Source organism: Schistocerca serialis, chromosome 9, assembly GCF_023864345.2.
Source record: "Schistocerca serialis cubense isolate TAMUIC-IGC-003099 chromosome 9, iqSchSeri2.2, whole genome shotgun sequence".
Lineage (NCBI taxonomy): Eukaryota > Metazoa > Arthropoda > Insecta > Orthoptera > Acrididae > Schistocerca > Schistocerca serialis.
The window spans coordinates 317673650-317817828 of NC_064646.1; positions in this window are offsets into that span (position 1 = coordinate 317673650).

Consider the following 144179-nt stretch of genomic DNA (forward strand, 5'->3'; position numbering starts at 1 on the left):
GAAATTATGCCATCGTCGTTTTTCATGGGGAGTTGAAGAAATATAAATATCTCGGGGTTCCAGCCACGTAAGCGTAGAAATGGCGAGACGTTGCGATAAGTGGTATACCTGGAAACATGAGAATTTACTGTTAATAGTAACTCCGCTAGACTGTAAGTAATGAAAAACTACGTAGAAGCATTAACTGACTCGTCGAATTTCCATTAGCCTACACTCTTCATTGTAAGGGAAGCTGTTGGTATACGGTGTAGTTTTGGAAAGATATTGTTTCCCCAAAATATATGTGGAACAAAGACCACAAAGTATTTTTCCTCTTCACTCCAGCTCTTACAGAATTTATTTTGTTAGATAAATCGTGTCTAAAGACTACTTCATTTCAGTTCCTTTCATGTGAATACGCAATTACTATCGGCCAAGCTAGAGAAAATGGTTTCTGGAGGCATTGTAATCACTTATTCTGCCCGCTGTCTAGCTTCAAAAGATAATACATTTCTTATATTTCTCAAAGCAGACGTTTTCCACAGTTCTCTGTAGCAAGGAATTTTTTGTTTCCCAGTACTGTGTTTTATTTTTTCAGTAAGGCGGTTCAATTGCCCCATTTTCATCATAAACGTATGCCCGTCTTTTTTCTATTACCCCTCTCTTGTCTCTTCTCTTCCTCTGTTAATGATTTATTATGTTTATGGTTTATTCATCCCTCTTCTTCTTTCATTGTTTGTTTATAACAATAATAAAAGTTATAATATATATTACTACTTTTATTGGTAGTAGTAGTAGTAATGGTGTTGGCATAATAAATTGCAATGGTAGGCTTGTATTATTTCCTCATCTATTTGGCAATTTTAGTACGTACAGCAAGAGAATACAAAAGTTTTAATATTGGTACATTGCGACAGCACAAAGAAAGCTTTACTGGGGGTAAGAGAGGTGATGATGACAAATGTGGTAAATACTGACATGTAAAGCAGGTCAATATGTAAATAACATCATGCTCTTGCTCTTTGGTTCAAATGGCTCTAAGCACTGTGGGACTTAACATCTGCGGTCATTAGTCCCCTACAACTTAGAACTACTTAAATCTAACTAACCTAAGGACATCTCACACGTCAATGCCCGAGGCAGGATTCTAACCTGCGACCGTAGCAGTCGCGCGGTTCCGGACTGGAGCGCCTAGAACCGCTCGGCCACCACGGCTGGCTCTTGCTCTTTAAAAGGTTTTGCACTTTCGTGTTTCAGATCAGTAACCGTGACGAAGAAACAGTTACAGTCGTTTACTACGTTCATTTATCGTCACGCAGTGGAATGTGATGGCATAATCAAAAATTTCAGATGTGGCTTCCATGTAATTGAGCCAGTCATTTGGCAATTCAGCTTTCGCGTATCAAGACTGCTTGCTGAATTTATTTTCCATTAACGTAGACATTCCACGGGGGGGCGTATTTCTATCAGTTCCGTTCGTAATCACAGATACAATACTAAGTAATGTAAATGATATACATAAAACTGACAGTCGTCTTGTAACTTCACTTAAAGGTCCTAATGAAAGGTAGTGAGAGGTTTTGAACTGATTCACAACTATCTTTAGGCAAGACGTTGTGGTAATGCTATATTCGTTGACAACGGTTAAACTTTCGCAAGCGCAACAAAAGTTTCAGTGGTGTGTTTCTGAAGGAAACAGATTTATTATTGTTAGGGCGGATTTCTGCAAACCGTTATACGGCTTCTTATAATCAGTTCCATGTTATAAATAAAAATTTGTGTAGAACAAATGTCTTTGACATTTGCACGATCTGAAACTAAGTTCTCAGAAATAAATTTTTAAAACCTAATGAAATTACAGTTGAAAGTACACGTTTTCCGTTCCGATATAACTGACTGTACGAGTAGTTGGTTGTAAGAAAGATTATTTCTTTATTTCGTGTTCTATTTTTATTCTAGTTTAGAGTTCTGTTTGAAAAAAAATTGAAAGAGAATGAAAAGAATTAAAGGGAAAACATTCTTAAAATAAGCATATGCAGATGAGATATTACGTATTCCGTTTTTGAGGCAGTAGAGTGAACTCTGACACCTGCAACGAAGTTATTCCTACAAAAGAGATGCTGGCATTTCATTTCTCGCTTTGCAGTACTCTCGGAACTATACCGGCTTTCTCTTACAGACTAGAAGGTTCGCCAATACATCGACAGAAATTAGGTTAAACAATGACTCTCAGGAAAAGCGCTGGAATTGTCGACAGATGTTTCACCCTGTCGTCCACGGTGGCCAGTAAATAATTAAAGACACAAATTGATGCAGAAAATAAAGCGTATCTGTACAGAATGTGACTTTTAGTACTTTTCAACATAATCACCACCAATAGAAATAAACTTGTCCCAAGGATGAACGTGTTCTCTCTTTATACCTGATGCTAGGAAGCCTCTCTCTTGTTGACTGAGCTACTTTCCTACAAAATCCTTGGCATCCTCTTTGTTGATAAGTTTTCTCCCACGTAATGCCACCTTGAGTGAAACAAACAAAAGGAATATCCGAGGGAACCAAACCAGGACTGTAGGCAAAATGAGGTAGTATCTCCCACCCCACTTTTCCAATGGTCTCTTGGGTCAGCTGGGGGTGTGAAGGTCGAGTATTGTAGTGTAACAGTATCACGCCGTTTCCTTTAGATCCACGACGTTTTCATCTCACTGCTGGCTTTACTTTGTTCATCAGCATGCTTGAGTAAGAGATACAGTTTACTGTACACTGTCCATCCCAACAATCACAAAGGATGACACCTTGAGCGTACCGAAACACGGTTAGCATGACTTCTCCCGGCTGGTGCTTTCGCTCCAAATTTCTTTTGGAGAGGTCAGCTACTGTGTTTCTTTCCAAGTTTTATCTTTTGAATTCTTGTTGAAAATGGTAAACTTAAGTTTCACGACCTTCAAATCTTGTTCGAAAAAGGATCGCTTTCTCTTTCATATCGTTTTTTCATGTCAGTACAGAGTTAGATTCTTATTTCCTTGTGTTGTTGCGTCAACTCTTTCGGGACAAACCTTTCACTTGTTTTGCTCTGTACTCTAACTTGTTACAAATTATGTTAAGAAGAGTGACAACAGTTAGTACAACTCTTTTGCATATGTTGAGCTGTAACACGTCGGTTATCAGGGATAGTGTCGTTAACGCGTGTTTGAAGCGAAGGAGTACACACTGCCACTGTCCTGCCTGGACGTTACTCGTCACTCACTGATGTTTGATCGCTTTTTAAGTATTCTACTCACTTCTAAGATTTTCTGGGGTTCATACAATTTTCACCAAACTGGTATAGCGACAAAAGATTTCACCTGGTTTTTCACCGTCAGAATCTCAAAGAAAAGAAAGAAAATGTAGGCCTCTGATCGTTTGCTGAAACTATTGTACAGCTTACGTGGAATGTAGAATTGGGTCCTTCATTGTTAAATGCAGTAGCGATATAATGAAAAAAAAAATAGTTTTTGTCCGTAAGCTGTTACCATCGCGTCCCAGTGATGCCAGCCTAAAGTAATGAAAGCAGAAAACTCCCCTCACAAACTGTTTCAGTTCCTCATCAATTAGTCTCTACAGTTCTTGTGTGTATGTCGTATATTAGACTCGCATATAAAGTGGCTGCCGTGATGCACCTTAGTATAAGAGAGAGCGTTCTTACGTACCGGGAACATTATGTTTCATACAGCTGTGTTATATTATTTTGCCTCTTTAGTTCCCGATTCTGACAAGGAATATTTATTATTGGCATTCAGTTATTAGTATAATTTGCTCGGAGACGGAAGTAAGCACCATTAGAGTAATTGTCTGTTTTTGTTGTTATGTGATGAATCAGAGATGAATTCTTTTACTTATTCATTGCTATAGCGCCAATCATTAAATTATTTTTCGCATTCTTCAATACGTTCCGGAAGTGTGCTTGATTTCTTTTTTTCTTTACTCAACTTTTGATATTTCGAATACTTTTAATTGTTGTATACGGTAGAGCTGTCAGTTTTAGTAGTACACCAATATAATGTTCTGCTGTCATGATCAACGTCTGTTATCGTTCCGTAAGTTACCACACCGACAACTTCCGAGTACCAGAGAGTTGATGAAACAACTTACTACAAAGGTTAAACTTATACAACATTTACTTGTGTTCTTCGTTTTAGACATACAAAATTTCACTAACTGTCGCAGAAATCATGGAGGAACCAGCCGGAGCTGCTCTCTGTCGATGACCGTCGACTAAGTGTGTCGCTTTGCTCGGAGCGGCAGAGGTCAGCATTCAACCCACGTACACGAAGTCTTGACGCTAGCATGAACCATAAAAAATAAATTTGCTGTACTTATTTCAGAAATCAAAATCAGTTAAAACTCCTTAATTATTTTTTCAAAGGAGATACTCACCTTACGTCGCTGCATAGGTAGCAGTGTCACTGAACATTCCGTCACACTGCATGGTGATATGTGGGCTGTATCTGGTTGAGACTATAACGACCTTGCTGTCGCCGTGATGTTAAACTGAGCGCTTTCTTTCCACAATTCAATACGCCTAGGTATGATGCGCATCACACCAGTCTGCTGCCTAGTAAACACAGACTCATTGTGTACACTACTGGACCGATGGGAGTATTAATTTGGTAAATTACAGGGTCTCTCATGAAAGACGCCCGGGAAGCCGCGGGTCACCCATCGCGTTTGTGGGCTGTTGTCGCTGCGTCCGCCGGTTGTTGCTATGGGTAGTTCTCGGACGCCAACACTTTGCACCTGCCTCTTATGCTGTACGACTGAGTGTATTGGTGTTTACTTTTGAGTTCTTTTGTCAAGTGTAATGGTTTCAGATATTGTTACTAGACGTTATTACTGCTACTGCTCCGAGGCCAGGGCTTTCCCTGCCCATATGTCGCTAGGTCAGGTCGTCAGACAGAAACACCATGCGCCTGTCCTCTGTACTGTGTGACTAAGTGACCAGGTGTTTTGTTTTGAGTTCCTCTCGAGTTTTCCTTCGGTATGGTATACACGAAGAATCAACGACTGTTTCTTTTGTTGTCGGGCGTCGGAGAGCGGCCTAAATACTGAGGAAAGTGGGCGTGGTCTAGCTTGCACATAGTAGCAGAGAGAAAACTAGTCAAAGATAAAATGTAACTATCGATAATAGCCTGTCATAGATAAAAATCACTTATCGATTCTGTAACGCCACTGTCCATATCTCGCTTAATTTCAAGGCCTCTTCTTTTCTATTAAAATTATCTTCATGTTTATAAATTTCAATAGCCTCCCTATACAGTCGTGGATAATAGTTCGCTGTAGCACTTAAAACTGTAATTTCAGAAAACTTAACTACATGGTCACCTGACTGAAGTGCATGTTCCGCAACGGCCGGTTTATCTATTTTTCCCAGTCGGCAAAGACTTTTATGCTCCTTTACCCTCGTATTCACACTTCTTTTCGTAGTACCAATATAGACCTTGGCACAAGTACACGGAATTGTATACACACCGCTAGGTGATAATGGTGGCCTTCTATCTTTAACATAACGAAGTGCTTGTCCTATTTTTCTGGTAGGTTTGAATAGCGGTTTAACTTTATGTTTCAGCAAAATTTTGCCGATTCGATTTTGCTGAAACATAAAGTGAAACCGGTATTCAAACCTACCAGAAGACCTATCTAGAAGGCCACCATTATCATCTAGCGGTGTGTATACAATTCCGTGTACTTGTGCCAAGGTCTATATTGGTACTACGAAAAGAAGTGTGAATACGAGGGTAAAGGAGCATAAAAGTCTTTGCCGACTGGGAAAAATAGATAAACCGGCCGTTGCGGAACATGCACCTCAGTCAGGTGACCATGTAGTTAAGTTTTCTGAAACTACAGTTTTAAGTGCTACCGCGAACTATTATCCACGACTGTATAGGGAGGCTATTGAAATTTATAAACATGAAGATAATTTTAATAGAAAAGAAGAGGCCTTGAAATTAAGCGAGATATGGACAGTGGCGTTACAGAATCGATAAGTGATTTTTATCTATGACGGGCTATTATCGATAGTTACATTTTATCTTTACTAGTTTTCTCTCTGCTACTATGTGCAAGCTAGACCTCGCACACTTTCCTCAGTATTTAGGCCGCTCTCCGACGCCCGACTCGTCAGTCGGCAGGACTCAGCAGGACCAGCCATACCTCTGAAGATGTCCAACGTAGTATTGGACGAAACGTTAGGAATAGAAGAATTCCATCCACCACGGCCATATAAACCGAAAGAATTATCAACAACACGTGTGAGGAATGTCGGCTTGAAATCATACGAAGATTTTCCGGTGTGCATGTTTTCAATGATTCGACAATAAGCATATTAGTGACGAAATTTCAAGAAACTGGATATTTGTTACGCAAACGAAGGCCCAGAGAACCAATTGGTATAACCGAAAATAAATTCGATATAGCGGTGGCTTTGGAAAGAAATCCGAGGAAATCTTTGCACCGTTTGGCACTTCACATTCATGTGTCAAGAGCATCTGCTCACAGAGCTGTGTACAGGTTGAAATTGAAGCCGTACAATACAACGGTAGTGCATCAGCTGAGGAACTCTGATACTGTTGCTCGACGTCGTTATTGAAACTGGCTGTTACAGTCTGTGCACAATAGGAAAGTTGATCCTGAGATTCTTTTTTATCTGACGAAATATGGCTGCATTTGTCATGGTACATAAATTTTCAGAACAGTCGACGTAGGAACTCCGAAAATCCACGTGAGTTGCATCAACAACCTTTGCATGATGTGAAAACAGGAGCGTGGTGTGCAATTAATGCAAGACAAATTATGAGACCAATCTTTTTGTACGAAACAATACGTTCTGACAGGTATGTGAACAATATACTGTATCCTTTTTGTCGAGAAATAACACCTAACGAAAAGATGGACGGTTATTTCAAGCAGGACAATCGCTAATCATAGGATATTTGACTGGCCTCCTCGTTCTCCAGATCTAAATCGGTGTGGTTTTTATCTTTGAGGAATGTTAAAAGACAAGATGTATGCAAAAAACTCCCACACGCTCCAAGAGTTGGAAGCAAGGGTTCGCCTAGTCATTTTCCAGGTTTTGGCAACCAAAATTCGTCGAGTCTTTGCTGATGTGTTCAGCAGATATCAGTTTGCTCTTACCCCAGAGGGACATCATTTTGAGCTCCTACTGTAAATAAAGGCAAGTTTAAGTTAATCGGATGGCAACGTCGTTTATGCTCGATTCATGGGAAGGGCGCGTTCAGCCGACTACCCGCGAACCCATCCATGGCGTCTTTCGGGAGACACTCCGTAGATAAAACGCAAACCACATTGATATTCTGAAAGTTTCCGAAAACTAAACAAGAACTTCTGCCTACGAAGTTCGTACACTTCCTGACAATTGATAAGGGACAGAGACATTGCTGGACAGGAATAATAACAGGCTATGGTGGGCGATATGAAACAGTACATACGTAGGCGTAATGGAGTTCGAGTGATATAAGGAAAGATGGTGCATATTTCACGACATGGTAAAAAGGATAACAGATATAAACAACGTTCACGTTTGACATACGTCAGACTCGAAAACATACAGCTCGATATCAGACTCTCATTAATGAATATGTCATCCTAGGGCACTAATGCTCATCTTGCAACTAGTATTCATTGGGGATACCAAACTACTGAGGAGTCCTGGGGGGTTATTCACACATTCCTCTTCCAAGGCAGTTTTCAGTTCTTGCACCGTTTGGGAATAGGGTGTTCGTTAAGAAATTCGTCTCCGCCCGTACAGAGTCCCAGGGCGCGCTATAGAGTTTAAGTCTGCGGAGTATGCATGCCATTCCATTCGTTCAATATCTTCACTTTCCAGTGTGTCCAATACCTCAGCGGTCCCATGTGGAAGTACAGCATCGCCTCAAATAGTAGGGACCTGCTTCACCCCAAAGAAAATAGACATGTTCCTGAATAATCTCCCTGCAGTACCTCTGTGCTGTAATGGTACCTCGCGCAAAGGTATGCAGTCGTGTTCAGTTATCGAGAATAATGCCTGCCCGCAACACCAGCGCCTAGGCCATACCGCCATAATTCGTGTGTCTGTAAAAACATCGATGTGCGGCGAAGCTTAAAACAACTACCATCGTCATATCTTAGCAAAAGATGTGGTCGAGGACCCGAGAAAACTCTAGTCCTAAGTAAAATCGCAAAGTGGGTTTAATGATTCCATCCAGTCACTGCTGGCCAGTCTGGTGTGGCAGTAGAAGATACAAAAGGAAAGACGAAGTGTAAAACTTCGAGTTTAAGAAATGGTTCACACAGGGGAACCGTAAAGACATATCGACGCTTGCCCCTCCCCCACCATCCTCCCTCCCACACCTCTCGCCGCCCGTATAGAGTCCCGTGTGGAGGACACAGTAATAACCATCCATGACGAAGAGAAAAAACTGCAAAGTTGAAAGGAAATAAGTCTCCAGGTCCTGTTGGAATTCGAGCTAGGCTTTACATACTCTACAGCGTTGACCACTTACTTATCTTGCATTTACATGAGTCTGTCGCCAGCAGAAAGCTCCAAGCGACTGCGAAAAGGGGCAGGTGATGCCTATATATAATAAGGTTAATACAACGGACCCGCCGAATTACAGATCAATGACCTTAACATCGATTTTCTGCAGAATACTTGAAAAAACTTCCAATTCTATTTCAAGAAATGTGTTTGTGATGAAAAATCTTCTATCCATAAATCAGAACGATTTTAGAAAGCATCGCTTGGGCGAATCTCAGCTTGCCCTTTCGCCACATAATATCCTGCGAACTACGGCTGAAGGGCATCATATTTATAGATTTCCAGACAGTATTTGACACGGTGCCCACTTGCATACTGTTAACGAAGGTGCGAGAGTACGGGATAGGTTCGCAGGTACGTGAGTGGCTTCGAGACTGCTTGCGTAACAGAAAGCAGTATGTTGTCCTCGATGGGGAGTATTCGACAGAAAAATGGTTCAAATGGCTCTGAGCACTATGGGACTTAACATCTGTGGTCATCAGTCCCCTAGAACTTAGAACTACTTAAACCTAACGAACCTAAGGACATCACACACATCCATGCCCGAGGTAGGATTCGAACCTGCGACCGTAGCAGCCGCGCGGTTCCGGACTGCGCGCCTAGAACCGCTAGACCACCGCGGCCGGCCTATTCGACAGAGACATGGGTACCGTCAGGAGCGCGCCCCAGGGAAGTGTGATAGAACAGCTGCTGTTTTCTGTATACATAAATAGTCTCGCAGATTAGGTAAGCAGCAGAGTGCGGCTGTTTTCTTCTAAGGCTGAGGTGTACGGGAAGGTATCGAAGTGGGGTGACAGTAGAAGGTTCACAAGATGACTTGCAGAAAGTTTCTAATTGGTGTGATGAATGGCAACTAGCTCTAAATATAGCAAAATGTAATTCAATGCACACGAGTAGGAAACACAAATGTTCAAATACAGCATTAGTAGTATGCTGTCTGACACCCTCACGCCGATTAAAGATCTGGGCGTAATGTTGCAGAGGACTGTAATAGAGAAGACCAATGGTCGACTTCAGTTTTGGGGAAAATTTTAAGAAATTTTATTTCGCCTGTAAAGAAGACGGCATACAGAACACCAATGCGGCCCATTGTTGATTACTATCTGAGTATCTTGGACCCGCGCCATATCATATCAAAGGAAGACATCGAAGCAATTCAGAGGCGGGTTGCTAGATTTGTTACCGGTAGGTTTGAACAACGCGCAAATATTATAGAGATCCTTCGGGGACTCAAATGAGGGTCTCAGGATGGAAACCGACGTACTTTCCGAGTAGCACTATTGAGCAAATTTAATCGACATTTGAAGCTGACTGCAGAAGGATTAACTAACGTCCATTCCTCGCAAGGACCACGAAGGTAAGGTCAGAGAAATTTGGGCTCGTACGGAAGCATACAGACAATCGTTTCTCCCTCGCTCTGTTTTCCAGTGGCACAGGACTTGTACGTATGTAGATGTAGATGCAGGTATCGATGACGTCCATGAACAGCCTGCAGTGTGTAAAGCGTTTCCCTCTCTCTCCACACTAACATGGCCAGAGTCGTTGCCACAGTAAAGTGGGGTTTGTCGGTGAACATCACTGTTGACCACTGTTGCTGAACCAAACCGCCATGATTCCTACACCAACGAACCCAGTCTCGACGATGGCGTGGTTGGGGTGGGATGAAATTAACATGCTTCCGAACGTAAAAAACGGCCTTATTTAATCGCCGCGAAATGTTTCTGACAGAGACACGTGTAACGGTAGCGCTTTCAAGATCTGCAGCGATCTGCCTAGCAGTGAGATGTCTGTTCCTTTTCACCACCACAGCTACATATCAATGCTCTCGAAGTGTAGTAGTCCGCCTACGACCGCGGACATACTTTCACATAGCATTTTCACCTTCAGCGGCCTTTTTCAATCGCGAGATGACTCTTTCAGACACACTTGGTACAGAGGTGACACTAGTAATACTTTCACAGGCTTCGATCCATCAAACCGCTCGTCCAAAATCGTTAGAAGTCAAATGGTCTCTTGTAGACATGTTGCCGTACAATATAGACTGCCGAAGTAATCGGTTCCGCAACAACCTTCGTCACACAACATGCCGCAGGCTCCGCTGATCGGGTGTTCCGTAGCATTTTGCAGATGTCCCCTAGCAAGTGACAGTTCTTCCTTAGCAGCTGTCAAGCAGTGTGATAAGGCAGTGAGAAAACTTCGTCTTTCTGAAACAATAAAGCTAGTACGGGTCTGAGGGCCCATCATGGTATGTTACTGCAGGAAGACTGGCAGAGGAATGATGAATAGGAAGGGACTGGCAGTTGACCATGAACAGAATTTGAGTATCAAAGAACAGTCAAAAATGGTGATCGGATGCTTTTATAGACCACCTGGGTGAAGATCTGTAGTTGAACAGCGCTTCACACAGAGCTTGCAGAATATCATTAGTAACTTTCTTGATCATCCCGTTGTATAGGGGGTGATTTCAACTGGCTTGGTATGGATTGGGAGTGTTATGCCATCAAAACTGGTGCCAGAGACAGGGAATCGTGTGGCCTTGTTCTGGATGTCCTGTCAGAAAATTACCTTGAGCAGATAGTTATAGAACCAGCTCGTGGGGGTAAAGTCCTAGACCTCCTGGCAACAAACAGACCTGAACTTATCAAATCAGTTAACGTAGATGAAGGCATCAGTGATCATAAGGCTGTGGCAGCATTAATGACGATAGGTCCTACACGGAATGTTATGAAAGGTAGGAAGATATATTTGCTCAGTAAAGGCGACAGGTTACAAACTTCTGAATTCCTCAGCAGTCAGCATCAAATATTCGGTGATGTGGACGACGAAGTGGAGAACAAATGGAAAAATTTCGAAGGCTTCGTTCACTTTGCCCTAGACAAGTATGCTCCGAGTAAGGTTTTAAGGGATGGAAAAGATCCATCATGATTTAATAGCCGTGTTAGAAAAGCGCTACGTAAACAAGGAGAACTTCATCTCAGATTCAAGACAAGTAAAATCCTAGCTGACAAACAAAACCTGAACTAAGCGAAAATGAGCATAAGAAGAACAATGGGAGAAGCGTTCAATAATTTTGAATGTAAGAAGTTGTTGACCGACCAGAGTAGAAATCCTAAGAGATTTTGGTCGTATGTAAAATCAGTAAGTGGGTCAAAATCATCTATTCATTCTCTCAGCGACCACACCGGCACTGAAACGGAAGATAACAGAGAGAAGGCCGAAATACTGGATTCACCGCGGAAGATCGTAACGCTGTCCCTCTTTTCAGTCGACGTACTAACATCGAAATGGCAGATATTTAGATAACCGAGCCCTGAATTGAAAAGCAGCTGCAATCGCTTAGTAGTGGAAAGGCTTCAGGACCAGACGAGATACCTATAAGATCCTATAAAAATTATGCGAAAGCATTCTAGCAGTAATTTGTCGTAGATTGCTTGAGCAACGAAAGGTACCTAACGACTGGAGAAAAGCGCAGGTCATTCCCGTTTTTAAGAAAGTCCGTAAGACAGATCATTACAATTGTAGGCCTATATCGCTGACGTCCGTCAGTTGTAGAACTATGGAACACGTTTTATGCTCAAGAATTATTAGATTTTTGGAAAATGAACATCTCCTTTATGAAAATCAACATGGATTCCGCAAACAGAGATTCTGTGAAACTCAGCTCGCACTGTTCCTCCATGAGATCCACAGCGCAGTGGACAACGGCACTAAGGTTGATGCCGTGTTCCTTGATTTCAGTAAGGCATTGCTGTTTAGTGAAAAAAATACGAGCTTACGGAGTATCAGAGGAGACCTGCGGTTGGATTCAAGACTTTCTTGCAGATAGAACTAAACACGTCCCTCTTAACGGAACTAAATTGACAGATGTAAAGGGAATATCCAAGGTATCACAGGACCGTTGCGGTTTACAATATATATAAATGACCTTGTAGAAAGGTCGCATGCTCTTTAAGACTATTCACAGATGATGCAGTTGTCTATACAAAAGTAGCAACGCCAGAAGACCGGCACAGAATAGATGAATGATGCCGACTTTGGCAGTTGACCCTGAACGCAAATAAATGTAATATATTGCCCATTAATAGGAAAAGAAATCCACTACTGTACAGCTACGCTATTGGTGACAAGCAGCTGGAGACGATGTCTGTCGGAAAATATCTAAGCTTAACTACCCAGAGCGACCTTAAGTGGGATGACCATAGAAAACAGATTGTGGGAAAAGCAGACACCAGACTCCATCGGAAGAATCTTAAGCAAATGTAACTCATCCACGAAAGAGGTGGCTTATAAGGCGCTTGTTCGCCCAATTATTGACCATTATTCATATATCTGGAATCCCTGTCTGGTAGGACTCATAGACGAGATAGAGAAGATCCAACGAAGAACGGCGCGTTTCGCCACAGGATCGTTTAGCCGCCGAGAGAGCGTTAGGGAAGTGATAAACCAACTCCACCGGCAGACGTTACAAGAGAGGCGTTGTACAGCATGTAGAGTTTACTACTGGCCATTAAAAATGCTACATTACGAAGTTGACGTGCTACAGACGCGAAATTTAACAGACAGGAAGAAGATGCTGTGATATGCAAATGATTAGCTTTTCAGAGCATTCACACAAGGTTGGCGCCGGTGGCGACACCTAAAACCTGCTGACATGAGGAAAGTTTCCAACCGATTTCTCACACACGAACAGCAGTTGACCGGCGTTGCCTGGTGAAACGTTGTTGTGATGCCTCGTGTAAGGAGGAGAAAGCCGTACCATCACGTTTCCGACTTTGATAAAGGTCGCATTGTAGCCTATCGCGATTGCGGTTTATCGTATCGCGACATTGCTGCTCGCGTTGGTCGAGATCCAATGACTGTTAGCAGAATATGGAATCAGTGGGTTCAGGAGGGTAATACGGAGCGCCGTGCTGGATCCAAACGGCCTCGTATCACTAGCAGTCGAGATGACAGGCATCTTATCCGCATAGCTGTAACGGATCGTGCAGTCACGTCTCGACCTCTGAGTCAGCAGATGGGGACATTTGCAAGACAACAACCATCTGCACGAACAGTTCCACGACGTTTGCAGCAGCATGGACTATCAGCTCGGAGACCACGGCTGCGGTTACCCTTGACGCTGCATCACAGACAGGAGCGCCTGCGATGGTGTACTCAACGACGAACCTCGATTTCCGAATGGAAAAACCTTATTTTTTCGGATGAATCCAGATTCTGTTTACAGCATCATGGTGGTCGCATCCGTGTTTGGCGACATTGCGGTGAACGCACATTGAAACCGTGTATTCGTCATCGCCATACTGGCGTATAACCCGGCGTGATGGTATAGGGTGCCATTGGTTACACGTCTCGGTCACCTCTTGTTCGCATTGACGGCACTCTGCACAGTGGACGTTACATTTCAGATGTGTTACGACCCGTGGCTCTACCCTTCATTCGATCCCTGCGAAACCCTACATTTCAGCAGGATAATGCACGTCCGCATGTTGCAGGCCCTCTACGGGCCTTTCGGGATAAAGAAAATGTTCGACTGGTGCCCTGGCCAGCACATTCTCCAGATCTCTCACCAATTGAAAACGTCTGGTCAATAGTGGCCGAGCAACTGGCTCGTCACAATACGCCAATCACTACTCTTGATGAACTGTGGTATCGTGTTGAAACTGCATGGACAGCTGTACCTGTATACGCCATCCAAGCTCTGTTTGACTGAATGCCCAGGCGTATCAAGGCCGTTATTACGGCCAGAGGTGGTTGTTCTGGGTACTGATCTCTCAGGATCTATGCACCCAAATTGCGTGAAAATGTAATCACATGTCAGTTCTAGTATAATATATTTGTCCAATGAATACCCGTTTATCATCTGCATTTTTTCCTGGTGTAGCAATTTTAATGCTCAGTAGTGTACTACTGAAATTTCGGGACTGCACTATTTAGGAGGAATCGGACAACAAATTATTTCGCCTCATATACATCTCACGTATTGACCACGAGGAGAAAATCGAGAAATTAGAGTCAATACATCTGCTTACCGACAACCATTCTTCCCATGCACTATCCGCGAGTGGAACAGTGTTGGAGGGAACAGATAGTGGTGCCGTAAGTACCGTCCACCACACACCATTAGGTGTCTTGCGGAGTATGATGTAGATGTATATGTAACGTACTATGAATACGCAGAAGAAATGTGCTACTGTATAAAACTACACCATTGGTGACAAACTGCTGGAAAAGTCACTATCCCAAAACATCTTGGAATTACCAATTGAAATCACCTTAAATGGAATGACCCAATAAAAATAGTAGTAAAATCAGATACCTGACTCAGATTCATAGTAAGAATTTTAGGAAATGTAATTCAACCACCAAATATGTGACTAATGAAACATCGGTTCGACCGATTCCTGAGTATTCCTCATCAATCTGGGACTCTTAGGAGGATTTAGATTAATAGAAGAGATAGAGAAAATCCAACAAAGGACGGGATCGTTTAAGCGTCGCGAAAGCATTACAGAGATTTTCAACAAATTAATCACCTACAGGCGTGTAATTGAAATTCCCAGAGAGTACCTTCTGGAAAGAGACGGACAACTTGTTACATCCTCCAACATAGACCCCGCAAAATGACCACAAAGAGCAAACTGGAAAAATTAGATCGAACACGGAAATACAATGACAACCGTCCAACACACGCACCATTCGCAAACAGAACAGGGAGGGGGATCCAGAAAGTGGTGCCATAACTACCGTTCGTCACACACAGCGTCAGGTGGATATCGAAGAATAAATGTAGATGGACGATTTTTAAACTTGGTTTGTTAATGTACGTTATTAAAAGTAATTTTCAAATGTTTTGCATCGTTATTAGACGATACCTAATTCATGCTATATTTCTCACACTATATGTTACTTTACCTTACAAATTATATAATATTGTATTTGTTGTCTGTTACAATTTTCTGATTTTATCAAACCACCTGATTGCACTACATGCTATATTATCCGAAGTAGTGGGATGCATTTTAAAGAGACATTGAATTACAATTATTCGCCTTCGGCCTACAAAAGCATGGAAATTTCGAACTGCGATAATCCGAGTTACGTTAGATTCACTGCCAATGGCACACGCTGTTATAGACCAGATGAGGCGCACAACTAAAGATCGAAAACAATCGGCATAGTGGACTGCAATATCAAAGCAATAGTACCTTTACATCTACATCTCAAAAACATCTGTGATGTGCCCCGTTCGATTAACAAAGTTTATGACTTAATTTATGGCCCCATGTGATTAATTTTCTCTAAGCTAGCTGATTATAATTTTTTATCATCAATCGCCATCCTTTGACGACGTGGTGTCACAACGACAACTCCATATCCGCTGCTGGTATGGGAAAAACTCTTGCCCCAGACAAGTCAGTTACTAAGATCTACGTTCTTGCAACGACTTTCACACCATTTCGGTGTGGATAGTTCGGGAGTTTTGGATATGTAAGCTTCCCTAAACTATAATATTTTGTGAAGAGTGTATCGGAACATTCTCCACATCAGACAAAACTATGACATGTTAATTTACTGAATATATATGAATATACGTTAGTTGACATTTTAATAAATAAGCTTTTTAGAGCATTGTACCGGACTTCAAATTGTAATGCTCAAGAACTATAGTTTTGTTGTAAAGAAAGTTTTATTTGTAAAATGAAATGGCTATGAATTATAAGTTCATCGGCTCATCTTTTCTCTTGACTTCTTTTCCCCGAAGAATCCGTCAACTTTTTCTTGCTAAAATCTGCTGCTCGCTGTAAACTCTTCGATTCAGTTCTCTTTAGCCTTTCCATAAAATCAGAGAACAATTCTACACCTACTTTCGTCTGTGTCTTAGTTAAGTGAGGCTCTATTTTCAGTTGCGCAATGTATTTGCAGCCTACATTAGATGATTACTCAAAAGCATAAACTGACTATACAAATATTTAACATGGCCGTACGGTACTGTTTCCTATCCATCACTAAATGTTCTTGGAAAAAATTATTATTTCCTAAAATAGGTTTCACTGCCATCTCTTTGTTTTCCTGTTAAGCTTTAAACCAATGACATGCTGTACTTCTTGGAAATGAATATTTTTCACCCGTTTTCCTGATTGTCATTTCATGTAGTGTGACATTTTCTACGGCTTTCTTCGTGTTATTTCCATCCCATCTGTGCACTAATCTCTCCGTCTTTGACTGTTAATGAAATAAATTATGAAAATTTAAGTGCTTTATTCGGTACAACCAGAAATTGCTTTTTGTAGTACAAGCCGAACCTATCGCTGTCGTAATTCATCATTCCCTTTGTTATTACTTGGGCTAGACGTTGCCGCAGCCTAAAATATAGAAATATTCATAATAATATCTACTGTACCTAAAGATATAATAAAAATGAAATATCACTTACTTAGAAAATAGAAAAGAGAAACACTCCAAATTTAAATTCGTGCACTGCACACCTCACTCTGTTACTATTCAGAATTGCGTGAGTGGTCTTGACCTTTAATTGTCGCGACAGCTGCTACCACCATCAGTAGAGTTTAGAAGCATCTATTATCCGATTCAATACGCTGCTGTCCAATACTACACAACCGTTCGCTTTTTAGTGTTGAAACTAAGCAATTCTTCTTTTCTCTCTCCTTTAAAGCGTCAAAGTCTATCTTTGAGGAAAAACGAGCGGCACATAGTAAACATTTACACGCAGTGAGTGTTGATCCAGGACTTTGAATGGCACGCCGCTGCTTGAAGCTGATGCGTGGAGTCTGAGGAGAGTTTTGCTGTAGACGCGAAGACCAACCAGAGCTGTGGGCAGAAGGCAGGCCTGCGAAGAGTCGCCCACTGCCAAATCTGAACTGCTGTCGTTCATAGTTAGCTACTCTGAAAATACCCGGCACCTGCAACTATCGACACTGTTTATGTAGCTGGAAATTACTACAAAACAACTGTAACTTAGTGGGATAGATGTCAGATACACAACACGCTTATATCAGTACAAAAAACAGAAATATAATAACAAAAGTGGTAATTACCCCGGACGGCAAAAGTTATTAGGGTAAGTACATAAATTTAAATTTTTAGGTGTTATGCTAACGTATTGATTTAAAAGACGAAACTGAGAAGTAAAGTTACCTAAATGTTACCATTAAAATATCTCTCCAAAATAAAGTAAGAACAGAAACTATTATTACATTTTATAGAGTTGTGTTGGTGTCAACATTAATGTATGGAAGTGAATCTTGAGTAATGATAAGAAAAATGATAAAATAAGTTTACAGGCCAATAAAATGAAATTCGTTAGGAACGTAGGAGGAAACACAAACGTAGAGTGCTTCGGAAAGAATTGAAAATATTTGATATTAACGAAATGCTTGAAGAAAATAGGCAAACTGGGAAATCCCCCCTGTTGAGAATGGAAGAGTCAAGCTTACCACAACATTAACTTTTACTGCTGGAAATGTCACATATTAATGAAATGTTCCGGGCTATTACGCTGTGATGGGTTTCACATTTAAACCCAATATTTCGTCCCCATCTGTGTGTGGACGATTCACACCAAGATTTTCTACTGACTGCAGCAAGAATCCGGTTACACGTGCTTCCTCGCAGTGGCGTGACGTCACATGTTTTGAATACCCGAGTACATCTGGCAGATGTCGACTGCCGTCATTCGCTGTTGCTATCACCCCATGGTAGAAGGTTCGTACACTTCTTCAGTACTGGAATCCAGATGTCATTCACTTTCACGTCGTCCTCCTTCCTATCAAAATTCCAGGGTTGTTTTACAGTCCCTATGGCCTTTCTTCCACGACATCCGTTTGTGGCTGCCAGTACTTGAGCCCTATCAAACTGAATATGACTGTCTCCTAGGTGAAAAGCATGCTCCGCAATAGGTGATCTGTCAGTCACCTACCTTTTGCAATTGTCCTTGTGCCCTTCTAGTCGTTTTTTGACGGTACTTTTTGTAGTATAAACGTACAACTCCCCACAACTACACGGAATCCTATAAATTCCTCCATCTTCCAGCAGTTGAGGAACATCATTCGCTACTTTTAGGTGATCTTGTATCTCCCGGGTGGGTTTGTAGCTTACCGCCAAGTTCCGTTTTTTCAAACTTTTTTCCCATACAATCACTAACGTCCTTAATGAAAGGCAGGAAAACTTTCCATTTCACAGTAGCTTGTGCTTCGCCATGATTTCTGTACGGTGGGCCAGCACCGTTTTCACCTCAGTGGAAGAATAACCATTCTTGAGCAACGTACTGGTGAGATGCTTTAATTCTGCGTCAAGGAGCTCTGGTTTACAGATGTCCCGTGCTCCGTGCACCAACGGTTTTATGATGCCTCGCTTTTGTTGTGGCTGGTAGTTCGAATCCCGGTGTAGGTAACAGTCTGTGTGCTTGAGTTTATGATAAGCCTTGTGGCCTAAGCTAACACCTTATTTCTTGAAAACTCCTCTTGCTTCCTCCTCCATGTTACCCGAATCCTCCGATTAATTAAATTGAAATGTTTGTGAAAACTAGCTAGTTCCCCTCTGTCATGCCTCCACAGAGCAAAGGTATCATCCGCGTACTGGAATCAAATAATCGGCTTCTTATTGTCAGCTTTTAATGCCTGTTCCTCGAATTTTTCCATAAATAATTTCGCTGTAACGGCTCTTAAAGGGCTCCACATAGTCACGTCGTCTGTCTATTCATAGCAGTCAACGTTCCATTTGAAATACACTCCTGGAAATGGAAAAAAGAACACATTGACACCGGTGTGTCAGACCCACCATACTTGCTCCGGACACTGCGAGAGGGCTGTACAAGCAATGATCACACGCACGGCACAGCGGACACACCAGGAACCGCGGTGTTGCCCGTCGAATGGCGCTAGCTGCGCAGCATTTGTGCACCGCCGCCGTCAGTGTCAGCCAGTTTGCCGTGGCATACGGAGTTCCATCGCAGTCTTTAACACTGGTAGCATGCCGCGACAGCGTCGACGTGAACCGTATGTGCAGTTGACGGAGTTTGAGCGAGGGCGTATAGTGGGCATGCGGGAGGCCGGGTGGACGTACCGCCGAATTGCTCAACACGTGGGGCGTGAGGTCTCCACAGTACATCGATGTTGTCGCCAGTGGTCGGCGGAAGGTACACGTGCCCGTCGACCTGGGACCGGACCGCAGCGATGCACGGATGCACGCCAAGACCGTAGGATCCTACGCAGTGGCGTAGGGGACCGCACCGCCACTTCCCAGCAAATTAGGGACACTGTTGCTCCTGGGGTATCGGCGAGGACCATTCGCAACCGTCTCCATGAAGCTGGGCTACGGTCCCGCACACCGTTAGGCCGTCTTCCGCTCACGCCCCAACATCGTGCAGCCCGCCTCCAGTGGTGTCGCGACAGGCGTGAATGGAGAGACGAATGGAGACGTGTCGTCTTCAGCGATGAGAGTCGCTTCTGCCTTGGTGCCAATGATGGTCGTATGCGTGTTTGGCGCCGTGCAGGTGCGCCACAATCAGGACTGCATACGACCGAGGCACACAGGGCCAACACCCGGCATCGTGGTGTGGGGAGCGATCTCCTACACTGGCCGTACACCACTGGTGATCGTCGAGGGGACACTGAATAGTGCACGGTACATCCAAACCGTCATCGAACCCATCGTTCTACCATTCCTAGACCGGCAAGGGAACTTGCTGTTCCAACAGGACAATGCACGTCCGCATGTATCCCGTGCCACCCAACGTGCTCTAGAAGGTGTAAGTCAACTACCCTGGCGAGCAAGATCTCCGGATCTGTCCCCCATTGAGCATGTTTGGGACTGGATGAAGCGTCGTCTCACGCGGTCTGCACGTCCAGCACGAACGCTGGTGCAACTGAGGCGCCAGGTGGAAATGGCATGGCAAGCCGTTCCACAGGACTACATCCAGCATCTCTACGATCGTCTCCATGGGAGAATAGCAGCCTGCATTGGTGCGAAAGGTGGATATACACTGTACTAGTGCCGACATTGTGCATGCTCTGTTGCCTGTGTCTATGTGCCTGTGGTTCTGTCAGTGTGATCATGTGATGTATCTGACCCCAGGAATGTGTCAATAAAGTTTCCCCTTCCTGGGACAATGAATTCACGGTGTTCTTATTTCAATTTCCAGGAGTGTATTTGGTTCTCACCCAATATTTAAACAGTAATGCAATATCAAGAGGAAAAATTCAATGCCGGCCGAAGTGGCCGTGTGGTTAAAGGCGCTGCAGTCTGGAACCGCAAGACCGCTACGGTCGCAGGTTCGAATCCTGCCTCAGGCATGGATGTTTGTGATGTCCTTAGGTTAGTTATGTTTAACTAGTTCTAAGTTCTAGGGGACTAATGACCTCAGCAGTTGAGTCCCATAGTGCTCAGAGCCATTTGAACCAAAAATTCAATTCACCTTTTGCAACACCTCATTTATCGGTACTACAGTAAATAGCGATACCACATCGAAGGTAACCAATATTTGCTCTGGCTAGACCACTTTGCCATCTAACGTATTGATGAAGTGTGCCGAATTCTTGATATATGAATCCGATCGGTCCACATACGGTTGCAAACAGGTTGGCGAAGAAATAGTGCTCACTATAAGACTTCAGGGACATGTTTTTCGTGCACCTTCGACAAATCATAAAGTCTTGGTGGTAGCGCAATGGAACTAAACGGACTTCCTGAACGCTCTGTTCGCTAAAGAGTAGAGGATGTTCTCCGCAGATGATAACGAAACGTTGGGTTTAAATGTGAAATCCATTCGACCACGGCTTAATAACCTGGAACATTGTATTCATTTTTACCACAACATTTCTGACAATATAATCTGCAATGTAAACGATGTCTCTGAAAATCAATAGCAAGGACCAAATGTGCCTTCAACAGGCAGAGCAATACCTAACGCATAACAGAAGAAGAAGAAGGGGAAGAAGAACAAGGAGAAGAAGTTGTGTACTCTAATGCTATTTATTCACGCCAACAAATTTTAGATTGTCTTGGCACTGTCTTCCAGCTTTCACTGGCTTGTGCTTACCGTTCCAGGACCACATAACTATTACATCCAACACCTTTTGTAAGCTTTTGTACATAGATCTTCTCCACAACCGTCCCTGCCAGTACCATGCTAGTACTGCACCAGATATCCCTTTAACCTATTCTTTATCCTGCTGAGGGTCTTCTGTAGACTGCCGGCCGTTGTGGCCGAGTGGTTCTAGGTGCTTCAGTCTGGAACCACGCGACCGCTCCGCCGCAGGTTCGAATCCTGCCTCGGGCATGGATATGTGTGATGTCCTTAGGTTTCTTAGATTTAAGTAGTTGTAAGTTCTAGGGGACTGATGACCTCAGATGTTAAATCCCATAGTGCCCAGAGCCATTTTAACAATTTTTTTATGTAGACTACATATATCATCAGTTTTCTATAGTACCAAAAAGCTCCGTACTTTATGTACCAACCTAGTTTTGACACTCATTTCAAATGGTGGCAGTAACTTCTTCTCGGGGAACAAACGTAAAGAGAACAGTTTCAGTCTGTTGCATTTAAACATACCCGCATGCAGGTTCTTTCAGATATATATAGAAAAAGGAAAGAAATTAAATTTTTAAATTTACACTACCGCAGACACAGGCGACGAAAGGAAGAGATGGTGACATAGCTATACAACAGAAAGAGCATGAGCACACGTTGCTATATCGACACCAGTCGTCGGGCACAAGCTACACATTCAGTAAAATGTCCACTGAGAGAGAAAGGGAGAGAAAAAGAGAGAGGAAGAGAGAGACATACTTTACCTCTTGTTACGTGAAGCAGCACACGCTATCTCGGACGCAATAAGACATTTCGGAGACTTGTCAGTACAGTTAAGAGCGTGTAACCAACTTTAAGCAAACACAGAGAAACGAGGACCGTTTTGTAGTTGAAGGTTCGGTGATACAAACGCGATTCGTTTGATGTCCCCACAAACAGATATCTACTGGTGTTATATCGGATGACCGTGAATGCAAATCTTGAGCACCCTTACAACCTTCCAGAAAAACGTGTTGTTCAGTTCTTTAACAATATCACTAGCAGAATGAGCTGCAATGATCATCAGACTGTATCCAAATACTACCTCTGATGTCTTAACTGACATTTTCGGGGAGAGTACATGGACTGTTTGCGTTAAAAACTCCATAGGTTTCACCTGTTAGACTACCTGAAAAGTAGTGTTCACCGTTGATTTGATCTACAAGAATTCTGCACCCCACGTTAGTCGACCATCTGCTTTGACGATCGACACGTACCTACTTAGGATGCTCTGCCACCCTGTAATACGTATTACGGCTTTTCACGGCACCATAGTAAGTGAACGTGGGTCCTTCAGGGAAAATAAAACTTTGTGTGGCATTCAGGTTGAGATTACTCACAGCCCATTCTCAGAGTGAAACTCCGTGTTTCTGATCATTCCTATGCAACTTCTAGGGCAGCGAAAGTTGGTAGGAGTGAAACTTGCTACTCTGTACTGTTTACAACACAGATGTAACTCTCGTAAGAGTGATTCCAGTAACTTCTCGTAAACTGACATCAGAATGGTCGTGTACCCCGGCTAAAACAAACGATTACATATTCTCATTTCTTGCTGGTCTTTATCCTTTAACGCTGCGCCTTTTCCTACTGCTTAGTTCTCTAAATCGTTTCCCAGCACATGAACGGAATCGCTGATTGGGCTCTGCCACCAGATTATTTATTAGCGTAAGCTGTGGCTTCTTCATTGGCCGCATAATGGCATTTTCCATGCATGAGGCATATGTCAACGTACTTTTTGGATGTGCATGCCATGTTTATTCCATTTCAGTATTCATAGCAGGCCGAACAATGTTTGTTTGTGCATTAACGAGCTGCCTTGTATACGACAGTGCAAAGATACATTATATGCTCTTTCTATTTCGATTTGTTGCTTGCTGCTGCTGGAAAAGACTGCTAGTGAAGAAAAGGTCAACAACATCACTGCAGACGATCTGGAGTGTCCTGGAACGACCCGGCCTATTCCGGATCGCTACGCATCAGGATGCGTGAGAGAAATGGCGAGAGAGGGGGCAGGTTCACGCCTGGGCGTGCAGTGAAAAAGTGGCTGCATTGACAAATATTTATTGTAGTATACAGCCATCCTTCCTTTCTCAGGGCCGACTGCAGAATCCGCTGACGCCCCGATGACGAGATGACATCTGTTGTCTTGGGTCACGGTGGCAGCTGCCGCAGCTCCGTGGGGGTCACCGGCAGAAAAAGACGATAACGGCCGGACAGGCCTTCAGGAGTCGTGTGGGCTAAGCGCCACTGCGCTTGCTCGTTGACCTCATGTCGTGCGCTTCGGTCCAGGCGTAGATCAGGACGATCACCAATGACGTCTAGGCGGCTAGGAGGCTACGCACCAGATCGCACTCAGCTTGTGAAACTTTCCCATAGTAGCCACCAGGCGACAGGTATGGCGCATCTCGTGCTGGATCTCGATGAGCTAATAAGCGGACTGGGCGCCAAACCATTTCGATCAGCAAAGACTGATCGTAGTTTCTCGGAAATGGGAAAGGCCGTCATTCTCTCTGATTCATGACGCAGACTGAATGCTTTGAGCTCCTATCTCGATTATTTATGCCCTTATAGCTACGCTTCTGACATAGTCATCGTACTTGTTATCTCGCCTAGCTCCGAGCATAGGTTGCTACGTCTAGTTAAACGTGCAATGTCCGAGTTTCTCGGTAGCACCCTAGTGCCCGAGTCACGCTACGTTAGCTGCCCCATGCGCTTTACCATTCACACGTATCGCAAAGCCTGTCTGCCCGGAGTGTTTTGTCTTAATGTCAACAATACCGTCTAGTGGCTTATTTGATTAGTACATCGGCCGGGCTGGCCCCTACTGCGGGGACGTGGCTGGAATGAAACTTCATAAAATTTACAAATCGCTCACCAGTTATTTTCGGGGTGCAGTGTCCTCTTGTTACCAAAAAGGGATTCGGTAACAGGCATTCAACGAGCACTTCGCACGCACTTTCACCATGAGCCAACGAATAGAGTCTTCACACATGCATGATACAAAGGGTTTGAAGTGAAGGGCCTCCAATGTCTCAGTAAAATGCTCATCTCGTTCGAGCAGCATCCAGATAAGCCTACAGAAATAAAGTCGTGAGGTTCAGATCCCACAAATATCAGTTTCCAGAATTCCACTTGTGCGTGAAGCAGTACAGACTGCACTTAACCGAGGTACTCACTCTAGGAGATTATGCTGCAGTGTCTGACTTCTGCACCGACATGTTGGCAGGGATTACAATGACAACGACATGTCAAAAACTGCAGGGCGAAATTCGGCAGAGATACAGGTGAAATACATGTAAAAATACGTATGAAATATGCATATTTATCATGTGCGTACGAGTAAAAAGTCACGAGCAAACAGCTTATCGTAAAGATGTGGAACGATTTCAACCAAATTTGGTACACATATTAGGGATGAGCTGGAAAGAAATACATGTGGTAAGAACCACCAGCTTGCTACTGGTGTGGAGTGATAATATGAAGAGAGAATGGGGAGGAGGAGATGAAGAGTGGGAGGGGGTGGAGGAAGAGATTGAGACAGATGGGTGGTAGGAGGAGATGAAAAAAGAGAGGAAGAGGGGCAAAGGATGGAGAGTGGGAGAGTGGGGTATGAAGGAAATGGACAGTGAAGGGAAAGAAGAGGTGGACGGAGACAGGTCTAGAGGAAGAGGTGGAAGAAAGAGGGAACAGGAAGTGGACAGAACGAGAGGGTGCAGGAAATGAACAGAGAGAGGAGGTAGGAGGAGATGACAGAGAGAAGGGGGAGGAGGAGGAGATGCATAGAGGGCGTGCTTCAAACCACAGCGACTCGCCACCCAGAACACACAGCTACTGGGCACCCATAATACACAGTGACAACAGCCGCCGATTCCATTGACTTTGAAGCCTTATTTAACGTCGCCACCGACGTCTACGAGCCAATTCTCATCGTGCTACGTTCCACTCCACAACCCAGAAGCGCTACGCTGTGGTGAACTGTTTCGTCTCTTGGATTGGTGTACCTGAAGCTCTGGCCTTAGAATCTAGCTGCCATACTGGAACGTGCACTCAGACGCTTAATATGTCAACGGAAATGTGATTTCTTCCGGAATTCTGCATTCCACATCGCCTACCACTTGTCGCTTGGTGACAAAATTATTTGTGTCGGTGTTGTGTTAATATACTGTAAAATTGTGATATGTTTAATGTTTTATTCCTGGTTATAGCGCTTTGCATTGTGCTAGTTGTGGAATAATTTCCCATCTTCAGTGTGGGTTGCTTCCATGTCGCGACTACTGTAGCATGCTGGACGATGTAGCCCGCATATTGCTAAATAAATGTGGCACCACTGAGAAATCTTCACTGTACACTTCTCGCCGGGAGACTGGAGTAACGGCGCAGCCTTACGACAATAGTTATCAACGTACAAAGGAACAACGTAAGACAAAAACAGTTATTGGCGAACGTCGAACTGCCATTCCAGTAAATGAGCTGGCAATAAGAGACAAACAAAAATAGAAAATAAATGAATGCGTGTTCTAGCGAAAAAATTCAAGATAATTTTCCGTTTAAGCCAGATGACAGAAGCACTCGAGAGGCGTAATGTGGAGACCTATTTACTGGAAATGGAGTTCCGTTTCCTGAAACGAAGTAGGACGCACCGCTTCCACCCTTGAACGACACAGAGAACGACTTCCGTGCTATTCCGCTGCCGCCTAGCGTTATTCGCTGACAGTGCCATCTTCCGTAGTCTTTACTTTTCGCGGAAATGAGACAGCCTCAGAAAAAGCAGCCAGTTACACGAACCGAGTATTCTTTGCTTCTTTTCCGTAGTACTCACCTGGATGTTTCATTACTATTGCCTACACACTGAGCAGACACAGTAAAGGCGCTCTCCTCACTTCGGCAACTTATCAAAGCTATTTGACGCGTACAGTAATGCTGTCAGATTGTAATTTTCCTGTAATGGTAAAAGACAAGTAACTTTTGCAACATGAGACACAGAATTTGCGATTTCAGTCCTCCCGACTGGAACTTACGTCTCCACAATTTAGATAAATTTACGAAGATCGTCTCATAATCGTCGTCATGTAAAATAAGCCCTGCGTCAAAAAGTATGTCATTCCAGTGGATATGACGCTAATACCACGTAACACCGCCTCTTGCGCTAATAATAACCTGCAGTCGAGCAGCTAAGCAACACAGGTCTCTTCAAGTATACCATATCCAGAAGAAACCACTGATTGATGATTAGATCCGGTTGAAACACCTGTTTGCGGGGTTACTGAGAGGCATCTTTCAGCCCCTGCTCCAAGTTGTCAGAGGCGTTATCTATGGGATTGCAAACGGGTGATTTAAAGGAACGGTAAATGTGTGATAGGGTGTCCTAGAGTTCGTCAGACATGAAATGTACGGTAACTGAACGAAAGTATCTGGACGTCTCTATGTAATGCGGAATTGCGCAGTAGATTTCACGAGAGGCGTACCCGCCAGAGGTGGAGAATGTTGTGTTCTCACTACAGAAGCAGTAACAACAGAACAGATCGGCTAGGAGAGTTAAGTGACATTGAAAGTGAACTAGTCATTGGATTGCGGCTAGGTAACAAATCCATCAGCGATATTTCAGTCTTTCTAATGTTACCAAAGTCGTCTTTTGACGATGAGACTGTGAAATGAAAATGCCAAGGAAGAACCACAGATCGGGTAGACCTCATGTAATCACGTACAGCGACGGTCAAGCATTGCTGAGTGCGATTGTAAAAAATCACATGAAATTATCGGAAGAAATCACTCGTGAATTTCAGAGTCCTATGACTGTTCGCAGGGAATTAAGAAGAATGGGGTGCAACGGTCGAGCAGCTGTTCATAAGCCACACGTTTCTGTAATCAGTCCTAAGCGACGTTTGACGGAATTCTGATGTGACACAACGCTGTGGAACAGCAACAAAGAATTGTGGTTACATAATAAAAGAATTAAATACTGGTTTAATTTGGCCTGAGTTTTAGAAAGGATGGTCGGTTTTAGTTATTTTGCAACGTTTAACATCTTGGAGATAACTAGCGCATTCGTCACAACACTCAGATTAAGAGTCACGCTATTATTCAATAAACTAATATACTGCAGTCAGGACTTTTACTCTGCAGCGAAAAAATAATGTTCACAGCTCGATAGGGTTTTTGATTTAAATACGAGGTCTACTCGGAAAGTGAGGAACGATATGTGGCGAAATGGAAACCACACTGAAAATCAAAACTGTTTTATTTGTAACGGTTAGCTACACCTTCCAGCTACTTCTCTATACAGTCGCGGCTCGGACATAGACATCTGTCGTAGCGTTGCACCAACTTTTGGTTCCCTCGCTATAGAAGACAGTCGCCAGTACTTTCCGACAGTACTCTGGACTGCAGCTCGTTGTGTGTGTAAAAATGTTGTCTCCATAGCCAGTCGTTCATCTGAGCAGAGATGAACCTGAGGGGTAGTCAGTTATGGGCTGTATTGTGGGTGATCAAACACTTCCCATCGAAAATGCTGCAGGAACATTTTCATTGTCCCTGCAGTGTGCGGCTGAGAATTGTGCAGAACGAACCGCATGACAGTTATGTGGATTCCATAGCTTCAGGTGAAATCTTTCGCCAGGCCCTCATACTTCGCGGGAGACGCTAATTTCTAGCCGTCTTTACGTTCTCACTGTGAGCTCAGAACTGAAAAGAGCGACATGATGCGATCGACGGACGTACTAGAGACAGTGCCCAACCATCTGTGCAAACCTTAATCAGATTTTTACTGGATTTTCCATTTCACGATCGATAGTTCATTACTTTCCGAATAACCCTCGTATTAACGAAACTGATTGATTCCTTTTCGTAGATGAGTCAACTTAACAACTTTAACTAAAACTTGTTAATTAATAGGCGAGATCAGTACTCCACATCAACCAATGAGTACTTCAAGTAAACTACTGAAACTGTAAGTTGAATCATGTGAATTTAAACCTAAAGCTCGACACCAGTTAACCAGTGTTAATCACAAGTTCAAAATGCTTGCAAAGTCGAGTTTCTGAGCAGAACCTTTTCACCTTTTAACCACCTGCTTTTTAATTACCTTATAATTTTGATACATAAGCAGATGACACAGAGACGACAAAACTGTTGGGATAGCGATTTCATGTATACAGATGACTGTAGTATCGCGTACACAGTGTATAAGAGGGCAGTGAACTGGCAGAGCTATCGTTTGTACTCTTATGATTCATATGAAAAGGTTTCCGACATTATTATGGGCGCTCGACGGGAACTAACAGCCTTTGAACGCAGAGTGGTACTTGGAACTAGACGCATGGGAGAGTCCACTTCGGAACTTGTCAGGAAATACAATATTCCCACATATACAGTGTCAAGAGTGTGCCGAGAAAACCAAGAGCAGCGGCATTTGCGTAGGGTTGTCAGTGTTTACACACAAGCAACACTGCCTGAAATAACCTCATACATTGCACCGCATTTTGGTGTTAACGGGCCATGGCACCAGACAACCAACGTGAGTGTCTTTGCTAACAGCACATCGCCTGGAGCGCCTCCCCTGGACCCTACACAAATGGTGACCTGCTCAGGTAAGTTCAGATTTCAGTTGGTAACAACTGATAATAGGAATATAGAGTGGTACAGACCCAATGAAGCCAAGGACCCAAGTTATGAACAAGACACTGTGCAAGCTGGTTATGGCTCCATAAAGGTGTGAGCTGTGTTTACATGGAATCAACTGGGTCCTCTGGTCCAACTGAACCTTGTATTTATTGCAGGTGACTATGTTCGGCTATTTGGAGACCATTTGCTGCCATTCATGGAGTTACGTACCAAACAACGCTGGATTTTTTATGCAATGTAATGCACCATATCACTGGGCCACAATTATTCACAATTAGTTTAAACCTTCTAGACAATTCGAGCGAATGATTTGGCAGCCTAGATCGCCCAACGTTAATTCCATTGAACATTTATGGGACGTCTTCGAGAGGTCAGTTCGTCCACAAAATCTTCCACCGGCAACACTTTCGCAATTTTGGACGGCCCAGGCAACAGGGACAGTATGGCTGCAGGGGACTTCTGACGAATTGTTGAATCCATCCCACGTTGAGGTACTGCAGTATGCAGGCCAAAAAGAGATCCGAAACGATATGTAAGTAGACTGTTTAAGCGTTTGTATGTTGGCAGCGCGATGCACTGCATTAATAACACTGACAGCACTGTGTGCACTCTGTAAGAGACTCTGTGGCTAGTTGGACTCGCTGTTGGAAGTTAACAGTCAGCGGTGATGGAAGCTGGGAATGAGTAGTCAGCAGTGATGGAGGATAGAGGTTAATAGTTAGTAGTGTTGGAGGTTTGCAGTATTAGCGCGAGCCGACGATTTGAATGTATATCCGTCATTGAGATTTATTACTGATGATTACATAATCTTTGAACTGTTTGACACATTCTTAAGGTAAATACATTGTTTTCTCTGCAACAAAATCTTTCTTTTGCTAACCACATGCCTATTAGTAGTTAAGGCCTTCAGTAATTCGAATCGTTTATTTAGCTCGCTGTATTGGCGCTTGCTGCATTGCTGTGATTCGTGTAAAGAAGATTTTTGTGAGGTAAGTGACTTATGAAATGTGTAGGTCATTGTTAGGATTTCTACTAATTGAGGGCCATTCTTTTGAGTTAACTGTAAAGCAGCCAGATTGCGTTATCCTTGAATATTGTGGGTAATTAATGAATAGGATAAGTTTGAGTTCTCTTTCTCAGGGAAAATTCTGTAGGTCAGATATGAAATGATAAAGAATAGCAAAGAGACAGTATAGTCTAAGTTACTCAGCAGTTTAAGTAGAAATTAATAACTAAGTTTCAGATATGAGGAGATATCCCATGACTTTTGTCACCTCAGTGTAATCCGTTTCTGAACCACAGAAACACAATTTTCATTTGAAAACGTATGTTTTGTTTTATGGTACATACTATCCAACACCTTAGGATTTTTTTCTTTCGTCAAATATTCAAGTAAAATTTTTGTGCAGTCATACTTTACTTCAGAAAGACATCAAAAAATTTTAGACTAATACTGGCGTAAGTGTCACATACTACCCACCGTTCCCACAAGTTTCAAAGGCACCTGACTTTCCTGCATGTTTTTATGTCAATGATAACGTTTCCGAGGCATACGTAAGCATTGGTGATACGAAGTAACAGCATCGAACACAGTAGATTTTAAAGCAAAATAGACTTTTCTATTGATGCCCGTTTAATTTAATGAGTAGTACCATTTGTCTGGGTGACTTTCGGTTCCATGAATATAACCTGCTCATTTCTTTCAAATCAGAGACTGCTCAAATTTGTTAGGACGCTATGTTCTCCTTACGTGCTGCCCCAGCAGCCAGCAGCCAGTTTTCTCCTGGTTGATATTGAGACCCATGTTGCCACTGCCTTGGTCAAGTACGATGTGCTATAATCTCACGTAGTGAGGTGCCTAACAGACAACACTTTCCAGATCAACAAGAGAAATGTTTACTACCAAAACAATAGGTCACTGACGAAACAAATCATCTTCTCACTGAAATTAATACAAAATTATCTCTCTCTACTATGAGAAGTGATCCTGGCAAAACAGAAAAGTAAATTAAAAGACTAGTCGTAGATACTAATCATGCTAAGTTTCCCACGGGAATTAAGTAAATTGTACTCAGTGGGTGCCGGCCGAAGATAATCTTTGGGTCGACGTTGCAGAAGTCCGAAGCCCGGCTGCGGGGCCTCCTACTGGGCTATGATTGGAGGGTTAGACGGTACATGAGTGGCCGAAGACATCGGCGGAGAATTGCCGATGAGTGTACCAGCGCCGCTATAAATAGCCGCTGCGGGTAGGTACATGTGCGATCTATTTCCGCGCGCGTGACTGAACGGAGGGTAGGGGTAGAAGACCTGTGGAGGTGCCTGTCCAGCCGTCTGACGGTTTCGATACACTATGTTACCAAAAGTATGCGGACACCACAAAAACATTCGTTTTTCGTTTTAGGTGCATTGGGTTGCCATCTACTGCTAGGTACGCCATATCAGCGGCCCCAGTAGTCATTAGACACCGTGAGAGAGCAGAATGGGGCGCTCCGCGGAACTCACGGACTTCGAAAGTGGTCAGGTGATTGGGTGTCACTTGTGTCTGTACTCGAGATTTCAACATTCCTAAACATCCATAGGTCCGGTGTTTCCGATGTGATAGTTAAGTGGAAACGTTAAAGGGGCACGTACAGTACAAAAGCGTACTGGCAGACCTCGTCTGTTGACTGACAGAGAGCGCCGACAGTTGAAGAGGGTCGTAATGGGTAATAGGCAGACATCTATCCAGACCACCACACAGGAATTCCAAACTGCATCAGGATCCACTGTAAGTACTATGACAGTTACGCCAGAGGTGAGAGTACTTGGATTTCACAAGGTCGAGTGGGTGCTCATAAGCCACACATCATCCCAGTAAATGCCAAACGACGCCTCGCTTGGTGTAAGGAGCGTAAACATTGGAAGATTTAACAGTGGAAAAGCATTGTGTGGAGTTACGAATCACGGTACACAATGTGGCGATCCGAAGGCTGGGTGTGGGTATGGCGAATGCCCGGTGAACGTCATCTGCTAGCGTGCGCAGTGTCAACAGTAAAATTCGGATGCGGTGGTATTATGGTGTAGACGTTTTTTTCATGCAGAGGGCTTGTACGCCTTGTTGTTTTGCGTGGCACTATCACAGCACAGGCCTACATTGATGTTTTAAGCACCTGCTTCCAACTGTTGAAGAGCAATTTGGGCTTTGCGACCCCATAACTTTCTCCAAGCCAACTCTACAAAGTAAACGCAACAGCACGTCTCCCTGACCCACACCATTTGGTAGTGTTAAGAAAGGTGTCGAATATTTTGAAGGGTGGCAGTAACCATCAAAACAAGAAAAGAAGTCCGATAAATACGGGCTCAAGAATGCATATCTTAAGAGCTATGAGCAGCTGTTCATCTTCATTACTGTGAAACACATCTGTCCTATCAAACCAGTGCTTACAGTTCCCAAGGAAGGATTTTAGAGCCCTCGTTGACTGGACGTTTTTGTCTTGTTTTGGTCCATACTACCTCCTTCGGAAATATGAAAAGTATAAGAGGTTTGTTTCACACTATCTAACATGAAAAAGTGCTCATAGCTCTTAAGGTATTCATGTTAGTGCCCATGCTTACTAGCCTTCTTTCTTGTTTTGATACATGCCACCTCCTCCCAAAACATGGAAAGCAAAGAGCATGCAGTAGAAGAGATGTGTTTACAGTACTGAGGATGAACAAGTGCTCATTCCTCTTAAGGTATGTATTTAAGAGGCCATGTTTACTGGCCTTTCTTTTTTTTATTTACACGTCAAGTTCGGTAGGACCTAATTGAGGAGCAAATCTCTAAGGTCATGGAAAGTGTCATTACATTAAATTACAACATAAAAGTAATAACAGATAAAAATAAAATGTTTACGAACCCGGAAAAAGTCAGTCCACAAGTTTAAGTAAACGCAACCAACAATACAACAAGAATCAGCTTAATTTTTCGAGGCACTCGTCGACAGAATAGAAGGAGTGACCCAAGAGTAAACTCTTCACTTTCGATTTGAAAGAGCGCGAATTACTGCTAAGATTTTTGAATTCGTGTGGTAGTTTAGTGAAAATGGATGCACCAGTATAATGCACACCTTTCTGCACAAGAGTTAAGGAAGCCCGATCCAAATGCAGGTCTGATTTTTGCCGAGTATTTACTGAGTAAAAGCTGCTTATTCTTGGGAATAAGCTAATATTGTTAACAATAAATGACATTAAGGGATATATATATATATATATTCAGAGGCCCATGTCAAAATACCCAGACTCGTCAATAGGGATCGAAATAGGTTCGTGAACTTACACCACTTACTGCCCGAACCGCCCGTTTCTGATCCAAAACATCCTTTTAGAATGGGAAGAGCTACCCCAAAATCTAATACCATACGACATAAGCGAATGAAAATAAGCAAAGTAGACTAATTTTCGTGTCGAACGATCATTCACTTCAGATACCGATCAAATAGTAAAAATGGCAACATGAAGTCTTTGAACTTCCTGAACGTGAGCTTTCCTTGACAGGTTACTATCGGAACTCTTATAAATTTGAACTGTCCAGTTTCACTAATCATATGCCCATTCTGTGAAATTAAAATGTCTGGTTTTCTTGAATTGTGTGTTAGAAACTGTAAAATTTTAACCATACTGTGATATCGTATTAGTTTATTTTCTACACGCCATGAACGTAGATCATGAACTGCACTACTTGGAACCGAGCTAAAGTTGCACACTACATTCTTTACTATCAAGCAAGTGTCATCAGCAAACAGAAATAATTTAGAGTTAACCGTAATACTAGAGGGCATATCATTTATATAAATAAGGAACAGGAGTGGCCCCAACACTGACAGCCGGAGCGCCCCAACTTCGCTGTACCCTGTACTCAGACCCCGCATCACAGTCATTCTCAACACTGTGAATTTGTGAATAACGACCTTTTCCTGTTTGTTGCTAAAGTAAGAGGTGAACCAAGTGTGAGCTACTCCCCGTATTCCGTAATGGTCTAACTTCTGGAGCAATATGTTGTGATCAACACAATCAAACGCCATAGTTAAATAAAAAAGTATGCCGAGCGTTCGAAAACTTTTCTTTATCCCATCCAGTACCTCACACAGAAAAGACAATATAGCATTTGCAGTTGTTAAATGACTTCTAAAGCCGAACTGTACATTCGATAGCAAATCGTGACATAAAATGATCAATTATCCTTACATACACAGCCTTTTCAATAACTTTAGCAAACACTAACGGCATAGAAATAGGTCTAAAATTATCTACATTATCCCTTTCTCGCATTTTATAAAGCGGCTTTACTACTACTTTAATCGTTCAGGAAACTGACCATCGATGTTTACTACCTCCTCGCCAAATATTCGACACTTACTTTAACACTCTGTATATCTTGTGGGTCAGCAACCAGCCCTTCCGTTATTACAGGCCTATTACTCAAATAATGGTTCAAATGGCTCTGAGCAATATGGGACTTAACATCAGAGGTCATCAGTCCCCTAGAACTTAGAACTACTTAAACCTAACTAACCTAAGGACATCACACACATCCAGGCCCGAGGCAGGATTCGAACCTGCGACCGTAGCGGTCGCGCAGTTCCAGACTGACGCGCCTAGAACCGCTTGGCCACACCGGCCGGCCCTATTACTCCATACATCACTATCGGTCATTCTCCTAAACCTCTGCAAGCTTTTTGGTTCAGTCGAAGTGATTCAGAACACTAAAATCGACAGTCAGATTTTATTTATATCTCCATGACTACTTATTCAAACGCAGCACTGGACCATTGTCAGTGATAGAGGTTCGTCAGGAACCTCTCGTAACTGTGTACTAGAGGGAATGGCGACATTAATGCTTGCATGAGCTGACGTCACAGTTCTATCCTCTCACCTCAACAGTGTCGAGATTCACGGCAACGGCAGTTGTTAACTTGCAGTCGTCTGGTGCGCTTCCCACGCCTGCATAGCACGAAGGTTGCAGGTGGAAAGTAGCGGGGATGGTGCAGGGTTGGGAAGGGGTGGAGGGGATGAGACTACATGAAACGCATCATGCCGTCTTTCGTCGCTGCGCAAACTCCAACACATGGGCTCCCTCGCTGCTGCTGCTGCTGCAGTGACTCTGCAGAGCAGCTGGTGTTGACATTAATTAAAGCGTTTCCACGAATTCTGGCGCATTACTTTATGAGGCTGACTCTCATCTACTACACGCTACATGTCCAGACAATTTTAGATGAAATAAAGGAGTCGTTAATTTCAGTTGCTACCAAGTTAACTTCAAGTTTTCTTATTGTGTAACGTTATTTGCACGTTTCTTTAGATTTTTTTACGTGTATTTTGTTCGTTTTCGTAACGTGTGTGTTATATGTTGTTGTCATTGCCATCTGAAGGTTGGTTTGATCAGGTCTCCTTGCTAACCTATATTACGAAAGCGTTTTAATTAAGTACCCGCAGTCCAGATTTATTTGACCCTGCTTACTGTATTCGTGGCTTGGTCTCCCTACACAACTTCCCCCCCCCCCCCCCCAACCATTTCCTCTCATCGCCCAATTCACGATATTAATTACTGGGTATATACCCTATCAACTGATCCCTTCAGTTTGTCAAGTTGTGCCATAAATTTCATTTTAGCTCAATACCGTTCAGTATCACTTCATTCGTTAATCGACCCGTCCAAGAAATTTTCAACGTTCATCTGCGGTATCACATTTCAGAATCTCCTGTTCCCTCCTTGTCTGCTATCCTCAGTTATTTTTCTCCCCAAACTACAAAAATCATCTTCTATTTGAAAGTTGTTATATTTAATTACTAGCTGAGTATTTGAAGCGCGTGATGTATGTATTTATTCCAATTCTATTAGTTCTTCTCCTCCTTCCCTCTCTCTTTGTTCTTCTTCTCCACTGTCCACTCTCGCCATATTCTCCTTCTCCCTATCCCCGTCCACTTCCTCTACCATACACTGTCTATCTCATCATTTACCTTCCTCTGTCCGTCTGCGCCTCCGCTCTCTGCCCATCTATTTCTTCCCAATTTTCCGTCTCCTCCACCACACACTGAGTCCTTCTCCCCTTCACTCTCTATATTTGCCCTTCCCTCCCTCCCTCCCTCCCTCCCTCCCTCTCTCTCTCTCTCTCTCTCTCTCTCTCTCTCTATCTCTCTCTCTCTCTCTCTCTCTCTCTCTCTCTCTTTCTCTCTCTCTCTCTCCTCCTCACCTATGTATCTCTCTATAGATCTCTCTTCCTTCCAACTCTTCCTCCCCTTTCTCTCTCTATGTTATCACCCAATCCTCAGTAGGATATTATTGGTTCTTACCATTACAGTATTTCTTTCTGGATAGTGCTTTGTGTACCACGTTTGGTAGAAATCGATCCAGGTTATTAGAGGGAGCTTCTTTCCCACGGCTTTGTCAGAGTCTGCACATGTGACATATATTTCACATGTTTTGCACATGTTTGTACACATATTTTCTTGTGTGTCCCACAATTCCAATTTCACGCAGCTCAATCGCTATGATGGCATCTCTCCTAAATAACGTGTCGTACAATGAAGTAATTTTGCAGGTACATTTAGTGGTATCAATTAAACTGCCTGAAGAATATGTTCTAAGCAGAGTAGATAGTAAATACCTAATAAAACGTCCTGTGGGATGCAGCAGTTTTCCACACATCTCAGATTCTATGACATATCTCCTAAACTACATAATGCACAGTGATATAATTTTGCATGTATGTTCAGTGAAATGTGGCAATAGTGTCTGCAAAATTTGTAGTGAATGCAGTAAAGGAATGTAGTAAAGGAGTAACATATTGATAAATCATGCCCGATGTGCCAGCTTTATCGCATGAAAAGCTAAAATATAGTAAGCGAGATACATTTTTCGTTTCGTCATATTGTGGAGGTTTTCAGCAAGGAAAAGTTTCGTGAAGGTCTGAAATTATGTGTAAAGTTCGTTGCGCGTCATTAAGTGCTGTCATTCTCAAATACTGGATGAATAAAGTCGGCGAATATGCGGGTCGTGAGCTACATTACCTTATCAAGCCCATCATCGCCCCTTTCAAAAGTACATCGCTCTTAGCCCAACAGTCACCTTTGTGACCTTCGTTGACCTTCACTTTTACACATTATTGGATTCATCTCGATAGTCGCTATCAGAAAATAAGTACCAAACTATAGCATCCCATTTAAGAAAACAAATTTTACCTTCATGTCGCGAAGCAACCCTACCTAGCAACAAAAAACCAATGTCATATTATGGCCCGGTTGTCCCATGCAACTTTTGTCCTACAACCTTTTCAGGTCCTGTAATAATTTCGGAGTTATTCTTGGTGGCAATAGTTAGCGACTCACCCTGTATATATTTTCCGAGTCAGTTATCTGCATGCTACGTTTGCTCTTATCTTTGAATCTACTTATCGACCTTCGTTAAAGCGTCTGCTACGGTAGTGTATCTGCTGAGGTTCTTTGTCAGGTAAGCAATTTAGCCAATGAAGTGTTTAAGTGTGTGCTCGCTGGTCGGGCTTTTGAAAATTTCATAGGGGAACGATAACAGTGGCTACTTAGCTTCTACTGCTCCCTGTCTTGATTGTGGTAGGAATAAGATGATCTTCCATATGGTGCGAAATGGTGTACTACTCGTACTCTGGAAAAAGGTGATTTGGTGTTACTAAACGTTGTGAGTCATGTTTGCTTATCGAAATCTATCTTGCTCAAATATTGTTTGTTATGGCAGAGTGGCTCTGACGAATACACTTCAATGGAGTAATCTTCGCTCTGTTTGTAAATTGTAGTTATATCGTGATAGGTTTCTACTGTACGTTTATGAACTGATCTTTGTGCAGGTATGTAAAAGACAGCATCTTTTAACGGAACTTGTAATTATATCTGCGTCATTGGCATAAGCGAGTATTTGCACTAAGAAGTCTGTTTCCTTGAACTTATTTAGTTCTTTAGGAAGTGCAAACCTTATGTGGGATTTAATGACCATTACATTGCATTACCTTGTTTAACTTTTGTTGACGTTCATCCGACTATCTCCTTTTTAGATCACTATCCCTTCTATTCAACTGCTCCTCCGATTCTGCTTCCGTCTCTAACAGAATTAAAATGGCATCGGCAAAATCCAACGTTTTTATTTCTTCTTACTGAGCTTTAATTCTGTTCCCAGTTTTCTCCTAAATTTACCTTACTACTTGCTTCATATACAGATAGAAGAAGACCGATGACAACCTCGGCTCTCTCGAATCTTCTACTTCTTCCCTTTCTTGCTCGTCGACGCTCTTAGCTCCAGTATGGGCTCTGGTTAGGAAGAACTGAGAAAAAGATGTGTTTTGAGACGAAGTCATGGGGTCGAAAATGTGTAGAACTTAAATCACCACTCGAGAATTATACCTGGCTCATACCGTTTTCCAGAAAGGAAATAAATAAATAGCAGAAAATAGAAACTGTTGGAGAGGTTGTCATCAGCGAGCAGTTAGGCAGCGTGTCCGTCGTTATCAACAGCTGTAGCTCCAGTCTAAACGATGTCGTCAGTTCCAGTAGGTTCGCTCATTGTCTACTAATGCGCCTGCATTTCACGGCTGTAAAATCCTTCCTCCGCGTGCTCCGGAAACGGCAGAGCATGGCCGGGAAGGGGGCGGGGGGGGGGGGGGGTTGCGAGTGAGGGCCCCCTTTGCGTGGGATGGGGTCGGGGCGGCATTCTGAGAGGAGAGAGCCGGGCTGTGGTATTCAGAAGCCGTTTGCCCGCCCTTAATGAAGGCTAGGCGTAATATCTCCCACAGGTTAAGCCGCGGGCATTAGCGACGAGGCGCCTGCGGCGTGCAGCCTGTCTGTAGCAGATAGAGGACTCATTCCCGCCCACTGCCTCCATCTCTGCACGTCCCCAGGGGATATCTACTGTATAGCTGCCACAATGACGACGATAGAACTATTTGTCCACATAGCATATGTGGTACAAATCATTAAGAGAATCAAAAAGTAAGCAGGAGCTGAACAAAAAATTGACGGACATGGTACACTGCTGGATCTGACCATGAGTAGCACCTTTTCTGTGTCCTCAATACGCGGAAAGTGTTGGTCGTGCTCGCAACACAGTTAGGTGTAGTCGTGAGTGCATTACGTCGGAGATAATGCTAACATAAGCAGGGCTTTGGTGAGAATTTGTGCAGTCATATCGGGGGCACGGTAGTTACTCTGCAAGATCCCATCACCGCCAAGGATTTTGTGACCATTATCACTGCTGACGTCCGTCCCATGGTGCAACGTTCTCGCCGTATGGTGGTGATGTGTTCCAAGACAACAAAGCCCCCAGTTCACACTGAGCGGGGTGGCGCTGTGGTTAGCACATGGGACTCGCATTCGGGAGGTCAATGGTTCAAACCCGTCTCTGGTCATCCTGATTTACGTTTTCCGTGATTTCCCTAAATCGTTTCGTCCTTTGAAAGGGAACGGCCCATTTCCTTCCCAGTCCTTCGCTAATCTGCCTCTAATGATCTCGTTGTCGACCGGACGTTAAACACCAATCTTCTCCTCCTCCTCCCCAGTTCACACATTTTACATCGTCTAAAACTTATTTTACGAACTCGAAGATGAATTGTCGCGTGACTCCTGACCACCGCAGTAACCAGATCTTAAAATTGCTGACCCATTGAGGTCTGCTTTGAAGAGAAGGGTGCGTGATTCCTGTCCACCTTCATCATGGTTAGCTGAACTTGATACTATTTTGCAATGAGGTTGGTATAAGACTGAAAACCCTACAGTAATTGTATTTATAGATTCCGAGACGAGTGATAGCTATTTTTGATGTCAATGAGTTTCCTACACGGTATCAGATAAGATAATGTACTGTTTTATCTGTTGTGCACCTCCTGTAAAATAATACCACAAATCTAGCAACTACATGACACCAGAATTTTATAAAGGAAATACTGTAAAATCTAGAAAGTTTCTCAATTCAAATATGTAGATGAAACCATTCAGGGAAGTGGCATGGAAATGATTAGTTACGAAATTCATTGTCACAAAACAGAAATAAGTGCAAGGTTGCAAAACATATAGAGAATGTAGTTAAGGCTGGAACACTCGTTTTAACCGGTACCCTGAAGAAATCCAGAAGAGACAACGAAAAGTAATCAGGAAATTTTTGGGTTCAAATTATACTGAAGAATATACGACGTATAACATGGATGTAATTTTAGTGGAGCATCAAGCAAGTTTCCGGAACAGGAGATCACGCGAAGACAATATTTTTGCTCTGAAACACATAATACAAAACGGACGAAAATTTAATCTGAAAACTTACTTAGCATTTGTGGATTATGGAAAGCTTTATACCTAGACATCAGATGCAAGTCAGAAATAGCCAATATGTTAACAGGCTGACTAGAATTGACGCGGACAACGAGATAACGCCTGAAATAGAAACAAATCAAGGAGTAAAAGACGGGTCTACCATATCACCAATATTATTCAATATCTACACAGACGACATGATCAGAGAATGGAAAAGAGGTAGAATTCTAAACGGCATAAATATTTGACGGAACAAACGTATTAACACGGTGCTATTCGCGGATGGTTGAGTTGTCATACAAAAAATTGCGAGCAAACGTCCCAAAGATGTTCGGCCTCACATGAGGTTTCTCTTCGTCAAAATGTCTTGGCTCAAACTCGTCTATGAGTTGAACCGCACTTCTCGCATTACACGCCGTAGATTAGACACTTGTGACCATTTGGTTAAATTATCTAGTTTACGGCAAAGTTAACATGTAATAACAGTAATAATAATATCTGGATCTAAAATAACGACCCATAAATGATGTAGACCACACAGTTGCGTTTTCATTAGAATAATGTTTATTCAGGAGGCAAACTAATAGCGAAAGTGGTGGTATATAGAGTTAATATTACACTGGAGCTTATATCCCTTTGACACAGTTCGATTATTCACCACCTCATCGCGAAATACAAGTTATCTGCGTGAATAGTTAGAGTTCACAACAGGCGCGCTGCTGCTCGCCGCTCAGAGACTAAGTCCCGCGATACCACACAACGCGAAATTTTCTACGTCGTTTCACTTCCTAGCTGCCTAAAGACTGACCGTCCGCTTTCGCATCTGCATCCGAACTGTACCCTTTGGTGTCTCCAGCCGAACTGTCCGCTTTCGCGTCTGTAGCACCACTGTCTGTGTGGCCATCCCCGGCCGCGCTTACCGCGCGCCAAACATACTAACTCAGCTGACTAGTGCAGTTCCTTTCCTGAAGCCACCCATCTGATTGGCTACAGCTTATTATACATTATTTTACATTTTAACATATTTAAATAACCAAAGCTTGACCACTTCCACGTTTTAAATAAAGTAACAATAATATCCATTGGTAAATTCTTTTACATAAAATCGATAGGAATTCCTTCTTAACTTTGAATAGCACGGCCAGTAGCCTTGCACTAATGTGTGCTTTCTGATGAGTAAATAAAGAACAAAAGTAAGTACTATGTACTCAACTCCACAGCAAATGTTCCATTACCTAATGATTCAATAAGATGTCATGCTGTCATCGTTCAATGTGTTTTGTGTGGAGAAAATGATGATCTGATGCTTAACTGAAAACATTGATAATTTACATTTCCTATATCTTTTAAACAAATAAAATCACAGAATTGATATTTACATTTGTCATTTGTTCAGACTTTAGCGGTCAGGTTTTTTTTACAAAACTTGGTAATTTCACTTTAACAGTAAATCCTAAACTATAACAGATGTGATCAATATTCAAGTTTTATTGGGATCAACATGAAAATTTATGGCGCAATCTAAGTATTATGAGTACGCGACTCGGAGCAGCGCGTTAGCAAAGCAGAGATGGACAGCCACGTATAGATAGGTGACGGTTTTCTAACAACTCTCCTGGACGGCGGGGCGTATCACACCGCCGGCTACACGCAGCAGCTGATTGGGTGCCAGCGTTCTAGTCCACGGTGGGTCGCTGTTTCGACCCTCTGAGGCCAAGGCAGGGTCTGTAGCCAGCCAGCGGCGGCCCACTCGAAGGCTCATTACTGTGGGCAGTCTTGTTGGCTCCCAACACATGCTGGAGGCATACCGAGGCGAGGGCCGCAGATTTGGCTGTCGAATCAAAGGCACTTGCTGTCGTCGTGAACTTAACCACGATGGCGAACACGCACACAGCGGGCTGCCCTGTAACTCCCAGCAAGCGGTGCTGAGGTAACAGGGACGACGGCCATTGAGTCCTGCCAGCGTGTACTGACGTCGTCAAAACTCCAGGGATGCAGTACGTTGCATGGGTCGGTAAGGTAGCCCTTCCATGCCAGGCTGTTCTACAGACAGCGAAGTGGGGTCCTCAGCATCGTGGGACCCTGTGACATAGACAGAAAGGAACGCAGCACTGTAGCTGGGGATAATAAATCACCTGAAGATCACAGCTGAGTTTTAATATGGCGCATCCTGACAGTTTCCATCCACATCCAACAGTCCTCCACTGCACGCCAACATCTACATTTGGCAGTGATGGCTACATTTGGTGTCAGAATAGCGGGCGTCATCTGTACAATACGATGTTCGAGCCCACCACCTACATTACAGTCACAAAATGTGGTGAGTGTTGGCCAATATTTTTCTTTTTGACTGGTGGACGTTTTCTTTCTTTGCCTTGTCAGAGTAAGTGTTTGAGGCAGTAAGGGTTTTTCTTTTGTGGCATTTAATTAATTTTGTATTGGGTTGAGTACAATGTTTTATTTATCTCCTTCTAAAACGTAAGATGAGACACTGAGCCTAGGAAGTCAGTTTATTTTTGTAGTGAAATGTTGTGTTTCTGTGGGATTTTGTAGGTTGAAATGGGACTAACTGGGAACGATAGCAACACAATGGCAGATTCAGGGATGCGAGGTGCTTCAGAACCAGAAACAGTACGGATTTTGTTGGAAAAGGTAGCACAATTGACAGTGGACAATTCGCAGTTGAGAAGTGAGTTAACATCTTGGAGTGTGTGGGAAACGGCATCTGATCAGTCCTTGTTGCCTAGGGTGCCGCAGCAGGAGATTCATCCAGCTGCCGCAAGTTTTATTATTCCGTTTTCTAGCAAGGCATCTGGGGATGTGCGTTCGTTTGTGGAGGTCTTGCAAACTTCAGCTGTGATGAATGGCTGGGCTGATGAACATTTGTTACATGTAACCAATATTAGATTAACGGGTGAAGCGAAGACATATGTAAGGTATCCTCAGGTCTTAAGGAGGCAGGACAGTTCAAGCAGTTGAAGGAGTGGCTTTTACAGAGGTACAAGAAACAGAATAGCACTCGGTACTTTAGGGAGAGGTTGAGTACAATGCTGAAGAGCAGGGGGAGACGGTAGAGAAATTTGCGGATAGAATAAGAGAAATTAACAAGTATACCTACGAGTTGGGTCAGAGCTATGAAGCAAATGGTGTACTGTTGCAGGAGGCCGAGAGATGGGCACTTGATGTATTTTTGAGGCGGTTACCGGCGTATATGGCGCGGAAAGTGCGCGAAGGAACTCCGAAACATTTGAATTCGGCCACTCAGTCGGCAATCCAATGTGAGGAAATAGACGTGGCAATGGGGGGTACTTGTTAGACAAACAGTGTTTACAGTGGGTATAAAATGTTATGAGTGTGGTCATATGGGACATGTGCAAAGGAAACGTACCCAGTCACCGAGGAATAGAGGAAGGGGTGGTTCAAATGGCTCTGAGCACTATGGGACTTAACAGCTATGGTCACCAGTCCCCTAGAACTTAGAACTACTTGAACCTAACTAATCTAAGGACATCACACAACACCCAGTCATCACGAGGCATAGAAAATCCCTGACCCCGCCGGAAAACGAACTCGGGAACCCGGGCGCGGGAAGCAAGAACGCTACCGCACGACCACGAGCTGCGAACAGAGGAAGGGGTGGAAATCAGCAATGTGGAGGATGGAGACGTGGAGTTAGTAGAGGTGGACAATCCTTAAATGGCAGAGGGAGCCCAAAACCCAAATAAGGGAGCTCCCATTTGATTTCAATGCTACAAATATGTATGCAGAGGTGGAATGTTCAGTGGTAGGATCCATAGGAACTAAAAAGTTTAAGATTTTGTTGGACACAGGGCGCAAGTGTCAGTGGCTACTTAGAGTACAATGGCACGAAAGAAGCTAGACCCATCACGTTATAGAGTGCGTGGAGTGGGGGATAAGAAGTTCACACCCTTGGGGTTAGTGCCAGTTGACTTTCACATAGGAAAAGTTCGATTTGATGCATGCATGGAGTTAGTACCATGGGTAAGCGAGGGCTATGACATGATCCTATGAGTAGATTTCTTGCGTCAACGTCATGCCAAAATTGACCTTGGACAACGAACTGTGGAACTTGGTGGAATGTTATTTCAGCTAGGGGAAACTGTTGTCGATGTAGAGCTGTTGCGAGGGGCCTTCACTGTAATGAACAAACCAATTGAGCCGCATACATTACCATTAAGGCTTCATTTGTATGAGTGTGTGTCTAGTGGAACTGAAAAGTCGCTTTGGGTAAGTGTAGAGTCAAGTCTACTTGTGGGTGTGTGTTACTGAACCATTGGAGCATAATGAAGATTTTTATCCATTAGGTTGTTTTGTGAAAAGTCGTATTGTACACGTACAAGAGGGAAACGGCAGGCGAGTAGTCCCCATGAACGTAGATAATTTTAGCGCTGTAGACACGAATTTGGGAAAAGGAGTTTTAGTAGCAAATTTGGATGTACCAGATGACAAAGACTGGTGTTCGAGAGGGAAGTGTAGCGATCAACCACTGCCAATAATGCTCCATTGTGCAGCAAAGTTAATCGCTTGAAAGGAGGAGAAAAAAAGAGAGCATACAGAAGAATTGTTGTGGGAAGGATTTGTATTTTCCGCAAGGGCCATTACCAGCAACTCCATGATGCATTGAAGTGGTTGTCAGGGTTGAAGGATCTGTCCACTAGACTCGCTAGGTGGGCTGTGAGGCTTAGTGAATTCGACTATGGGGTGGTGCACAAGCCTGGAAAGAAGTACAGTAATGGAGATGCACTGAGTAGAAAGGTGAAAAAAGTAGAAATCATAGGTTATGACCTAGCAGTATGGTAAGAATTACAGGACTCTGACAATGATTATAAATTGTATTGGTCACAGCCACAATTTAGCATGTAGAACGTTCTTCTGTGCAGGAAAGTAGTGCCAGCGAACCTGAGAGACGAGTTTTTAAAAGAAGCACATGATCACATGTTATCTGGTCATGGTGGGAGTAGAGTGACGTATAGGAGAGTGGCGGAGAGGTATTGGTGGAGGGATAGGAAAATAGATGTGGATCAGTATGTCAATACTTGTATACCATGTGCACAAAGAGCAGATTTGTCGGAAACGAATACAGCCACAAAGATTGCCAGAAGCGACATGTCCTTTTTCTATGTTGGGAATTGGCGTCTTAGGACCTTTCAGTCGAACACCATTGAGGAACAGATTCGTTCTGATAGTAATAGAAAATTTTTAGAGCTTTGTGGAGATGGTGGCTATGCCAAATCAACAGGCAGCAATGATCGTACAAGTTTGGTGTACTGGAGATCCACAGGCGAACAAAAGGACAGAAGAGATACACAGAACAATTGAGAAGATGCTGAGTTTTTATGTGGATTCGCATCACCATCAGTGGGATGAGTATTTGAAGCATATTGTATACACATACAATGCAAAAGTCCATACCAGATTAGATTAGATTAGATTAGATTAATACTAGTTCCATGGATCATGAATACGATATTTCGTAATGATGTGGAACGAGTCGAATTTTTCAATACATGACATAATTAGGTTAATTTAACAACATACTTAAATTGATATAACAACTTTATTTTTTTGTGTTTTTTGTTTTTCTTTATTTTTTATTTTTATTTTTTTTATTTTTTTAATATTTTTGTTTTTTTCTTAATTTATATCTAAAAATTCCTCTATGGAGTAGAAGGAGTTGTCATTCAGAAATTCTTTTAATTTCTTCTTAAATACTTGTTGGTTATCTGTCAGACTTTTGATACTATTTGGTAAGTGACCAAAGACTTTAGTGCCAGTATAATTCACCCCTTTTTGTGCCAAAGTTAGATTTAATCTTGAATAGTGAAGATCGTCCTTTCTCCTAGTATTGTAGTTATGCACACTGCTATTACTTTTGAATTGGGTTTGGTTGTTAATAACAAATTTCATAAGAGAGTATATATACTGAGAAGCTACTGTGAATATCCCTAGATCCTTAAATAAATGTCTGCAGGATGATCTTGGGTGGACTCCAGCTATTATTCTGATTACACGCTTTTGTGCGATAAATACTTTATTCCTCAGTGATGAATTACCCCAAAATATGATGCCATATGAAAGCAATGAGTGAAAATAGGCGTAGTAAGCTAATTTACTAAGATGTTTATCACCAAAATTTGCAATGACCCTTATTGCATAAGTAGCTGAACTCAAACGTTTCAGCAGATCATCAATGTGTTTCTTCCAATTTAATCTCTCATCAATGGACATACCTAAAAATTTGGAATATTCTACCTTAGCTATATGCTTCTGATTAAGGTCTATATTTATTAATGGCGTCATACCATTCACTGTACGGAACTGTATGTACTGTGTCTTATCAAAATTCAGTGAGAGTCCGTTTACAAGGAACCACTTAGTAATTTTCTGAAAGACAGTATTGACAATTTCATCAGTTAATTCTTGTTTCTCAGGTGTGATTACTATACTTGTATCATCAGCAAAGAGAACTAACTTTGCCTCTTCATGAATATAGAATGGCAAGTCATTAATATATAATAAGAACAACAAAGGACCCAAGACTGACCCTTGTGGAACCCCATTCTTGATAGTTCCCCAGTTTGAGGAATGTGCTGATCTTTGCATGTTACGAGAACTACTTATTTCAACTTTCTGCACTCTTCCAGTTAGGTATGAATTAAATACAGTTTGTCTCCGTTTGAGGTAGTGTAAGGGCGAAAAATGCCTTCACCATTTGATTTAGTGAAGCTACAGAAAGGAAGAGCCGGTGAATCTGTATGTCAATTCACAACGACAATTCAGGATGTTTGGAAACGGGTACAAAAGGCGAATACGAAGGCTTTGGAAAGCAGGAAGACGCAGTGAAGCGGAAAGGACGTTTACCACAGTATAAGGTAGGGAATTGGGTATTGCTATCCAGCCCCTATACGCCAAAAGGGAATAAGAAGTACATCAAGAGATATTAAGGGCCATACCAAGTAATTAATACCACATCCCCCATTAATGTCAAGCTTCAGATGCCAACTAGAACAACGACAGTACACATTGGGCGGTCAAAGCCATTTAAGGATTGTCTGGATGTGATTACAGGCATGTCATAGGAAGGGAGGAGGAAGAAATGGAGAGTGGAGAGAGGTTTGTAGCTCAGGGAAAACCAGGAAGATGGAATACAGCATGATGTACCGTATACTTTGCTATCCAGAAAGTAGTTGAGTATTTGTAGTTTTCTGTTTACTTGTTAGGTATCATTGGGTTTGTATAGATTAATTAGGTATTGAATTTTCGTATGTTGTATGTGTTTTCGAGTATTGTGAGCCTGCTGTGGACTGCAGTCTTTTTGAAGAGGGAGGATAGGTAATGGTGGCCCCTGTCCTCAGGCCACTGAAAAGAGGAGCGTTGAGTCAGTTGGTACAAGTAAAAAACTGAGGAGGTACTGCTGATCCCGGCAGTTAACAGCCAGTATGCCACGATGACAAGAGAGGAATCACGGAGCTGCCATAGAGGGAAGGTAATGGTATGTCCTGTCAGGGTGATAAGCACCAATCCGGACACATGCATGGTGCAGTTATTTTTAGCCAGGAGGAAAGAAATAGACTGTCCAAATGACTTCGTGGAGCCAAAATTGAGCTTGAAACGGGTCAGGATGCATTAGATCTTCTCCACCTACTAAAATTTGATAGTAGTATTTTTCAAATGGCTCTAAGCACTATGAGACTCAACTGCTGTGGTCATCAGTCCCCGAGAACTTAGAACTAATTAAACCTAACTAACCTAAGGACATCACACACATCCATGCCCGAGGCAGGATTCGAACCTGCGACCGTAGCAGCAGCGCGGCTCCGGACTGGAGCGCCTAGAACCGCACGACCACCGCGGCCGGCTTGATAGTAGTAGCAAGTGGTTTTGAGTAGGGAGTATTTGCAGAAGAGAAATGTATAGAGCCCGAGGGGAGCGGAATTTTAATCAATGGAACTGCATGTAACATAATAGGACCAACGTTCCATTGCCAGCATCAATTTCACGAGTCACGCAATTGAATGTTACTCAGCCACAGCTGTACTGGCCAGAAGCAACTTTAGAGGTTTCTCCAAGGCAGAATTTGACCTTGTTAAATCACACTATGGAGTCGGGTCTGTTGAGATCTGTAAACCATTTCATAGCAAGAGGGGCGCATTTCAGCTGAACAGCTTGTGCAACATGTCGCTCAATATAGGGAGAGGCAACAACAAGTAACGATCGGCTTCAGCACCTCTGTGCCAAGTGCTAGCGCAGCCGTAACTTTGTTATGTGTTGTTTTCATTCTGATCTGGTGGAGAGCCAATTCCAAGAGGGAAACTACAGTAGTCCAAATCCCAGTGGACTGGATACCCAGGGGATAACACGAGTAGGTAAAGGGTTGATCGAGCATTATGTGGAGTGGTCTTCCAGTAAGGAATTTTGACGTTTTCTCTCATGTCACGTGTTTAAGAGGGCTAGACCATATCTTAGTTTTCTAATAGTAGTAGTAAATATGTCGTACGTATGTGCCGACCCAAACCAGTTTAAGAGTACTTACGCGTTGACCTGGGGCCAGGTCTTTCCGAAGGGGGGAATAATAGAATAATAGCGGCACCACCGTTTAAGATAGGAAAAGTTATATTAGGTGCAATATTTCTGAGTGCACAGTTACAATGAGGCAAGGCTTGTTGACATTAAATCACGCAGACCAGCGGTTGCGAAGTAGAATGGAGTCCAGAGAGCCACGAAACCGCTGAAAAGAGTAAACGCAGCAGTTTGCATGGAGCAAGTTATAGGCAGAAGGGGCCCACTGGCGCAACCTAAGTGTTATGAGTACGTGACTCAGAGCAGTGTGTTAGCAATATAGGGGCACACAGCTGCATATAAATAGTTGCCAGGTTTCTAATGAGGGGGATTCAAGTGTGGCAGCTCTCCTGGATGGTGGGGCATGTCACATCAGCAGCTACACGCAACATCAGATGGGGTGCCAGCATTCCAGTCCATGGCAGGTCGCTGGTTCGACTCTCTGAGGCCAACGCGGGGTCCGTAGCCAGCCAGCGGCGGGCCACTCGATGGCTCGCTCCCACAGGCAGTCTTGTAGGCTCCCAACAGCCACCAGAGGCATCCCGAGTCGAGGGCCGCAGATTTGGCTGTTGGATCGCAGGCACTTGTCGTCACCGTGACCTTAACCACGATGGTGAAGAAGAACGCAGCAGGCTGCCCTAAAGTTCCCACCGAGTGGTGAGTCGGCTGCCAGCGCCTCCTGACGTCGTCAAAACACCGTGGCTGTACATGGCCGGCATGTCGCAGTACGTTGCACGGGTCCCTGAGGTAGCCCTTCCGTGCCAAGCTGTTTGCGGACAGCGAAGTGGCGCCCTCGGCATTGTGGAACCCTGATGTAAACAGAGAGGAGCGCAGCACTGTAGCTGGGAATAATAAAACACTTGAAGATCACGGCCGAATTTTAATACATCACATCCTTACAGTTTCCATCCACGTCCAACATTCCTCCACCACACACCGAGATCTATAGTTGGCAGTGACAGCTGCATGGTAGTGTAATACATGCATGAAAAATTTGAAAGAGTTCGCAAAGACCTAACCCGAAACAAGTATCCTGGAGTAAACGATATTTCCCTACAATTATAGAGATGCTTCGGAGAGCCACCCATGGCAAAACTATTCGATGTTCTATTCAGGATATATCTGACAAGTGAAATACCTTCAAACCTAAAGAAGAATGTCATTATTTCTATGCCAGAGACAGTATGTGATGATAATTGTGAATACTATCGAACCATTAGTTTAATATTTCGTATTTGCAAAATGTTCACAAGAACTATCAGCAGAAGAATGGATAAATGGGTACGAGTCGATCTCAGAGAAGATCAGTTTGGGTTCCAGAGGAGTATAGAAACACGAAGAGTTTTATTGATTCTACGACTTAACTTAGAAGATAGCTCGAAGAATGGCTGACCTTCGTCAATATCACCTATAGGTTTAGAGAAAGCTTTTCACAATGTTGACTGAATACATACTTCGAATCTCTGTAGGCAGCAGCCTACAATCTGTACAGAAACAGACTGCAGTTATAAAATTTGAAGTGCATGAAAAAGAAACACTAGTTGAGAAGGGAGTCAAATGGGGGAGGCTAAGTAGCCTCTGCCCAACGCTCTTTAATTCAGGGAGGAGAAATAAACACTCTGAGGTTTCGTGATGGCATTTTAATTCTGTCAGAGATCCAACAAAAGTAAAAAAAAAAAAAAAAAAAGATAATTTATAGCAGTTGGAGAAATGTGTGGCCGTTTTGATACAATTACACTAGAAAATGAGACACTAAAAGTAGTCAAAGAGTTGTGTTTTTTTGGCAAAGAAATAACAAATAATGATCGAAATGTAGAGGATACAATCTGAGAATTGGTAACAGAATGAAAAGCGTTTCTGAAAAGAGAAATTTGCCAAAAATATAAATTTGAGTGTTTGGAAGTCTATCCTGAAGGTAAATTTATGGAGTGTAGCCCTGTAGAGAAGTGAAACGGAGATAATAAGTAGTTCCGAGAAGACGAGAATAGAAGCTTTTGAAATGTAGTGCTGCAGGAAAATGTTGGAAGTTAGATGGGAAGCTGGATTACGTAATAAGGACGTACTGAATCAAACTGGGGAAAATTGGTATTTATGGCTCAACTGCTTAAAAAAGGGATCGCTCAACAGGATACATCTTGAGGCATCAAGTAATCTTGACTTTAGTAATGGAAGATAGTTTCGGGGAAAAAGCTGTAGAGGGAGATCAAGACTTGAATGCCGTCAGCAGCTTAAAACAGATGTAGTTTGCGGTAGTAACAGAGAGACCAACAGACTTCCCCATAACAGACTAGTGTGGAGAGCTGTATGAAACCAGTATCCAGGCTGAAGATCACAGCAAACAACACCAGAATCCTGTAGCCATCACCTAAATGCAATTCATCTCTTAAATTTACTGCTACCCCATTAACAAAACATAAAACACTCGTTGTCAGAGTGTGACTATCGAAATCACACTACACAAGCTCCGCACACTGGCAGGTGCTACCGCTGCAGCAAGAGGCCATGAGTCAGAGGACAATGACTTGTGTGGATAAGGGTCAGTTCCACCTTATGCGTTTCTTTCGACGGAAGGAGGATCGTCACCGCTGGGCAGTTACTTGTAAAGACCGTTGACTATTTTCCTGCTCTTTCAGCCTGTCTGCCACCCAAAGGGTTATGCCGTATCTGCTGAATAGCGAGGAAACGGCTCATAAGGAGACAGAACATGTATCTGCAACTCTCCACTGACAGCTTCCTTGTCTACAATGTAGGTCTTCGTGTGTCCTTGGTTTCCTGGCACTCAGCAGAGTACTAGTTAAGCGTAAGTGGGTACATTTTAGGATAGGTTTTATCGAGACTGTTATTGATGTCGAATGAAACAACACGTTCACCATTACCAGCCAGTGTTTATATATCTCCACGACGCATTTCGAAGGTTTAAACTTTCATCATCAGGTGCATTTACATTTGATAGTGTGACATATGTGTGTGTTGTGCTACGATTTGGGGGTAACTTGTCGCACTGCCTAGTGAAGAAACAAAACGCTATTTCATAACATGTTTTTGGTTGGGGTGGAGGTTTAACGAGACATTAAATGTGTATCCAGTAGTGAAAGTAAAAACAGTGAAACAGGATACCGCCAGTGCTCACAGATTCCTTTGACAGTTGTAATACATCACATGTAAACTGTAATACTTTGTAAACAAAAAATGGCGTTTGGAAACCATTACTTGCAAAGAACATATAGCAAATGACAACACTATCACAAAATGCAAAGAATATACTTCATAACAACATCACCATTTCGGAATAAGTTTTAAAGGATTGTGGAGATCTTAGTTTGAGGTGCTGAATACAACATGCGTTGGAATAAATATTTCAGGAGGTCTATAAATCTGATTATGTCAAGTTTATACAGCTTAAGTCTCATACTCGTTTATAAAATCAGATGAAATATGGTAAACTTTAATTACAATAATTATGTTTCCAACAGTGGTAAAATTATATATACATAACAATTGTGGCTGGGATTCATAGAGACGGATGAAAGGCTGCAGGCGGAAGGAGAGAAAGAGGAAGAGATAGGGGGAGAGAGAGAGAGAGAGAGTGAAAGGAGGGATTGGATGAGAGCAAACTTTTCATACTAGGGGTTTCTAAGATTATATCTGCTACATAGTAACAGAAGTTTAGGGTAATACATGGGTTAATGGTTTAAAATATGCAGATAGATGTACAGTTTGTGCTGTTAGTTGATGTACATGTATTTTCCACCTGACAGGGGGTAAGAGCTGCTGCTATGATGGTATATTTGTAAGTGAGGCCACCATGTTGGACATTTGGGGAATGTCATCGTAACCTAACTAAACATTTATTGTAAATATAATGATAGGTGTGTGTCTGTGTGTATGTAAATAGCAAATTTAATCATGTAGGCTGTTGCTGAAAACACAGACGATGCTATTATAAATGTCATTTTTGTCATTTAAGAAGGATTCAGGTTGTTTTCTTTGGTGTTTATTTATTTCGGGTGTTTCAAGGTAGTCTAGTTGGATGTATAGGGTGATGACACTTGTGTTGATAACGTGGTGTTTTATTTCATGCAGGTGGTTGAGTATTTTTTGTTTTTTAGTGCTGCCACAGACACAGACACCGACACTGGACAGAAGTTACGTCACAACAGCAACACACGAAATCCATTTCATCATTTCGGCAAGTACAAAACTGAATGCTCGGACTGTGACTGTTTCTGATGGATAGCTCAGTTGAGATTAGGTTCAAAGAACACATGGCAACATTAAAAAAGATAAATTATTACACATCAACAATAGCCATCCATCTACATGAACGAAAACACCATGTTAACAAGACAAACAGCAGCATCCTACACAAGTACTTGAAACACTCCAGATATACACACTAAGGAAAACAAAACAAATCCATCTTAAATGACAAAAATGACAACATTTACAACAGCATCGTCCCTGGTTTCAGCAACAGCCTGCATTATAAAATTTTCAGTGCACACACACACACACACACACACACACACACACACACACACACACACACACACACACAGACTATCATATTTACCTTAAATATTCAGTTATGTTGCCATGACATTACCCAAATGTACAATAGACTGACCTCATTTACACACATACACCATAACACTTACACATACATTGCACATACACCATGACACATAAAACTTGTACCGCTACCAGCTGCAAACTATGTAAATTAGCACAGCAGTGCCTTCAGGATTTCTTGCAGGTCAATACTGTAAACCGCATATTCGTATGCAGGCGGACTTCAAGACACGTCCGGGGATGTAGCTGCCAAGTGTGCACTGGTTACCGTGAAATGAGCTTTTCTTGTATGTGCGTGTTTGCAATAAAGAACAGGATAATATACAGGATATTGCAGTAGCAATTTTCGAGACAAAGGATAAAAAACTGTTAATGTCTGATCTTGGTTTACTGACAGAACCATGTGATTATTCGACAGGGATGATTTAGAGACATGTTATTAATTATAATTTATGAGATCCGATCTTTCACTTAAAGCCTGCTTAGAGAGGACTCGATGTACTTTCCTGAAACCGAGTTCAGATTCACAGTATTGTTTAAGTGGGACGTTATGAAGCACCATCATTCAGATTGTTACACTGAGACAGCCTAATTACATGATGAAATTGAAACTTGAAGACAGTCGCAGAACGCATGAAATAGGTGTGAAACGTCTAAAGAAAGGAAGTGACGGTGAGGTTTTAACGCCGCGCCGACGACACAGAGATGGAGGAATGTCTCGGAATGCACAAGGTTAGGGAAGGAAATGGGCTGTGTCTCCTCTCAATTAGTAACACCAACTTGTTCTCCCTTGACTCCATTACTTGTCTCATGTCATTGCTGCAAGCGATCGCATTTTAATTCTGATTGCATGTAATTTGTCTTTATTGTGGCTCATGAACAAATACAAACTGTGTCCTTTTCTGCAATGGCTATGTCATAGTAGACTGGTGTGCAAAACTGGAGGACGAAAGTAACTTTCGCATGATGTATCACTGTCATGTAACATAGATGAAATATACTTAGAAAGAACTGCTTCGGAGTAGTACGGAAGAAAACAAGGGGATACGCAATAAGGCAGACAGAAATGACACTATTATTCAAATACAAGATTCATAATGAAGTCACAGCAATTTGTGATGGTCCCCTGGACATTACGAAAGGCGGGCCATTGTTCTGAAAATGGTGTGTGGGCAGCAAGGACAGCAGTGCATGCTCCATAGCGTGTTGCCACGTTGACAACAAGCTTGGTACTGACTTCTTGAGGTAGGGTGTCCCATTCCTCCACCAGCGCGGTTGATAATTGCTGGACGGTAGCCGGCCGCTGTGTCCTAGCGGTTCTAGGCACTTCAGTCCGGAACTGCACTGCTGCTACGGTCGCAGGTTCGAATCCTGTCTCGGGCATCGACGTGTGTGATGTCCTAACTAACCGTTAGGTTTAAGTAGTAAAGTCTAGGGGACTGATGGCCTCAGATGTTAAGTCTCATAGTACTTGGAGTCATTTGAACCATTTGCTGGACGGTAGTTGGTGCACTTGGATGTGATTCAGTATGTCTCCCCAACGCACCCCACAAGTGCTCGTTTGAATTTAAGTCGCGGCGACGAGCAGCCCAGTCAATTCGAAGAATATCCTTTCGCCCCAGGAGCTCTTCCGCCTGCCCCGTTTGACGCGTTCGAGCGTTGTCACCCATAAAATGTACCCCTTTAAAGACGCACATGGAGAAGCAGTAGTATGTCACAATAAATTTGACCGGTGACTGTACCTTGTTCAACGATTTGGGTGTCTGTGCGGCCATGGAACGTTATGTCTTCCGAATCACTATACCATCATGTTCCAGGTTTCACTACGTGCTCCCGCCTCTGGCCATACGCTGGCACGTCCGGCATCATTACTCACGCGGAATGAGTTCTCATCCGAGAAGAACATGCGACCCACTACCTACGCTCCTTTCACCACCGCAAAGGGTGGTACGAAACGCAGTAGTGGTCTTCCGGCAAGGAGTCGGCGTAGCACTGTGGTACCTCGCAGTGCTGTTAAATATGCTAGCGAGTGTGCCTACCATTTGGCGTGGGTCGCTTCCTACTGTTGTACAATGAAACGGTCATCAGCTGGTAATTTTTTTTGGACTTTTCTGGTGAGAGCCTATGAGACCAAACTGCTGAGGCCACCGGTCCCTAAGCTTACACATTACTTAATCTAACTTTCGCTAAGGGCAAAACTCACTCCCTTGCCCGAGGGAGGACTCGAGCCTCCGAATGGGGGAGCCTGTCGAACTATGGCAAGGCACCGTAGACCGCGCGGCTACACCGCGCGGCGGTCATCAGTTGCTGTAGTTGACTGTTGTCGACCAGCTCTTCTCACAGCAATGCCTATGTTTCGGAACGCTGTCCCTGCACCTGAAGCAATGCTGTGAGCATACCAAAATCCTCCACTACACTCGTCGCACTTCGTCCTTCTTACAGTGTCCTGACGATTCCTCCCCGTGCTAAATGTGTTGTCCCCAGCTATTGTTGTTATGAAGAACGACACCGAACAGCTCGATGATTGACACGCGCTGTCCATTCCCGTTTCTTCAGCTGCGTCTCTTGTGAGGCCAGCCCCATTTGACGCTGTAGTCACGGCCACGTGGAGCTCAGCTTTCTGTGTGCTACTCAGATTGTTAGAACGTTCTCGCAATTTCATGCACTTTCACCGTGTTGATAATATGTAATGTTACGTCACGTGTCTCGTCCTTACGTTTTGCAGGACACTATAATTTTTAAATGTAGGACTGATATTAGATGTAATCTGTTACATGCCTGTATAACATGATTTCACGGTATAGCTGTAAGTTCCGCCGCAGTAGGTGGCGCCAAGCTCTAGGAGTTTTCCGCTGCGACGAGAGGGCACAAGGGGTCTAAGGTGTCCGCTGCAAGCGCCACCGGTGTAGACCAGTGGACGGCGGAGCGGAATAGCTGACACTTTTGAGCGAGGGCCAAGGAAGACCTTTGGCAGCTGCCGAGTCAGGGGGAGCACTACACGAGGTAACAGCGCACGACTGCACAGAGGAGAGACCAGTTGGTGTTCTCTCGGTGCACTCAGTGCCTGGAGCGCACTTTGTGCTGAGTGCACCGTATCTAGGACTCTCCATGTGAAACACACTGTTTGACAGCCCTCTTTCTTGCTCTTTGGGCAGTGAACTGTCTGAATGTGCCACCCGAAATAGTTCTCCTGTTCGAGTTACCCAGAATACTGCTTTCTTTCAAGGAAATGGTGAAATCTGAACTGAGAATGAGGTCAAGTCGTTACTATAATGGATTCGAATTGGGGAGGACGATGATTCATATCCCTGTCCGATCCTCATGAATTAGGTTTTCCGTGATTTTCCTATATCACTCATAACAAATGCCAGACTGGTTCCTCTGAGAGAGCACGGCCGATGTGTTTCCCATCCTTCATTCATTCCGAGCCTGTGCTCCACCTCTAATGACATCAATGTCGATGGCACGTTAAACAACAATCTTCCATCCTTTCTTCACTCGAGAAATTTTAAGCTAGGGAAGTGTGATTTAACGTCACTGCCAATTGAATCATTAACACTAACTGTTGGGCCACAGAAGACTTTGTCCAGTAGGTCCGAAAATTTAAGCAAATGTCAAACATTTATGGTTCTGCCATTATTGTGCGTATTTTAATGTAAGTTCTTTTATAATTTATTTTCTTCATATGTTGTAATTCTTAGTCAATAGAAAAGGTGTTTAGTAGTCAACTGTGTGATCATTTCATTTGCGCTGTAACGCCCCCCTCCCCACCCCCCTCCAAGTGTCATCCACTTCTCAGCCTACTGTTGCTGCTCAACAATCGTATCGTATTGTAATGAGTGTAATCCATATATTATAAATGCTGTCCGCTACGCTTTCACGACTAAATCATCGATTTTAATGAAATTTTTTACGAAGATAGCTTGAAAATTGAGGAAGTACATACGGTGCCTCAGAAAGTACAAGTGCAGAAGGGAATGGAACATCTTTCTTAAATCAGTCATGAGAAACCAGTTTAAACAATCATCATCTCTCACTGTATAACGTATGGCTTCTTAAGTAGCAGCGATGATTTACATGCTGTGTAGTCATACATTTTGGCAATTTGGGGGAAGGGGAGGGGGGGGGGGGGGAAAGAGAGCACAACCCGAACAGTGACACACGTGAGGACAGCTGCAGATACTGCATTCACGTGGCACTAAACGAGAAATTATTTGTTTTCTTTTTTCCTCGGTTTAGTGTAATATAATTATATTAGAAAGTTAATATTTTATTTTAATGTCCAATGTGACTCCTCGAAACAAACAACGTTTTGTAGTAGACAAAATATATTTTGTAACATTAAGTCTCCTATTTGAAATAGTTTTGGTAATATAGACACAAATCATTCAGTTGCTTAGCAAGTTATTGTGTTCTTCTTTCTCGGTGTGAACTGGTTCAAAAAATGGTTCTGAGCACTATGGGACTTAACTTCTGAGGTCATCAGTCCCCTAGAACTTAGAACTACTTAAACCTAACTAACCTAAGGACATCAAACTCATCCATGCCCGAGGCAGGATTCGAACCTGCAACCGTAGTGGTTGCGCGGTTCCAGACTGTAGCGCCTAGAACCGCTCGGCCACACCGGCTGGCCGGTGTGAAATTTTTTAGTGCTTTTTGAATACATAATCTTTGGTAAGTTGCATAAGCTAAGTAGTTTGACTTATAATCTTGCATGTATCCTGTTTAGTTGAGTAGTCGTTTAACACTTGAATGTTTTTTTCGTTTACGTAAGGTTTTACTTTTCTCAGTTTTTAAAGGATTTCCAATATTTTGATTTCTAAAAATATTTCCATTTTCCTCTTTTCCAGTGGCGTAGTTATATCATGCTTTTGATTATCATTAAATATTAAAAACCTGGTGTATATGAGTCGGTTGCAAACTACGCTGGCATGGAGGTCAGCAATTCAGAGTGTTTACAAATTAATACATGACGGTATGAACGCAATGCAGTTCCTCCAAGAGTATGTAAAACGAGAAAACTACCTTTTTTGCACTCAGTTTGCTGCCTAACATTGTTAGTATTATGGATCCAAAAAAGAAACATTCTTACCAACATTATGCAACAAATCTAGAGTGATGAAAGTGGTTTGTCCTTTTTAGATGCATAATATTATTCAAAACAAACAGCTTGTCTACTTACCATCACTAATTACCATCACTAATTACTCGTATAACAAAATTACTGATTTCTAAGGACAGCTCCGACGATCAGCTAGTGTGTTCTATGTTGAATGCCTGGTTAGGTGAAAGAGGGGGCCGGCCGCTGTGGCCGAGTGGTTCTAGGCGCTGCAGTCGGGAACCGCGCAACTGCTACGGTCGCAGGTTCGAATCCTGCCTCGGGCATGCGTGTGTGTGATTTTCTTAGGTTAGTTAGGTTTAAGTAGTTCTAAGTCTAGGGGACTGATGACCTCGGATGTTAAGTCCCATAGTGCTTAGAGCCATTTGAACCATTCTGAAAGAGGGGATATGTTTGCTCTAATATTGAAGCGTACAATATTCAGTTGAAAAATAAAGGGAGCCATCTCTGTTTTCGCGGTTTAGGATAGCCTGAGGGAGAAGAAGAGCAGATGGCCTGATGGGCTTTTGAACTCAAGTTCACTTAATGGGGGTTCAGTAGTATCCGAAGTGAATAGAAGAATTGTTTTATCGCCCAATCGCAATTTAAATGTCTCAGATATATGCAAACCACTAAGTGAGTAAGTTTAAGTGTGTAGGTAGTGTTTATGTATACTACACCCCTACTCAGCTTATTGTATTTTGTACGCAACATTCTTACCAGTTGAGCTATCCGAAACCATCTCACTTCACAAATCCAACCTCTAATCTGACAATTACTCTCTCCCACTTTTCGATCTTTTTAACTGACATCTAGTTAAACGTGTTAGGAAAATCCGTATTCTCTTGATGCTGACAATATCTCTTGATATGAACTGAAAGAACTACACTGTCGAGTCACATAAATGTGACCACCCGCCAAAAGACTGAATGACCACCTTTTGTAGCACGGATCGCTGCGAGATGTGCAGGAAGAGAGTTACTGAGGTTCTGGACGGTACCGACAGAGATGTGGACTCATCATGCCGACTCCAGTGACGTGACCAGCTGCACTGCGTTCCTCGGTCGATGATGCTTGGCGCTCTTAGAACCACAGATGTAGCTGCGAGCTGTGTGAGATGTTGAATTGTCCTGCTGGTAATTTTCATGGTGCTGAGGAAAAGAAAAATGCATGTAGTGCCGGAATGGTCTCCAAGGATGGATGCATGCTTTTGTTGATCCATTGTGCCTTCCAGAATGACGTGATCATCCAGGGAATGCCACGAAAATATTACCCATACCATAATTCTTCCTCCTGAGTACTCGACCCTTGTTGCAGGACTGTACACGCCAATGGCCATCGGTCTGATGGAGCATAAAACGTGATTAATTTGTGAAGGCCACCTGTCGTCCCTCAGTGGAAATCCAATTGCGGTATCGGCTTGAAAATTCCAGCCTTCATCTTTGATGAACGGTAGTCGTCATTGGTGCAGGGTGAAGGTGATTGCTGCAGAGGCAGATATGCAGCAACGTTCGTTGAACAGTCTTGAGGAGACACTGTTGGTAGCTACTTGGTTCATCTGAGTGGTCAGCTGCTCAACAGTTGCACGTCTATTCGCCCGTGGACGTCTCCAGAACTGTAGTGGAGCCCTGTCATATTGCAGTGCCTGTATATGTATGTAATGGCTGTACGAGTGCAGGTTGTAGATGCATGGCGGAAGTTTGGGTCTGGCTGTGAGTCGAGCACGGATAGCCAAATGGTAAGGATACCGATCGCGATAAGCCAGAAACTCGGGTGCGCGTAACGGTCCGGCAAAAATGTTCACTGTCGTCGTTCCATTCTACGGCTGATAGTTGTCCATATTCGCAATTACGAATACGATTCATGTACATTCATCTATGGCCCATGGTGCACCACAGGCCGGCCGCTGTGACCGAGCAATTCTACGCGCTTCAGTTCGGAACTGCGCTGCTGCTATGGTCACATGTTCGAATCCTGCCTCGAGCGTGGATGTGTGTGTTGTTCTTATGTTAGTTACGTTTTAAGTAGTTCTAAGTCTAGGGGACTGATTACCTCAGATGATAAGTCTCATAGTGCTTAGAGCCATTTGAATCATGGTGCACCACGGTTGTTTCGGCATCGGTTTTGGATAGTGGTCTTTTGCCATACGGTGGCAGTCGGACAGTGTACAAACCTAGCCGTTTCGCAAAGAGTTCCATCTCCTCATGAAAGGCAATGATCATACCTGTTTGGACGTCAGATAAATCACTCCTCAGTTTCCGAATTACGACGACGACTGCACTGTTTCCACGTCCCCCCAACACGCTTTATATATCCTCAACCGCTAGTGCTGCCTACTGGCGTCTGTGAGTGGTTATCCCATGCTGACGCCTGTCATAGGTGATGGTCACATCAGTGTAACTGGACTGTATATAACGAAGTATATGAATGTTCTTTAGTAGTTGGCAAGTAAATATTTACAGAGAGAAGTCATCCAGGTTTATTTATATTTCGAGACCACTCCCTAGAGACTGACTTCTCAGCAGTTTCAAAACAACGTTAACGAGAGTAAAATGTTGTATTATCTCTTTTGTTACACGACAGAAATTTTCAGTACATATCTGTTTAAAAACTGATTTACATTCATAATTTCGTGCACGGATTGCGTGATGAACCGATTCCACAACGTCCAGTACTAAATAGTTTTTTCAGTCTCTTGGAAGTCGCTCGTTAGTATCTGGTTTTCCTTAGTCGTGAGAAACAATGCATGCCCCGATTTTCGACTACTGCAGCCAACTTATTTTAATAAAGTTTTCACGACGTTGTCAGAAAGTAAGAGAATTGTAAGCAGGACAACTGAAAACCTGCGAAGTAACGTACAGTAATAAAGATATTAAATTCATGAAAGCTGTGATATGTAGGGACCAAGACCGTGCCATATTTCCGTCTGTATAGCGTAGTACACTTCGTTTTTATATGTGGTACTCAGGAGAGTCATAACAAAATGGAACAAACTTAGTTTCAGTACAAGCTAGGCAGCGTTAGTGTGAACGATATACTAAGGCTATTTATAATAAAGAATAAAACGCACTGAAAAATTGCCAGAGTACGTAATAGTGGATTCAAGACAACGAGCAGAGGCTTCTTACACGAAACTAGTTTCCTTGTTAATATATGAGGGTAACGTAGCACGTAATTCAGAGCGTCGGTAACAAAGTGCCGGCGCCGTCGAGTAGAACGGCTTTACCATCACTCTGAGACTAAGGTTAGGGGTTATTCAAGATTCTCTCCAACAAAATTCATACGTACATGAAGTACACCTTACATCGTTGGACACACCTTCTCAAATCACAGAACGGGTAACATTTGCGGACGGTGAACTCAGTTACTCATTGAACAGAATTTCTGTTGCTCCTTTTTCTTTTAATACCACCAGTGTTACGACTGCTTTTCTACTTTTCTCCATTTCATCCTTCCTAGTACTCAACTACTGACTTCTAATAATAATATCGTAATTTTCATGTACGCCAATATTCTAGGCCTCTACTGGTCTTCCATTGAATTCTTTCGTCATGTACTCACTATGTGACTTTGTGTTTTTGAAATTCTGAGTACATGTAGCAATGTCTACAGCAATTTCCCTTGATTAAAATGTCCAATTACAATCTGCTAATACTGATCCATGAAAAATTTAACTTATAGCAGTCTAGTTTCATTTTAAGAATAAATTAACACAGGGATCACTTACTTCGTGCCACGATTAATCAGTGGGCCAAAATGAATATTTAAGTACACCTTAACGACCTAGTTTCTTGTCAATAATTCCGTCACTTGTCTTACGAAATCTGCAGATGCTCCATCTTACAGACGAAGCATGCTGTATGAGCACGAGAGGCTTTTAATGATGACTTACACAGTTTTCCACACAAAGACTCAAAGTGTTGAGTAACAGAATAACACTGCCTGGATCTTGGTATACCATTAGCTGCGCCGAGGATCTCGATGTAACCTTCCTTCTGCAACCGGCAAGATTCATATTGAGCGGCCACTAGGCATCTTGAGCAGAATAAATAAGTGCCCACTATGCAAAAAACTGCCAGTGAGTAGATACGTTTTCAGAAGGCAAATGGTGATAGCAGAGTCTTCATTTCCGTACAAACGATAAGGTTTGTGAACACATAACAAAATGCAATCGTTAAATGAATGCTATCGATTTAATGACAACGAGCGTAAATAAATTCAGAGAAATCGTATGTAGATTACTGATTGTTTGAACACAAAGCACAGCTCATACTACGTGAAAGAACATAGGTAAAATTACATGTACCACATGGCACGGTACACCACTGCATGACAAAGAAGTTGGCAACGAAGATCCAGCAAATCAGTGAAATTACCAAGAATAACTAGATGAATGAGGAAGGAATTAAAGTAAGTTCGTCATGTTCACAAGTTCTGGCCACCGTTAATCGAGACTTCATTTCCCACAGTCCAAAAATGTTGCTTAGTATCACTCGTAATGGCTCTGTGAGACGCTAACACTTTGCTACTAACGAAGCACGCCAATCTGCACAACTGTTCGTTTCGTTTAAGGCAGCTAAAATACTTAGTGCGGGCAGTTGCCATGTGCACCTAGGCGTTGAAATGGACTAATAAACATGATTTTTAACGTTCATAAAAAGCAAAGCATGAGGTTCTACCTGAGGACTAAGCTGCTGCAAGAGGCGATAGATTGCTGCTGCTCTGTAGACCAAAACAAAATGCATACCATTACCAGTTACTTAATGTCACATGGCCGATGAGGTGCTGTACCAGGACGGCGACGTAGCTGACCGGCGGCTCCGCTTTTTTGTCTAGCGCCTGGAACAGAGGGGGCGCTGTTCTGAATCGCTTTATCAATGAGTTGCTGAGGGACAACCATGTGGAAGTTTCTGGTTGTGTGGATGTTATGGAAGGCATTTCGTGTAACTTCAGCTCCTGAGCTTGCTGCATGTTTTTTAGAAGCCTTACGACTTTAGTGGTTACTGTTGTGACTGAAAATTCGCAATTTTTAACAAACACTAGTTTTATTTATGTAAGTTACAAGGTTGATGACTGAGCACCTAAAGAAAGGTAACAATAACGACGCCAGTAAAAGGCTCCTAATTGAGGCAAACAAAAGTTCACTTCTAGGTTTTCACAAAGGTTCGTGGTAACACACACACACTAGTAAAAGTCCAATTCAGAGATGAAGAGGTGATCTTCAGCGGTAGAAGTCCACGAGATCGGCATCTGGAGTGAACCAGCCGCTAAATAACATAGCTTTCTCCAGGCAATCAGGTTTTAGCAAAGTGATACTTCCTGCAGGCCGTGGCTCGAGCTCCCCCTGCAGGAAGTAGTGTTCGGAATGTCTTTCCTTTATCTTGTATGTAAATAGCCAGTGTTTACCATGTTGCTTTTGGTACACCTTGGACATAGTGGTGTTATGTGGGTTGTCGGCCCTCAGGGGCTACCTTGGCTCCAGTATAACAGTTACGACCGTAGGTGTAGACATACTGGTTGAAAGAGGAAATGTTAGCTGCCTGAAACTTGGAAAATACAAGAATAAGGGCCGTCTACTTGTGGTACAACACGAGCGTGCATACTGAATCCACAGAAAAATTCTTCATCTCCAGCTGAACTGGCTCATGCACGGTTCAGTGTAGAGAAACTAAAGCCGAGGTATATAATAAAGAGCAAGTTAACTGAAATAAACATAAAATTCTCCTTATTTGGAGCATAATTACGCAAAGCAAAAAAGGTGCACAATTAAGTTTCAGACTTCGAAATGGGTGAGATAGGTAAGCCAGGTGGACTGTTAGCCACTCAAAACTGAATCATAGTCAGCTTACTGGTTACAAGGAACTGATTGTCTCTAATTACACAAACACTCGGTCGGGCCAAAATGAGAAAAGTCCTGAAGGTCCTTGGTGTTAGGACCATCTCATAACATCAAAGACAACTGATGGCTGCTTCACATAGCGTCTGAGGTGTAGGTCCCGGGCAGATAGACTGGCGTCGACGGCCATTTAGCTTGTCGTTTTCAGGAAACATTTTGATTGACGAACCGCGGAAGCAGTCAAGGTAAAGCCCAGGGAGCTCATCCAGCAGACGTGACTCGTTGTAGCTGCACACCGGCCAAAATACTGCTGCAGGCGGGATAAAGTGAGACCTATTTCTGAGCATTTGATCCAACGGAAGTAAGTCCGAATTGACTGCGCCCTCTTGAAGTGATGACACTACCGCCTGTCTGCGAGATGTGCACACGGAACTTCATTGTCGATGTTCGCTGTTGTATCCCGTGCGACATTTGGCATAGGCCATCTGTGGTGTAGCGCTATTATGCTAGAGGGCTATGAGCAACGATATAGCAGAGAGGGTAAGCAATAGACATCATATTTACACGCTTGTATACGGAAATGATTAGCCATTCGGCACAACCACTCAAATTAGATAAGATGAATGAATTGATGTGTGCCTATGGCCTCCAGTTGGGTAATCTGGTCCCTTGACGCTGGTCTTTCTGGTTGACGCCACTTCGACGACTTGCGTGTCAATGAGGATGATATGATTAAGACAACATGCAGTCGCAGAGTGGAGAAAAAACCCAGCCGGGAATCGAACGAGAGCTCTTCGCACGGCATTCTACCGCGCTGACTACTCTACTATGAAAGCGCACAGTAGATAGGAGTAACACCACCTAGATGCTCTTCTAGAAGCTATAACTATGCTACACTTTCCTCATACAAAAATCGAATCTGATGCAGAAATTTTAACAGATTGTGTCGGGGACAGAGAGCGGCAGTATCAGGGCCTATCGAGGCAGCACTTCATTGTTATGCGATATTGCTGCATGAATTTATCGGAATACCAGGACTGTCGTTGGGATATGTAGTCGATGGGTTCAGGAGGCCCATGTACGATGCCGTGACTGGCAAGTTATTTGATCGGCCGTGCTGGATCCTACAGCCACGTCACATCTCTTCATTTAGGAAATGGGCTTGTTTTCTGCAAGGCAAGTGCCGACCTGAACAGTGTAACGACTTTTCGAGCACCATTAACAACAGTGAACATGGTGACAATTGTTGTGGCTTCCCTTCCGGCAGCAGACAGGCGCCGCGGTGTACCCATCGTCAACACTAGACACACAAAGTGGCATTGCACCGTCGTTTTAGATGGGTCCCGGTTCTTTGAATAGCATCATAACCCATGTATGGAAGCTTCGTGAAAAGTCAGCCTTTGCCGTTCGCATTCATCATGAGCATTCAGGTCCAACAGATGGCTTGATCGTGTGGGGGGGTCACTAGATAAACGAAACTATTACTTTTATTCATATAACCAGTAACTGGGATTGTTACACATCTGAATTATTAATACTAGAGTACTTGCCATATCTTCCAGGTCTCCATGACGTTGTCTTTCAAGAATATAAGACGAGACTGCGCTGTCAGAGATCTACAGACACACTGAGTGTATTCAAGTGTTGCCCTGCCCAGAAACTATTCCGGGTCTCTCACCCACTGAAAACATCCACTCATGGGTTCAGAAGAGAAGATAGCACAATCTCTGGCTAGGCACTAGGATTGATGAGATCTACCACTGACCTGAAGAAGCATTGGTTGATGCACAGGTAAATACACTCAATGTGATTCCAACTCGATGCCCGGTCGGGTTCCAGCTGTTGCTGCTGCTAGAGGTGACAATTCCGTGTAATAAATTTTGACCCTATATCGCCAAATCATATAAACTTCCTACAACCATACATGCACAATAAGTAATTTTTGGTACTTCGATTTCAATGACCAGTACTGTGGATGTCAAAATCCACACCTCCAAAATTCAAATGGCTCTAGGCGCTATGGGAGTTAGCATCTAAGGTCATCGGTCCCCTAGACTTAGAACTACTTAAACCTAACTAACCTAAGGACATCACACACATCCATGCCCGAGGAGTATTTGTGGTGTCACCGCCAGATACCACACTTGCTAGGTGGTAGCTTAAATCGGCCGCGGTCCATTTAGTACATGTCGGACCCGCGTGTCGCCACTGTGTGATCGCAGACCTAGCGCCACCACCAAGGCAGGTCTCGTGATACGAGAGAGCACTCGCCCCAGTTGTACGAGAACTTAGCTACCGACCAGATGTACGAAGCCTTTCTCTCTCATTAGCCGAGAGACAGAATAGCCATCAGCTAAGTTAATGGCTACGAACTAGCAAGGCGCCATTAGCCATACAGTGATTGTACTTAAAGTCTCCTGTGTATCGTCAAGATCGATGTGCCACAAAGATTTAGTAAAGTTAAGTATTAAACCTGCTCCGTACTTTTCTTCCTAACAATAATTACGTATCCTGTTCCAGTACTTCACGCCCGTCGGCGTTAGTCTAGCGTGCATTTTCAGCCATCTCGAACTACAAGGTGCCGGCCCAGCTACCGACACAACATTGGCGACGAGATAAAGTGTTCTTTCTGATTGCTTACATTTAATTGTGTCATGGCTTCGCCACATTCTCCAGATGTACTGTCCGAATTTTATCGCTTGCAGAATCAGCAGACGCAGGCGTTACTGGATGCCCTTGGACAGCTCGTCCAGGGTCAACGTACCATTCAAACCGATGCGGCCGCCGCCGCTTCTTCGCTACCGCTGCCACTACACGCTGTTGCACCTCCCTTTCGACCATACGTGGCAGCCGATGAGACCTGGCACGAGTGGTCTCGCCAGTTCAACTTTCATCTAGCAGCCTACAGAATTCAAGGTAAAGAGCGGCAGCCGTTTTTGCTTTCTTGTGTTGGTGTGTCCACATACCGTGTGATAGTGAAATTGTTTCCCCGACGCGACGTAGCAACTCTGTCCTACGAGGAAATTTTGTCTGCATTGGATGCCTATTTCAAAGAAACAGTTAATGTGGTTGCAAAACGGTATACGTTCTTTCGTACAAAACGTACGGCCGGTCAAACTAATAGGGAGTGGGTAGCAACATTGCAAGGACTTACTAGGGACTGTGCCTTTGAATGTGACTGTGGTCTTTCTTATTCAGATACCATGGTGCGTGATGCAATTGCACAGAACGTTTCTGATGTTCGCATACGGGAGCAAATTTTGAAACTAGTTAATCCCTCCCTTCAACAAGTGATAGACATATTGGATAGACAGGACACACTTGACTGTGCTCAGGAATCTTTTGAAACTTCGCCAGCCGTGTGTAACATTAACCGGCCCGCTGGACGCGCTGCGCGGCCCGGTAACCGGGCCTTGCGCACGTCGACACAGCGGCCGCCGCGTGCTAAGCCAGGTGTGCCGCGCCAGCACACAAATGCAGTGAAATCGTGCCCGCGGTGTGCTACTAGACATTCGCGTGAACATTGCCCGTCACGCCAAGCTATTTGCTTTTTCTGCAATAAGAAAGGACATGTTCAAAGTGTTTGCCAGAAAAAGCTCAGATCAGACAATCACAATCATTCCAGGCCCTTTGCTTCGCGCCGGAATCGAACCAAGGACACTCAGGCTCGTGGACCTTCGCCTATGGACATTCATGTCGTTAATTCCGCTTCGTCCAGTGACACTTTCTCTAACAGTGACTGTGATCGTCCCACAAAAATAGTGCGTCGACGTCGCCGGAAATCACGTCAATTAGCAAGTGATTCTGTACCAGTGTCTGTTCCAATTGCACAAAACAGTCGCTCTTGTCGTCAGCAGAACAATAACCTTTTTGTGGACTTAGACTTTGAAGGCAAAGTGATACCATTCCAGCTCGATACCGGAGCTGCAGTTTCATTGCTCAATCATGACACGTACAAACAACTGGGCAAACCTCCGTTGCGTTCCGCAAATGTTAAGCTAACTACATATTCCGGACAGAAAATTCCTGTGTTAGGACAGTGCAGCCTTCTTGCAACATACAAGGGACAAACAAAACTTGTGTCATTTTACGTTCTTCGTTCTTCTTCTGCAGTGAACTTGTTTGGTCTAGATTTATTTCAGTTGTTTAACATGTCTATTGTAAATCAGGTCCTATCAGTGAATCAGACTGTGCCTACAGACAGTGTTTCTTGGCTGTGTGACGAATTTGCAGACATTTTTGCACCGGGCTTAGGTTGCGCTAAAAACTATGAAGCACATTTAGAACTGAAGGTAAACGCGCAACCGAAATTTTTCAGGGCGCGCACTGTTCCCCACGCATTGCGTGATGAGGTCGCAAGAACGTTACACGATCTCGAATCACAGGGTGTACTTGAACGTGTGCAAGCTTCTCTCTGGGCCTCACCCTTAGTAATTTTGCCAAAACCTTCCGGAAAATTGAGACTTTGCGTGGACTTCAAGGCCACAGTGAATCCACAGCTAGTGACTGCTACTTTTCCTTTGCCCCGCCCGGAAGATCTTTTTGCTAAACTGTGCCCGGGAAAATATTTTTCAAAGTTGGACCTAGCCGATGCGTACTTGCAAATACCGGTGGACGACGAATCCTAGCGCGTATTGGTGGTTAACACGCATCTTGGATTGTACCGCTTCAAAAGACGGCCTTTCGGGTGTGCATCCGCCCCTGCCTTGTTTCAGCAATATTTACAAACTATTTGTGCGTCGGTCCCTACTGCAGCAAACTATCTGGACGATATAGTGATCTCCGGACAGACAGAAGAAGATCATCTTGCGAACTTACGGACATTATTTCAGGTCTTGCGGCAAAATGGTCTTCGCTTGAGGAAGGACAAATGTGTGTTTTTTGCTCGTGACTTACCATACCTGGGACATGTCATTAATGCCCAAGGCATACATCCGAGTCCAGAGCACCTCCGTGCCATACAAGAATTGCCTTCCCCTCAAAATGTGAAACAGCTACAGAGTGTGTTGGGTAAAATTAATTATTACAATAAATTTGTGCGCAATGCCTCTTCCATTTCAGCTCCGCTTCGTCGCTTACGCCGTAAAGGTGTTCCGTTCGTCTGGACGACGGAATGTGAACGCGCCTTTCGCCAGTTGAAATCGGCGTTGCTTTCTAATACTTGCCTTACGCCATTCGATCCCCAGAAACCCCTTTTGTTGATGGTAGATGCATCGGATTTCGGGATCGGTGCTGTGCTTGCGCACAAAGTTGGCTCCCATGATCGCCCTATTGCCTTTGCGTCCAAATTGCTCTCGTCTGCGCAAAGAAATTATTCACAGATAGAGAAAGAAGCTTTGGCTCTCGTGTTTGGTGTTACTAAGTTCCATGATTTCTTGTATGGTCGTCACTTTACCATCATCACAGACCACAAACCTTTGACATCGCTTTTTCATCCGACCAAGCCTGTACCTCCACGTACAGCGCAGAAATTCATTCGCTGGTCTATTTTCCTCTCGCAGTACCGCTACGATATCTTGTATCGGTCCACTGCTAAGCACGGAAACGCCGATGCGTTGTCCCGTTTGCCTGTTGCTGAGGATAAAGCATTCGATTCTTCCGAACTTGCTTGCATGTTCATTGATTCGGAAACCGATGAAGTGGTCGAATCGTTTCCGATTGATTTTCGTCGTGTAGCTACAGCCACAGCTGCTGACCCTGTCCTTGCTACTGTTTTACGTTTTGTTGCTACGCAATGGCCTTTGTCAAAGTCTCGGATCGAGGATCCGTTGGTTCGCCGATTTTTTGCTCACAAGGAGAGACTTTTTGTTCGACGTGGTGTTTTGTTGTTGCGTTCTGATAATGATCAGTCCAGGGTCGTGGTCCCAGGTTCGTTACAGTCCTCTGTTTTACGGCTTCTTCACAAAGGACATTGGGGTATAGTGCGAACGAAACAACTTGCTCGTCAGCACTGTACTTGGTTCGGCATCGATGCTGCGATTATGAATATGTGTTCTTCTTGCATGGCGTGTGCCGAACAACAATCCGCACCGCCGCGGAAAGTCTTTGCATGGCCAAAAGCCACTTCCCCTTGGCAACGCTTGCACATTGATTTTGCTGGTCCATTCTGGAATGCTCGATGGTTGGTTCTGGTCGATGCCTTCAGTAATTTTCCTTTTGTTGTCCGGATGTCTTCCACGACGTCCTCCGCCACCATCCAAGCGTTGTCTGCTATCTTTTGCATTGAAGGTCTTCCGCAGACTATTGTTTCCGACAATGGCCCACAATTCATGTCCGCAGAATTTCAGTCATTCTGCCAGGCCAATGGTATTCAACATCTGACATCCGCGCCGTTTTCGCCTCATTCAAACGGTGCCGCTGAACGATTGGTCCGGACTTTCCAGTCACAGATGTTGAAATTGAAAGAGTCGCATTCTCGGGAGGACGCATTGTTGCTCTTTTTGTCTTCGTATCGCTCTCAGCCCCGAGATGGTCGCTCGCCGGCTGAGTTGCTCCACGGTCGTCCTCATCGCACCTTGATGTCTTTGCTGCATCCGGCGCATCAGGTTCCTGTGCAGCGGCAGACTCCTGAATTTGCTCCAGGCGACGTTGTATTTTATCGCAACTATCGAGGTTCACGGCGTTGGCTCGCAGGGCGCATTCTTCGCTGCCTCGGCCGCGCGATGTATTTGGTTTTGGGGGCCTCTGGTGAGGTGCGTCGGCGTCTCAATCAGCTGCGCCTCTGTCGTCGCTCGGGTTCTGCCGCTCCCCGTCTGCTTTCAGCGACGGAGCAGTCCGGTCAGCGCCCTGGGGACCCATCTACTGGCTCGCCTCATCCCCAGGTGTTACCGACGATGCCTTCCATTTTGCCCCATGGCGACGCGCCGCCGCCGCCGCAGCAGCAGCAGCAGCAGCCGCCGCCGCCGCCGCTTGTTCTCCCGCCGGCGCCGCCCGCATTCGACGCTTCGTTGCAGCCGCCAAGCGCCTCCCAGGGTCACGCGCCGCCGATCGCTTCCCGTGACCAGCTGTCCTCCGCCATGGAACTCCCGCCCGCTCCGGACCACATGACGTCATCGCGCGTCGGCTACCCCGACGCAATGGAGGTTGATCCTTCGGTCCCTCCTGTTTCTTTACGGGCGCATACACCGCATGTTGACGTGCACCCTGGACTAGCTTTTCAGGCGTTTCCTAGCTCCCCTCGGACCGAATGGCCGGGTGCGGGTGGCACAGCCTCGCCTGTTGTTAGGCTCCCCACCTCATCGCATACGTCAACATGGGGTCCTCCCCACGGCGGGCGGAAGCCTTATCTCACGACCGTTCGCCGATTTGCGGGGGAGGAATGTGGTGTCACCGCCAGATACCACACTTGCTAGGTGGTAGCTTAAATCGGCCGCGGTCCATTTAGTACATGTCGGACCCGCGTGTCGCCACTGTGTGATCGCAGACCTAGCGCCACCACCAAGGCAGGTCTCGTGATACGAGAGAGCACTCGCCCCAGTTGTACGAGAACTTAGATACCGACCAGATGTACGAAGCCTTTCTCTCTCATTAGCCGAGAGACAGAATAGCCATCAGCTAAGTTAATGGCTACGAACTAGCAAGGCGCCATTAGCCATACAGTGATTGTACTTAAAGTCTCCTGTGTATCGTCAAGATCGATGTGCCACAAAGATTTAGTAAAGTTAAGTATTAAACCTGCTCCGTACTTTTCTTCCTAACAATAATTACGTATCCTGTTCCAGTACTTCACGCCCGTCGGCGTTAGTCTAGCGTGCATTTTCAGCCATCTCGAACTACAAGGTGTCGGCCCAGCTACCGACACAACAGTATTAGAACCTGCGACCGTAGCAGCAGCGCGGTCCCAGAATGAAGAGCCCAGAACTCCTCGGCCACAGTGGCCGGCTCCACATCTCCGCTGGATATCCTTATTTGAAGTCATATCGTCCACAGCCACCGACCTATAATTTCATTTGCAATTAGAGGTCATTTTGAGGTTAAAATAAGAAACTAAAATTTTACGGAGTGTTCATTACAATCAACATTCAGAAGCAACAAAAGCACCTATTCAGTTCGTTCATGTGTTGTTACTGGCAGTGCTTTCACCGTAGAATTACCCAAAATGAAAACAGTGCCCCATTTTAAGTTCCGCGTAGTTCTCACTCTCTCATCTCCACCAATCCTTTACAAACTGCCAAACTCTGTCAGTTCGCGGTATTCTGTCTCCTCCAGGTGAGCCAGTTTCATTTGAAATAGTCGCTTGTGAAGCTATTGTTATAAAGTCAACAAAACTATACGTCACAATTAAAAACTCTCTTTTAACTCAAATAAACTTTCCTAGAATTAAAACTTTCACTTTAGGCCAGGTTTACGGAAGATTCGAAAGAAAACTTAAAACGCCTCACAATTTTGTTCACTAGCGAATCGTGTTTATAATAGTTCGACTGAAATGGGTCTAAGTAAGGATACAAGTATACAAAACAAAAATCACGACAAAAATTTGAGAAGAAGACCTGAACAGCTTGTTGTTGTCATGTCATGAAATGGTTTCCTTTTTCCAGGAGAGTACAAACCACAAGTCGTCCGTTGTCAAAGCAAGTTACTTGGAAAGTTATCGATACATTTCTATTGATGAACTCTCTACTTCACATTACTTAAAACCAGTACTTTAAGAAAAACTAGATATCTGAGTCGGTGTATTTAGAACTCGTGCTTCAGTTACCTGAAAATGTATTTCAAACAAATTCCTCTATAGTAAATTGAGCAGTGGCCTCGTCTCTGGGTTGGAGTGATTAGTTTATGGAAGCTATTATGTAATAGCGGCTGAGAGATGGTTCATACTTTCTATAAGAAGTTAGTAATGCTCGGAATAATTTTTGAAAACTAAACCTAAAGAGGAAACTAAACTCAGATGACGAGGATTGGTAGAATAAACGTACGTATCCCGTCTGGTAGGAATAAAAATGGAAAATTTCAAGTACCTTAGTGTTCCAGCCTTATTTGAAAGGTTATGTACCATCAGAGCCCACTTCCCCTAAGTCACAATTTGGTTTCTGATGGAGAAAGGAACTTTCACATGACGCATTAGTTTAAACGTGATTTCGTGCAATCGGTCTGAGATTGACAAAAGACGCAGTTGTTCCAACACAGCCATGTCACTACTTCTACAGCCAGTGTCACTAGATTGTGCATAATTAGTCAGCCACACAACGTACGAGGGGCCTTAAGTAATTAATGCTACACAAGCAGGTTGTTTTCATTCAGGATTCCATTACACCATATTATTCCCCACTCTTTTGACTAAAAGGTCGTATTTTTCAACATAGTGACCGTTTGCTGCGAGGGCCTTGCGCCATGTTACTGGGAGAGATTGTATGGTCCTATAGTGCAACTCTACTCGAAGTCGGCGCCAACTTCTAGTTGCATCACTTACCTCTCTATCATCCAGATACAGCTTCCCGTGGAGTAGATTTTTGATTGGACCGAACAGCTAGAAGCTAGATGGTACGAGGTCCTGGCTGTAAGGTGAGTGATGAAGACACTCCAGTGAAGTTTTGTGAGTTCCTCTCTGGTACGCAGACTTGTGTGAGGCTTCGCGTTGTCATGGAGGAGGAGACGCTCTTATGGATTTTTGCGGTGACTGACACGCTAGATTAAGAAAAGGCAAACCTACGTTTCTAGCATTTGTAGACTTAGAGAAAGCTTTCGACAATGTTGACTGGAATATTCTCTTCCTAATTCTGAAGGTGGCAAGGGGTAAAATACAGGGAGCGAAAGGCTATTTATAATTTGTACAGAAACCAGATGGCAGTTATAAGAGTCGAGGGACATGAAAGGGAAGCAGTGGTTCGGAAGGGAGTGAGACAGGGTCGTAGCCTTTCCCCGATGTTATTCAATCTCTATATGAGCAAGCAGTAAAGGAAACAAAAGAAAAAATCAGAGTAGGCATTAAAACCCAAGGAGAAGAAATAAAAACTTTAAGGTTAGCTGATAACATTGTAATTCTCTTAGAGACAGCAAAGGACTTGGAAGACCACTTGAACGGAATGGACTGTGTCTTGAAAGGGGGATATAAGATGGACATCAATAAAAGCAAAACGAGGATAATGGAATGTAGTCGAATTAAGTCGGGTGATGCTGAGGGAATTAGATTAGGAAATGAGACACTTAAAGTAGTAAAGGAGTTTTGCTATTTGGGGACCAAAAAACTGATGATGTTCGAAGTAGAGAGGATATAAAATGTAGACTGGCAATGGCAAGGAAAGCGTTTCTGAAGAATAGAAATTTGTTAACATCGAGTATAGATTTAAGTGTCACGAAGTCGTTTCTGAAAGTATTTGTATGGAGTGTGGCCATGTATGGACGTGAAACATGGACGATAAATAGTTTGGACATGAAGAGAATAGAAGCTTTCGAAATGTGGTGCGACAGAAGAATGCTGAAACTTAGATCGGTAAATCACATAACTAATGAGCAGGTATTGAACAGAACTCGGGAGAAGAGGAGTTTGTGGCACAACTTGACTAGAAGAAGGGATCGCTTGGTAGGACATGTTCTGAGGCATCAATGTATGACCAGTTTAGTATTGGAGGGCAGGATGGAGGATAAAAATCTTAGAGGCAGACCAAGAGATGAATACACTAAGCAGATTCAGAAGGATGTAGGTTGCTGTAGGTACTGGGAGATGAAGCAGCTTGCACAGGATAGAGTAGCATGGAGGACTGCATCAAACCAGTCTCAGTACTGAAGACCACAATAACAACATATTATGTCAAATTATAGTCCTCCGGCGAAACTGTTACGAAACTCACAAACTATCGTCACTGACACGACTTTTCCAGTCGTTAGTGAGCGAAAATGAAGTGGCAGAAGTGATGGAATAGTGTAGCTAAACGCACAATATTTCTAGATACAAACAATAGGCCAATGAATCTAATACCGAGCGTAAGAAGAGTCTACAACAGTAACCCGTGCATTATACTCGTACTATCAGAAACAGACACAGCACTGCTAAAAATGTGCCGTCGTGGACTCTCATCCTATCTGAGAAGATGTCAGCTTTGGCCACTCCTTATCTTTGTAAGTTTCCTAGCCTGAAGAGCTGCGCCTCATCTCTCGGCGCTAATTGAATTCAAAACTCCTGAGAACTTCTCGCTTGAGGCGCAGCAGTTTGCTGCCATTCATTCCACTCTGCCGTGACCCCGCTCCTGCCCCACGATCTGCCGGCAGCTCCGCGAAACCGTCGTCTATTGTACGCTGGGTGAGCTGCCCTCGGTGGCACCTGTCGCAGATTGCCGGCCGCCCGCTTCACTGTCGTGTCTTGCGGCACTTGCAGCGGCGCGGCCACGGAGCCCTTCCCAAAAGTGCCGTCGTAACACTGAAAGCAAATGTCGCCGTGCTCTTTACTGTTCAGCCGGATTACTCCGTCCTTACACTGCTCTCCTCTTGGGGGTGAAGGAAAAGGGGGCGGGGGGAGGTACCTTTCTTGAGCCGAGGTCCTCTAGACTTCAAGAGCATCTGATTGCTCGCTGCAGTGAACAAATACTCCAGAGGAATATTTGCAGCAGCTGTGCATAATGGGCAGTTTCATTTGCATTACCTTGTCCCCCTATTTCCATCGTTATCTCACGCTGCAGAATTTGCAGCTAAGTGGTAAAGCTTGCAAAAAAATTAAATTAACCTATCTTATGGCACTGATGGCCTGGTTTCCGCACCCCGGGAATTTCGGCCACCGTGGTGTAAGTCGTTTCAGTTAGTTTACGTCGTATTGGGCGACTTACGTGTCGATATTGATTAGATGATAACACAACACAGTCCCCGAATGGAGACAAACCCCTACCCGGCCAGGAATCGAACCCAGACGGCTGCATGCCGGTCGGACGCACTGACAGCTCAGCTAAGGGGAGGGAATTCTCCAAGTTCTTAACTCATATTATAGGTACTCAATATGTGCCCTGTTTGTGTGAAGCAAGTGTCAGTATATGTGTGTACTTTATTAGATTCGCTGCTCCTACTGGTCGGAAAGGTGAAACAACAGCAAATAGCACGGTAAATCTGTTCATTGGGTTCTCATCTCCTGATGTGATGCAACAATGCAGAGGAAGTGTTTTGTCTACATAGTCTGATGCGCTTGCGTTATGTCCTCAACGGAAATTGGGGAGACGAGAGGTGGAGTCCAAAAATGGTTCAAATGGCTCTAAGCACTATGGGACGTAACATCTGAGGTCATCAGTCCCCTAGACTTAGAACTACTTAAACCTAACTCACCTACGGACATGACACACATCCATGCCCGAGGCAGGATTCGAGCCTGCGACCGTAGCAGAAGCGCGGTTCCGGATTGAAGTGCCTTGAACCACTCGGCCACAGCGGCCGGTAGAGGTGGAGTGGTTCCGATGTTGTAATGTGTATGTTTACCCTAGGGAAGGAGGCTTGGTGTCAGGTAATTTATGTATAGTGGAGAATAGGTTATAAGGAAATTATATGTTTGTGATAAATGTCTGTGGCAAAGAGATAAAACCATGGTTATAAATAGAAAATAGTGAGAGAGGGTGGGAGGAAACAGGGATCGCAGATATGCGGAAGGATATGGGGTGCGTTAGTAAAGTGAGATTCGCTGTTACCTTACTTTCTGGCTTGTGCAATTGCCCGCTAGCATGTAGCCTGGTAGTTGGCTTCCTTTCTGGGAACTGTGCAGATTCTCCGCCGTAGTCTCAGTTATATTTGCTTCGTACTGTTCTCTGAATGCCACTTGTAATGGCCAGTCGGGAACCCGTTCGGCGTCTAACGTCACAACTTGCAAAGCACCTCTCACTAAGAAAACTTTTTTAAAAAAGTTATTAGGTTTTGCATCTCATAGCTTAGTTCATAGCTTCACAATGCACTGTGTATCATTTCCTTAATGACCATAGTTGTGGTACTTCTAAATTAAGCAAGCTACTGCAAGAAATTCGAGTTTGTGAGTGGTGCATATTACGTCATACGTTATTGCTTACGAAAAATAGTTCTCATATTGACTTACTCTTTACATATGGAGGAGAGCTATATCTCTTTCTGCTCTCAAGAAATTGGATTTCTTATGGCGCACTCCGTATTACTCACGTGCCCAAATGATAGTGTAAAAATTGATTGAAGTATATCATACACCCTATATATATTATAAACTGTTCGAAATATCGAAGCGAGATTTTGCAAAATGACATCACATGAAGATAAGAGTATTTTGCTGTATCATTATTATGCAATACTTCCTGATCTACCGGCATACAAAAGTAATTACAGATTTGTTCGATGGAATAGTGGAATTTTATAATAAAATGTTTCAGGTTTTGCCACAACTTCAACTACACCAGAATGTTAGTGAAATGAATCTTTGAAAACTCTGCTGTTTTGGCAAAAGGGGTAAATTTTGACATAGAAAGACGATATAATTTTGTTGCTTAAAACTCTCACTACTGAAATTAAAAATATCAAAAGTAAAAATATATGTATAAAACATATCGCCACTTCTATTGACATTTCGGTGGAATTCTGTACCTCAGTGTATTTTTAGTAACGAATGACTGGACTAAAAAGTTGCCAGAGGATATTATTTATCTCATTGCTCTGAGAAGTATAAAACAAATTCACAACACATAGTATACTATCCTTTTTTCCCGATCGTATATAGGGGGTAGGAAGTTACTCCTTCAGCTTAAATGTCTTTTAGTCCACCTATGCCGTGCGTCGAATTCCGCAAAGTTTTGATATTATTCGAATTTGTGACTCTCTGGTAGAATCGGTGGTTATGTAGAATCTTTCCCAGACAGGCTTGAGGTGCGAATGTGGTCTGAGAGGCGGCGAGTGACGTGCAACGACGGGAATATTGAGTTAGCAGCTGCACGAGGAGCGTCGCGAGCGGGAACCTGTGCTGGGAGCAGCCCGTGTATGTGTCGGAAAACGGCTTGGCCGAACCTGTAGAAGTCGCGCAGCCTAGTTGTAGCTGAGAGCCGTTGTTTGGAAACTCGTAATTTGGATGGTAGCTCCCCTTCAGCATGCAAGAGCGCTTCGGTTGCGTAATATTGGTGTTAACCGTAGGAGATCTACGGTTAAAGCAACGGTTGGAGGGCTGTACAGCCATTACTATACTGTCGCTGAGCCCTGGTTTCATTTACACGCGAATACTGGATAGCGCCACGTGAAGCTGAGTAACTTTATTATTATTTGCTGATCTGTGTTTTTTAGTTGCTCGTATTCCCAAATTGTAATACAGTCTCCCCTTGCGGGGCGTCATTAGTTTCACTATTTCGTAACAAGTAATTTGTTTAGTTTAACTGTTCATGTTACAAGGTTCTCACAAAGTTTTGGCCGCGGGGGGGGGGGGGGGGGGGGAGTGGTATTACTCTGTACGCGTGTGTGGGACCATTGGTAACTGATTTACGTTTCAGGTCTGATCACGCCAGTTTAATAATGTGTGTACTGTATTGCCAGGAAGTGTGCGCAAGACTGACGTGTGAAATAAAATTAGATTGTAAGATTACGGCTCTGTAGACCCACTGAGGTAGCAGTGGATGAATTCTAAAGCTCCATATTTGTTCTTGAGTTAAGTAATTGCCTTATGTAATTGAACAGTTGATGTCTCTTAATCTGGCGTTCATACGAAGGAGTTTTGTCCCCAAAGATGTTTTGAAATTGTTCGGTACTCTAGCACACTAAATGAGCACATTTTAAATTGCGGCACGAGAAAAACTGGTGTGTACAAAACTTGTGATAAGGGCGTCCCGCTGTAATTTGTTGTGCTTCTGCTAAATTGGATTTATCTGTATATTGGTTTTAGGTCTGAATTGCTGTCAGTTTGCTACTACAAATTTATTTAAGAGCTACTACATGACTTTTAATATAGCTTGAGTTGAAACTTGAAACTGATGTTATAATTGCTGTGGGCTCAAATTTGATACTATTATATCACAGGTATTTTGCCCTTTTATAGTGCAAGCATTATCAATTAAGAGTAAGCCTTGTAATAGTTTGCCTTTAAAAGAAGGAAAAGATGAAAGGGGTAGGTCAATATGTTTTTAATAACATTTGGGTAAGAAGTGTTTGTTAATAAATTTGTTTTAAAGGCTGTCTAAATTTGTTAGGCCGGCACCTCACCACCCCATAATAGCTCCTATCATACCACCAGGAAGGAGATAAATAATCTGTTTTCATCTTACAAGTGGGTGACAGGATTCTGCAAATCATCAGAGTAATGACAGCTTCATAACTACGAAATGAGAAGTATTATTGTTGGCAGAAAGGAGTTTTGTTTGAAAAAAAGAAGTTGATTACCTTTATGAATCACATCCAGCTACTTCACAAGATGAAAATAAATTATGTCTTTAGAATATGAAAAGATACTTGAGATGAGAAACTTAACGACAGCACTCTGAATACGGATAGGAACTATGTACTGTGAATAGCTTTCAGATTTCTCAGAAGATTGAAATACAGCAATAAAATCAGTTTATAGTCAAAACAGCGTAAGAAGGTCCCTAACAGCTCCCAGCCCTGTCTGCCGCCTTCAACTGCGAAGCAGTAATGGCTGCAAGCGAAGAAAGTAGCTAAGTTCCAGCCCCTCGGTGTTAAAATCACGCTGGGGTGTAGAACTTCCTCGTAATTACAACGAAATTGCCTGTTTATTTGCTCCATGCTTCTTAACTCCTATTTCTTCTTCAGAGAAACGTCAACAGTTACCTGCATTGAGGAACGCTAATTTCTATTGCTGCTGTACAAAAATTTGCTTTCCTTGCCAAACATAGCAGAGTTTACAAAGATTCATTTCACTTACATTATAATGGAACTGATTTGCAATCGATTCCTGAAACAATGTATTATGAAAGTAGCGACTGAGGATCAAGACAGGACAATAGTTTATTAAATAGTCCAGTATAAAAGGAAGCCGTAATTTTGCATTTTTGTTATTGCCAAGCCACAGCTATTCCTGTCTCACTAACTGTCAATGACCGCTCTGAAATTACATTACCCTGCTAAAAAATCTGTTGATACTTGTACATCGGGTTAGATTAAGAAGTTTTGCATAGTAGGGAGGAACAACCAGTTCAGTCCGCCTATTTGTAACCTTCCAGTAAACGAGCATCGCTTATTACTTTCAAGGTCACCCCCTCCACTCCATCCATGACGTATGTCAAGGTGATCCGTCAAACTGCATTTGTCAAGGTCACCTGTCCCACTCCCTACGACAAGGGAAAAATGACTCTCTGCCTTACGCTCTTATCGGTTATTTATTAAGACCCGGATGCTTATATAGAGCCCCTTTCAAATCACCACCTTCTCCGTCTCCCTATGTAGCCTCTATATTTACATCACTCTTATAATAACACTTTCGCAGCCACGAATGTGGTCTCTGCATGCCATGCAGCACGCCTTTGCTGTTGATTGCTACATTGTACATATTATGATGTGAGACCAATCCGTAATTTCGTTATTCCTTTCTAGATTCTCCTGGTCTACCTCTAGCTCATTTGTGTATGTAAACCACCATGAACACCCGTCATTTAATTACCACCGTAAGCATCAAATATACTTTTCGCTTCCTCTGAAGTAACGATATCAGTAGATACAACGTTCTCACGCTCAACCACAGAACATAAAACTATGTCTTAAACAGATCCTCACTTATTTGCGCCAAATCACTACAAATTTGACTCTGTTAACATCTGCTGATAACTCATAATATTAATTATTTAAAAATCCATTAGACTTGTTGGTATGTTACAGAAATTATCACCAATAACTCTGTTAACCTCCACCGATACACCATTACAAATAGCTGCTACTACATCGTTCCACATTACAAGACACAGAATACATGAATTACAGCACATTCTGATCTAATCCTTTCTCCTTTACAATTTTTCTAATCTCAGATTTCTCCCACACTTTGCATTCTAATGTGCTACCTATCACATTACTTTCACTCGTCCTTAAAAAACCACTACTAATTCATACTTTCATTAAAAGGCCTCGGTTCACTTCCATCAATAGAAATAAATGCACCAATTCATTCCGCCGAGATATTTAAATCAGTGGCTTCAAACTTAGCAACTCACAGACCTAATACACCACCCTTACCTCCCTTTAAAAGTAAATCATCTATATCGACCGATACGAAATAGAATTCATCACCAGCTGGAGGGACTATTGCTATACAACCTTTGCCAATACCTTCACATACTTCCGTCGATACACCAAAAAATTCACTTCCAGCTGACGATACTGCATGTTCGCCGCCTTCAAAGATGGTTTCATCTACTTCCTCCTATATAAAATTATCTACATCACTGCCACCTACTACACTATAATTGTTGCTACTGACTAGTGCCTCATTAGAATTCGTCATACATCCCACCTCCGCCAAGTTCAGATCCACATCTGCGTCTCTTCTTATCACAAAATCTTCCACCAAACACACATTCATTCCATCATTCACTTCCTTTCCACAAAATAAATTCTCCAGACCAATATCATCATTACCGTATCTCTGAACACATTTAATCGTATTTCTTGCGCCTTCTTTATTGTTGCACTGCTTAAGATTACTCCTCATTTTATTCTTACTTGTACAACCTTCATCTTCAACACTCCTTTGCCGAATTTTTTACATTCATGGAATTTTTAAAATAACGTGTCTTTTTCAACGCCGGTTGATTTCATCACTTCAGATCCTGAGATGTGGCAACCTCTAATTTCCCGTTCTCGTACTCTGGCGTTGTATGTCGTGAAACTTCTGCCACTCGTTCCCGGTTTTGATTTCCACGGTGAGAATTCCCATTTCCACTTGCAAAATGGCTGTGAGCACTATGAACATTGGAGGTCATCAGTCCCCTACAACCTAGAACTACTTTAACCTAACTAACCTAAGGACATCACACACATCCATGCCCGAGGCAGGATTCGAACCTGCGACAGAAGCGGTCGCGCGGTTCCAGACTGAAGCGCATAGAACCGCTCGGCCACAGTGGCCAGCATTTCCACTTCCCTTTGAAAATTATGATTACGCTGATAACTATTTCTGTCATCACCACTATAATTGTTGTGGATATTACTATTATTTCCGTTCTGGTACCCATTACCCTGACTGCTGTTCCCATGTATTTGGCTTGAATTTCAACGTCTGTTCAAGTTTCTCAATAAAATATAAAGATTCCCCAACGGAATTTGTCGCAATGTGGACAAGATCCAATTGTAAATATTCCGGTAAGCATGTCCTTAGCGTCACAGAAACTCAACATCAATCCATTTCCGTATTTAAAACTTGGTCCATTTAGGAACTCATTCTGAAGTTGTGTTTGCTTCGTTTCACTGAAGAATGTGTTCAGGAAACAACTCTCAGTCACTTCATAGGTAATAAATAAAGCAGACATTAAATTTACTCATGATTGTGCGTTGCTCTCAAGATGCGTTTCGTGGACTTAATTTTTGCCTCTTCCGACTTCCCTCTCACAAAAACATCTCTACGTGCAGCAATAAAATCAACTGGGTGATATTTCCGATCACGTGCAAAAATTTCGTAGTTTCTGAACTATTCGATGGAACACGTATCACACTAGATGCCTGATTCGCTGCCAAAGCATTTAATTCTGCACGTACATCTTTAATTTCGCTATTAATCATCGCTTCCAATGCTTGTCTATTTTTCACCAACTTTTTTTCACAATTTATCACTCTCAGACAAATTGTTAACAAATTTACATTCCCTCAAGCGTGTTTTACATCCGCATTCGATGTTTCACTTCACCGGCCACTTAGTCCAGTATCTTTTCCAACTTTTTCCCGAAATATTTTTCCACTATGTGGACTCTGGTTAACCAGGACACCCTCCTCAGAAGTATTGCCTGCCTCTTTATAGATTCTAATTTTGAACCAGTTATCCCGTCTATATCACATTTAATTTTCTTCACATCAGCTTTTACACTTTCTGCTACACTTCTCTCTACAGAATCTATCTCTGTTTTTATTGTACCCAGTACCCCAATTTTAGAGTTTAAATTTATCATAATTTCCCTTAATCATGCCACTGGATCCTTCTCAGCCTGCCGGGGTGGCGGAGTGGTTGTAGGTGCTACAGTCTGGACCTGCGCGACCGCTACGGTCGCAGGTTCGAATCCTGCCTCGGGCATGGATGTTTGTGCTGTCCTTAGGTTAGTTAGGTTTAAGTAGTTCTAAGTTCTAGCGGACTGATGGCCTCAGAAGTTAAGTTCCATAGTGCTCAGAGCCCATTGAACCTTGTCACGATACGTCATAAGATTCACAGCAGATTAAGCAATTTATATCTCTACGTTTGGCATTAGAAATGTTCCTTTCTGGGATAAAACTAATTTCGCAAATGCATAGAATGCAAGGAATTGATGGAAATCGATATACAAATATTGTTTTTGTGGTCTTGAGTCCGAAGACTGGTTTGATGCAGCTCTCCTTGCTACTCCATCCTGTGCGAGCCTCTTTATCTTCGAATCACTACTGCACCGTAAATCCTTTCATATCTGATATATGTATTTCTCTCCTGGTATTCCTCTACGATTTTTACCTCTCACATTTCCTTCCGTTAGTAAATTGGTAATCCCTTGATATAATATCAACCGACCCCTTCTTCCAATTAGACTGTGCCACAAATTTCTTTTCTCTCCAATTCTATTCAGTACTTTCTCAATAGTTACCCAACTAATCTTAAAAAGTCTTCTGTAACACCACATTTGAAATCTTCTCTTTATCTGACCAGTAGGTGTTTACCTCCTGGCACCGAACTTCACCAACTCTCACAATATATAAATCTAACCTACCCATTTTCCTTTTTAAATTTTCTAGTCTAATGAATCCAACATTACACGCTCATATCCGTAGAACGGTAGTTCGGTTTCTCATGACGTCGACAAACTCCTAATTGTACCGAAGTGTGTGCCACCATAATTCTAAAATACAAAGGAGCTGCATGCCCTCCAGAAAACTTGCGGCTTTAATTTCCTCTTGCTTTCAGCCATTCGCACTTCCATCGCAGCAATGCCGTTTTGGATGATGTTACAAGACCAGATCAGTCAATCATCCGGATTGTTGCTTTTGCAACTACTGGAAAGACTACTGCCCCCCTTCAGGAACCACACGTTTGTCTGGCCTCTCAACAGATACCCCCGTATTGTGGTTGCACCTACGGTAGGACTATCTGTATCACTAAGGAACGCAAGCCTCCCCACCAATGGCATGGTTCATGGTTCATTGGGGGAGAGCCGGAGGAATAGTTAAACATGCAGCGATATTCGATTTCAGAAATGTAGAGTCACCAACCTGTGTATATTCGATTTCAGAAATGTAGAGTCACCAGCCTGTGTGTATATGTGCACCGAAGAATCGTTTACCTAACGACGATTTTATGTAAATATCATACATTTCCCGTGAGGCAATACTGACCCTACAACTTATCTTAGAAACTAGATTAAGGAAAGGCAAACCTACGTTTCTAGCATTTGTAGACTTAGAGAAAGCTTTCGACAATGTTGACTGGAATACTATCTTTCAAAATCTGAAGTTGGCAGGGGTAAAATACAGGGAGCGAAAGGCTATTTACAATTTGTACAGAAACCAGATGGCAGTTATAAGAGTCGAGGGGCAGGAAAGGGAAGCAGGGATTGGGAAGGGAGTGAGACAGGGTTGTAGCCAATCCCCGATGTTATTCAATCTTTATATTGAGCAAGCAGTTAAGGAAACAAAAGAAAAATTCGGAGTAGGTATTAAAATCCAGGTTCGCCGATGACATTGTAATTCTGTCAGAGACAGCAAAGGACTTGGAAGAGCAGTTGAACGAAATGGACAGTGTCATGAAAGGAGGGTATAAGATGAACATCAACAAAAGCAAAACGACGATAATGGAATGTAGTCGAATTAAGTCTGGTGATGCTTAGGGAATTAGATTAAGAAATGAGACACTTAAAGTAGTAAAGGAGTTTTGCTATCTGGGGAGCAAAATAACTGATGATGGTCGAAGTAGAGAGGATATCAAATGTAGACTGGCAATGACATGGAAAGCGTTTCTGAAGAAGAAAAATTTGTTAACTTCGAGTATAGATTTAAGTGTCACGAAGTCGTTTCTGAAAGTATTTGTATGGAGTGTAGTCATGTATGGAAGTGAAACATGGACGATAATTAGTTTGGACAAGAAGAGAATAGGAGCTTTCGAAATGCGGTGCTACAGAAGAATGCTGAAGATTAGATGGGTAGATCATATAACTAATAAGGAGGTATTGAATAGGATTGGGGAGAAGAGAAGTTTGTGGCACAACTTGACTAGAAGAAGGGATAGGTTGTTAGGACATGTTCTGAGGCATCAAGGGATCAGCAATTTAGAATTGTAAGGCAGCGTGGAGGGTAAAAATCGTAGAGGGAGACCAAGAGATGAATACACTAAACAGATTCAGAAGGATATAGGTTGCAGTAGGTACTCGGAGATGAAGAAGCTTGCACAGGATAGAGTAGCATGGAGAGCTGCATCAAACCAGTCTCAGGACTGAAGACCACAACAACAACAACAACATACATTTCCTGATAATTAAAGGTTACATATGGTACAACAGCCTTTTATTGGTAACGGTGAATATTTTGTAAACAAAGATTTCTTAATATATTTGCTGAGCCTTATTCTTTTGTCCCTAATCATTTTATTCGTAGGCAATCCGAATGAGTGACTGGTTACAACAGCTAATTAATGTACTCCACTTGCGCAGTTCTAACAAGCTGCCGTGTTTCCGCCGAGTGAGCAGCTTGTGCAGACGGGATAATCCATTCTGCTGACGACTCGCCGCATGCCGCAACACGGGTATCACACGTTGTGATGAGCCGCTGTAATGTGTAGTAATGCTTCCCTGTCGAGGGGCTGCAGCTGCGCCGCGCTCTCAGTGGCGCCCACAGGAATCGTCAATCGTGTCCAGAGTTGCCCGCACAGTGTAATGCGGCCGATGACTACCGGTCCCAAGCCGCGCGTAATAAGCCTCCACTGACAGCTTTAGGGAAGCGGGCTGCTATACATCTGGAAATGCCCATGTTTCGCGGATCAGATTAAGCTCTCTATCTGATAACGTTGTTTAGAACCTGCATCGCCGAGCATTCTGGCCATTTTTCCTGGTATAAGCTAATGTAACTTATTTCAAAGATCTCTCCCATGTTATTCAATCAATAAAGGAAACCAAGATGAAATTCGGAGTAGGAATTAAAGTTCAGGACGAACTTGCAACTTTACCAATGATTTTGTCATTCTGTAAGAGACAGTTAAGGACGTCGAAGGTTCATTGGAAGGAAAGGTTAATACGATGCATTGTACTCGAACATTATGAATCATCTTGATGAAAATGACCTATTGATACACAACCGCCGGCAGGTGTGGCCGAGTGGTTCTAGGCGCGACAGTCTGGAACCGCGCGACCGCTACGGTCGCAGGTTCGAATCCTGCGTCGGGCAGGGATGTGTGTGATGTCCTTAGGTTAGTTATGTTTAAATAATTCTAAGTTCTAGGGGACTGATGACCTCAGATGTTAAGTCCCATAGTGCTCAGAGCCATTTGAACCATTTTTTTTTATACACAACCAACACGGATGCAGAAAATATCGTTCTTGTGCAACATAGCTCGCTCTTTATTCCAATGAAGTAATGAGTGCTGTCGACAAGGGATCTCATATCGATTCCATATTCCTAGATTTCCAGAAGTCTTTCGATACTATTCCTCACAAGCGACTATTAATCAAATTACGTACATATGGAGTATCGTCTCAGTTGTGTGACTGCATTCGTGATTTCCTCTCCGAGAAGTCACAGTTCGTAGTGATAGACGATAAATCATTGAGTAGAACAGAAGTGATATCTGGCGTTCCACAAGGAAGTGTCATACGCCCTCTGCCGTTCCTTATTTACATATATGATCTAGGTGATAATCTGAGCAGCCTCCTTAGATTGTTTGCAGATGACACTGTAATTTACCGTCTATTAAAATCATCAGACGATCAATTCAATTACAAAATGATCTAGAGAGAAATTCTGAATGGTGCGAAAAGCAGCAGTTGGCACTAAACAAAGAAAAATGCGAGGTCATCCACATGGGTACTAAAAGAAATCCGATAAATTTTGGGTATACGATAAATCGCACAAATCTAAGGACTGTCAATTCGACTAAATACCTAGGAATACAATTACGAGCAACTTAAATTGGAAAGACCACATAGATAATATTGTGGGGAAGGCGAAACAAAGATTGCGCTTTGTTGGCAGAACATTTAGAAGAAGCGACAAACCCACTAAAGAGACAGCCTACGTTACAGTTGTCCGTCCTCTGCTGGAATACTGCTGCGCGGTATTGGATCCTTACCAGGTAGGATTGACGGAGGACATCGAAAAAGTGCAAAGAAGGGCATCACGTTTTGTGTTATGGCGCAATATGGGTGAGAGTGTCACTGATATGATACGCGAGTTGGGGTGGCAGTCACTGAAACAAAGGCGGTTTTCTTTGCGGCGAAATCTGTTTACGAAATTTCAAAAGCCAACTTTATCTTCCGAATACGAAAATATTTGGTTGACTCCCACCTACGTAAGGAGGAATGATCATCATAACAAAATAAGAGAAATCAGAGCTCGAACGGAAAGATTTAGGTGTTCCTTTTTTCCGCGCGCCCTTCGAGAGTGGAATGGTAGAGAAGAAGTATGAAAATGGTTAGATGAAACCTCCGCCAGGCACTTAAGTGTGAATTGCAGAGTAACCATGTAGATGTTGATGTAGATATTTCAGTGCCTTTGTTGTTAAGAAGGATGCAATGATCCTTCTGTAATCCATGCATGTGTCCGAAGGGATATGCAGTGTGGCGGCTACATCCGTTACGAAAAACGTTAAATGTATTCGCAGTTGATGATACAAATCACATCAGCTGTTTAAGAGAATGGCGACAATGAAACTTGTGACGGACCTTGCTCCAAATCCGATATACTGGTTTTTACCAGAGGTTATCTTAACCGCTTTGGCTATTCGTGCACATCTCACGACTGGACCCAAACTTTCATATGTCGTAGTTCCTGTGTCTCAATCTGTAATCTTACACACATTATATGATTCACGTACAGGGGAAGATGATTTATTTGAAACTCGCTGCCTGTTGTCGGTGGATAAATACGATGTTGCAGTTCCTATGTTGTTAAGAAGAACAATGTATTATTCCTTCGGACGTGCATACATGTCCGAAACAACAGGCACTCCGGGACTACAGCCGTTATTCGGTCTGGCCATTAGTCGTGCCGGATAACCAAAGCGTTAAGGCGACCGCTCGCGTAAAACGGGAAACGCGTGTTCGAGTTCCAGTCCGTCCAAATTTTCGTAGTCGCCATTCCCGTATACTGCTGACGTTGTTCCTATTTATAACTGCGAATACATTTCTTGGGAGGAAGTGCGAATCAAATCAGTCGTTGCCGAGGGAATTAGATTAGACACCAAAGTAACTGATGACGGCCGAAGTAGGTGGGTACAAAATGCATACTATCGATAGCAAGAAATACATATCTTCAAAACGGAGAAATGTTAACATCGAATAGAAGGTCAAGTATTAGGCTGTCATTTCTAAGCGTATTTGTCTGGTGTTTATCCTTGTTCGAAAGTGAAATGTAGATGGCAAACTGTTCAGTTAAGAAGACTACTAAAGATTTTGGAAAGTTGCATTGCTGAGGGTTCCTGAAGCTTAGGCGAGTAGATACAGTAACCAATAGGGAGTTAGAGTCAACTTGGAAAGAAAAGGAAATGATGATACAACCCGATTAAAAGAAGAGGTCTGTTTGTTTCTGAGAAATTAAGGAATCAGCAGTTTCATAATTGATGGAAGGGTGATGAGTAAAAACTATACAGAGAAACCTGGGCTCGACTACGGTGAGCAGGTTCAAATGGATGTAGGCTGTAGGCGGCTTGCACAGGATAAGGCAACAACAACAACAGATCATCTCCCCGGAAACGTCGAACACAGAAGGTAGAATGGTTAGTTAGGGTTTAGCGTTCTCCTGTCGATGGGGCGATTAGAGGCGGAAAAGGATTTCGGATTGTACAAAAGGTTGGGGGTTGGGTTGTTTTGGGGAGGAGGAGACCAGACAGCGAGGTCATCAGTCTCATCAGATTAGGGTAGGACGGGGAAGGAAGTCGGCTGCGCCCTTTCAAAGGAACCATCCTGGCATTTGTCTGGAACGATTTAGGGAAATCACGGAAAACCTAAATCAGGATTGCCGGACGCGGGATTGAACCGTCGTCCTCCGGAACGCGATTCCAGTGTGCTAGCCACTGCGCCACCTCGCTTGGTGGAAAAAAAGTAAATCGGCTGTGTCGCCTTCACTGGAGACCTTTAGGTAAGGCCTACATACAAATCGCCGGACTGGTGTTTCAATGTAATTCCTGGTGAACATATTATGCAGTGGATTAAAAACTGTGTAGCCTTCTTTGGTAATAAACGTCACGGGGTCGAGCGTCATGTGAACAACATATATTTACTAACCAAATACGACCAAGCATTGACTGGTAAAAGAATATTAAGCGTGTAATACATTTCTCTTTAGTAACGCATCTGTGCTATGGACGTAGCTGTTACTAGGAATTAACTTCAGTCTTCGTGTTCAAGTGCTGCTGTTTGTGTAGTGCTATTCCCAGTTTTACTTCCATGCTTAAGCAAGGTGTTTCGAAAACAACAAGCGGATCTTAAAAATTCTATTTATTGATAAAAATGTTCTTCAAAACGGACAAAGAGCCAAATTCTCCTAACCCTACATTTGTTTTGCTTATTTTAAATAAAGATTGTGCCTACGGACGATATTTAGGCTGCAACAAAAGTTCGTCATGTTCTTTATGGAAGACTTATTCATCGCTATACGAGATTCCTGCTGTTATTTTGTATTGTAGGTCTCTTGTTTCACGAATTAAGGAGAGGGCACTAATGTATTACTTCACGTACATTTATTAGAAACATTTCGCATGTAGCTCTTGGTAGCTCAGAATGTAGGTCAGTGCCCCTGTGTCCAGTGCTTCCTAGCCAATTTTAAGTCACTGCTTAGTTGAGAAACTATCGAAGCTTGTTATGTAAGTGGGGCGGATTCAATCCTGTTCGAATATGAACTCGGTTGAGTATTCCTTAAGTTGAAGGAAAAATCAGTCTGCAGATTTCAAGAAATCACTGTTGTCTTCAAAACAGAATGCGCCGTACACATTTTCGTAAGAAATGACAGAAAATACGTTCGCCTTAGGTAAGTCGTATTCATTGCTGACGGTTCCATGATGGAACCCAAGTCTCCTTGTCACGTGATGTCGATTACCTTTATCGCTAACATGAAATATTGCTTCATTAGTGGAGAAAGATTTTTCGTATCATTTGCAGAACAAAAGTCGTCTTAGCGTTCACCAGAGACGCTCATGTTGGAATTTCAAGTTCTCTAGTTGCACATTCAGTAGACATTTGTACGCTCTGACCAAAAACATTCGTAAAGACTTCCAATCTTCCGTGGGAAGTGGGAAGAAAATTGGGGCTCTTAATTTTACACGAACATCAGGTCTTTTGAAACTGGCGATACCAACGACGATGTGTTAAAAATACTCTTATTATACGAGTAATTGTGCGATCAAACCGTACTGTAAGGATTCAGACATATTTTACTGCAGTGGCTGGCAGCTTCTACCGGATTTGAGCTGGAAATCATTAAAAGAATGGCGTTATCGTTGCGACGGAACCTTCTCACGAAATTCCAATCACCAACTTTCTCCTCCGAATGCGAACATATTTTGATGACACCCACCTACATAGGGAGGAACGATCACCACGATAAAATAAGGGAAATCAGAGGTCGTACAGAAAGATATAGTGTTCATTCTCTCCGCGCGCTATTCGAGATTGGAATAATAGAGAATTGTGAAGGTGATTGATGAACCCTCTGCCAGGCACTTAAATGTGATTTGTAGAGTATCCATGTCTATGTAGATGTAGATATAGATATGCTAGTGGACTGATCAAGTGATTCATAGAAATTATTTCCATCAGTATAGATATTTATTTATAGCAAGCAAGTTAAATGCATCATGAGTTTCGTTGCGTATTACGAATGTGCTGCGAACGTGCTTCATAAAATTCACCACAATTACCGGAAGCTCTCAGTCACTTGACGATAGACTGCAGCGTGTAGCGTGGGTGACGGTTGCTGTTCATTAACGGCGTTGTGTGATCATGCGGTATAACTGGATTAGCTCCAATTAGCGAACGAAATATAATTGGCGGTCAGCAGATGAAATTATAGCTCGAGAACTTCTCACATTTTGTAGTTAACTGCAACCAATTACCTTGATTTGATCTGTAATGAAATCAGTATCATAACAGTGAAATATAGGTGGGAACTGCACACAACTTCGCAATAGTAGAAGAAAAAGCAGGTAAAAGTAATTTTGTGATTACTTTTAGTGAAGGGTCAGAATTTCATGAACTGCGTGAATGAGTATTGCAAAGGTCAACGTGGACGGCACGAGACGAACTAAAAATGTGTAGGAGTCTACTGCAAATATGTAGAATTCAATTGCTCCACTCTGTCTGCAGAGAAGGAGTACAGATGCTGATGCAATAGACTTCTATAAACGACAAACGAGGATGACCCAAAGGATTACATGGATTATAACGTCATCAGGTGTAAAGCACTCCCAGAATGGCTAGGCATCCTGCATGTACAAACAGAAAATGCAAAGCGAAAAGTAGACAGTCGGCAGGCTTTTATTCTTGAAATTTGTACCAAGGGTGGGCGGCCGTTGTGGCTGAGCAGTTCTAGGCGCTTCAGTCCGGAACCGCGCTGCTGCTATGGTCGCAGGTTCTAATCCTGCCTCGGTCAAGGATTTGTGTGATGTCCATAGGTTAGTTAGGTTTAAGTAGTTCCGAGTCTAGGGGACTGATGATCTCAGATGTTAAGTCGGATATCGTTCAGAGCCATTTGAAACATTTTGTATCAAGATCGGGATTTGAAACTGGATGTCCTGCTCACTAGGCAGACCCACTAATTACTACGCCATCCAGGGTGTGTGGCTATACGCAACTTCGCACAATACCTTAGAATGCATTCTCCTTAGTTCACATTCCCATTCGCACCTCAATCTGTGCAGTTGTCCAAAGCTACTGTGCCAATTTGGCTTAGTAGTTAACAGATCTGTCAAGTGAGCAGGAGACCAGGTCTCGAGTACCAGCCTTGGTTTTCATTTTCATTCATTGCTTCAGTCTGAACACATTCATTACAGATGTTTGAGATATGGGACGCCAGTAGTGGACACGTCGTAGCTGGCGGACCCAGTCATGCTCTCCTGCTGAGCCACGCCTGCAGCGGCTCTGTACCACAAGCGCCAACTGCCGATGGGATATAGGACGGCCGACGGCAACTACTGAGCTCCATTTGTGCTCAGAGCCACATTGCTACAAAAACTTACACTAGCGCCACCTAGTCACGGCTCTGTCATCATCGTTGTTGCTGTTTTAATAGATGGACTCTGGTTGTTGTTACGCTCTTTGTATTGAGTCTTTGTATGTTTGGATGAATACTGCGATTAACTGGTTCGCTAATCGTTTCTGTTCTTGTCCAGAATTCCTACGACGACAGTTGCCACGCCACACTGTAGCTCACCTCTCCTAACCGTTGTGTACGATTCATACACAACAAACACAAAAGGAGTACGTGATAAAAAAAGCACTCCATGCAGATACGCTCAATTATTTGGAAATTTGTGGCAAATTCCTATGAGACCAAATTGCTGAGGTCATCGGTCCCTAGGGTTACACTCTACTTAATCTAACTTAACCTAACTTACGCTAAGGACAACACACACACCCATGCCCGAGGCTCGAACCTCCGACGAGGAGAGACGCGCGAACCGTGACAAGCTGCCTGAGTCCGCGCGGCTACTCCGAGCGGCGCTCACTTATTTCTACGAGTTCCAGCATCTTAAAAAGTCCATCATAATACTGTAATTTGTATTTTCTGATTCGTGGATAATTGCGTTTCAGTTCGTTTACTATCTTGTATATACTCGTTTCCTGATCGCGACCCCACTTACAAAAAAATCACTTGTTATTACTTTTTTTCATCTTTACCTTATTTCTGTTTATTAAAGAGTATTTCATACCAGACACGTTTCGCTCTTGATAACAAAGCATCTTCTGTGGTCATCGGTGTTTCTGCCTCTTGTTACTATCTTCTGCCAACCAATGCCTTCTCCCTCGTTGTTAGAGGAGGATGAGGTCAGAGAAACTTCGTTGTACCTTCACTCTTGGCAATTTTTCACCTGTTTTGAATTAACGTTTTCTTACACCGCATTAGCGTTACTTCCACTTCACCTCACTCTGTAGAATGTCACAATGTAAAGAGAACGGCAGCTACACGTGTTCCGCACTTAGCATTATGTTTGTGCTGTGAAAAATATGAACACTGTCCTGAGCACGGAACGCACATAATTACAATTCCATTTTTGTTGAGAAGTTCTAGCAGCGTAATGAAAACTGATTTCAAAAAAAGCAAAAAATTCCCAGGTGTTTATGTACAAGTTTCTCTTTACCTCAGGCTCCGCTAACAACAAAGGAAAAATGAGAAACGCCAATGACCACAATAGATGCTCTGAAAATAAAAGCGTCTGGCGTAAAATACTCTTTAATTATTTGCAGTAAGCTTAAGACAGAAAAACCAATAATTTAATATAACAGCCAATGCAGAAGATGGCGATTCAAACAAACATTTAAAAGTCATTTGCTGTAAATCACACACTGTGTATGAATTGTAGGAACTGGTTGAGAGCCTTTGATGCCTATCGTGTGGAGGAGAGGGGGTAGTTCCTGTGCTAGCAGCGAATTCTCATGACCGACTTTAGCACCGTCTGTAACATTCTCCATCCTTGAATCGTGAATTTCTTGGGCCGGGGAGGGGAAGGTATTAGAGATTACTTTACTTGGAGCCTGCCTGCCGTCCTCTTTCTCCACTCTTCCTTCCTCGATTTATATACTCTCGCTTTTGTTTCAGGAGTGCGGGGGAAAACAAATACCCGCACTTTTGTTGCGTCCTTTCCGAAGAGGTCAAGGTACTCATTTTGTTGAGTGCCCTGGTGTCCTGGTATCCGCAAAACAGTCCAAACAATGTGCATTCAGACCCCTCAAACTCGCTTCACTAAAGAAGCATCTCTTCGAAAATTCGGAGGCGCTGCTTAATCCCATGGACACAAGACTGAAGAACAGGCGCTCGGATTTTCACCGTCGCAAAATGTACGGCATTATTGAACGTAGGACAATTACAGGATGGAAACTGTACTGAAAAGTGTATACCGAAGAGAGAAAAATTTCTGATGACGTCGTCAGTACGGGATTCGTGAATTCTGTATATTATTATACTCAAGAATAAATTTTGAAACGGTCCGCTTTTGGTAACCAGTAGCGTTTAGTTATCGATAGAGAGAAAGTGATGATGAAACTCTACTGGGAAGATAGAAGATTTTTGTTTAACGTACCCTCAGCAGTGTGGTCGTTAGAGATGAATTAGAATCTCGTTCACGACGTAGATGTGAAGGGGGTTCGAACGTGAGTTATGTCTGGATAAGGCACTAGGTAAGCGCATTGTCCGTTAAGACCTCGGTCCGAGATTTGATCCTCCATACAGTTTAATCTCTCACGTCAGGGTGATTCAGAAATCTGCCTTACTCGACGGTGTTGGACTTCAGTTTTTGTGGTTTCTTGTAACATGCCATTATTGAAACGTATTTCTGCACTATTGTTGGTACACATTCTCAGAATCCTACGAGTATCTCGTGTGCGTTCGAAAGGAACGAAGCATTGTACATTAATGAGACACAACATTACGACCACTAGATCAGCAGAGTGTTGTTCCATCTTTGATTCGCAAAACAACAGTGATTCTGCGAGGCATGCATTCGAGAATTCCACGGTTGGTTTCAAAAGGTAGGAGGTACCAGATATTTACGTACAGGAGTGACGTAAATTCGTCGTAAATAACGATGCAGAGGTATGTGAGCTGGAAGCTGTTAGCTCCAGAAATGTGCTCAATGGGGTTCATATCAGCCGAATTTCATGGCCAGCACGAGAACGTCAGTTAACTAGTATCCTCTTCAAACCACTGTAGCACGATTCTGGCCTGGTGACGTGGACAGTTATATGCTGCAAGACACCATCGCCATCTGGGAAGACAGAAGCATGAAGGGATTCAGGTGGTTCGCAGTAATGTTTGCAAGGGGACGGAAAGGTAACAGCGTAGATGGGGAAACTCAACCATCTTCATTTTACAGATGATATCATCATCTTTAAAGTGATACAAATTAAGGGTTAACAATGACCCGAAAACTTGAAAATACCTCCAAAGCTCTAGGCCTCAGATTCAAGCTTAGAAACAACAAATTAATCAGATCTGTCAATATTACCATCTCCATTGAAAACCATGATCTGGAAATAATAAATGAATACATTTACCAGGGATATAGAAGGTAACTAGATAGTAGAAATTACCCGGTGTGATGACCTCACTACGCTTGGGTTCCGAGGGAGTCCAAGGGAAGTGTCAGACGTCCTCTGGAGAGGTAGAGGGACAACATCCAGCGATGTGCTTAAAAAATTGGATCTTGACCGCCCGGCAAAGAACGACATTGAAATCTTTATACGAAAACATCGCTTTCTTGGGGCCTTAGATTACTGTCACGGGTCCCTTGGTAACCCAGATGAATCTTCCACACTGCTACCAACGACCTGCATAGTTGTTTCGAACTGGCGTTCGCCTATACGACGGCGAATCCGGTCACGGCCATCGACGTCGTGTAACAAGCAACGTGACTCATCCTACCAGGCGAAATGCTTCCATCGATCCGTGCTCCAATGTCGTTGATCCAGCACCCACTACTATCGTAATTGACGATGTCGTTGGTTCAACATGGAAACGACTAGGATCGCTAGCTGCGGAGCTCCATGTTTAGCAATGTGCGCTGAACAATGAGTTCCGAAACTCTTGTGCCTGCACCAGTACTGTACTCCGATACGATACGATACGATATTACGATATTGCAATGCCTTTGTACATGCATGCATGTCCAAACGAACAGGCACTCCGGTGAACCCAGCCATTACGAAACACTTCAAATGAATTGGCAGTTACGGATAAGGACTACCATCAGCTGTAGAATGGAATAGCGACAGTGAAAATCCTGCTATATCGGGACTCGAACCCTGCTCTTCCGCTTATCGCGACCGGTCGTCTTACCATTTGACTATTCGCCCACGACCCACTGCCAGACCCAAACGCATGGTCGACGACTTATGGAAGTTTGGATATGGCCGTGAGTCGTGGACGGATAGCCAAATGGTAAAGCGAAAGGTCGCGATAAGTGGAAGAGCAGGGTTCGAGTACCGGTCTGCCACGGATTTTCGTTGTCGTTATTCTATTCTACAGCTGATGGTAGTCCTTATTCGCAATTGCGAATTCATTTGATGAGTACTGTACTCTGTCGTCATATCTGCCAGAAATCGCAGCCTATCTTGCTTTATAGAGTGGGCATGCCTCCTAAGTCGTTGTTCTGTTGGGGAGGCGAGGAAGTCCAACAAATCCACCACATTAACGAATACTTGTTATTTCACTGCCCTCAACCACTTTACACAGTTACTTACGACGGCAGAACGCGAACAACCGACCAGCTCCGCCGTGTCCGAGATGCTCGTTACTAGGCGAAGAACTGTAACATTCTACACTCTGTGAAAGTGGCTTTTCTCAGTGGATTACCTCATTTGCGACCCATTTTATCGCTAGAATGACCCCCCCCCCCCCCCAATTCCTCATCGCTCCACTTATACAGCGTGAACATTAATAAAACCGACAAACTGCATGGGCGGATTCCTGACTGGAAAAAAGGTGTCCGGAAACGCATCATTGCCACGATAGATGGCGCTGCACGTTCCTTTACGAAGTACCGTGTGATCCTTGTGCGTTGCAGGCTGTGTGATTGACGCAGCGCACTGTAAGCAGCAGAATGGTCCGATATTCATGTCGGGTGGTGGTGGTGGTTAGTGTTTAACGTCCCGTCGACAACGAGGTCATTAGAGACGGTTTCATGTCGGGAACAAGCCGAGGTGGTGTATGTGCTTGGCTAAGCACATGGATACGGTCGAGAGGCAGTATATCCTGTGGAGCCCGGTCCTCCAGATCTGGTGTATGCACAGTCCACCACCTCCCTCCACGTTTGCCTGTCTGAAAGGAACCATGATCTCACACACGCATGAAAGGGTATTGGTGTTTGAGGATACTTATTTCGGTATAGTTGTGCCGCCTCTAGGTCGTTTCTATCTGCTTGGCTGTACACAAACACAATATCGGCTTCATCTCGACATGAATGCCTGACCGTACTGATGTTTGTAGTACGCTGCGTCAGTCACACAGAATGCAACACATTAAAAACGCACAGCACGCGGGAAGCGGTACTTTCATTCGTCGATGCCATATACGGTGGAAAAGATGCGTTTCCGGAAACATTATCATAGGACCTCTTTTCCTCCATTTTCACTCAGGAATCCGTCCCTGCAGTTTGTCGATTTTATTAATGCACATCCTGCATACTTTCATTGCCTCGTTATGTGCACGCAACATGAAGCAGTATTCAGTCTATCTGAGCATGGGTGTGTGTGTCGTTCTTATCAGAAGTCAGTTTAAGTAGTGTGTAAGTCTAGGGATCGATGACCTCAGCAATTTGGCCCCTTAGGAATTCATACAGTCTATCGAAGGGCGGTAGTCATAATTTTTTGGCTCATCAATACATGTATGTGCGTTGAGATAGCAGTGAAATACGAGTGAAGTTCTACCAAGGGCTGAGACTGTTTCCGATGCAGTGAATTTGTATCAAGGGCATGCTCCCCTCCCCCCCCCCCCCCCCCCGCCCAACCCCCCAAACCACCGCACTGCCAGAAGAAAACTTCGCCAAAGAACCTGCATCCGGCCGCACCAAACAAACAGCCTAATTAGCTCGAAATCAATTTGAAGAAAACCATAACATGCAATGAATACTGACTAGTAGCAAGTGTTCATAGATCCATTTGTCATGATATCTCAAAACTACACTCCTGGAAATGGAAAAAAGAACACATTGACACCGGTGTGTCAGACCCACCATACTTGCTCCGGACACTGCGAGAGGGCTGTACAAGCAATGATCACACGCACGGCACAGCGGACACACCAGGAACCGCGGTGTTGGCCGTCGAATGGCGCTGGCTGCACAGCATTTGTGCACCGCCGCCGTCAGTGTCAGCCAGTTTGCCGTGGCATACGGAGCTCCATCGCAGTCTTTAACACTGGTAGCATGCCGCGACAGCGTGGACGTGAATTGTATGTGCAGTTGACGGACTTTGAGCGACGGCGTATAGTGGGCATGCGGGAGGCCGGGTGGACGTACCGCCGAATTGCTCAACACGTGGGGCGTGAGGTCTCCACAGTACATCGATGTTGTCGCCAGTGGTCGGCGGAATGTGCACGTGCCCGTCGACCTGGGACCGGACCGCAGCGACGCACGAATGCACGCCAAGACCGTAGGATCCTACGCAGTGCCGTAGGGGACCGCACCGCCACTTCCCAGCAAATTAGGGACACTGTTGCTCCTGGTGTATCGGCGAGGACCATTCGCAACCGTCTCCATGAAGCTGGGCTACGGTCCCGCACACCGTTAGGCCGTCTTCCGCTCATGCCCCAACATCGTGCAGCCCGCCTCCAGTGGTGTCGCGACAGGCGTGAATGGAGGGACGAATGGAGACGTGTCGTCTTCAGCGATGAGAGTCGCTTCTGCCTTGGTGCCAATGATGGTCGTATGCGTGTTTGGCGCCGTGCAGGTGAGCGCCACAATCAGGACTGCATACGACCGAGGCACACAGGGCCAACACCCGGCATCATGGTGTGGGGAGCGATCTTCTACACTGGCCGTACACCACTGGTGATCGTCGAGGGGACACTGAATAGTGCACGGTACATCGAAACCGTCATCGAACCCATCGTTCTACCATTCCTAGACCGGCAAGGGAACTTGCTGTTCCAACAGGACAATGCACGTCCGCATGTATCCCGTGCCACTCAACGTGCTGTAGAAGGTGTAAGTCAACTACCCTGGCCAGCAAGATCTCCGGATCTGTCCCTCATTGAGCATGTTTGGGACTGGATGAAGCGTCGTCTCACGCGGTCTGCACGTCCAGCACGAACGCTGGTCCAACTGAGGCGACAGGTGGAAATGGCATGGCAAGCCGTTCCACAGGACTACATCCAGCATCTCTACGATCGTCTCCATGGGAGAATAGCAGCCTGCATTGCTGCGAAAGGTGGATATACACTGTACTAGTGCCGACATTGTGCATGCTCTGTTGCCTGTGTCTATGTGCCTGTGGTTCTGTCAGTGTGATCATGTGATGTATCTGACCCCAGGAATGTGTCAATAAAGTTTCCCCTTCCTGGGGCAATGAATTCACGGTGTTCTTATTTCAATTTCCAGGAGTGTATTTCGTCATTCACAGAAAAATAAAGATTCTCGCTCTCTCTCTCTCCTACAATTTTGCGCCTTCCCAGGTCTCATCCTGAATTAGTTCTCGATTTTTATCGTTATTTCCGTTTGTTGACTATATCAAGGTACGAAGCTGTGAAAACTTACCTGACTTGACAATCCTTGCACTCCACCGCCACAGTCTGTAACTGGACCTTCTTTTCTATCACTATGTCCATACTGTAATGCACAAAGCACGGACAATTGCAACGTAATTCGAAGCTGGCTAGGTGGATTTGCTGGTCTAATCCTGCGGTATCCCAGTCTTAATTCCGTCCGCATGGTTCAGGCTGAAGTTTAGCGAATGGCTGTATGCCAAGTCATATCGCCCACAGTGGTGTTACGGCTATACGCCTTACTTCAAAATGGAAAACACGTCTGTCCTTGCTGTGTCAGAACGTAGAGAACTATTTCTCTGAAGTCAAAGTATCTGGCGTTTGGTAGAAGCATCCTCCACGACAGAAAGTATTTTTTCCTTCAAAAAGAGATAGGAGTCACTGATGTCAGTTCCCGGAGATTTTCTTTCTCATTTTGTATGTGTGTGTGTGTGTGTGTTTCCGTTCGTGCGTGCGTATGCGGGTGAGCCACGCACCTACGTGTGTGGATGGACGAGTGTGATAGAGAACGAACAGGGCGCTGGTGCTGTGATGTGAATAATGAGGCGCCACGCGTGATAAACTGAAATCCATCGATGTACCATATTACCCGCTCTACTGCACTGATAAATTCCGCAAGGGAGAGTAAAAAGGCAATTACGTAGCAACAGGGAAACTTTGGCTTTTCATAACTGATAAAGCAGCAGTCAAAAACATGGAAAACTTCATGATTGGCAATTGACGACGTTGGTCCGTCCTATGAAATCCATATTGCATGAACGGTGCGGATGGCAAGAAACGTATTCCGAGGCAGTAAGACTGGGAATGTACGTTTCCGCAAGGCAGAAGATATATGTATTTTGTGTTTCAAGACATCTATGAAGTCCTTCATTTAGTTTCCCTGCTTTTCTACGACTAAATTCCAACGTCTGGGAAGCTCTATTATTCCACATATACCATTTTTGTTGATCTGCCGAATGGTTTAGGTAGCAGTGGTGGTATAGGGCACTTCCATAGGAAGATAACGACTTCTACGCATAGGGTTTTTCAACTTCTGGATGAAGTTGCAGTCTGGTGGAGTCATGTCCGGGCCGTAGGGAGGATGCGGCTACACTTCCCATCTGTATTCGCATGGTTTTTGGGCTACAACATTGCCCATAGGCGGACGAGCATTGTCGTGGAGAATGACTGGCCCACCGCGAGCGACTGAGGTCGGGTTTTCGGCATTTTTCTGCGCATGTTTTGCATGAAGTTACGGTAATACACTGCAGTGACATTTGTTCCATAAGGGACTCTATCCGTCATGACGATTTCTAGGTGATTATAAGCAGAAATCGTCATTTGCTTGAACTTTGATACAATGCATCGGAATTGTTTTGGACGCGGAGAACCTGAGGCTCTCCACTAGTTGGACTGTGATATCAACTCCTGTTCAAAGTCTCTAATCCACGCTTCATCAATAATAGGCTACGCAGTGTTGTCTCTAGTGATCATTTCAATGCCGGTCGAAGTGGCCGTGCGGTTAAAGGCGCTGCAGTCTGGAACCGCAAGACCGCTACGGTCGCAGGTTCGAATCCTGCCTCGGGCATGGATGTTTGTGATGTCCTTAGGTTAGTTAGGTTTAACTAGTTCTAAGTTCTATGGGACTAATGACCTCAGCAGTTGAGTCCCATAGTGCTCAGAGCCATTTGAACCATTTGATCATTTCAATGCATGTGTTGGGATATTGTTGATGACCAACCGATCGCTCCTGTTCTTTTTAATGCGTGTGTTGCGATATTGTTGATGACCAACCGATCGGTCCAGTTCTTTTTAGATAACCGTCTAAACGAAGTACGTTACATGGATTTCCTTCAAAATGTGTTGTAACGCCGGAAATGCATATCCTTCTATTTCCATCTATTGTACTATAGATTTTTCCTTATTTTGTTACCTGAAGATATGACATTTCTGTGTCTTTACATATTGTAATTGTTTTGCTATTTGTGTATATATGCATTTATGTCGATGTATAATTGGTTTGTTACGTAAATATTATTTGTATTTTTACACTGGGTCTTGCCTAGGGAAAACTATGCTATCGAACGATTACATCGATAGGTCGTTTGGAGAACCAAAATGTTTAGGATCTTTGGTAGTGTTAACCCTGCCGCAAGGAGCGCGGGCAGAGAGAGTCTGGCTGGAGTAGGGTGGTGGAGCAGGTATGTTGTGTGACGCTTCCGCGAGTTGCCGCGCTTTCGGGGTTTGGCAGCATGTAATTGCGCTCCATTTGCTATGATAGTTTCTGACACGGTGTCGCGGACGGGAAGCATTAGCTGGCGCACATCAAGAGCCCGTTTCGCCTGGTGACCGTGTCGAGAAGGAGGCGCGCCAACATCCAGCTTCTGCAACAGCGACGGCCGACAATGAGTGACTGTCGCCACCTCCTTGATCGACGGCTTCAAACCTTCAATCAACCAACAAGAATGACTCGAAGCACGTAAAGTTTTAGAACTGTATGGCAGACCTCAGCTTTTCAAACTGTTCCATTTTCATAACTAAAATTACAGCAACTTAGCATGAACATTTGTTGCACAGTGTCCCAATTGCATTACCAAGCACGCTCCCTTCCTTTTCCCGAATGAACCCGAGTGTCGTTGAAATTCAAACGCCAGCATTAATTTCACTGCTTTAATTTCAAAGTTCAGTTAAAATATTCATAGCTGGCTACAATATTTAGATTACGCAAGCAAAAATTAAGAGTGCGAGTTTTGTTACCATATTTTAGTTTACCTGTGACTGCAGCTCAGCTTGGTACGTACTAAATTTTACTATTGTTAATTGTTCAGAATCATTTAATTCAGGTTCAAAGTTAAGTCTCTTATTTCTAAATTGCGTAGATTCAAGTAGCTTTTTAAATGATTGTTGAGGTAGCCCAAGGCTAACCTCATTTTATTGAATTTCGTAGTGCTTCAGAAACAAAGTTCACTATTAATTTCAGTCACAAAATTAACTTTCAATTTTTCGGTTTTATTAATTCTTTTGCTAAATTAAGTCAGAGTGTAGCGAAATGTATTACTTCTGACAAGCATTCAGTTTTCACACAACACGTGTCAACCCTCAGTTGCCACGCTTTTTGTGCAAATTATATGTGCATTAATCTTTCATTTTCAGTTATTATAGTAGTTGTCCATAGGACTGGCGACCGTAATTTTCCCCAAATCTCAAATATCTACTTAACGCCAATTAATTGTTAACGTAACGACCGCATATTTACTTTCTTTATTAACTTTACCCCTTTTCAAAATTAATTTTACCAATTTCATTTGCATTTTTCCTTTCATTTAAATGTAACCTTTTCCTCCCTCTTTACCGACAAATTAACTTCGGTGACGACTGATTTTCCCAAATTTCGATTAGGTGCAGGCAGTTTAATTTTTCACTGTTATTAAGGTCGATAAGTGAGGGGGAGGTTACAGTGTCACCAGAAAACTTGGATGATATTCCTTTGACGTCGTATGTACAGGGTTATTACAAGTGATAAAATCGATTTCACAGCTCTACAATAACTTTATTATTTGAGATATTTTCACAATGCTTTGCACACACATACAAAAAAGTTTTTTTAGGCATTCACAAATGTTCGATATGTGCCCCTTTAGTGATTCGGCAGACATCAAGCCGATAATCAAGTTCCTCCCACACTCGGCGCAGCATGTCCCCATCAATGAGTTCGAAAGCATCGTTGATGCGAGCTCTCAGTTCTCGCACGTTTCTTGGTAGAGGAGATTAAAACACTGAATCTTTCACATAACCCCACAGAAAAAAATCGCATGGGGTTAAATCGGGAGAGCGTGGAGGCCATGACATGAATTGCTGATCATGATATCCACCACGACCGATCCATCGGTTTTCCTATCTTCTATTTAAGAAATGCCGAACATCATGATGGAAGTGCGGTGGAGCACCATCCTGTTGAAAGATGAAAATAGCTCTCTGCTTGCTTTATTCGTCGACTTCCACGGGCTACGCGTGAAACTTGCCCGCACGCGTTCAACCGTTTCCTCGCTCACTGCAGGCCGACTCGTTGATTTACCCTTACAGAGGCATCCAGAAGCTTTAAACTGCGCATACCATCGCCGAATGCAGTTAGCAGTTGCTGGATCTTTGTTGAACTTCGTCCTGAAGTGTCGTTGAACTGTTATGACTGACTGATGTGAGTGCATTTCAAGCACGACATACGTTTTCTCGGCTCTTGTCGCCATTTTGTCTCACTGCGCTCTCGAGTGCTCTGGTGGCAGAAACCTGAATTGCGGCTTCAGCCGAACAAAACTTTATGAGTTTTTCTACGTATCTGTAGTGTGTCGTGACCATATGTCAATGAATGGAGCTACAGTGAATTTATGAAATCGCTTCAATCATTTGTAATAGCCCTGTACTTTCAGCTCCTGCACATTCGGTACGGCCGGTGACACAGTACCGCCCTGAAACGTATTCTCCGCGTGGATTCATTTCTTCGCCACCGAGGTCACCCGATCGCCCTTCATTAGGTTATTGTTTATGGGGTTGCCATAATAGCAAATTTTTCAAGCCACAGTGTGCACACAAAGAAGGAACTTCTCTCTCCCCAAGTGACATACTGTACGAATGAGATAAGATCAGCAACAAGACAGTTCTCTACAAGCACTGCAAAATGCATTGCGGTTTCTGGTGGACTATTGAACACGTCGTGAGAGGAAATGTACATAATTAAACAAAATGTTAGGTCCCAATGTTTCATTCACTATCAGCTGCATTTGTCATCTGAACATATATCCTAAACATTTTCGAAGAACACTAATGAAACTAGTGTGACCATTATCACCAATGCTATCACTCCTCAAAGCCTGTACCGTTCCTCCTGACTCACCCTGTTTGATAATCACATGAAACGTAATCTGCTAAACCTAGTCTCGGAGCACTACTTATCTTCTGAGCTGTAAGGGCTTACGAAGAATTGAAAGACGCCTCTGCTGGTTGCTGTTTGGCTTTGTGTTTATTAGTATTTTCCCGGAACGCAGCTTTCCCAATGCGTACACTTTCATGAGCAAATAAAAGAGCACGTGTGCTGAATGGATACCGCTGAGTGACGAGGGAAGGAACGTCAATCGCGGATGTTTTAGTTAAAATCCTAGTTATTAAATTTTCAGCTGAAGAGCAGTTACACATGGCAGATCACGCTTGTCCTGTTATGAGCCCCATGGTACACAGACACAGGATACATGAAAAGTTGAACAAAGAAAAATTCAAGACACAGCACCAAATTCTAAACACATTTAAATTAATAGGAATGTGAATTAGCCAGTACATGTACCACATAGATGAACGAGAGAAAAATTAGTACTGGATGAGATACATGGACCATTATCTGCTTTTTTGCACAACGGAAGGCACATTTACAAACTGTAAAGTCTGCAAACACAATATTACGCCAAGCTGCAAGTACAAACCGCCACCTCACCGCAGTCCTCGTAGCTCAGTGCATGAGAATGGCCATCAGGTAGTACCCTCAATGCATATAATCAAAATTTATAACAATCTGCCACACCAGTCGTTTATAGAAAAAAGGGGAAAATGGCATGCCAAGCCATAAGCCAAGAACAGAATCAGAATGCTTTCCCCAGTGTTCAACAGGGCTCACAAATACGCGACACGCACCCGCAGACGTGCGATTCAATCGTGCACACTGCATCCAAAGTGTAGGCTAGCAGGCATGCCTTTATTACTCAACGATTGTATTGTGTTAAGCAATCAATAACATGGTACACAACGTCTTTGCAACAGACTTGCTACTCAGTACGTGTGTAAGAATGAAAAACTTGAAAGTTGACATTTTAACGAACGATTTTCAGTATGTCACAACTTCTTGCAGGAATACTGTGATAGCAATATTCTCAATTTCATCGGAATATCTTTATGCTTCTTTAAATAAGTGTTTCTTTTGTGATTTATGGACACCAGTGTACGCATAAATGTTGACGAAATATACGCCTCTATCGCTTCTCTCTTCACTTGTAACTTCTCTCTAGATCTCGTTACAGATCGCCTACTGCGTCAATCAACATTCATTTCTATCTACAACTGTACTGTAAGTATACAATTTTTAGTCTATCACAACTGCCGAGCGAGCAGGCTCGCTACTAGTTCATGGAATGAATTTGTATTTAAGTTCTGCAAAATATGTTGCAGAAAAATTTCTATTGTAACGCAAAGCTGTATCAGTGGAAGTTGGAGGAGATAAGAGCATCCAGCCTAGGCTGGTGAGCGGCGACATCTGACTCAGAATACATCAACTTCCATGGAGTGCGAGGCGCCATTATAGCGATGTGAAGCCCTAGAAATGATAGTTATACAATGTCATTTTGTTGGTATCGTACACTGAAGGGATGTATGCACTAGGGCACTGAATTGAATATTTAATGCTAATTATGGAATATTACGGTGCATTGATTGTATACTGTTTTGCGAGGCTATAGTTGATCTTAATTTACAGCAGCAGTACTTGACTTCTGATTTTTAGTGTGGAGCAGCGAAGCTTGATCGGAATTTACACATATTTCAAATACGTATAATAAATTAAAATCCCTCACTGCCTTTTACTGTCTGTATGTGTAGGCTTCAGATGTTTTATATTGTGTGTAAGTTCCACATCTTCTTCTAAGCCACTGGATGAGTTTCCACTGACTTGTTTCATATACGTCTTACTATCTGCAGAGTAGCACCTCCATAATGGTGTGCTGTGAAAATGAAAAGTGGGTGACATAGAAGTATAACCCAGAATGGTGTGTAACAATTTCAACAAAATTTTATATATTCATTATAATTGTACTATTTTTATAATCATATATGCAAAAAACTTATGGTAGTAATACACTTTTATGATTCATAGGGGTGGGGGTAGGAGAGGTGAGAAGATGAGATACTGTGCAACGTAAAATATTCAATAATGACCGATATTAGCATCGAATGGATAGCTTTTGGAGTCAGTAAGTTCACTGTTGATAGTCGCGATAATATTGTATCTCTAGGGCGCAGGTAAAACTCCTCAACTTTTCATTTAAACCTAGACTCTTGCGATAAACTAAATTAAGAAAGAAGAAGAAATAACATACCCTATGATAAATATAAATAGTGTTCCATTTCGACATCTTAAAGTTGAAACACTCTAAGTATACTTCTTATCCAGGCAGAATTATGAGTTTACTGAGGATTCTGATAATACCGTAGGGCAAAATTAGCTGTAGATAGGGTAACATATGTGTACAAATATGTGTGAAATAGGTTCAGTAAGCGTGAAATACTAATGGTTTTTAAAAGAAATATTCCTGAATTTGAGAGGAGGAAAACAGCCCAGTAAACATAGGCTCTAAAGTGTGTACCTTAAGAACTAGATGTCCTTGTTCATGTTCGCTATGTGTAATCCCTTCTACAGTAAGCTATTTGGTATTACGACAACCGACAGAAACGCAGTAAACAAATGAGAAAACATTATTCTGCAGCTGTAAAACAGGAATGCTTCTAAGGTAATCTGCTTGCTATTACTTACGACCTGTACGACAGATCCGTCACCAAAAGAGACGCCCTGCACCTCGTCGGCCAATCCATTGCCCATTAACTACTGCCATTTCGGAGAAAATGGGTTTTTGCTGCACCATGCACGGACCATACATTCAGGCGTCATTGGGAAGATATCTCTCGAGCAGGACACGCAAGATGTTTTTTAGAGCTCACGTATCTCTTTGGTAGTATGTAAGGTCCTATTAGTTTAGCGCCAACAGTTCCTGCCTATAATTAGCTGAAACCGGCGCTGATGCTGTACTTCTTCAATTGCATGTAGATTTTCATCAGTCCACACTTGGTGACAATGAAAACCAGCAATCCCATCTTGTCTGAAAAAATGGTTCAAATGGTTCTGAGCACTATGGGACTTAACATCTATGGTCATCAGTCCCCTAGAACTTAGAACTACTTAAACCTAACTAACCTAAGGACAGGACACAACACCCAGTCATCACGAGGCAGAGAAAATCCCTGACCCCGCCGGGAATCGAACCCGGGAACCCGGGCTTGGGAAGCGAGAACGCTACCGCACGACCACGAGATGCGGACTCTTGTCTGAAACTAGCCTCGTTTTCCCAGTATCTTCGTTCTCACAATTGGACCTTCACCACACTTTTGGAATAGCCATTTTCAAAACTGCATTCTAGTGGACTGGTCTTAGGCCAAAGTCCTTGAACACGCCGTCCGTTATATGGATATAGCAGCTGATCATGCAGAACCACCCAGACTAGCAGATAACTAAGTTCTACGTACACAGCCTCCATGATATCGTCCCATTAGTTGCAATAGACGCTAATCCACAAGAGCAGTATGAATGGCGAGAGTTCTGTCACGATCCGCCAATGTTGGAGCGATGGAGCTAGAGCCTGATGCTTGCCGTAAAGGACAGCTGAGTAATTGTGAAGATTAATAGCGTGCTTCCGGGTGCTAAGGACTCTGTCCATAGATTTCGAACGCTTATAGTCAAGGAGAGCGTCGAATAGTGCTCCGAATAAATTGGTACTCAGATCATCAAATTTAACGGGCGACGCAGTAAATCATAAGCACGCCGGAGAAAGAGTTTGAGACTAAGCTCTAGAAAGGGAAGACAAACATCGTTTATCTACCTCATAGATGTCGATAGATTTCTACGAAACACGACATCCACTCCCTTCAGCTAAGATAAAAAGAATTTATTGTAATGTTAAAGATTATGTAGGTCGGGGAAAGATGGTGTGTATCGCACTACATGCGATTGTGGCATGTCTTACGTTGAACAATCTACGAGACCATTTCGGGAGAAATAGAAGGCACATCAGCGACTTAATCGACTAAAACAACCACGTCAGCTGTTCGCCTAGCACTGTCTCGATTATAGGCCTGAAATGGAATACCGTGAGACCAGCATCGAGGCGCAAACGCCAAGTTTCTGGAACGTATAATTAAAGAGACTATCGAAATAAAGTTGCCAGAGAACCTTACAAATAGGAATGGCAATTTCAGTTTAAATAACGCTTGGGTTACGGCACTCAATTTATTGAAATTTCGTCGGGCGTCATATCCATCCGAGTTGTGAAACACTGAGAGAATATGCGTTTAACTGGGAGCTCTGAGAAACAAAAAAACTTCAAAGGGCGTAGTGAGCAATGGGATTCGAACTCGAATGCAAATAGTTGCGCGAGGCCACGCAGTCTGTTTGGAGACCAAGCAGCGAACACATATAAGAGCAAACCTCGAAGCGTGCGTAAAATGGGAATTCCTACTCGGCAAATCTTGAAGCACACTATTGATCAGCCGGGCCGAGATATCTTGAAAAATCAAATTGTGCAAATGGTAAACCTGCGTTCTCCGTATTGAGCAAATGGTACCACAAGTTCTCGATGTTTTACGGGATGTGGTTTCGGCAGTTGCTTCACTTTGAGAGACCATAACAGAAGATTCTGCCTGCCATTTGCTGTTGGAATAATAGACTTCCATTGTACTGATAAAAGCAAAGATAGAACTAGTATGTAAATGCATCACAGAAACATATCTAACCATAAACTGGTTCCATTAGAATTAATGTACGAGCTGCACTTTGACAGGACTGTGAATATGGTTTACAATAAAAACACTAACAACCATTAACTGTATGCTGTATCCATGGACAGCAACAGAGGGTTGTGTCTGCTTTTCTTTACTGTACTCTGTAACTCATTCGTAATAGCAAAGATCTTGCAGTAGAAAAGATGTGTCACATAGTAGCAGAAAAATAACAAGCGCTCTTTCTTTTTAAGGTATTAACTTTACGGCCTATATTAACTTGTCATTTTTGCGGTGTTTAGGTCCATAATATCACCTCTCAAAATGTGGCCCACTTTTTTTTAGCGTTCAGTGTGTGTTTGCGAAATGTATGTGACATATGGGTACACTGATGAAGTCTCAGACAAAATTCCGGCGTCCAGCAAAAGTGATTACTTCTCTGAAACAGCGACGTTATTGTTCTTTCTGTGAGATTTTCGAGCAAATTAGTGACGTGTGCACACACGGAAATGTTATTTTCATACTGCAGTATTGTACATCACGTACATTGTCAACCAATTCTTAGCAGTATCCTTAAAATACCATATCCTCAGATGTTACCACGGCAGGAGCTATAGCTTATTTTTAAAAGATTATGCATATGCTTTTGATCATTTATCGAATGTATATGTTGAAGATCAGATTTAATTCAGATAAGAACAGATCGTCCATAGTGACTAACATTATTCTTCTTTATTGTGACACTCACAACAACGTTTGGAATAAATTTAAGAAAAAAACATCTGGAGGATGGACCATTATTTCCTCATTTGTTATTTCATGGAATATATTTTATTGTTTAACAACAATTACTATGATTAAAAATTGAAAACCTTGCAAAAGAATAGCAACGCTCACAATAATTTAAAAAGTAGAACAGGATCAGTTCATTAATAACAAACTTTAACAATTTATACAGTTAAGAAAAGGGCTTGAAACCAGGAATATACAGACCCAAAATACAAGTAAGAAATTACACCAAATAGGTTTAGCTGCAAGCGGGTTCAACAAACTGAGTTTTACCACTAATATGAATTAAAAGTGACTGACACCAATTCCCAGGCATGGATATTACCTGAAACAAATAGATAACTGCAATACAAAAAACTGAAAGGATAACAATTCACGCCACTGATTGTGGCGGTTGTAAAGCCCTTAAGCAATAAAATATAGCGTCCATCAAAATACTACAAAGCTGGGAAGGCATACAATTTAAAATGTGACTCCCAGTAGGTACACACTGCTGAGAAACATTGACAATGACCCTTAAACAAAAATGTAGTCCCCCCACAAAAAAATCCAAGATAAGCTGACAAATACAGCAAGCAACAAGGAGGCAAGTTTTACAATGCATGGTGTGAGCTGATGACTGTGGATAAAAAAGAAAAACTCAACAGCTCATATTCATAGGTAAAGATCTTTAAAACATAACACATTCCAGAACTAGAAATAAGGCGACGTCCGCCCTCAGCTGGGTGGTCAGCTCGACAGAATGTCAATTCTAAGGGCCCAGGTTCGATTCCCGGCTAGGTCGGAGATTTTCTCCGCTCAGGGACTGGGTGTTGTCCTAATCATCATCATTTAATCCCCATCAACGCACAAGTCGCCGAAGTGGCGTCAAATCGAAAGACTTGCACTCGGCGAACGGTCCTCCGACGGGAGGCCCTAGTCACACGACACTTACAATTGATAAGGGGACAAGGTTCAAACGACTAGTTAAAAAGCAGATACAGTGACGAGGAACACAGGGCTTGCAGACCTTTCTTCAAAGGTTATGTGCTTGCTGCATTAGCGATACTGAATAGATCAAGAGTTCCGGATTAATTGGCGACACTCCGACGTGACACGTATCAAATGATCAAATTTACCCAGCTTCACCCAACACGAGGCAGCTGGTAGGGGCGGCAGATTGCAGGCCAACCTAAACGACGTCCGGTGATGGAAGTGTCGTCGCAGCAGAAAGAAAACACGTCCCGACTAGACTCCAGGCTCAGGAAACAGGAACGCATCGACTGCTGCAAAGCTATCCTGCCACCACACATCAGATGGGAATAGTAATCTGACCAAATAAAGATGCAGAGAGAATTCTAGGATATAGGCAATACAAACGTAACACTCCTTAAAATTACTTGAAACTAAACAAGGTGAAAAATATGTGCACGAAAATCTAACTACTAGGACCTGATCATCTACAAAATGGTGTCTTTCCTACGACACACACTGTATTGGAAATTCGGTTTCATCAACTCAATTTGCAACATACAACACTCGTATATTTGCATGGAATATCGTCTGGAACAACAATATATTATCAGTTCCAATGACCGCTGACGTGCCTTACAATCACTCGGAGGCGCGTTAATATGACGGGTCTATTTCCACATTAACATAGATGTGGCCTTAAGATAACAATTACCAATGAAAACAACACTTAAACTCCACTCAAGTGAGAAGGAGCCGTGACCTCCAGGATTCCAAACAGGGACGTTATTGTCTCCAATCCGTACAGGTTACCGTCCAGATACTGAAAAATTTAAGCTTGTGGAGTTGACCAGGAACTAGCTGACCGAGTTGTACGCGGCGTCCGCTGCTCTTTCCACAACTTGCTTCTATCAATCGTTAATCCGGCCGGTAAAGCTTACCTCCGACTGATTTAACCACTCGCAGCTTCTGAGGGCTCTTACCGGACAGCAAGAGATTCCCAAAACCAACAACCTGCCAGCGACGTGTCCTCCACCTAACTGTTCGTACCAGAGCCCGCCAAAGGCCCCTAGCTCCCGATGTAGGATCAGTGCCGATATTGGCAGCCCGAGTAGTTAGAGGCGCCAGCGAGCTGCCATAACTGCCATAATTCAAGCCGCCACGGCTCATACTTCTTGGTACAGTAACTTCATATTGAAGGTTGAATAACAAGTACCCTGTTGTTGTTTCACTGATTTTTTTTAATTTATAACTACTCGTATTTTTCGGCTTATTAAGCCATCTTCAGAAAGCAACTGACAAGTGTCTGCAAAAGGTATTTGTCTGGGTGACCATATCAATGATAGAATCTATTTGCTCAGAAAGTTGTGCAATACATTTGATTTTCCACTTTCCGCAATGGACAATAGTAAATGCAATAACAATGTCAATTGCGTGAAGTGTATTTTACAGCGTCAAAAAACATGTTTGGTGCACAAATTAGATGACAAACTGACAGTTTCTGAGCACCTGTAAAGAGCTTACAAACATTAACGTTATAAATGTATAAGCCTTAATACTGCAATATTGTATAGTTAAATTATTTTGTGCGCTTAGTACTCTGCATTGCGTAAAGTGTAATTATAACATTAAAAAACAATTTCCGTGCCCAAAACTCTGTGTACGTGGAGTATATCTTTGCTTATAATGTTTGTTTACCTAAGAGCTAGTGTTCCTTGCAGACACTAGCCATTTATTTCTTGAGGATGACCTAACGAGCAGAAAACTAGTTAGAAATAAAGAAAAACGGTGTAATTGTCATTCAGCCTTGAACTAACATCATTAATTGATTTATTAACTTACTGGTCCACTAGGAAATCAATCGTAGTAGAGAAAATCAAAATACTGCGCTTCACTAAAGTTGTTGCAGATACAGTGTAGAACATGTGACGTAAACAGTTGCCCCTTCGTCATTAGAATTCTGAGAAGCGGCTTGCGACTTCTACTTCTAGGGTTGCGTCGATTTGTAGCCTTTTATCGAACAGTGCGTTTCCAGCTTGCTCTCCTCTCTGTTCCAGGCAATAGGCGAAGAAATTTTCCCCGACGTGAGTGGAATATGTCTGCAGGGGGAGAGCGATGTGCCGCTTGTCTTTTGTTCGCTGAGTTGCAGGACAGTTGCCCGCGCCGCGGCGACAGCGAAAACAAATCTCAGAAGAGCGGCGCCAGACAGCCGTAATGCCGTACACGAATAGGCCGCTCCGTTTCTTGACGTCTCTTTCCCAGCTCACGACTTACTGTTTCACTACTGTCCTCTGATCCGATGTGGTATTCTCTGACGGACAGTACACACGAGATTCGTGCTTGGATGCTTGAGGTATCGGTTCAGCTGTTTATCTTACTCCTAAAATGCTGTAAGTCCGATACCTGGTGACCGACGGGGAAGAGAAACTCAGCATAAGATCATGTAGATTTAAGAAAAAACGTCTTATTGAAGGAAAACTGCTACGGGCAGTCCAATCTAGCAAAGAAGTGTGGGTACAACACCACACACGGATGTATTAATGAAGAGGCTCATCAAACTACAAAAGAAAGTAAAGCTCGCTATAACAATGTGGTTTATCATGATAAAGGTGCGTCCAAACAATCCCTTTTCTTGCGTTCCATTTCGTACATGCGCATAAATTTTCAACATTGCAACTACGCATGTGCATTTGCTCACGCATAATTTCATGGAAATGGAGGCCGTGTGTAAAGCAAATTGCTTTCCGCCTTCGTTGAGAGTCTTTGTGCTTTTCAGCAGAGGACAAGCAACTGGGGCCAGGTTGTGTTTGATAGTGTAGTGTGATGAGGCTATGCTGTGAAGCCTTTTTTGTGCAAAGGAAACATGCTTACATTTATGGATGATAACGGGTTAAGAAAAGTTATATGGAATGCCGCTTCTGAAGATCATTTGAATGAAAATCTGAGATATGATGTCCCGAGCGTCAAGCTTTAGATGAAAGTTCTTCGATCATGTTACCGTAAAGATTAAGACTCCGTAAGTTTCGAAGACTAAGTCAGAGCTTTATGAAAAGTGTATATGAAAACTGTAGACGAATATTCATACTATGGTGACTTAATAGCACAACTGGAGAACCTGACGGCTAACAATAGAAATGATGGGGTATGTGCAGCCCCTCAAGAAACTACTAGAAACGGAAATGAAGAACGCTGATGATGCACAAAATATAAAACTGGAAGACACAGCTTGGCCTTTATCATATACGAAATTCACAAGTTCGTCGTGTCCTAGGATGTTAATCCAAATACGATCTTTCATGACTGAAGTTGTTCAAACAATATTTTTATGAGTACAAAGGGCGCATTGAAAATCGATTAACCTTCACACATCGACTAATAACCGCCCTTAAGTATTTCTCAGTTTCAATAATTGCCACTGAAATCCTTTTTTTCTAACTGAGAAATAAATCAAAATGGGATATAAGTCTCTGGTTACTAGTTAACGAATTTTCATATCGCACCAGTTTAGGAAGCAGAAAATCTGAAGTCTCATTACGACCCCCTCCTGAAATTTGCAAACAAAACGTAGTCGTCACTTAATATTTCTCGTACCTTTGTTATCTAGTCAATTTTTACTTACAGTCACTTTTTCGACTTTTTTCTGTTATATTTTCGTCGCCATAGACGCAAGTCAAGCTACCTAGAAAGAAGGGAATCCAAAAAGCAAACTTCTTGCGCAATGAAGCAACTTGTGAAGGTGAAATGCTCATACGTACATGCGTTCTTTCCACAAATTTCTGTGCATGCTCTTTTGCAGTCATGAATCTGCAATTTTGCACGACAAAGAGGTTCGTGTGGACATACCTTAAAGCAATGAGGAAAAGAATTATTCACTGAGATAATTCTATAAACATTTAATAGATGGACAAAGAATTACAATTATGAAATTTGGCGTTGGCCCAGATCGTTGGACACATGAAAGCATAATCATGAAACACTACCACAGATACAGTCAGTGACTGCGAAAATAGTCACTGGTTTAAGCAAAGAACCCGAAAAAGTAAGCACGGACTCCAGTAGAATCGCCGTAGTGCATGACGGAAACAACTGTCTGGTTGCGGACATTGAAATTGTGCAGTTAAGCCCTGACGAAATTAATTAGCGTTTTATTTCCTCTGATTCGGTGATTACACTGCCGGGTCATTGTTACCAACGCCTAACGTCTACCCTCCCTCCATCCCACCCCCCCCATCCCCCACACGTCCCCACCTGTACTGCGTGGATGTGAAAATCGGAGGTAATAAGGGCGGGAAATTGTAAGTCCCTCTCACCCCAGTTACTCAGTTCTAATACGGAGACATCCTTCTGTGCGATGTCTTGACAGCAAGTGCCTCTCTCGGCACCAAATGCCTACTCAATGACAGCCTGCAGTATCGTCTGTCTTCAGTCCTTGGAACTAGGATGTTTCTGCCATGGAATCTCAGCGGGCAGTTGCGGGAGACCTTGTGTATTCCCACCAATAATCCGTAAATACGTTCAACAAACTCAAACATTTTCAGATTTTTTCAGAATTAAATCAATGATGGTCTACTGTGCAAAGGAAGGAAGAAAGTCTATCTCACTCCATTACTGTTTTCTAACCCTGGGACAATTAAAAGACTTACATGTAAACACGTCCGGGAAGTGCGTGCCTTGCACACAAATAATTATTTTGATCTCATCAGAATCACTGTTACTAGGGGCTGTAACAGTCCTTTGTAGCGTGGCTGCAAGACAAACAGAAGTTCACACGCATCGTATTCTCAGAGCAGCACATGGCTTAGTTTTCTGTCTTACGTGTAGGGATTTCTCTCAGTGCCACGCATAAGCAGTTTCACAGGGCGGATAGGTCTCCCACGAGTGGCTTGCAGTGCAAGAATGGAAGGGGGCGAGTTCTCCGTCCTCTACCTGGAGGGCTGCTCTCACCCCGAAAATTATGACGTTCAAAGCTTTTTAGGTTGCAGGATATAACACATCTCTCTGTACTAAAAGAGGAAAGGAGAGGGGAAGTAATTAGTAGAGCAGTCACTGACAGTACGATGCAGCCTTAAAGGAGCGACTAGATTATTGGACATGTGCGTACTAAATTATAAAATGTGTACTGTGATAGTCTGGGGATAAAACGCCAAACAACAGTTGTAATTATACTGGATTAACTCTTCGTCATCAGCTCTACAGTGCCCTAATGATAAGTACTCGTCAGGCAAATCGATAAAATGTGAATTTTTCTAATTAAAAATGTTTTCAAATTTGCTCTGCAAATATGATTACTATGCCAATAAACAAGTGAATCGTAGGAAGGAAATTGTAATGGGGCTGCAGTTATTTTCAGGGCATAATTAAGCTTTTCTCAAAGGAAATGAAACATGATTTTTGTAAGTATAAACCTAGCTTGTAGCAAGTCTGGCGGGCAAACTGATATGTGACCCTGCACTTCATCCCAAAAGCAGTATATGTATAGTGATGAGTAAACACATCCTTGGTAGGTTTCCAGAGGTATGTGATGCCTGATGCTATTGCACAAGACGCGTATTTCCCTAAAACTGCAGAATGGTGGTTTGTTTAATAAAGAAATTTAATCGTCGGTATCCTTTCTCGAAACATGAAGTATATTTAACTAAAAGAAATGAGTAATTTGCGTCAGCTTGCTCCACCTAAGAGGTAAAATGACGAAGGAGCAGATAAGTGACGAACATTTAAGCATTTACATTAAGAGAGAAAAAACTTTTAAAAGTGGAAACAGTTTCTTTTACTAGTCTGTGATCTGAGATAAAAAAATTCAAAAACGAAACACTAAGAATATAATAACAAGTTCCTCACTATGGAACTAAATTTTGAAGTATCAATTACAATGAAAATTTAGCAGAACATTAATTACGTTGGGAATAAATCCAGTATACAAAAATCGCATTTCCAGGATATTTCTCGCTTCACTATCATCCCAGCCGGAGCATGCAACATATGTGCAAGATTTGCACACGCAGCACTGACAGCATAATTCTTCCTTTACTTGCTCACTACGTACAACGCAGTTTTCTTTATGTTATTTTGATATTGTTTCAATATCAGACTTGTCGTCTTCTGTATAACGGATCTCTTCAGAGGACTCATCACATGATGAGTGGGCCCAGTTAATGCGTTTTAATTTTCTTATTTTTTAGTTGTTTTCGATACTCTAGAACACTTTGGTTTCTTTGATGCTAATTTTTCAGTTTACTAATCAATCTTTCCTCCCATTTCAGTTCTAGCAATTGCTTTTTTTTTCTTTTTTTTTTTTATAACTTCTTTTACAATACAGGTATGTGATAACAAGGCATTTTCGTCTTCGGTTTCTTGCTGGCTATCGGAATGGGAGGAAGAACTAAGCAAGTGGGAACTACGGAAAAAGTGTTGACGAATTTCATGGCTGTTGAGAAACAGTTGAGGAAATGGTAGTCTGTTCAAATGGTTCAAATGGCTCTGAGCACTATGGGACTCAACTGCTAAGGTCATTAGTCCCCTAGAACTTAGAACTAGTTAAACCTAACTAACCTAAGGACATCACAAACATCCATGCCCGAGGCAGGATTCGAACCTGCGACCGTAGCGGTCTTGCGGTTCCAGACTGCAGCGCCTTTAACCGCACGGCCACTTCGGCCGGCATGGTAGTCTGTGAAGAATGCTTACATCGTGGTGTCGGGAGGCAATGAGTTGCTGAATAACGACAAGATCACCTTGTTGACTGTTTCAACAATATCAGTGATGTAGACAGCTTGAAAGTTTTCGTCTGTAAAAATATTGCTGTCTAGAGGCTCAGTGTCTATAGCTGTCAACCTCTTCACTATAAATTGTATAGTACTCATTCAAGGTATGCTTTGCCAAATATACCTGCTATATCTGGGATTGTGATCACAGCTCCTGGGTTAGACACTATATCATCTTCACAATCTTGACTGTAGCCAATCTTCAGCGGGCCATAGAGAAACACATGGAGGAGCTACAACTCCTGTGCGCTAAAAATGCTAGTAGGCATATCCCATTATTTCTACAAAAGTCGATAGTCTCCAGTGTGACATGCGATGTGTGACTGTCGATTACAAATACGACTGGACTTTGTTTGCTTGGTTAGCATGACAGCTAAATTGTTCTAAGAACTTCAGAAAATTTTGTGCAGCTATCCTCATTGATTCATGAAGCACTCCAGTGGCGCCTGGAAGTGCTCTATATAAAAAATCAGGTTTCACCATTACCTTGGAAAAGACGAAAAACGTGGAACGTTAAGTCCCAGTAGCACTTATGCCGCGTAAAGTCGTGACTGCTATTCCTTGTGCAGCAGAAGAAACTTTATAAACACGATGAGGGAAACTATTGGTTAGATCAAATTATGAGTTTTCGTTGATACAATGGATAGCGCGATTTTATCGGGGTTGCAGACATTTTGGGCTTCTCAAAAATACTTTTGTTTAAAGAGCCAAAACATGAATGTCTTACAACTACACTGTACGAATCGTCAAATAAACTTGGTAGTCGCTTGTTGTAGCATATGTGAATACATCGTTGTCGTTTCATAAAAATTATCGAGTTCCCTGCAAGTTTATGCACAGCACAGTAGTCAACTTTCATCACGCAAAATGTGAGGTGCATGATATGGAAGAGCTTTCGAGAAATATAGAGTTACTACGTTATTAAAATTTCACATCAGTGTTAGAAGCACCGAGGAAACGAAACTAGTAATTTTTTCACAAATCACACTATATACATGTGTTCTTGTAGCTTATTACACTGATGGTTCGGTAATGTTCACTGCAGTCAGCACTTTTCAACTCTAATATTCGGATTTATTACACTCTTGTTTGAGTGTATGGTGGGGAGACTTGAGTGCCTCACCGATACAGATAACCGTACCGCAGGTGCAACCGTAACTGAGGGATATCTGTTAAGAGGCCAGACAAAGGTGTGGTTCCTGAAGAGGAGTTGAAGGGGCAACAGTATGGATGATTGACTAAACTGGCATTGTAACATAACCAAAACAGCATTGCTGTGCTGGTACTGCGAACGGATGAAAACAAAGGGAAACTACAGCCGTAGTTTTTACCGAGGGCATGCATCTTAACTCTATGATTAAATGATGATGGCGTCCTCTTGCGTACAATATTCCGAGGGTAAAATAGTCCCCCATTCGGATCTCTGGGCGGTGGGCTAATCAGAAGGACGTCGTTATCAGGAGAAAGAAAACCGGCGTTCTACTGATCGGAGCGTGGAATGTCAGATCCCTTAATCTGGTAGGTAGATTAGAAAATTTAAAAAGGGAAATGGATAGGTTAAAGTTACATATAGTGGGAATTAGTGAAGTTCGGTGGCAAGAGGTAAAGGACTTCTAGTCAGGTGAAGACGGGGTAACTAATACAAAATCGAACAGGGGTAACGCAGGAGTGGGTTTAACAATGAATAACAAAATAGGAACACGGGTAAGCTACAATGAACAGCATAGTGAACGCATTATTGCAGTCAAGATAGAGAAGAAACTCACACCTACCACAGTTCTACAAGTTCATATGCCATGTAGGTCGACAGATGAGGAGGAGACTGAGGAAATGTATGATGAGATAAAAGAAATTATTCAGATAGTCAAATGGAGACCAAAATTTAATGGTCATGGGGTACTAGAATTCTAAAAGGAAGCGAGGGAAAAGTTATAGGTGAACATGGATTGGGGGAACGGAACGAAAGAGGAAGCCATCTGATACAGTTTCGCACAGAGCATAATTTAATTATAGCTAACACATAATTTTCAGTATATTGAAAGAATCTGTAGACGTGGAAGAGAACTAGACACTGCAAGTTTTCAGACTGATGGTAAGACAAAGATTTCGGAACCAGGTTCTAAACCGTAATGAATTTCCAGGGGCAGATATGGACTCCGACCACAATTTGTTGGTTATGAACTGTAGATTAAAACAGAAGAAACTCCTAAAAGGTAGGAATTTAAGGAAATGGGGCCAGCATAAACTCAAAGACTAGAGGTTGTAGATAGTTTCAGATGCAGCATTACGGAACGATTGACAAGTACAGGCGAAAGGAATACAGTAGAAGAAGAATGGGTAGCTTTGAGAGACGAAATAGTGGAATCAGCAGAGGATCAAGTAGGTAAACGGACGAAGGTAACACAAGAAGTATTGAATTTAGTTGATGCAAGGAGAAAATGTGAAAATGTAATAAATGAAGCAGGCGAAAAGGAATACAAACGCCTCAAAAATGTGAGCGGCAGGAAGTGAAAAACGGCTAAGTGGATATGCCTAGAGGACAAATGTGAGCATATAGAAGCATATATTACTAGGGGTAAAATAGATGACGCCTACATAAAAACTAGAAACCTGTGGCTGATTGTGTTTGGTTTGTGAGGCGCTCCACCGCGTGGTCATCAGCGCCTGTACAAAGCCCCAATTTTTACACAGTCCAATTTCTACTCCATCCAATCGAGCCACTGTCACGAATGATGACGAAATGATGACAACACAAACGCTCAGACCTTGGGCAGTGAAAAATCCCCAACCCTACCGGGAATCGAACCCCGGACCCCGTGATCTAGAGGTAGCAACGCTAGCCACTAGACCACGAACTGCGGAGGGAGAGACCTTTGGAAAAAAGAGAACCATCTGTATGTCAAGAAATCAGATGATGAATCAGTTCTAAGTAAAGAAGGGAGAGCCGAAATGTGGAAGGAGTATATAGAGGGTCTATACAAGAGCGATGTACTTGAGGCCAATATTATGGAAATGGAAGAGGACGTGCATGAAGATGAGATGGGAAATACAATACAGCGTGAAGAATTAGACAGGGCACTGCAAGACCTAACTAGAAACAAGGCCCCCGCAGTAGACAACATTTCATTAGAGCTACTGAGAGCCACGGGAGAGCCATCCATGACTAAACTCTTCTATCTTGAGGGCAAAATGTATGAGAACATGAAATACCCTCAGACTTCGAGAACAATATAATAATTCCAGTTCCAAAGAAAGCAGGTGCTGACAGGTGTGAAAATTACCGAAATATCAGTTTAATAAGTCACGGTTTGCAAAATACTAACATGAATTCTTTACAGACAAATGGAAAAACTGGTAGAAGGCGACCTCGGGGAAGATCGGTTTGGATTCCGTAGAAATGTAGGAACACGCGAAGGAATACTGACCCTACGTGTTATCTTAGAAGCTAGGTTAAGGACAGGTAATCCTACGATTATAGCATTTGTAGACTTAGAGAAGGCTTTTAACAATCTTGACAGAAATACTGTCTTTCAAATTCTCAAGGTGGCAGGTGTAAAATACATGGAACGAAAGGCTATTTATAATTTGTACAGAAATCAAAAGACAATTACAAGAGTCGAGGGGGACGAAGGAGAAGCAACGTTGAGAAGGGAGTGCCACAGGCTTGTACCCTATCCTCGGTGTTATTCACTCTATACATTGAACAAGCAGTAAAGGAAACCAAAGACAAATTTGGAGTAGCAATTAAAGCCCAGGTAGAAGAAATAAAAACCTTGAGGCTTGCCGATGACATTGTAATTTTGTCAGAGACAGCAGAGGACTTGGAAGAACATTTAAACGGAATGAAGAGTTCCTTGAAAGGAAGCTACAAGATGAAAATCAAAAAATGCGGATCGAGGATAATGGAATGTAGTCGAATTAAATCAGGTGATGCTGAGGGAATTAGATTAAGAAATGAGACACTTAAAGTAGTAGATGAGTTTCGCTATTTGGACAGCAAAATAACTAAGGATGGTCAAAGTAGAGTGGATATAAAATGTATGCTGGTGATGGTAAGGAAAGAGTTTCTGATGAAGTTTAACATTTACAGATGTAAGTGAGAGGGAGTCTTTTCTGAAAGTTTTCGTATTGAGTGAAGCCATGTATGGAAGAGAAAATGGACGATAAACAGTTACGACAAGAAGAGAACAGAAGCTTTTGAAATATGGTGCTACAGAAGAATGCTGAAGATTAGGTGGGTAGATGACGTAACTAAAGAGGAGATACTAAATAGTATTTGGGAGAAGTGATATTTGTGGCACAACTTGACTAGGATCGCTTTGTAGGGCACATTATGAGACCTCAAGGGATCACAAATTTAGAACTGGAGGGAAGCGTGGAGTCTAAAAATCGTAGAGGGAGGTGAAGAGATGAATACACTAAGCAGATTATGAAGGCTGTAGGTTGCAATAGTTACTCGAAGATGAAGAGACTTGTATAGGATAGAGTAGTATGGAGAGGTGCATCAAACCAGCCTTTGGGCTGAAGACCATAACAAGAACAACATTTTCATCGGTCCATGTGTCATATGTACTAAGGTGTAATAGTTTTGTCATGGTGGTTTCTTAAGGGCCTCAGTAATTTCACAGAGGTGTCGTCTGTTTGGTTTCGATTATGATTTTTATTTATGCTGTGTCAAATACAACTCGGAGTATGGTATCTCGCCGGCCATTTTCTTTTACTTTCTTTTACATTTCCATAATATTGTCTTCATATTCATTTTCTTAATTAGTCCTTCTATACATTCTCCTCACTTCCCGTTCTTTGTTTAGTACTGGGTTACCGAATGAGCTTTTGATCTCCATAAAGCATCTCTTCTTTTCTTCAAAGGCTATTTTAATTATCCCATACGCGGCGTTTATATTTCCTGTAATCATGCATCAACAGCACTGCATCTATCATACGGGTATTCCTGATTTGTAGGTTAGCTATTTCTGTGTATCTTATTATTCGACATCTGTATTCTTCTTTGCCTGATTCATTAGCTGCATGTTTATAGTCTTTCCTCTAATCAGTTACGTTTAGTATGTCGTTTGACATGGAAGGATTCCTACTAAGCCTTGTCTCCTTGCCTAGCTGTTCCTCTGACGCTTCCACTATTTCATCTCTCAAAGCTATCCATGCGTTTTGTATTTCTTTCGGCTACTTCAGTCAGTCATTGCTCTCTTTAACAGCTATTTTTTTTTAATTTCTTCAGATTTAATCTGTATTTCATAACTGATAATTTATAGCCAGAGCCTACAGTTTTCGTACCACTAAACTAACTTCATATTGGCTGTTTGCTTCGAACCTGTACGAATACACACTAAAGTATGGATACACATCAGAATCTAACAAAATAAAACGACACATTAATATAATGTTGCAGATGCAGTAGCAATATAAGAACTGAAATAAATTTTAACAGCCACACTGAGTGGACGGGTAGGTAGACGCGCCGTGTCACTGACTGCGCGGCCCCTCGCGCCGGAGTTTCTCCTCCCTCTGTCATGGATGTGTGTTGTTCTTAGCATAAGTTACTTTAAGTTAGTTTAAGTGGTGTGTAAGTCTAGGGACCGATGACCTCATCAGTTTGGTCCCTTAGAAAGTCACACACATTTGAACATTTGCACATACGGCCAAGATTACCACAAATGAAATAAAACTGCATATGGTACGGCACTACACATAGCTTTCTAAAGTTCATTTTCCAAGCTCGGAACACAGAGTAAGCAGCCTAGCACTATGCTGGCTTCACAGAAGGCGGGGTAGACTCCAGTATAAATATGTAGCAAATGGTTCGAGCAGCCCCCGTCTGGAGCCACCCGGAGGGCGCTGTAGAGGCTGGGACGTGCTTACTTATCGTTCGCTGTACAAATACCGGTGGCCACCGCAGCTAACGCCCGACAGAGCACAAATTTGCACAATTTGGCAGCACACACTCTCTCCGAGCAGCATCCTCCGTACTCCCTGTGGCTTACCGCAGATCGCTTCCTCTCTCTCTCTCTCTCTCTCTCTCTCTCTCTCTCTCTCTGAGCCCAGTGCCACTCCTCAGTAATTCCACTCGTGACCTCATATGGCGGTCAGTTACTGTGAATTCCGACACACTGCCATCGCAGGCCGCTGTGGCCGAGCGGTTCTAGGCACTTCAGTCCGGATCCGCGCTGCTGCTACGGTCGCAGGTTCGAATCCTGTCTTGGTCATGGATGTGTGTGATGTCCTTAGGTTAGTTAGGTTTAAGTAGTTCCAGTTCTAGGGGACGTATGACCTCAGATGCTAAGTCCCATAGTGCTTAGAGCCACTTGAACCATTTTGAACACACTGCCAGTAGCTTCAGCGGCGATACCGTGAGTGTACCATACTATTTTCTTTTACTACTGCACAGCTCCTGTAGTGAAGAAGAATAGTCAAACGTAGGCACACAACACGGGTCACCAATTATTTTGTGACATCAACAAGACTTCCATTTTTGCTACTTATACCAGTTACTAACAAAACAAAACACTCTAAAAATAAGCCAGTGAATGCCACACTCTTTTGTTTAAACCATCATCGCCTTTATTCTATAATCTAGAGACGGAAATTCTAAATATTGCAGTAGAGTGCACTTGCTAAGTTTGTGTACTCAGACTGCCCTTAGAACGGAGCTGACTTGATTTCCAAAAGTGATGTATATCTGTAATGACTGCATTAACTCGAAGACTGAGTAAAAACTCATCGAATAATTTTCGTTTCGTTGCGATCGTTTCGTACTGAAAGGACAAGTCAGGCCAATAACAAAAAGTGTGTGAAATGTATATTTCTTGTATCTTGGTTGTGAATTAGGCGATCAATGTAAATCTTAGGCTCCGCATGTTTTTTGTCTAACTTGTGACGTCAGTCTGTAACATTAAATGAAAAATAATACGTTCAAAGACGTCTACCATGTGCAGGATTTGGCGTGAGTCTACGAAACATTTCAGTGAATTTTTTCGCGTGATCAGCGCTGAAGGATATTCCAGTAAAGAAAAGAATAACTGTCTACTATAATGTACTATATCCTGACGGACCAATTCCACATGGAGATGGTTCACCAACATCAGCTGCTCCATTAGAAGGGGAAAATATTGAAATCCCCGGATGGAGATATGACAATGAATGAACTAAGGATGTTCTTTACAATCTTTGATCCCAGTTCCGAATCTGAAAGCTCTATGGAACTTCATATAACGATAAAACGTGAACTTTATGACTGTCGCTGAATTAGGCCTCTGCAAGCACCGAGCTAAAATAGTTGCTTCAAGATTAAAATAACGGACTCTGTCATATGCTCCTTTCTCAGAATTTTATAAGGATGCGATCAGGACCCTAGAGGATAGCACCTCCTTTTTGATTGCTCTGACGGCATTCAGAAAGCCGTCTTATTTCGCAATGGATACCATATATCTTCCATTCCCGATGGTCACTTGCAGTGAAAATGGCGTATGACAATATTGTGACAATTTTAAGTGGAATAAAGTATGATGAATTTAAGTGGAAATTAAGTGTGGGACAGGTAATGACGAACAAACTTAAAGCTTTCAGCAAGACATTAAAAAAATGAAAACCAGATACGAGGGCCAATGGCATCAATCTATGATGGACAACTTCTGCTGGTTATTGAAGACATAAAATTCAACAGCATACAGGAGAAAAAATCTGTTGATGTAGTGAAGAAGTTTGTAATTGTTAAACTGCCTTTTTAGTCATAAATAAAAAATCAAATTTCTTCTTGTAGTTAAGAATATTACCTTCTTCTCTGTTTGTAATAAAAAGTTGTTTGGTCATAATATTTTCTGTCGTGGTATCCATTGTCTCTATGTACGTAAGATCTGCTCAGTAACCGATGACAGACAATCACAAGTAAATACTGTGAATATTGTATTGGTGATGCCAGACCGCGAAGTAGGGTTTGTCTTATACAGAGGCGAGCTATTAATATTCTGTATTCACCTTTCGGGTCAGTTTTCGTACGAGAATGACGGAAAATTCTATTGCTGCAACAATGGCATATCTTAAGTTGCGAACGAAAATATTTTGTTCACAGGTATTGACTTTGGAATGAGGCTTTCATGTATCATTGTAACTCTTCAGAAAATTAATTAAACCACGGATATTACGGATGCGCCCAACATATATTTAGAATAGAAAACCTCTTTTCACATTATTATTAACAATCGCGGCAAGTCATTGTTTAACGTCTAGAAAAGTACTTTATCTATTTGTACACGTTACTCTAATAAACGTTCGGATGGACACAGACTACATGTATTTTAAATATGTATGGTATGTAAGAACATATATACTATTTAAAGGGACAATGTTATTAGCAATAATCTCGAAAAGTTCTCGATCGATCTGCTTCGAATTTACACACGATGTGCTAGTAAACCCATGGACATTTTTAATATATATGGTCCATAAACATATATTTTAAATCCATACTGTTTCACAAAGACAAGCCCATTTTTAAACTTTTTACCAAATGTTTGGGAAAGTTCGTGACTGATTTGCTTCAGATTTTTACACGGGACTCTAGAAAACGTCCAGGCGGACATAACCCACATATTTTCTACTATGAATGGTACGTGAGGACATATATTACCAAATCAAGAAAAGTGACAAATCTAAAAACGGCACTTTTTAGTCTTTGTCAGTGACAAATACATGTGAAGTGGTCCAATGTGTAGGCTACTTCATGATTCACAGCGAAAAGAAGTGTGTCACTTCAGATCTGCTACTGGCAGAAGTGGATGAGTCATTCAAAAAGAGTGGTTCATTGTGAGTTGTCATATTTTTCATGTATAAGTTAAGCTGACATAATATTTAATATCAATGAATATTAGAATGTATGTATTTTACAGTGTCTGTATTTTACAGTGCAATGTCCTTCTAGCATACATCCATGCCTGAAGAAAGAGACATTTTTTGACGATTACAGCTGCTGTAAATATTATGAAATCTCGTGTGTAAGCGTTCAAGGAAAAGAAAAAATGGAAATCTCTGCTATAAAGAAAGTTCATATCGAATCTCTTTTCTCGGTGAAAAGAATTCCTGCATTATATAAGCCCCTTTTATAATTATATCTTTTAGTAAATTGTGTTCGTTAAATGTTGCCTAATTAAAGTTCGTTACTAAATTATATTAACTTTCGAAAAATAAAATATTCAATTTTGTATGATTCGAATAGACAATTCCTAAATGTATTTTTATTTCATTTTAATTTGTATTCCAATTTTGCTTGATCGGTGTTAGAATCTCATATCGCATCACACAATCTAAAAGAATAAATGTTTTCAGAATGAGATTTTCACTCTGCTGTGGAGTGTGCACTGATATGAAACTTCCTGGCAGATTAAAACTGTGTGCCGGGCCGAGACTCTAATAAATGTTTTGTTTGGGGTGGAGAGGCAGCAAAAGAATTACGTGAAGGGTCATAACGAAACTAAAAAAAAGTTTGTAGAAAAATCAAGAAAAGTGATACAACTCAAATAACCTATCAATAATTACTTGGTAATACCTCATATTCGATGAGAACAGAACTATTGGTTTGTATTACTGTTGAAAGGGGTGTAATGGAATTTACTGGCAAATTTTCTTACATGAAATTTAAATGATACTTACACTATTTCAATATAAGTTTCATATAATTCTTCAGGTCCATTTTTCTCAAGTACTGCATTTTTGAGTTGTGTCAGTATTCTTGCCATCTTGCGACATTTACTGTACAAAGCAGCAAAAATGTTAATAAAAATCTCGAAAAGGTCTTGACCTATTTATTTTAAAGTTTTACACGGTAGACTACTAAGTGTCTGGACAGACAAAGGATACATACATTTGAAATACATATTATCTACAAACACACAGAAACTGATTAAAGGGGAAGCATTGATAACAAAAATCAAGAAAAGTTCTTGACTGATTTCTTTCAAAATTGTAAACGGTACTCTAATAAACAATCAAACGGACTTGGGCCACATACTTTTGTAATACTGTGTCTCCCAGAAGTTTTTCAGATTACGAACATTCATAATGCATAACATTTGATACGTAGACAAATACCTTTTATCTTCAGTTCCATGTGACACATTCAAGTTTCTGTTAATGTACATGCTTATTGTTATTTTGTTTGTTACATAGTGCAGTGACTTTACAACAGTGGAATCGGACACTATCCGTAAACAACATGTATTCAATTGAGGAGAAATTTCCATGTGTCTTCTGATATCACGAAACATAATCATCAGAATCAGTCTAAAGAGAACTCCTGACGGCATGAAGGCATCTCTCACTTCGAGAGACCGCTGGGCTCTAGGTCTAGGTGTGCCTTTTCTAGGAAGATTACTGATCCTCCCCTTTCTTCATACTTCTCACGCCACATCTTGATGCTTTTGACATATTGTGGCCGGCTATGGTATGCCGTCTGCAATTTTCTCTGTAATCTTTTAAGTGACTGTGTCTCATGCTACCAGAGGACACATTGAGTTTATTCCTGGTTTGGGTACACGTTGTTTTTCAATGATATTCGATTGCGCTGTCCTTAAGTCACTGGGCCCTATAAAAAACAAAGTAACAGTAAGTATGTGTGCACACAACTTGCATATGTCCCATGAAATTCAAGATACAATGTGTTTATCTATGTGCCAAATTCTATTTCTTACGAATGTTTGTAATCAGGGAAAGACTCTATGGACACATGGTGTGTTCTTCACTGATGTTTCATCAAGATATATGGTATATAAATTTGTATATTAATTCTATTCTTGTATATAGAGACAAATCCATGTTTAACGTTGTTACCAAAAATGTCAAAAAGTCCATGACGAATTTGCTTCAGCTTTTGAGATTTCCACATGTTTCTCTAACAAACGTTGATACGGATATTCCTACATCTGTGGGGATATATACAACACGTATACCCTCTCAAGAATACCCATTGTTAACACACCAGAAAAAAGTATTTTGGGTATATATATATATATATATATATATATATATATATATATATATATATATTAAAAAAATCCAATTTATCTTGACCACCATAAATAACTGTCCAGATGCAAATTACAAAATGTTTCAAGCAAATGTTCTTTAGCCATCAGGGGGACATCAATTAGCATGATTGTCTTCGTTGTAGCTTTGTTTTTTACAAAGATATGAACAGCAGAATGACTTTTTTAAATGCCACCCTGTATTTTTTATTCGGTAATTTATTTCCTCTCCTAAAGACCTATTCAAAAATGTATCACACACAGTGTACTATTCACTGAAACACAACGCTATTAAACACATAAAAAAACATTGACTTTGAGTCCGGAATCACAAACTTGTCCACTTGTTGCAGTTGTCAGAAAACAAATGAAAACAAAGTAAGAACATAACACAAAATTGACTTTGACTCTCCTGTACCGCTGCACAGGAGTAGAACATTCAAAGGTGCTCAAAGGGGTGACCCTGGAGAGCTATACACTGACGCACTCGTTGAATGAAAGACTTATTTACTGCTTCCATTGTTGCCTGCTGAAGAGAATTACAAGCAAGCATGATACGTTCCTGCATATCCTCTGGAGTTGTTACAATATCGAGATAGACAACGTCTTTAATGCACCCCCAAAGAAGACATCCATAGTGTTCATACCACATAAGCATTCTGGTTCTTAACAGCACTTCATCTTAGAGGAGGAAGAATTCGTCTGAGGACTACCATTGATGAGATAAGGGCCAATAATTGTAGTACCAAGCATCCCCCACCAGACGTTAACTCTCCATTGACGCTGATGTTCCACCTGTCTAAGCTGTCGTGGGTTGTCGCTGGATCAATAATGCATTTTCCTTGTATTTACCTGTCTTTTGTTTGAGAAGGAACATTCATCGGTAAATAGAACATTGGACAAGAAGTTCGGGTTGGCGAGGATTTGCTGCTGTGCCCACTGACAGAACGGTACACGATTCTGGAAATCATTCCCGTGCAATTATTGATGTACGTGTTGAAACTTCCCCTTTGTATGAAAAGAATGAGAGTGCTGGAAAACTCTTACGTTATTTGATTTTCAAACAGCTGAGCAAAACTGAACGTACTCAGACATTACTCTCTTTACCTATTCAGACCATCACTAAACTGACACAAAATATTTTTTGCGCGACGCAATCTGACTTTCAATAATCCCTACAAAAGAACAGCCCTGACTAACAATAACTTACACCTTTCATGAATCACTTATCTCACAAAAATCTTGGTCACTCGAACTACTGCAATACAGAAAGCGCCAATACTGCCAGCTAAATAAAAGATTCTAACTACTGAAAGCACTAACTACTGATAGGCATAATTAGCAAATGAAAGATTTTTATAGAGAGCAAGCAATGTATTTACCTTAATAGTGTTCAAAAGTCATTATATATATATATATATATATATATATATATATATAGAGCATTATGTGGCGTTACCAACATAAATACCTAAACAGCGTACTTGCAGTGTACGAGGGGCGTTTGAAAAATCCGTGTAAAGTCCGAGAGATGGCACCAGCGGCGCGTATCGAGGTCATGTTTAGATAGCAGCATCGTTGGAAAGAACGCACATCAAGTTTCAGCCATGTTTGTCTATTTCTTTGTGTTTGGTATTCGTGTGAATCAAGGAAGTCGGGTGATTTAAAAAAAAATGGACGAAAAAGAATTTCGTGTGGTGATTAAACATTACTTTATGAAAGACAGAACGCCTCAGGAGACTAAAGAGAATCTTGATAAACATAACGGTGACTCTGCATCTTCGATTAGAACAGTTTATAAGTTGTTTCAAAATTTTCAGAGTGGCCATATGGGCACAACTGATGCTGAACGTTTCGGACGCCCTGTGGAGGTTATGACTCCAGAAATCATTGATAAAATCCATGATATGGTGATAGAAGAGTTAAGATGTGTGAGATTGCTAGTGCTGTGGGCATCTCGAATGAATGGGCACAAAAATTTTTGCATAAACATTTGGACATGAGAAAGCCATCCGAAGATGGGTTCCGCCATTGCTCACGCTCAGTCTGGGAATCGTGTGAAGTGTTGCAAGGATGGTTTGCAGTTGTTCAGGAAGAACCCGCAGTACTTCAAGCGTCGTTTCGTCACTGTGGATGAAACATAGATACATTACTATACTCCTGAGACCAAAAGGTTATGGTGGCTGTCTTCTGGGATTTGCACGGGATATTCCTCATCGACTATCTGGAAATAAGTAAAACTATTACAGGTGCATATTATTCATAGTTATTGGACCGTTTGAAAACCGAACTGCAAGAAAAACGCTAGCGAAAGGACCACAAAAAAGTCCTTTTCCATCACAACAACGCATCAGCACACACCTAAGCAATTGTGATCACAAAATTAATGGGAATAGGATTCCAACTCGTTTCACATCCCCTCTATTCTCCAGATTGGGCTCCCTTGGACTGCTGTTTGTTCCCCTTTTTGAAGAAATGGTTGGTGGGACAAAGATTTTATTCAAACGAGGAAGTAATTGCTGCAGCTAATAGCTATTTTTCAGACCTGGACGGTTCCTATTATTCGGAAGGGATCAAGAAATTAGAACAGCGTTGGACGAAATGTGTAAGTCTAAAACGAGATTATGTCGAAAAATTAAAAAAAATTTGCCCCAGACGCATAAGCAATTTTTATTTCTGCACGGGCTTTTCAAACGCCCTCGTACATGGTAAGGATGGAACCGGTGACGTGTAAGAACACGATGTACACTGGTTTTAGGAATGCTAATTTCGTGTTCAAGCAGTCGTGTGCTCGCATGTGGATTGATAGCAACGGAAGCGAGAACAGTAACTTCGGCAGCTTCGCCTGTGCGAGTGCTACGACGATTACGTTGTCGTGGGTTGGAACTTACCGTTTCCTTAAGCGTCGCAACAAGACGAGAAAACATCCGTCGGGAAGGCGGGTTCTTGTCAGGATATCGCACTCTGTACAGTTCCGCTGCCTGCGTAGCATTTCGCCTACCTTCAACAACAACAACATCAACAACAACAACGTCGACAATAAAAGAAACGTTATGTTGACGCAGTTTGTAGGAAGGACAGCCTCTACTGTATGCCTACTATACACAACAGTCATTAAAAGGACTAAACTACTGTACTAAATGTACCCGTACATAAGAAAACGTTATTACAAATACTGTTCTGCTAACTTACATACCCCATAGATGAGTAGCATTTCTACCTTCTCTTCGTTGGTGTACATTGTACTCACACAAATCTTCAACTGACGATGGTTGACGGAATGACGAGGGTGCATTCTACTTATATTTACATTTGTCCTCTGTCAACGTCAGAACGTGGATGTGTTCCATTACCCCTGGTAGCTGCACGTCAACATCAATGTTTATGTAATTAACAGCATTGGTTTCAGTGAATGGCACACTGTGATACACTTTTGAATAGGTCTTTAGGAGAGGAAATGAATTACCGAATAAAAGATACAGAGTGCCATTTAAAAAGGTCATACCGCCGTTCATATCTATGTAAAAAAACAAAGCTACAACGAAGGGAATCGTGCTGATTGATGTCGCCCTGACGGATAAAGAACATTAGCTTGAAACATTTTGTAATTTGCATCTCGACAAACAGTTATTTATGGTGGTCAAGATAAATGGGACACCCTGTATGTATATAATGACGTTGCAGAATGCAATGTGCACTTGATTTCGGAACAGCCACTTTGAGCATTGACGTATCCGCTCTGTTTTGTTTTACATGTAGTGGTAATATCACAGTAAAAGTTACTACAAAAGCCATGTTACTTATGCATTGTCATGAGGTGTTACGATACTATAGAATAACAAGATCCAACTTCCGTGTATCAGAGGAAAAGTTATTTTCAGTGAGAAAGATAAATACAAAATCATATATGAGGGAAACATTATTATGGAAAATCTCTAGAAGTTTTTGACCAGTTTACGTCAAATTTTTACACGGTGCTCTAATAAACAGTTGGATGGACATAGGCTATATATTTTCTGACACATAATATACAAAGTGGAAAGGTTGTTAACAAAAATCGCGAAAAATTGTCGACAAATTTACTTAAAATTTGTACGCGGTTCCCTAAATGCATTTTGAGGGACATATGAAGAGCTATTAACAAATATTTCGGAAGAACTTTAACAGACCGGCATCAGATTTTTACTCGAAACTCTAACAAACTTTCCGCGCTAACGTAGAAAATAAACTTTTTTAAGTGACAAAACACAAATATTCTGTTAAAACCAATTGCGAGAAACAGAAAACTGTTCTGTGAAAATATGCATTATTGTTGTCTTTCTCGCAGTCATTTCAACTACGACAGCAGTCCATTTAAACGGTTAGATGATTTGTGTTTCCAATGTGTACTATATATTCTTGGATACAATTTTAAACAAAAGTTGTGCTGCTTTGATTTATTGATCGGAGGAAAGTTTCATTTATGGCTTATCGTCTTGTGGTTAGAATATTACTATTGAACCTGAATCATCCGAAACTTTGTAATTCTATGTTTGCAAATGAAAACTATGTAAAATACTCTTACCTAAGGCACTGTTCTAAAGGATCTAGCAGCTGGAGAGGTTTCTCATACCCCATACGCCTATGATCCCAATAGATTTACCCATATATTCTAAGGGGCTTCACTTTCCACTCGAGATTTCGTTGGCAGTAAGTCAAGTTAAAGTCAGAGGGAGGATGAAGTGGACAGAATGGGTGGGGGAAACATAGAGACGAGAAGGAGGACATGGACAGAGAGAGGGGGAGGAGGAGGTGGAGAGAGCTAGGTGGTGGGGGACTTGGCAGAGAGAGTGGGAAAGAGGTGGTGGGTAGAGAGAGGGGGAGGAGGTGGTTAAGACACATATGAAATTCCCATAGATGTTTAGCAATTGTGATGCATGGCTGGGTTCGCAAGTGTTTTTTACATGTTCAAGTTTTGTTCACAAAAAGAGTATTTAGAATGTAGCGTTCCGGGAAACCATGATGTTACGCTACTGTGAGAGAAAATATATAACTAGTACACAAATATTTCCACCCTCACAGAATAACTGGAGTGATCGTTGTCACAAATGCTACGGATATGTGAGTAGAGACACAAAGCAATTAATCGCCATCATCTATGATTAAATGAGCTATTTGTATCATTATATGATTATCATCAGTATTTAAAGTTATTTATTATTCCATACAGTTACACGCTATAAACATACGTGATCCCTATATATCTCCCGCCGATGCTATGTAGGATTTATTAAAACAACCAGATTTCTTATAATTGAAAATCCGTATATGTTGAGCCCTTTTAAGTCTCATGTTTGTAATTAAACAAGCAAAAATATAAAAGAGCTGTAACACAAGGTATAAACTTGTGCGTTCTAGGATGTGTTTACGTTTTACTCATAAAAACTTGATCATCTGTATCTTGACAAAACTCTAGTCATCATATGTGACCTGAGAGAAAATATTATCGTGTAAAATCCAGCTCGCTATGTTCTTACATGAGACCCATAAGGCGGTAGATACCCGCGTCCAGGTAGACGCCGCTTTCATTGAATGCCATAAGGCATACAGCATTAGACACAGTTCCGCATTGCCACCTCATGAATAAAATACAAGCGTATCGAATATTAGCCCAACTGTTTGATTTGACTGAGCAGTTTCTAGCAAAAGAGAACATATCTTGTCATTGTGGATGGAGAGGAATCATCAGTAGTAAATGTGACTTCGGGAATATGCTGTTGGTGTGTTATAGGCCCATTACTTTTAAAAATATACAGGGCGTGTCTTCTGGGAGTCATCAGGTGAATTTTCTCTGATGTTCCAGCAGATATCTGCAATTTCGGTTGTGTAGTGTGTAGGTAGAGTCTGCCCAAACAAATACTGTAGAGTCACACCAAACAATTACTGTTCATCACGTCTTTTATATGATGCGCAGCGTCACCGGAAGCAATGTGCTTCCTGTTACGAACAAAGTGCTTTTTAAAGCTAAATTTTTCGTGCCGATTTGATACAGGTGTCCCATATTACTCTGTTGTGAAATCCGTTTGATCTACATGTGTTAACAAAGACAGTAACTCATGACGAATAACGAATACTCTACCAGCGACTGAGCAGCACTGCCGCATGGTAGTAGCAGTCAATGCGGGCCAGTGCGGCACTGTCATTCTTCGTGTTTTACTGTTCACTTTAATAGATATCGATCAAACGAATATCGCTCTAGACTAATTTGGGGCGCTGTACTGAATGCGCACGCAAAATTCCACTTTAAATATTGTTTTGTCCGTAACGGTAAACAAAACCGACGGTTTCCGTTGATACCTGGCGTCGCATGAAAGACGTGTTCAGCAGTGTTTGTCTGGGATAATTCCAGATACATGATGAGAAATCAAAATTGTAAATATCTCTCTAGAAATTCGCCTCACAGCGCTTAGGAAAGACAACCAGTATGTAAATAACGTAGTGGGCAATAACGAAAGGTCCATGAGGCATTTTGTGGATGATGCTATTGTATATGGAGATGTTGCAACGCTAGAAAATTGAAGCGAAATCCAGGAATACCTGCAGGGGAATGACACTTGGTGCAAGGAGAGGCAGTCGATCCTCAACATGAATAAATGTAAGGTATTCCGTACAGATAGACAGTAAGACCACTGTATGATTAAACGATTGCAGAACTATCAAGCGAAGCAGTTACCTCTATAAAATATCTAGGAGTATGCGTACGGAGCGATTTGATGTGGATGGGTCACATAGAACTAATGGCAGGAAAGCAGATCCCTGATTGAGGTACATCGCAAGACTTCTCAGGAAATGTAGGCCATTAACAAAGGAGGTAGCTCCCAAAACCCTTGTTCGACCAATATATGAATACTGATGGTCAGTATGGGATCGGCACCAGATAAAGCTGACAGAGGAAATAGAGAAGATCCAGTGAAGAGATGCACGTTTCGTTACAGGTTCATTTGGTAAGCTAGAAAGCTTCACTGACATGATCAACCAACTCCACTGGTAGACGCTGCAAGAGAGGCGCTCTGCATCGCGTTGATGTTCATTGGTAAAAGTTCCGAGAGCCTACATTCCTGGAAGAGTCAACAATTATGTTCCTTATTCCTATGCAAATTTCTCGAAAAGTCCATGAAGATAACATTGGAGAGATTTGAAGTGACAGCAGTGCACAATACACAAAGTACCCTCCGCCATAAACCACAAGGTGGCTTCCGAAATGTAAATTTATACGCAGATATTTCCTGATCTTTGTCATCAGTCATGTTCACCGTCAATTAGTAGCTACGAATGCCATAATGTCTTATACAAACGTTCTCTATCGGCTTCAGTTTATTTACTCTCCACTAATAAATGAACATGGTAAAAGATTTGATTGCATTATGGGACTGCATAGGCTTTCGTGGCATAATAATTCCTCTGGTTTTCTGTCCGATCCTAAAATGAACAGGTCTCGATATTTCGTCGAGTCACCTGTTTCTCACCTTCAGGAGAGGCGGTGCTTCTTCTGTGCCCCGCTGGAGACTGATGCCAAGGCTGAAAACCAAAAGTCTGTATAGGCTGCCATACAGCACATGGAGCATGTGCCGCTCACAACTGCTGCCCTCGAGAACGGGCTTCTGATGCCGCCTCTAGTAGAACATCGGTACCATCGACAAGTCACACTCAAAGACTCTCCTAAGACACTCGGGCGGACCGTACCAAAAAATTTTCTGGTTTGTTACGAGATACTACAGGGTTCCCCATCCTCCAAAGAGCAAAACCCTTGCGTCTATTAAAACCGAATTGTGGCCAAACTAATATTAATGATCTGCTTTTTAACACTATCTCAACAACCATACTCAGCGGCCATTATGAAGGTCTAGTCAAATTTCGTCCTGCGATCTTCCTTTGAACACTGGTCCTCTACAGCCGATTTTCCAGGCTTTTGTAGCCTCGTGTGACGGCAATGCTTCACGCATCTGATCGGAACTCTCCGAATTGACTGACCGATGGAAGCATTTCAACACTGGCTCTGAGTTTCGTTTGTATCAGCCCTCCTATGTCCCAAATCATCCTTGGCAGAGTAGAGTAAGTAACGTAGCGTATGTGAGAATCTATTAAGAACAGATCGATACCAGGTCAACAGAAAACTGCGATATCGCTATGTATTGGTATGTGAAGCTGAGGGAATTACATTAGGAAATGATAAACTTTAAGTAGTACATGAATTTTGCTATTTGGACAGCAAAATAACTGATGTTGTTCGAAGTAAGGAAATAAAATGTAGATTAGCAATGGCAAGGAAAGCGTTTCTGAAGAAGAGAAATTTGTTGACATCGCATATAGATTTAAGTGCCAGGAAGTCTTTTCTGAAGGTATTTGTAGTGTAGCCATGTATGGGAGTGAAACATGGGAGATAAAAAGTTTAGACAAAAAGAGAATAGAAGTTTTGGAAATGTGATGCTACAGAAGAATGCGTAGATCACGTACCTAATGAGGGGGTGCTGGATAGAACTGGGGAGAAGATGAATTTGTGGCACAACTTGCTAGAAAAGTGATTGGTTGGTAGCACACGTCCTCAGGCATCAAGGGATCACTAATTTAGTATTGGAGAAGCAGATTCACAGGGATGTAGGCTGCTGTAGTTACTCAGAGACGAAGAGGCTTGCACCGGATAGAGCTGGAGAGCTGCATCAAACCAGTTTTCGGACTGAAGACCACAACAACATTGCTATGTCGGTATATCTAACTTCAGTGTTTTGTACCTACATCATTGGTATTAAGAGAATATTTCGAATTTAATTTATCAACCTACGGTGTGAATCACAATTAGCATACAGAAAAATTGCACTTTTAGTGCTGTTCACATAATCTTTATATAAACAAACACATGCACTACACTTTTTCAAAACAGTGACCTAATAAAATTATGCAATGGCATATTACCGGAAACCTGTTGATACTGAAATTTGTTGAATAATTTGGACGTAATTGACAAGTAATCCGACGTAATTGTTTACATAAGATATTTAATAAACTTTCGAAAAATTTATATAAAAATTAGCGATTAGTTGAAAGCTGTTACAAGAATTATTCAAAGAAAATTTTGTAATCGGAATCATGAAGACGGGTAAATTTCAATTGTAAGTTTAGTTATGTACTATTATAATGATACAGAGAAAACATTGGTAGATGTTGCATGTTATATAAGCACCAGTGGCGATAGCAACGTTAGTGAGTCTTGGTTGGAATCGGAGCCGACGATATTTACGAGACCTGCAACGAACTTCTGACGCCACACTAGTTGGCTTGTCCGCCACCCTTCGCGAACCTTGGCTTCGTGCAGGGCTCACGGTAAATCAATATCTAATTTAAAAGATACCAGTTGAAGGTCGTAATTTTGTCGTGTGCTGTCGAGCACTTGCATGCTTTTAAACCCCAGGTCAAGAATTATTAAACTCGTCTGAAAGAGTTATCCGCTCACTGGCGGAGATGGCTGTTGGCACTCGGAAGACCTGCAGTCTCACGAGCTCTGACGTACGTGCCACGCCCTATGTTTCTCGTGGGGCTCTGTTCAAGTATTGTGGCGTGTAGTATGTGTGTGTCTATGTGCCAGTATATTTATTAATAAATGAAAAGTGATGTCGTGCACAGGAGTTAAATCTAAGCATTCTAGACAAGTACTTGACCATGCAAAAGGAACCTAACAATTTCGAGTGAAGTTAGTTACGTACGAGGTGCGACAATAAATTAATCAGACTGATTTTCTTTGCAAGATGTGGCAACCCTGCAGGCTTGAGTAGGCACAATATCTTTGACCTTGGTATTTAAGCTGCTTCTTGCCCAAGCGGCACATCTATGCAACTGCTCAGTTGTGAGTTCTGCTGTAATAAGTTAACATGTGTTTGTGTCTCTCGTCACGGAAATAGAACCTCATAATATTGTGCAACGGTATGCCTTTTCTTTTTGGGTTAAATTGGGCGAAAACGCGATGACAATTTACTGTAAGCTTCAGAAGGCTTTTGGAGATGGGGTTATGTTAAGAGCTCAAGTTTTTCGTTGGCATAAAATGTTTAGTGAAGGCAGAACAAATGTTGAAGATGAAGATCTCAGTGGACAACCATCAACATCACGGACGGATGTCAACTTGGCCAGGCAGCGTGAACGCTTACGATCTGATCGAAGATTATCCATAAAAATGATTGCAGAAGAAGTGAACATGAACCGAGAAACGGTTCGTCTAGTAATAAAATGATTCAAATGGCTCTGAGCACTATGGGACTTAACATCTGAGGTCATCTGTCCCCTAGAACGTAGAGCTACTTAAACCTAACTAACGTCATCACACACATCATGCCCGAGGCAGGATTCGAACCTGCGACCATAGTGGTCGCTCGGTTCCAGACTGAAGCGCGTAGAACCGCTTGGCTACAGCGGCCAGCGCCTAATAATAACTGAAGATCTTGGTATTAGAAAGATTTGTAAAAAATGGTCCCCAAAAATCTCACACCACAAGAGCGAGAAACAGTGAAAAATGTGGCAGCCGATCTGCTAGAGCAAAGGATTCATTTCATCCAGAGTTGTTGACCTGTGTTATCACTAGTGATGAAAGTTGGTTTTTTCAGTACGTCAAAGTTCGCAGTGTTGCTCAAAGGGATCACCCAGACCAAAAACAGCTCCCATGTCAAAGTCAAAAGTGAAATTCATGCTTCTTTGATTCCAAGGGAATTGATCATAAAGAGGAGGAACCTCCTGGACGAACTGTTAACCAATGTTACTACAAGGAAATTTTAAAACGGCTTCGTAAAAAGAGTTCTTCGTGTCCGTGCGAACATTGCTGATAAATGGTTTCTGCATCACGATAATGCGCCATCCAATACCGCTCTGTCAGTACAGCAATTTTTAAACTCAAAACAAATTTCAGTACTACCACGGCCACCTTATTCACCCGATATCGCTCCATACGACTTTTTTCTATTTCCAAGTGTCAAAACGGCGGTCAAGGGACACCATTTTCAAACAACACAAGATGTCCAAAAAACTGTGACGAGGGTCTTGGAGGATATTACAGAAGATGAGTTCCAGAAATGTTACCATCAATGGCAGAAGCGCTGGAAAAGATGTGTGCAACCAGAAGGGAACTACTTTGAAGGAGACAACACTAAACTTGACTAAATCGGTAAGCAACATTTATTTCACATCAGTCTCATTACTTTATTGTCGCACCTCGTATTTCGACAGCATGAGCAACACCCTTATCTGGCATAGCAATAAAAAATGAGAATTATTGAGTGACTGTACAAGAAATGAACGTTTTTTAGTAGCGCAATAATCTTGGCAAGTTGACGGAACACACTCCTAGTGTCCAATCACATTAAAAATTCTACAAATCTTTAAGGTTTGTGCCCCAACATAGGGATTAAAGACTACAGATCAATGCTCGGCTTCATGCACCTCTGGGGTAGGGATTACACTATATTTACAGGTGAATGATTAATCACTAAAGATGTAGAAAAGGTATTCTACTTTATAGACGAACATAATTTTGATAAGTGCGCAATACGAGCACGTAGTGTAGGTGTGAACGATGTAAAACAGGTACACAACAATATAAAGTATTTGCAAGATAACCAACTGACCCACTTTCACGCTATTAAAACAGTTCATTGTACATCCTATACGCACTCGTGATTTTATTCGTTATTACAAATTACGATGTTGTCTTCTGTGGCCTTGTAAGTTTTCCTGAGGATTGGAAACCACTACGGACAGAGCAGAGGAACCATGAAAGTCAACGAACGTTCCGGCAATGCTCTGGCACCGGAGATGGGCCTGCTTCCCTTCCCGGAAATAACTCCGGCTGCAGAATTCTGTGCCTCCCGCAGGAACCGTAATTCCCCATTTTCCGGTCGCTGCTATTTATAAATACAGCTGCAACCAACAGGTCGACGACCGGGCAAAAGATACAGCGCAACTCGTACCGGGAACTCGTTTTTGCATGGCAGAAAAAAAGAGACAGATTTTTGTGGCTGTACACTAAATGAGGAAAACAAGATTCCACTTGGATAGCGTCAGAGTACCGGAATGAGATTTTACGTATTTTTACAGTTCGTGGCTATTCATTCAGTATACGTAATAGAGACGTGAAGATGTGTGGTTGAATTCTGAAAGGATTGGAAGATATTCACGTTGCTGATGCATTCATCGATGTACTCTAGAGCAGTAAGCGAGAGGAAGTCTTTCATTTCAAATGTGAACACTTCCCTCAGTCCACTGTGTTATTTGACGTCAAAAGCAGGCGGACTGCACTCTTCGTTTAAAAAGTACGTCGCGTTGGCAGGTTTTTCAGCTAAAGTTGTACCAGGGCCAGACTCACGACCCTGTTCGCTGCTATCCTCGTAGAAGTCACGTAAGCAACCAGCACGCTGCATAGAAATCATGTCCCTAAAGAACGGAAATATATTGTACTCTGTCTGAACAGGCCTCAGAAGGCCAACGGTACCGACCGGCCGCCGTGTCATCCTCACAACAGGCGTCACTGTACGCATGAGGTCAGCACATAGCTCCGCCGATCGCATCGTCAGTTTCCATCGCATCGTCAGTTTCCGCGACCGCTACCTCTCAGCCAATTAGCTCCCCAGTTGTCCCCACTAGGGCTGAGTGCACCGTGCTCGCCTTCAGCTCTCGACAGACCCGCACCGTGGCCCATTCAAGTTCTAACCAAGCCCGACAGCGCTTAAGTTCAATGATCTGACGGGAACCGGTGTTAGCACCGCAGCAACGACGTTCGCGAAACATGTGATATATCGCCCCAAATCATTAATGGAAAATTACGGCGTGTTGTTAGAAAACATTTTTCAGAAACTTCAATTTGTGGAACTCATTTATTTTGTAAAAATTAATACTGAACATAGTTTGCTGCTGATAAAACTATTGTATATCTCTGGTATTATGGCAGTAGACTTGATATCTTAAAAAAGAAATATGGGAAAGGGTGCAAGTGAAAAAAAAAACACACACACACAGTGAACACGGTTATCGCAGAGTATTTAAGCTAGTCATGTCGTATAATGTTTCAAATTCTGTTTTTTGACCACTTTCAATTAATTGACATTATGTTTTTTTACTTATACCCCTGTCCTATCCCTACAGTGGACTGCGAAAACATCGTTCCTCATATACTGACTTGAGATTAGTGAATTTTTCCTCAGAGACATTAGATAACGTACTATGAAATTTCTCTTCAAAATATCTTGTAGAGCAGAAGGACTGTTTACACACAAGCCAAATTATAACTCAATTTACAAGTAGCAAGATTCATAATCGGCATATGGAACAGTGTTCTAATTACACTAAGATTTGTAAAATATAAACCAGCAAACGGCTCAATAGCAAAGTTAGGTCTGGGCGCTCCAGAAATTAATCCAAGGTAGGGCAGTATTGGAAAACTAATATTTTAGACAGGACTATGACAACCCCTGAATTAAATTTCACAAGAAGCGCTGTAAACCTACAGCATTCTAAAACATTGACAGATATCATACCAGTGTATTTTTGAAGGTAAATTTCTTTGATATTTAAAAACTAAGCATACTACTATATTGCTCGGAAATCACATATTTTTCATTATTACGTTAATTACGGACGATATTTCCAGTTAACGATCTGAAACTCCATCCTAATATGACGAAATAAAGTTAGGAAACAAATCTATAAAATATTCACTATATTCACGTTCCAATAACATTAACCTGACACTGAAAAGTAAAAATAGAAAATACAAAAGTATTTTATAATGACGGAGAAAATATTGCAGGGTATTAAAATAAAATTAATGATCTTCAAAGTCAAGAAACAAGAAAAGAACTTCAAAAATTACAGAATGAGATTTTCACTCTAAAGCGGAGTCTGCGCTGATATGAAACTTCCTGGCGGATTAAAACTGTGTGCTGGACCGAGACTCGAACTCGGGACCTTTGACTTTCGCGTGCAAGTGCTCTACCAACTTTCTTTTTCCATTTTGTTCATTGTTGATCGTTGTGTGTGGTCGTTGCGGACGTCACGTAATATCCGTTCAAGTTCGTTGTTGATCCTTTCACTCAGTTTTTTTATTACAGAGGTCCAACTTAGCTACTCAATCACTACTTACGCCCTTTCCTCGCAGCCTTACTTCTGGCAGTATCTCGTCTCCTACCTTGCAAACTTTACAGAAGCTCTCCTGCGAACCTTGCAGACGAGATACTGCCAGAAGTAAGGCTGTGAGGAAGGGGCGTGAGTCGTGCTTGGGTACCTCAGTTGGCAGAGCACTTGCCCGCGAAAGGCAAAGGTCCCGAGTTCGAGTCTCGGTCCGGCACACAGTTTTAATCTGCCAGGAAGTTTCATGTCATCGCACACTCCGCTGCAGAGTGAAAATCTAATTCTGGAAACATCACCCAGGCTGTGGCTAAGCCATGTCTCCGCAATATCCTTTCTTTCAGGAGTGCTAGTTTTGCAAGGTTCGCAGGATAGCTTCTGTAAAGTTTGGAAGGTAGCAGACGAGATACTGCCAGAAGTAAGGCTGTGAGGGTGAGGTGTGAGTCGTGCTTGGGTAGCTCAGTTGGATGCAGTCCGGCTTTCGCGCGCGCTCGCTGTTGTTTACATTTCAGCGGCCGTCACTTGCCTGTCGCTTACGTGCGCTAGAACCATGGCCAACCATTTTAGAAAATAAACATTACAATTCAACTTCTGCAACAATTACGCACGACCAAAGGCCTTGGACGTGGA